Source organism: Tiliqua scincoides, chromosome 1 (assembly GCF_035046505.1).
Source record: "Tiliqua scincoides isolate rTilSci1 chromosome 1, rTilSci1.hap2, whole genome shotgun sequence".
NCBI lineage: Eukaryota > Metazoa > Chordata > Lepidosauria > Squamata > Scincidae > Tiliqua > Tiliqua scincoides.
In genome coordinates, this window is record NC_089821.1 from 22,885,067 (window position 1) to 23,027,534 (window position 142,468).

Below are 142,468 nucleotides of genomic sequence, written 5' to 3' on the forward strand. Positions count from 1 at the left end.
GGCCAGAACTGCACACAATGCTCCAGGTGTGCACAATACTTGTTGTTGCTTATGGGGTTCCTCCTAGTTACACCAGCTCTGTTGATGGCATAGTTTTTCCCTGCATTGGGGGCATGCCGATTATCGGAATGGGGGTTAGGATATGGTGTATGGTTATGCTTCCTCATCCATGCCACTCTTCTCTCATGTCATGTCTCGATCTCCCAATTTTGGCCTCTCTGCTGGCCAAGAATGACATCTGAGCCACACTGGTGCAGTGTTTTTGCCCGTATGTTTTGCCTAACGTTGTGCCCATATATGTGGTGTGTCTGTCAGTGGGCAGACTTCTACACTAGCAGGGCTATTGTTGTGCTGCCATCCGCGGAGATTCACTGACATATTTCAAAGATAGGTTTGGGTTTTAAGGCCCATTAAATTCAATGGGGCTTCCTTCTGAATAAAGATGCATGGGATTGCACTGCAAGTTTGTCAAAGTGGAATGTGAGAAAATGTTTACATTTAATATATCCTCAGTATCTGCAGGGGATACATTGTCAGACTCCACAGAGATACCGAAAATCACGGATAATAAAATCCGCTGTTTCAGCACCATTAAACTCTCTGGGGCAACCAGAGAACTGCTCCAGTCACCTCTGGAGGGCTTTCTGAAGCCCATGGAGGCCGCACACATCAGCCTGCAGCCTCTGTGAGCTTCACAATGGCCATTTGGCCAAAAAAAATGCAACTTCCGGTTTCCAGTCGAAAATTGGAAGTAACTTTTTTACCCTTATAAGGCATTCTGAGGCCCAGGGAAGCCCTCCAGGCCTCAAAATGCCTTTTAAGGAAGGCATAAAAATGTAACTTCCAGTTTTCCTTCAGAAAGTGGAAGTTGCTTTTTTTTTCTTTTTTTTTTTTTTTACAGAAAGGCCATTCTGAAGCCCTTTAGACCTTCAGAGGGCTCAGGTTGGGCAAAGTCTGGCTCATTGCGGTTCTGGGGGAGCCACATTGAGCCAGATCTGTGGATACAGAATCTGTGGACCTGGAGACCCCGTCTGTCTTTTGGAAGGGTCTTTTGGAAGGAGCTATGGTTTGAAAGGTAACTGAATGGCAGAATGGCTGCTTCAGCCAGCTGCTGTTGCAGAATGGCTACATTTAGCCTTTTCCAAAGTGACCTTACAGCGAAATTAACTTTGAAGCGGCAACAGGACAGTTGTTTGAAGGACCACAGGGTTAGAATTCACTGGAGAGATCTTTCAGCCTGCAGGTCCATTTGCAAGCAGCTTCCAGCTGCCTCTCTGTGAGATGCTGAACCTGTCCCAGAGAATAAGACACGCTTTGGAACAATGTTGTCAATGTTGTCAAGCGCAGTCCTTTCCTGTCGTCCCTTGCAGGAGTCAAACAAAGCTGCAGCAGTTCTCCTGGGCTTCAGAGCAATATTCTGGTCATAATGTTCCAACACACTAAGGATCCTCGGGCTGAGACTGAGCTGATGGATTTGGTTTTGGTTTTGCAGAGAGATGAAGGTGGTTTGAAAGAGGGATTCCTGCTCATGATGTGCACACACATCTCATTGTCGCCTCCCGTAAAAAGGCTTTGCATTTTTTAATTATTTCAAAATGCACATTTCTTTTGCTCCTCTGTCACCTCTAGTCAAATTTTAACATACAGAAGAATGGGAAGCAAAGCCTTTTCTCAAACCACTTTGAATTCTCTTAAAAACTACTGTCTATCTCTATTCTGTATGTCAATTCTTGCCCTAGCCCTAGAACTACTAGCTCGAGATTGTAAGAAATTGTCTTTGTAAAGCTTTTTTATGACATTGTATTTTTTTTGGACGTGTTCCATTTTGCAGACTTACTAATAAAAAAAAAGAAAAAAAACTTCTTTTTTTTTAGTTGCCAAGGATGTTTGAACAAATTTAAGGTATTTTGGGAATCCAAAAATGGCATCAGTTTTGCCTCATTGGCTCCAGTTTTGGAAGAATGGCATAGCCACATTATATGCCAATTCAAGCAGCTTCCTTGAAAGCCATGGCTTCCTCACAAGGAATCTACTTGAATCAGCATATAAGGTGGCTATGCCATACCTCCAAAACTAGAGCCAATTGAGCAAAACCGATGCCATTTTTGGATTCAGCACCCCACATATATCCAAGAATAGGTCTAACTTTTGAGACATTTGTGTAGGCCTGTGTTATTATTTATGTTGCAGATTTAGAATTTACCTTTTAGTAAGTAAGTCCAAAGGCAGGAATATTTTTATTTCAAGAGCGCCATATATATTTCATTTACTCAGCAGAAATAGATTTTACTCTGAATAGTTGGCAAACTGTTGGTGCAGCATTGGAATCTAAGGGATTCTGTCCACAAGTAGAAGCTGCTTCCATTCATGCAAGATGGCTGCACTTGATTTCTGCCAATCTCTCCTCAATTTCTGCCAAGCAGGAAACCAGCCAGAGAAGTGGTTGGCCCTCTGGATGGTGAGGGAGGGAAAGGGGAGATAAAAGGAGACTTAGAGATGGCAGAGAAATTAAATGAGTTCTTTGCATCTGTCTTCACGGCAGAAGACCTCGGGCAGATACCGCTGCCCGAACGGCCCCTCCTGACTGAGGAGTTAAGTCAGATAGAGGTTAAAAGAGAAGATGTTTCAGACCTCATTGATAAATTAAAGATCAATAAGTCACCGGGCCCTGATGGCATCCACCCAAGAGTTATTAAGGAATTGAAGAATGAAGTTGCAGACCTCTTGACTAAGGTATGCAACTTGTCCCTCAAAATGGCCATGGTGCCAGAAGATTGGAGGATAGCAAATGTCACGCCTATTTTTAAAAAGGGAAAGAGGGGGGACCCGGGAAACTATAGGCCGGTCAGCCTAATATCCATACCGGGTAAGATGGTGGAATGCCTCATCAAAGATAGGATCTCAAAACACATAGACGAACAGGCCTTGCTGAGGGAGAGTCAGCATAGCTTCTGTAAGGGTAAGTCTTGCCTCACAAACCTTATAGAATTCTTTGAAAAGGTCAACAGGCATGTGGATGCGGGAGAACCCGTGGACATTATATATCTGGACTTTCAGAAGGCGTTTGACACGGTCCCTCACCAAAGACTACTGAAAAAACTCCACAGTCAGGGAATTAGAGGACAGGTCCTCTCGTGGATTGAGAACTGGTTGGAGGCCAGGAAGCAGAGAGTGGGTGTCAATGGGCAATTTTCACAATGGAGAGAGGTGAAAAGCGGGGTGCCCCAAGGATCTGTCCTGGGACTGGTGCTTTTCAACCTCTTCATAAATGACCTGGAGACAGGGTTGAGCAGTGAAGTGGCTAAGTTTGCAGACGACACCAAACTTTTCTGAGTGGTGAAGACCAGAAGTGATTGTGAGGAGCTCCAGAAGGATCTCTCCAGACTGGCAGAATGGGCAGCAAAATGGCAGATGCGCTTCAATGTCAGTAAGTGTAAAGTCATACACATTGGGGCAAAAAATCAAAACTTTAGATATAGGCTGATGGGTTCTGAGCTGTCTGTGACAGATCAGGAGAGAGACCTTGGGGTGGTGGTGGACAGGTCAATGAAAGTGTCGACCCAATGTGCGGCGGCAGTGAAGAAGGCCAATTCTATGCTTGGGATCATTAGGAAGGGTATTGAGAACAAAACGGCTAGTATTATAATGCCGTTGTACAAATCTATAGTAAGGCCACACCTGGAGTATTGTGTCCAGTTCTGGTCGCCGCATCTCAAAAAAGACATAGTGGAAATGGAAAAGGTGCAAAAGAGAGCGACTAAGATGATTACGGTGCTGGGGCACCTTCCTTATGAGGAAAGGCTACGGCGTTTGGGCCTCTTCAGCCTAGAAAAGAGACGCCTGAGGGGGGACATGATTGAGACATACAAAATTATGCAGGGGATGGACAGAGTGGATAGGGAGATGCTCTTTACACTCTCACATAATACCAGAACCAGGGGACATCCACTAAAATTGAGTGTTGGGCGGGTTAGGGCAGAAAATATTTCTTTACTCAGCGTGTGGTCGGTCTGTGGAACTCCTTGCCACAGGATGTGGTTATGGCGTCTAGCCTAGATGGCTTTAAAAGGGGATTGGACAAGTTTCTGGAGGAAAAATCCATTATGGGGTACAAGCCATGATGTGTATGCGCAACCTCCTGATTTTAGAAATGGGCTATGTCAGAATGCCAGATGCAAGGGAGGGCACCAGGATGAGGTCTCTTGTTATCTGGTGTGCTCCCTGGGGCATTTGGTGGGCCGCTGTGAGATACAGGAAGCTGGACTAGATGGGCCTATGGCCTGATCCAGTGGGGCTGTTCTTATGTTCTTATGTTCCTCTTGCTGTAGTGTTCCTCACGCCCGCCCCTGCCACCCATTCAACATCCTGCACCATTCAGGAGAGTCTTCCAATGCTCAGAGCACCTTCTTGAGGGAAGGCAGTGCAAGGAGCTGCCTATTTCCTGGGCAGACTTCCGCTCAGACTTTTCTGGATTCAGCCCTCTTATTTTGTTCTTTGGAAGCTTTCATTTAGATAAGAACTAAAACACAGTGCTTTGCATACAAATAAGCAGCTCTGAGTCAAGAATCACAGCAATGCTATTCCAGAACCCCATTGCCAAAAGCTGTGAGGAGAGCTTCATGGAGAGAGGGTCATAATCCTCAAAGATTTCCATGCAATGCATCTGCCTGAAAATAAGTAGAATTTGCTGCAGGTGTAGACAAAGGGATCTAATATCTCCATGTAATTCTGCTTATATGAGTGTTGATTGAGATAGAACAGTGTTTTTCAAAGTGTGGATTGGGACCCACTAGGTGGGTTGCAAGCCAATTTCAGTTGGGTCGCATAGCAGCTAGCTCAGCCGGCCCTGAAAATATAGGGTACGGAGCGTCTAGGCAGGGCAGGCTCTCAATGGGAAAGAGGCATAAGAACATAATAATATAAGAGGGCACCAGGACACAGATTATGTCATGCTGTCTTTTGTGCTTCCTGAAGCATTTGGTGGGCCACTGTGAGATACAGGAAGCTGGACTAGATGGGCCTTTGGCCTGATCCAGCAAGGTCCTTCTTATGTTCTTATGAGGCATGGTTCTCTGCCCTGAATAGGCGGGAAGATGTGATGCTAGAAAGGAGGGAGCGCTGCATGGTTGGCAAAAGATCCAAGTCTGTGTTTTGCTTTGACTTCCAAGTTGGAATGTTTGAATGCAAAATATGCATAGTAACAGCACGAGCACACTCCGTAATGGGACCTTTGGCTGATTGCGGCTTGGGTTTGAAGCTTAAATTGATTGTGTCACTTCCAGCCATGATATCACTTCCAGGTTACTGACAACACTTCCAGTGAGTCCCAACACAGTCTCATTCTTAAAAGGTTTTGGAACCACTGAGATAGAAGATTAGCTGCTCAGAAGTTGAGATTTGTCAAAGCAAGGTTTGGAATTAGAGTCAGGCCTGCAAGGAAAGACAGCCAAGACTGAAATTCAGAATTAAGTGTTCTTCTTTCTCGCTCAGCTACTCTTCATAGAATGGCATCCCAATACCCAGAGGCCATACGCTTTACTTCCACTTGTACTTCAGAGCTTCCCATTCCCCCCCCCCCCCAACATCATAAGCTTTTTAAGAGTACCAGCCTTCTGCCTTACAAACTGTTTGGCTCCCATGAAACAGCCTTGGGAATGCAGAGAGCCATCTGGCAAAGAGCCAGCCCTGGAGTGACAGACAGGGCAGACCGGAGACCCTGGCCATCAAGCGCTCAGACTGAGTGATGTTTTAATGAGCACCGGAAAGAAAAGATAGTGAAAGGCGCTTCATATCTATGCAGTGACTGCCAGGCTTGTTCTCAGACTAGAAGCACCAATAGATCATGTTTTGGCCTCTTGCCATTCGAATCATAAACACTGGAGCAGGCCAAAAATGTATTCAGTCCCATCTTGACTGTGTTTCCCATGGGCTGGGCCAGGGTGGTTCATTGTAGTCTATTGACATACGGTCTATTTTTAATCACATAGCTTGGGTCGCTTCTCTGATGGACAATTTCATTGTATTGATCTGAAAGTCTTTGTATGCATTTTACATGGTTCCCTTTTCTTATTTCATCCCTGCAACAATTCTACTGCCACTGCTGGTAAATGAAGTAGTCTTTCTTGTGTCTACCAGAAAACAGCTGCACATCTCAGCAACTTCACACAGTCTGCTTCAGTCTTGCCAACAAGAAAAGCATAAGCAGGACAAAGAAAGCACATCTCAGCACCCAAGCACTCTGGCCAGTGGCCTTGTGGCACTCAGTCCTGACACTCACAGTGTTTCCAGGTGCCCTCTCTGGAAACAAAGCATCTTGAACCAGCAACATGTACTTCTTTAAAAATACCCAGCATCAAGGTTAAAGTTGCTGTAAAGTTGAAAAACAAGACAGAGGAAAATCAAATTCTGTACTACTTTCAGCTGCTATGGCTAAGAATAGAACTTTGTAGCAAAATTAGTGTCTCTTTGGGCTTGCCCTGCAGACACATATTCAAGGATTGGATCTGCATCTGATCGCCCACAGTTTTCAGTGTTCCTCCACACTGGTCATGCCCCATCTTGCATTGTACGAAGGCAACTATAATGCTAGCTCAAATTTTCCCCAGCCAACTCTTGCATCAATTGATATCATTCTTTGTGGTCTTATTCTGACCAACAGCCAAAGTTGGATGGAGAGAAGCCTGCATACAGACTCACCCTTAGAACCCATTCCTGTGCATGTTTACTGAGCAGTAAGTTCCACTGTGCTCATTGGTGCCTCTGACAAAACTAATGTACATTAAAATGCAGTCCTAATGACTTGATCTAGTAGCAGCCATGACTATATCACCTGTGGCAGTCTTTCATGGAGTGTCACAGAATCTCTTTGGTTGTTGGATTTCCAAAGCCCCTGTTTATAATCTGGTCCTATTAGTGTGTGTATAAGAAGTTACAATTTTGGACCTATACTGAATTTGGAGGGCAATTTGACTAAAATTGTATCCTTTTCCTTGCAGGTATGATGATTCCTCTGAAAACTCAGCTTCTGTTTGGCTTCCTGTGCCAAGTAGCCTGCCTCCTCGTGTATGGATTCCCTGTGGATTCCGGGACTGAGTTCCGATCTGCCTTCTCCGTTGCTAGAACGAGCAGCATGGAAGGAAGCACTGAAATGGTGATCACCTTTGACAAGGTCTATGTGAACATTGGTGGTGACTTTGACCCCAAAACTGGGCTGTTCCAATGTCGTATCCCTGGAGCCTATTATTTCTCCTTCACAGTTGGGAAATACCCCAAGAAAAATTTGTCAGTGATGCTGATGAGAAACAAGAATGAAGTGCAGGCAATTGTGTATGATGAACATCACCGAAAAGAGCGAAAGGTGGCCAGCCAGAGTGCCATGTTGCAGTTGGACTATGGTGACACAGTCTGGCTGCGTTTACATGGTGACCCCAAGTATGCCCTCTACAGCAACGTGGGGCCCTATACAACTTTCAATGGGTACCTCATCTATCCAGACGTATCTGGCTATTTTCAGAACAGTGTGGGCTCCCAGGAACTAGGACAGGTTTCAGGGTCCCCCACTCACACCATTCAACAATTCTCTGTGCACCAGAATGAAATCACAGAAAGACAACTACTTTCTGACCAGCCAAGCAGGTCACAGGATCCTCGTTCAGCATTTTCCGCTGCTCGTTCCGAAAGCCTCCTGGGGTCAGATGAGAAAGAAATGCAGCATGAACCAATCACGTTTGACACCGAGTTTGTGAACATTGGGAAAGATTTCAATTTCTCCAGTGGCATCTTCACGTGTCGTATTCCAGGCGCTTATTACTTCTCCTTCACCATTGGCAAGATGCCTTTCAAGACCATGTCAGTGAAGCTCATGAAGAACCACAATGAGGTTCAGGCAATGATCTACGATGACAACCACTCCAAAAGGCGTGAGATGCAGAGCCAAAGCATCATGCTGCAGCTGCAGTATGGTGACACCATCTGGCTCTACAGCCACCAGCATGATGGCTATGGTGCCTACAGCAACCATGGCAAGTACATCACCTTCACTGGTTTCCTTGTCTATCCAGAGTCAAAAGCAAAGCCGCCTCCAGATGTCAGCATGTCTCCAGGATCGAGGGTCTAAACAGAAATCTCAAAAGAGCAGAAGAGAAGCCAAGATGCAGCAGACTCTGGTGCAGGTCCTGGACGGACATCATCCTTTACATGACAATGTTACGAGCATGCTATTATATGTCCAGTGCATTCCTTACGCTGCACGCTTGTGTTCTGACTGCAGAGCCATTGTTGTTTCTCCCATTCATCTGTAGAATGACCTTCGCAGGATATGTGTGTTTGTTCATTATTGCTGTTCAATTAAAGCATAAAGCATGAAGTAGTTGGGGGAGTAGAAAAGACATGGGGCAGTGGGATGAGATGTGGATAAAAGACTGCTTTAGAGAAGCTGACAGAACTTACAAAAGGCTACCCTCTCGACAAGGCACTCGGGAGCTGGTAACATCCTCTGCATGTGCTGAGAATCATCTTGAGAGAGGGACAAATGTAATGAAGCAATGAACTCAATAAAAACCCTGAGACAAATGGTACTATACATGCTTCTACGTTTGATGTGGTATCAGATTAGCAACAGCCAATTGCCTAACGTCTGTTTTAGGAGAGCCACCAGTGGCTCCGCAGGGGAAGGGGACTTTTGTAATGAACTTAGCCCCACAATGGGGCTACTTAACACTGCGCCCACTATTGAGTAGGCACAGAGTCATGGAGTTCCATGTTGAGCTGAGAGGCAGTTCTGCCCCCTCCCTCCCTGCTCCCTTCCCCACCATGCCTCCTCCCCACCCTCTCTCTGCTTTCCCCCACCACACCTTGTCCCGGAACGCCACCTCCCCAGCTCCCACCATGCCCCAACTCACCTCTCCATTGCCCAGCGGTCTGGGCTACCACCAGGCAGTGGATTACCGGCCTCTGACCGGTGCTGTACCAGTGCATGCTCGTGCTGGACCAGCTCCGACACTCGGCGAGCGCTAACCCTCACAAACGTGCTTTATGGCACTTTTTTGATGGTGCAGACTGGTAGTAAGTCTTGTCCCAAGCTTGGATTGGGACAAGCTTTGGGCGCTTAATATTTTATAGGCATAACCACCTAACTGAATAAGTCAAAGCCATCACAGTTAAAAGGAAAGGTCACCTTTAATGTTTTTGCATTATCTACTTCATTAACTGACCAGTGCCAAAAGAGCCACAAAAACAAATATACCCTCAATGCATCCTAGCAATTAACTCTTCCCCCACCATTAATCTACTAAACTCTTATTGGTTTAATCTAGCAAATAAGCTCCTCATCCATGTGTATGTGTTATGATTGCTTCTGCTTTGGCTATCTCATGTACCAAAGATGAGCATTAGTCTTATAGGTTACGTGCCTTGAAAGCAAATCATTTGTGTACACTTGAACAGGCTTTATTATTATTATTAGTGCAGTGTGCAAATACTGTCTATTACTAAAGCCAGCCCTGCAGGCATACCGTCACTGGGTAATTTTTTGTGTCTGCCTGCAGCAGCACCTTAACCGTAGCAGCAAATGAAATGAAAGGGATTCACCAGGCTACATTCAACTGTGGTGAGAAAGTGAAAAGCCATCTGTCAGAGTTTAGGCATTAGCAGTTCAAGCCTATTGAGGGCCCATGCCGGTGCAACATGCATTCTGCCAACACGTGCCGCTGCAAAAGTGCTGGAAAACACTATGTAGTAGTGCAAAGCCCAGGCATGCCCGTGGGAAAGCTAGTTCCTTCCCACTGGCGCTGAGGGAGTGACAGAGGCCCACCGGAGCAGGTAAGTTCAGTGCAAGGGTGGGGAGAAGGTGGGAGAGGTGAATAGGGTGGGGGGAGGGCGGAATGGGGAGGAGTTAGGTGGGGGTTGAGCAGATTGGGCCAGGAAGAGGATCAGGATTGTCGGCACCAGCACACACCAAATCCAGAGGCCCTTCTGGGGCCTGATCTGCCTGCACGGATCAATAAGGACTTGTGCCAGCGATATCGCAGCTCTGAGATGACGTGTTGCAGCCACCCCATGCAAATGTACCTGTACCCTGAGGAGTCCTCCAGCAGCCAAAAATCCCCTATGGAATGCAGCTTAGCCTGCAATGGTGGTGCTGCATCACTCTGCAGGGATTTAGGTTGGATTGGGCAGTAAGGGCCCAATCTTATCCAGTTTTCCAGCACCAGTGTAGCCTCAATGCAGCCCCAATATAAAGGAACAAATGTTCCCATACCTTAAGGTGGCCTCTGTGACTGTGTCCTCACCACAGGATGCAGTACATGCCCCAACAGCACTGCTGCACTGGAAAATTGGATAGAATTGGGCCCTAAGACTTCTATGGCCTGCCAATTGATGTGAATTGGCAAACTTTATTCCAGCCCACATAAATTTGTGTCTCCCTAGTTTAAAACATGGATGTTCTTCTGGCATAGGTACAATGCTTCAGTCCAGGGACATGTGGGGCTGGGGAGGCAAGTGAGGCAGAGCCCACCCCCACCCCCCACCGCACATCCCTGCTTCAGTTCCATTCTGTGTTATTGAGCAATCATGTTAGACAGACAAGGGGCCGATAGAGATCTTTCTTTGTTAAGCTTCTACAGTCAATAAGTGTATACATTAACATTTTAAAATATAACATTGTCTTTGGCATACTGAAAATATAACATTGCTTTCCTTGTCTACAGGAGGTTTCTGGCAATACTCTTTGTTTATAGATAACATTAACTAACCCCATGCAGACACCTAATTGGAGGTGTATTCTTCAGACACATTACACTGAAAATTGACCTCCTGAATATGACTGATACCACATTCAGGTACATTTTCCATATCTCGTTTCTCACCACACAGCACCACCTACTAACAGATGCAGTCAAGCAAGCTAGAGCATCCTCAAGGGATATTCAGTGGTGGAAGTGGCAGGTAGTAGCAAAAAATAATTTGCTAACCACCTTCCTCTTCATTTGAATGTGCTGGATGGAACGCTTGGCAAGCTACGTCTGACATTGTGGAGGTCTGGGGCAAAACACCCTTGAAGCCATTCATGTTATACAGTTAGAACTGCTGAGCTGGAAGGAATTCCAACAGATTGACAGTTCAGCCTCTGAGAAAAGTATTCCCAATATTTAATCCATTTCTGCTCAACATTGCATATATGCAACAGGAACCAAATGTATATACCTGTGGGCCGGGCAAAAATGGTTTTTTATATAAATCTGCTTTCTTGTAATTTGTATTATGCTGCTTGGATAAAAATCACTGTAAACTCAAGGATTGACACTGGTCAATGTGATTTTGGGCACATGGAGCAATGAACATGTTGCTAACATAACTTTTCATGCTTAATTCAAATATGCAATCAAAATTTTTCTATCACCCAGTTTTTCTGTGATGAAACTTTTTCTTTGTAAGTATACTGAAAGATTTGACCTATTATGTCACCATTGGTTATGATATTTTTCACCATATTTTTTAAATTTTTTTTAGTACTCTATATACAGGCAGGTGGCAGACAGATAAGTTTTGCAGTGTGACCCAACACAAACGTAACCAGTGTCAGCAACCTATGCCACTAATGAGCTGACATTCACTGTGTAAGCACTGAGATAATTTGAGTTCCCTTTTGTCTAGTAATTACACAGGCCAACACACATTTTGCTTCCTTAAATGTTACACCAATTCCTGGATATATTTGGGGTGCTGCTTCCAAAAATGGCATCCTTTACCCTATCACGTTTTGCCCTATCACACCTGTGTCACTAAAAATATAGTATAGCCTCATTAGTGAATGGTTCAAGCAGCTTCATCATGAGAAAGCCTACACCATGGCTTCCTCATGAGGAAGCTGCGTGAACCATTCACTAATGAGGCTATACTATATCTCCAAAACTAGACGTGATAGGGCAAAACGGATGCCATTTTTGGAATCGGCACCCCAAATTCATATCAAACCACCATAAAGTTTGGGGAAAACTTTTCAGACCCTCAATTTTGTAGGCCTGTGTTATATTACTGTGCAACTGTGTTGTAGTTGATACTATGTCATTATGCCAAGAAAGTTTTTAAATCATCCAGATACCTTCTGGAACCCCTTGCCACAGGATGTCCATCACATTCATTCAAAGATACGGGATTAATATGAATTTCTTCCCTGAGAATCGTGGTGCCGTCAGTGACGAATATGATGAGTAATTTCATCAAGACATCTCAATCATGGAAAAGAAGTACCAGGGAAAGTGGAGTTGTAGCTTGCTTACTGATTATCATTGGACACTTAAGAGGCATCTTGCAGTTTATAAATACAGAAGAAAACTATCGACCATCACTTTTTAGGTAGTATGAATAGTATTTTAAATCTACAATACTTTTTTTTTCAAATTTAACCTGTGTCACTAAAAATCCCTGCATGATAGAAAAAAACTAGTAACATATTTGAACTCAGCATAAAAAGTACTGGACAATTTTTCTTGTGTGCCAAAAATTTAGTTTTCTTTTGTAGGCCAGTGTAATAGTGACTGAGTAAGGCACTGGCTTCCTGGATTTCATGATCTGACACCCAATCCCCACCAAAAGCATAGAGTTTTCCAATTCAGATGAGAAAAACATTCTGAACAGTCAGTCCTATAGAAAAATCTGTGGCAGCAGTTGTAGACCTTGAGCAATAAACTACTCTAATCATGTTGAAGGAAAAGCTAAGAGGCCCTCAGTATACTAGAAAAGATAAAACCGACGAGGGCAGAGAGGTGCAGTGGATAACATCATCTAACATGTAGTTTTCATAAACTAAAATGTACATATTGCATATGAATGTACCCATGTGTTGTAAGACTGTGACCTGCTCTTTTTGCATGAAGTGTGTCCTTACTCAGCCTCTTCGGGTCTTGGCTATGCTGGACTGGTAGATCTTTTTCAGTGCAGTAATGTAAAAAGGCATTTCCTGCCAAGGCTTGGAAGCCAGAAGTCGAAGAGAATCCATAGACTCTGGAGGACAGAATTGTTTGCAGAGCTCATGGACTATTTCAGTGACCAGCTTGGAGAAAAGGTGGATCCAGACATTTTTCTCCAGGCCTTGAACTGAGCGAATCTGGTAAGCACAGTAGACTGTCATGAAGCGGAGCTGCTCAAATTCCCCTGGGGTTATAGGTGTGTCAGACTGTGAGAGATGGTCCAAGTGCTCCTCAATCCCAGCTGGGTTTTTTGGAATTTCATGCTCCAAGATCCGGAGTAACCGCTTGGCAGGACGAAGGGAGGCCAGCTCCTCGTCTTCAATCCTGATTGTCTGATTGGCCAAAATTTCAATCCCGTCCCAAAGCAACTGGAAAAAAACAAGTAAAAATATGGATTAGCAGACAGTATCTCTCCATGTTCAGGATCCAAGTGATCATCATTTTGGAGATAAGAAGAAATTTCCACTTGGGACACAATGCAAGTGATCAGAATAAGGGGCAAATTTGACTTCTAGTGTAGCATACAGCTTGGCTCATTTGTTTGAATCAGCTGAACTAAGAACATAAGAAGTCTCCTACTGGATCAGGTCAAAGGCCTATCTAGTCCAGCTTCCTGCATCTCACAGTGGTCCAGCAGACCACTCAGGGATTACACAAGACAACAAGATATCTGCATTCTGTTGCCAATCCCTTGCACCTAGCATTTGGAGACAGCCTACTTCTAAAACCAGGAAATTGCACTTACCCATCATGGTTTGTAACCTGTGATGGATGTTTCCTCCATAAATCTATCGAATCCCTTTTTAAAGATATCTGGGCCAGGTACCATTGCCACATCCTGTGGCAAGGAGTTCTACAGGTTAATTAACCAATGGGTAAAGAAATATTTTCTTTTGTCTGCTCTAACTGTTACTAACAATTCCCAAAACTATCCAAGTACTTCATGCATAGCGCACCCTATTCTCTTTATATTCCTATTCTTTGTTCATAACACACTACATATGTTCATGAGAGGCTGATTTCAATTAACTTTGGGTCTCTTCCACGCCTGTGAATATATACCACCACAACCCATCATTTTTTCTTCCAGAGTTTTCATAGCCTGCACCAGTTTGCAGGCATGTTGCACAAGTGGAATGCACTTTGAACCTCTGGGGTTTCCAGCCTGTGCTAGTCCACTGCATGGAGCTTATTCACTGGTGCAGCAGGGGATGGGGGGGGGGGGAGAGAGAGAGAGAGAGTGAGAAAGAGGTGATACTATGGTGGTTTCCTCCTTTCACATTTCAAGAATTGCAAGTCTAACAAGGAGGTCACAAGCTGTTATGCAGAATAGATGTGCTGGTTGTTTGGTATCATGATATGTTACAAATTAACAAGCATTAAGTGGAGGCCACTGTCTTTGAGTGCATCTTCAATTGGTGGGGTATGACCCCAAAGTAGACTACGTTTCATATCAGGTGGGTTGTGCCATACATATTCATTAAAAATGAGCACTGTGGTTAGGTTTATTAAAAGTGCGTCTCACATCTAAATGATGACTACTCCTGCTTTAGAGACTACTGAAGTCAGGTGAGGTGGCCAACACTAAGTGTCATCATCATTGGCATCCTTCAGTCTCGGAAGACTATGGTTTCGCCCTCTGAAAAGTGGTTCGGGAGCAGCGTCTAGTGTGGTTGAAAAGGCCAATTTAGGAGTGACAATCCCTTCCACACTGGGAGCAAATGTAGTCTGTCCCTGGTGTGTCTCCCTGCCTACAGGCCTTCTTTCTTTGCCTCTTTGCCTCAGTCTGTTGGGCGAGTGTCTCTTCAAACTGGGAGAGGCCATGCTGCACAGCCTGCCTCCAAGCGGGCCACAGAGGCCAAGGTTTCCCACCTGTTGAGGTCCACTCCTAAGGCCTTCAGCTCCCTCTTGCAGATATCCTTGTATCACAGCTGTGGTCTACCTGTAGGGCGCTTTCCCTGCATGAGTTCTCCATAGAGATCCTTTGGGATCCAGCCATCATCCATTCTTACGATATGACCAAGCCAACGCAGGCGTCTCTGTTTCAGCAATGTATACATGCTAGGGATTCCAGCTCGTTCCAGGACTGTGTTGTTTGGAACTTTGTCCTGCTATGTGATACTGAGGGTGCATCAGAGGCAGCACATATGGAAAGTGTTCAGTTTCCTCTCCTGTTGTGAGCAAAGAGTCCATGACTCGCTGCAGTACAGAAGTGTACCTAAGACGCAAGCTCTGTAGACCTGGATCTTGGTATGTTCCGTCAGCTTCTTGTTGGACCAGACTCTCTTTGTGAGTCTGGAAAACGTGGTAGCTGCTTTACCGATGCGCTTGTTTAGCTCAGTATTGAGAGAAAGAGTGTCGGAGATCGTTGAGCCAAGGTACACAAAGTCATGGACAACCTCCAGTTCATGCGCAGAGATTGTAATGCAGGGAGGTGAGTCCACATCCTGAACCACGACCTGTGTTTTCTTCAGGCTGATTGTCAGTCCAAAATCTTGGCAGGCCTTGCTAAAATGATCCATGAGCTGCTGGAGATCTTCTGCAGAGTGCGCGGTGACAGCTGCATTATAGGCAAAGAAGAAGTCACGCAGACATTTCAGCTGGACTTTGGACTTTGCTCTCAGTCTGGAGAGGTTGAAGAGCTTTCCGTCTGATCTGTTCCAGAGATAGATGCCTTCTGTTGCAGTTCCAAAGGCCTGCTTCAGCAGGACAGCAAAGAAGATCCCAAACAAGGTCGGCGCAAGAACACAGCCCTGCTTCACTCCACTTTGGATGTCAAAGGGGTCTGATGTGGAGCCATCAAAGACTACAGTGCCCTTCATGTCCTTGTGGAAAGACCTGATGATGCTGAGGAGCCTGGGTGGACATCCGATCTTGGGGAGAATCTTGAAGAGGCCGTCCCTGCTGACCAGGTCGAAAGCCTTCGTGAGATCTATGAAGGCTATAAAGAGTGGCTGTCGTTCCCTGCATTTCTCCTGCAGCTGTCTAAGGGAGAATACCATATCAGTGGTGGACCTGTTGGCTCGGAATCCACACTGCGATTCTGGATAGATGCTCTCTGCAAGTACCTGGAGCCTCTTTAGTGCAACTTGGGCAAACAGCTTTCCTACAACGCTAAGGAGAGAGATGCCATGGTAGTTATTGCAGTCACCCGTAGCCTTTGTTCTTGTACAGCGTGACGATGTTTGCATCCCTCATGTCCTGTGGTACTCCACCTTCTGTCCAGCAGAGACAGAGGATTTCATGCAGCTCAGTGGCGATGATCTCTTTGCAGCACTTTAGGACCTCAGTAGGGATGCTATCTTTCCCAGGTGCCTTGCCAGAGGCATTAAGTGTCAGTAGCCCCAAAAAGAATGAATTCTCTCTCGATCAAGCATACAGTTAGTCTGAAAAGCCCTATTGCACAATCACAAGATTCAGATTCTTCTTTTCTCCTTCTTCTAGCAAAGCCAGTGAATGTCACTCTGATGAGCAGTGGTAGCCCAAGGGTGCCATCTGGTGGACCATATTTTAGGAAAGCAAAAAGCAGAATTTTTTTTCAGTAGTTTCTGATTAACCCATTTAAAGCTTCAGTTTCAGAGCCAAAGTGAAAGTGAACCTGTGATCTGAAACTGAAACTTTAGATGGGCTAATTGGAAACTACTGAAAAGCACTCTGTTTTCTGCTTTTCTCAAATATAATAACAATCTCATGTAAAAATTGGAGAACCAAGGAAACAAAGTATTTGTGTATCCCACATGTCAAAGACCCAAAGCCAATGCCATCCCCTACCTACAAGGTATTTGGTATATTGGCCTCCAGCTAATGAAGGGACCCATCACTGTTGCCTCTCTGAGATCTGTGACTGTTTTCTTCAATTATATCCCAGTGATATTCACCAATGTTGAAAAAGGGGCAAAAGTGACATCATTGTTGGTAGGCAATAGCAACCACACTAATCCTGATCCAAACAAAGTAATGTGCTTCAAGCCCAGAAGTTGGAGCTACAGATGCCCTAGGCAGGGGAGGTGGCATATAACAGAATTGGTAGAGGTGGGTCTCTGTCATGGGAGCTTCCATACCAAAGAGCAGAACTGCATTACTGAACCTCATCCATTACCACAACAGGTCACTTAACTTACCTCTAAGATGATCTCCGCATTCTCAAACCCATTTGAATCTGCAAGATCCTTGTGGTGAATTTGCTCATCTGGAAACAACAGTCAAAGAAAAGAGAACAGAGAATTTTGTTTTTAGAAAGGGAGTTATCAGCTACCAAGTTTTAGTATTACCTGAGCTATCACATTCACATACATAACTATATCTGACTTCCCTTCATTTTGGTTTTAGAAATCAACATGGGGCAATGAGAAATAAATTGTAACTCTTCTTATAATAACTCTGGAATGTTTAGAGCAGTGGTTTCCAAACTGTGGGTTGGGACCCACTGGTGGGTCACAGCCTGATTTTTGGTGGATTCCATAGCAGTTGAGAAAAGCCTCCAGCAAAAACACAGGTGATGGAAGGATCAGCTAACTCATTGCCTCAAGTCCTGAGACTTTTCAAAAAATCAGCTGCTAACTACTAGCTGCTAACTGCCCTGTAAAGAGCTGAGCTCTTGCAGTTTGCAAGATAGCTGCTAATTGCCCTGCAAACAGCTGAGTCCTTACAGTTTGCAAGGAGCTGAGATCCTGCAGTTTGCAAGCTTGTGTAAATATAGGGAGAGAAATGTTGGAGCATCATCTCTCTGGTTATTATTGTGCATAAATAAGTAAAAATATTATTTCTTTCTAGACTTTTTTAAAAGTCCTGTAAACCTAGGTGGATTCTGATAGAGCAGCATTTTTAAAAGTGGGTCCCAGTGCTAAAAAGTTTGGGAACCACTGATTTAGAGTAATGATATAATTCATCAAGACTCAATCATCTCTTCCCCCTTTTTCATAGAATTGTCATTCCTTCATGCAGTATGAATACCTCTGAGCTCTGTAAGTGAAAGCCGCACTCTCTGGGCTGGAACATGGCAAAGTGACGAGCATCTTCTCTCACACACTCCACAGTACCCATGAACCTGTTGGCCCCATTTTGTTCATCTTGCCTAGCGGTTTCAGACTCAGAAAGGTCCCTATTTTGTTATACATACAGTTCTAGTAGCTTCCCCTGTCTTTATAAGCCCAGGCTTCAATAGGCTATTACTCTCATACTAAGTTCCTTGCATGTTGCTTGGACCTTCTTACTTTACTGGATTTTCTCCTCTTCCCTTCCCTTTTGGCTGTTCTCAAACTGCAACCATACAAGTATAAAGACCATCCCAAACTGCAATTACTGCAGTGTGATGACATATCCTTTCACCCCATAAAAACATAAGAACCCCATTGGATCAGGCCAAAGGCCCATCTAGTCCAGCTTCCTGTAGCCCACAGTGGCCTACCAATGCTTCAGGGAGCACACAAGACAACAGGACACAACCTGCATCCTAGTGCAATTCCCTACATCTGGCACTCTGAGGTAACCTACCTCTAAAACCAGGAGCTTGTAAACCCCCATGACTTGTAAACGTCCAAGTCACATAGGAGCTGCTCCACTTTAGAAGCTATCTACCACAAAGAATTAATAACAGATAGCAATGCAATTACTCTCCAAGGCAATGACATGTTCCAGAGTGGAAATCAACTGTAGTCAGTCTGATTGCCAAGTAGAACATTTATCTTGAGGGAGACCAGGCCATTTTTCATCACACTCACCATCAGGGACCTCTCCCATTACACCTGAACTACTACTGCATTAAGAAAGCAATATTTTATTTCTGAAATACCATAACAGATGCCTTGTGATAACATAACAGATGTCCTTGCGATACAAGGACATCTGCAAGAGGGATCTGAAGGCCTTAGGGATGGACCTCAACAAGTGGGAAACCCTGGCCTCTGAGCGGCCCGCTTGGAGGCAGGCTGTGCAGCATGGCCTTTCCCAGTTTGAAGAGACACTTTGCCAACAGTCTGAGGCTAAGAGGCAAAGAAGGAAGGCCCATAGCCAGGGAGACAGACCAGGGACAGACTGCACTTGCTCCCGGTGTGGAAGGGATTGTCACTCCCGGATTGGCCTTTTCAGCCACACTAGACGCTGTGCCAGAACCACCTTTCAGAGCGCGATACCATAGTCTTTCAAGACTGAAGGTTGCCAATACCAAATAACAGATGCCTTATCACTTTATAGTGATCTTGGCAAAATCATGATTGCTCAAACAAATGCTTTAAAGAACAAGAGTCTTGTTCAAGACTCTTTGTTTCTTTAAACAAGTCACTCCTGACTTTTCCTCAACGGAGCCAAGGGCGGGGTGGCAACAGAAAGGAATTTCTGACTGGGCCTGGTCTGTCTGTCTCTACGCACTATTAAATTAGACTCTGGCCAGGGACAGGATATATCAAGGCTTGCAGGGCTGGAGAAAAAGACCAGCTGAAGCCTGAAGGAAAGTCTGAAGAAAGCAAGAGCACCAGATTGGAAATGACTTTGGAGGAGAGTGGGAGCTTCTTTCTACTGGCCTCTCCATCTGATACACCAATGTGGTCATCACCACCCCACAGAATTAACAGTGCAATCCAATGCCTGTTTCAGACAAGCCCCATTATTTCAATGGGACATTCTCTAGTAAACCTGTATAGCATTGCAGCTTTATGTATCTGTTAGGAGCTGTGGCAGGCTGAAGTTTGACCTTATTTGAGAATATCCCAACCGGGCCTGGGAGGGGGTGGGACCAGCCTCTGCCCCTTAGGCCGGATCTTAACCCCCCTCCCAGCCAGCCCAGCATTACACTGGGCTGCTTGGATTTGCACCAGTGATTTTGCTGGTGAAGTTCCAAATAGTCCCATGGGGTGGCTGGCATATGACAGGGGGTAAGGAAAAAAATATCCCCTTACTTTGAGTTGTGCACCAGCCACCTTCTACCCTGTGCTGGATGCAACACAAGCCACTTGTCCTGCCTGTTTCAGCACAGGTTAGGATTGGGCTGCCCTATGGTCTTTGGAAACTTTAATTGATTTTGTTTTATGTTTAATGTTCTGCTTTTATATTTGTTACATCTAAGACAATAAATCTGAATAAGGTCAAAAGACATAGATAATGGTTTAATGCAATTCTCGTTGATGGACGAGCTTTGGCATGCAAGTTGTTCTCAATGAGGTGGCTCCCCCCCCCAAAAAAAATTACACATTGAATTTGCAGTGGCACCTTACATCATTATTTTCAAAATTCCAAATGACAAACATTTGGAGAAAGTAAGAAAAATGAATATGGTGTCCAACTCATGTTTTTGAAGTCAATGAAACTAATAAATATGCTATCTTCTCCCCAGTCTCCAATATAGCTGCCTGCATTTTCCCTGCTTTGCTGGGGGCCTGATGGAGACAATATCAGGTCGTATTTTCCAGAGAAGTGTCCTTTTTGTACCAGTATATCACATACTATTCATCCTACTACTGTCTTCATCCAACCACTTCACAGATCACAAGAGAACAGAAGATCTAAGTTGGATAATGGGGAGGTCCAAAACCTATCTGTTATCTACTGAAATACACACATAAGATTAACGTGAACTGTGGAAGCTGGAAAGCAAGCTCCTGATCCACATCGTTTTGGGTTTTGATAGAGACGTTATTCTGTCAAGAGCAAAATGAGAACAAAACATGAGCAACACATGTCAAGGTCATGAGTGCTAGGAGCAAAGTATTTTCAAGGGCTAATGGACCTTTGGGGCTAATGGATTCTTAAAGGCACCAGCTAGATTTTTTTATGTAGCTGTTCTTATTGTAAACTGCTTCCAGTTTTCCATTCTGGAACAGCTGTCCCCCAGGGAACCAAAGAAAAGCTAGTGGGAGTTGTTCAGAGGATGAGACCATGCACTTCTGCTTAGAGAATAGGCTACGCCTTCAACCAGACTGAATTCAGGAGCAATGATCAAAGCCAGATGTCTGTACTTTTGCACTAAGCTTGGATTGGAACTGTATTTATTTTTCCTTGATGTGTAGTCCAGGCAGCTTATAATTTATTGCAAAGGTAATGGAGCTCTTAAAAGCTTTTCGTTAATTTCCACCACTTACTTTAAATAAATAAATAAACATTGATTGATTGATTTGTGGCTGACATTGATAGGTGTTGCTGTGACTTTGACAGCGATATAGTAGATTTGTCATCAATTTTGACATGGAAAGCTTTGTTTTTTTTTCAGAATTTCTCCATCATGCCACCTTTAAAAGACACAGGGGCCCCAGTCTGAACCAGGATTTGGCAACATGACAGCTGTTTCACATTCCTGATCCTGTTCAATTTTATTACCACTATACATTCCAAGATGTCAAAACCAACAGCAGTTAGAATCCAGGAAACAATACAAGAATGTCCCTCTGAAAGTCCATAATATTAACAGAACAGGAAGATGGTGATAGACAAGAGCAATCAGATGCAGTATATGAACACAGAGTAGACTGTTGCAAACTTATTTTCACAAGGAACCCCTTTTTCCAGGTTTCTCACATCTACCATCAATATTCTAAAACGACAGAAAAATTTCCATACAGTGCTTAACATACTGATAATTCCAGCTAAGGGGAAAAACTGTGTAGAAGTGGCCCATGCAAGCAGATCTTTATCCTAGATATTAAACCAGAAGTCAGAGAAAGTCACCGTTGGCTTCTCTGCAAAAGAAGGAAAAAATATTGTGTGAAAAGCCATTGGGGTGGGGAGGGGGGGAGAGAAAGTGAAAGAGTGAGAATGAGAATCACCTATGAGAAAGGTAGGGTCTTTCTCATAGGATTGACAACTTCTGAGTAGGGAACACATACACAAGTTTTTTGTTATGAACAGGCATAAATACAACAAGCACAGCTTTTCTCATCATAGATCTCCACACTGGAGACATTTGCACCTGTTGAACTGATCAGAGAGGTATTAAAAGCACAGAGCCTCCCTTTCAGAATACTTCTTGTTGTCCCCTTCCTTGCCTTCCCTTAAACTTGTTGCTGGGATCTGTTTGGCACATGGCTACATGTCTTGAACAGTCACATTTGGGGGAAAATTTTAGTCAATGCAGTTCAATCTTGCAGTTCTAGAATACTGTGCACTTGCCAAACTTCTCAATGGTAAATATAGATTTCCTGTGTTTAATTCAATAGCTGTACAATTGGTCTTGATTAGCATTCAGGCACAGAAATATCTTTGATGTTGCTGCCAACCCATCCACCTGGAACAACTGTTAATAACTGTTGAAAGGAATAGGCTATGATTTCCAAAGCAGCCCTTTCCCATGCAGGTGCACATCCTACCTGTCTGTCTCCGTGAGCCAGCAAGTACCCCAAGAAATAGGGTTGCCCATAGCCAGGTTCCAAACTGCAGCTGGAGCATCTGGGCCATGTCCGGAAGACAGTCCTCACCCTTAAGGCAGACACACACTTTGGATGAAGCTACTGTCGTTTGCTGTTGCTTCTTCGCCTTCTCCTTGCAATCCCAGAAGCCAGTGCTAGAAGAATTCCTTCTCTCCAACTCCCTCCTTGCAGTTGAACTCCCAATTCCTTTCTATTATAATGTGAAAACATTGACATCCTCGGCTTGGATTCTCAAAGTGCTCTGCCAGCACAAACCCCAGCGCAAGCCCCGTTTCTTTCCATTTAGAGCACCGGGCTGTTCCTTATTTTCATTCTGGCACACTGTTTTAAGGCCAAGTTGTCCAAAAGGCCATAAGCTCTGCTCGTCTTAAAGGAGAACACGCTCTTAATAGCCAAGAATTTGTACTGAAAGTCTGAAACGTGCAAAGGAATAAACTAGTCCTCCTTAAAAGGCCAATTGAAGCCACCTGAAGAAAACGAGGTTAGGCTACAGACTGCTTTGCTTGAATAATTCTTTTTTGCCAAACTTTTGTTTTGGAGCATGGAAGTATATCAGCAATTCTTAAATGCCACAAGAGGGTGGAACTGACAAGTCTGTGCAGGCTCCATAGCATCCTGAACACATTAAATCAGAGAAAATGTCATTTCTTCTGTTCTGCAACATCCCTTAGACAGGCGATCTTAACAATGACCTGTCAAATCAATACAAAAACTTGACCCTTTCCATTAGCCAGTAACCCCCACACTGAAGTTGAATATGCTCTTTGAAAACCTATTAGAATCAGATTCAGCAACCACATGTTCACAGGCATTTTCCAGCGCACTTTCAGAACTGAGCAAAAAAAAGGAACTGTGGGAGATTAAAGCTTCAACAACCTGAATGAAAAAGGTGTGCGTTCAGCCAAATTCCAGTTTCTGAGCAACAGGCTGAGAGCTAACTCACAACTGCCTGCTTGCTGTCCCTTGCTGTCTCCCTCTCTCTGCTCCACTGTAGAGTCTGGAGTATGGTTGCCCAAATTGATACGGGTTCTGCTCCTGCACCTTTTAAATCATTGCATGGAGTAGAGAATTTATGCTTGACTTTCCCCATCATTATGGCATACTTGAGATGCTGCCGGAGCCAAAATTTTACTCCATACCACCACTGAAAGCAGAAGACTGTAGTCCAATATTGTAACTTCAAAACTCACATCCTTCTCAACACATCTAGTGCCATAAGCTGGGGGTAGCAGAAGCCAATGCACACCAAATTCAATTGAGCTCAGTGTGCTTACCCCCAGAAAAGTATGCATCACATTGCAGTGGTTCCCAAACTCACCACAGTCATGATTCCCTGTAGTCACAAAGCCCTTTTGCGGTACTGCCACTGCCCAGCTGTCCAAGACATCTCCCACACAATTCAAGAAGGGGATACCTGAGGCTGCTGGGAACATCCTATGGGGCCCCAGGATGTTCACCGTGGTGTCCTTGGGCACTGCAGCACACAGTTTGGGAACCAAGGTATTTGGTTTTCAAGGTATTTTCAAGGTAATTTTGAGTATATGCGATTTTAACTTTATGTGCTGACTTGGGAATACAAGCCTTGCATAAGGTGCAAACAACTATGAGGTGCTTTGCACACAAGACTGTGCAGGATTTATAGTCTCATTCCACAAATAAAATCACATGCTTATCATTGCTTTAGTTGTGTCATATGATAAAAAGCATAAATGAGCTGTGGATGGGATAAACTGCATCCTTGCCTAAAGTGTTTCCCACTAGCACACAGAGACACTGTTGCAGAATACAGGCCACTCCCTCCAGGGTTCTCGACACAATGATGACTGCATGACCACAACTATATTCTTTTTTCAAGCTGGCACATACAAACCCAAGAATTCAAATGGTTTGATAAAACGCACAGATTTAAATTGAAGTGAGTAATGCTCTTTAAAAACAAACCCCAGTTCCCTGCTATATAGAGCATACCATATTAGACAGGAGCTTTACACCAAGAGAGTGAATGAGGGAGGCTGGAACACTAGTGCTTGCAGCAGGCTATCATTATTGTGTGTGCTTGCGATCAGTTAATGGTTACAAAGCAAGGAAGGTTCCCTTCTCATTCACTTTTTCCTTAAGGCTTTTTGTTTGCTTCCTGAAAGGAGTTCATTGCTCTCATACGGCTCATTTCCTTTCACTGATTTCTTTGTTATCTTTATTGTTCCTTCCTTGAACCCATGGGCACTTCCACAAAGCAATGAGGTGAGAAAAATTCATTAGAGGAACTTCACCTTAAGCAACCTTAAAAACTAATCTGTAAGCTGCCTGGTATGTGTGGAAGATACAGGCAAAAAAACAATCAAATCCATGTCAAGTTTTATTACATATAAATATTTAGAACCAACAGAAAAGCAGTGACACCACAAGAGCCTCTTCCCCTTCCCACTGCTATTTTGCATCCCCTTTCTTCTCTCCTGCTTCTATCTTCAGGGTTTCTGGAGCTTGGCGATAAGCAGGGAAAGTCTCCCAGGGGCTGTTCAGATCAAATTTGCGGAACTCCTGAGCCAGCTCCACAGGCTCTGCCACCACCCGCTTCACTTCATCGTCGTACCTCACCTGGAGGAAAGCAAAAGCTGAAAGTATCACCGAGGTTAAGTGCAAAAACAGACCTGGAATGTTTAATCAGTCTTTGTTTTACACCTGTATGCAGGTTCGTTAGTATTGCTCACAATCAGTTTCATCTCTTTGCCAATAAAATATATTTCTCGGAGACTGTATTCTGTTGTCATTTAAGGAATGTTCCTGTTTTCCATTTATCCATTCAACCATTTCTCAGTGTTTCAAAAAACTCAAAAGGTAAACCTAATCTAGAATTAAGATTTTTTTTTTTTTTAAAAGGATGCATCATTAGTTTTTCAGAACCAGACAAAGGAGGGGAGGCATGAAAAGGACCTAAAAAAGAAATCAGAAGTAGCTACGATGTTGCATTTTGGGGATGCAGAAAAGATTTGGTTGGGTTTGTGCATACATGACATTTTATCTCTTGGACTGCTTTACCAAGCGATATCTGCTGTATTTGTCTTTAACTCTGGTTCTCAAATTCTCAGGGAGTTCGAAAACCAGGCTAAGTCTTTGTGGGGGTGGTGTGAAAAGCAGTGATGCAATCCCCAGGATCATGCCAACGTGGGGGGAGGGGGGGCTGTTTTTAACTTAATTTACCTGCTGCCAGGGTCCAGGGTGTGTGGGGAGCCCTGTGGAACCCTCTGCAGAGCTCCCCATGGCTTGTAGAAAGTAAAAAAAAGATCACAACCCATTTCTGGTTTCATGATTGCAGTCCAGAAGTGGGTTGCAGTCATTTTTTCTTTTACTTTCTACAAGCCACGGGGAGCCCTGCAGAGGGCTCCATGGGCCTCCCCGCTTCCCCCCCCCAAGACCCCAGCAACAGGTAAATTAAGTTAGAAACAGCCCCCCTTCCCTCGCAGTGATGCAGCCCCCCTTCCCTCCAGGGGATCGTGTCGCTGCTTTCCCCCTGCACCTTAAAGGAAAAGGGCAGTGGTTCTCTAGCTGGTGCTTACTTTGTAGACTCTAGTAACTTCAAAGCCAGTTTTGTAAAATATGAACCTTGGTTTCTGCAGCAGTCTATGGGCTACTGAGGTTCTGCTCTTACAAGCAGTCCTGCCTGTCCAGGACTCCTTAGCCGTCTCCCTTCCTCCCAACACTCTGTTCTCATCAGGAAAGACTGCTACAAGGGCTATCCTGGCATAGACTTGGAAATCTGTAAAACCATGGATACTTCTTTCCCAGGTTAGGAAGTGTACCACAGCACCAAGTGCTCCAAAGGGCCAAAGACATATCTGGGCTAGCCCCACCATGCAATCTCTCATTGCAAAAAAAAAGAGATACAGAAAAAACAATCCTGTCCCTGCTTCATCTCCTTCCCTGCTTGCTTAAGGAAAACTGCTACATGTCTGAGTAAAGTTGGCAAACTGTACCTCGGTTATAAACAATAGCTAGATATATTCAATCATGTACCATGTGTAACTGGAGTTTGTCTATAGCGCAACATAGAATCAGATAACAGTTACCCTGAGGGAAAAACTGAGTGGGAATAAATTCATTTAAGAGCAATATCAAAATGACCTAATGGGCAGAAGCTCAAAGAGCAGGGCAGCAGGAAAGATCCTTACTGTTGAATTTTCCCCATAATTATGATTATTTTTTAATTGTATGCCCAGCATTTCTTTCCCAACAAATCCCAAGCTGCAGCAATAACAGGTGCAAGAATAGAAAAAAAATAATGTTAACAGTGTTCGGGAAAAGCAAAATTAAATTGCATGAAATCAAGAAAACAAAAACCTTTGTCTGTAGGTTACTGAGATCATAACTTCACAGGATTTTATAGCTTGCAACATTCAAAGGCATCAGGGTGTTTATGCGTGAATTCTTCAAAACACACAGCTGTGTCAGAACTGCAGAATTTGTGTAAACGAGCTATGTGAGGACTCTGCAGTACTACCAAACTTTTATAAGTATTTCTACCTCCACATATCCAGAGAGGGGAAAGTCCTTCCGGAAAGGGTGACCTTCGAACCCATAGTCTGTGAGAATTCGCCTCAGATCAGGGTGGTTAGCAAAGAATACTCCAAACATGTCCCAGACCTAGGGAAATTGATATCATAGAAGTAGAGGGTTAAATATTTTAATTTCAAAGACCTTCCTGAATGCTCCAGTTGACTTCTGTAAAGTGGCTTATGACTTCCCAAACACAACACATCAAGCACTCACCACTGCTTTGTTGCTGAAAGAGCAAGTAAACTTTCAAGTTATTTAGAAAGATAAGAAATGGATAAATTCTTGCTCTGTATCCCTTGAAAGTTCATTGTATACATAGAATAAATGGTTTGAAGAACAGGCTAAAAGGAGAATAAAGTTTGAAGACGAACTGCACCTAGATGTGGCTTTGCAAGGTGGTGGGTGGGGACAGAAAAAGGACTTGCATGTCACCTTATGGTCTTCTAGCCTTTCTTTCACCCCCTCCCTTCTACCTCCTACCTTCCAACCAACGCTCACAATTATTTCTCCAGTAATTGTCTTTTCCCCCCTTCCTGTACGAGTTTTGGCAGTAAGAGCTATGGCTGGTCAACTTTTGAGAGATACAACAACTTCCTTGGAACCAAGGTCTTGATGTGGTCTGGGCAATGCCTGAATGGGAGAGATCACCTGGAAACCCTATGACCACCACACTGAATTCCACAGAAGAAAACTGAGTCATAAATTAAACATAAATAAATAAATGCGCAAAAAAGAAACGTTGACGTCAAATTAGAGAAAAAAATCAATTACACCAAAGGTGAGTATCATAATATATTCAGTTCAGCTTTTCTGAAAACACTGCTCTGCACAACCTGGGGATCTGTGTGTGTCTTGCTATCTGATGTCTTATTAAGCAGATATCTGGTAGATTTTAAGTTATAGGCAACAAATATGCCTTACTACAGCTAGCATGCCACTTGTGTACTGTGTCCTAGCAGACACATGAAATACTTTGCTTTTGCAACCCTAGGTTGGATTGAAAAACAGTTTTAAGTGAGCATATGGCAGTTCACAATTAAGTCCGAGGTGACTTCACCATGAATCAAGGGCCAAGAGCTGAATGTTCTTGGTTTTAGTCTTCAGTACACCCTCTTCTCTCATTTATTCCAAACCTGTGAAGACCATTTCCCCCTTGGCCCCATAGTTATTTTTTCCTTATACTTATATTTCAGATTCATTAGCAGTATTCTGGGAACCTAATCACAAATTAGATAAACAAATTACTCCTCAGACATATTCCTGATAACAAAGACATTGGCACACTTTAAATCACTGAGAAAGAATTAACCATGATCGACTCTTAAAAACACCCACAAATCCGGCCTTTGTGGCCCAGTGAAGAAAGCAAGCTTTGTAAATAGAGAATGCCCACACAAGAGATTTGTCGGTACCATCATCATTTGTGAAGCAGCTTGCGCTAGTGATTCTCATTTCAAATGGAACAACACATGCTCCACCTCCTAGAAGAGGAAGCTTGGGCTTTTCTACACAAATGTCAACATCCCCAGGACTCACCTCTCTTTCATACCAGTTTGCTGCTTGGTGCACTGGGACAGCTGAATCAAGAGGTGTCAATTCATCTGTGTATGTTTTAACACGAATCCGACTATTGAAGCGTAGAGACAGAAGATTGTAAACAATCTGAGAAAGAACAATAAAGAGCAGTGAAATTTTAAACACGATATTCAGTACGATCATGGCATAGTCACTTAAAATCATTTTTGAACGATTGAACAGTGAAATGATTACAAAAATCAGTTTTTGATTTATTTTTACGCTCTTTTTTCATGACACAACACACCCGGTCACCAAACTTTTAAAACTTGTTGGGCAGCAGGACAACCAAATCAATCTTCTGCATTTCTGTGCACAGCTCATTCGTCAAAGCTGCAGTACTGTAGCCAAAACTACTACAATACACAGAGCCCAATCCTATGCAAGTCTACTCGGAAGTCCTAATACAAGAAATTATAACCCATTATAATCAATGAGGTTTACTCCCAGGTGTGGATAGAATTGAAGCCAAAGTAGATTAACTTAAATTTCTGTCACATCTAAACAAGTTTAACTCAGCAGGATACTGAGTTCCATTGATCTAACTTAAACCACTTTAAGCTAGATAATGTTTTGAATTGCTACAATTAGATCCATCTGTCAATACATGCATAGCACATGAGCATTTTCGCATGAAGCAGCCGAAAGGAAATTGGTTAATAGTCAATAGAATAATAATTCCGAGTGCAGTCCTAACTTACCTCTCTGCCAGCACAGCAGCCACTCCACCAGCCAAGGGCATTGCAAAATGTGCTGTAAAGCAAGTTTGTGCCACCTGGAGAGCAAGTAGCACCAATGGGGAGACTTCCACTGACCCACTGATGTTGCATCAACAACAACAGCCAGTGACAGAGGTAAGCAACAGAGGAATGCTGGAATGGAGGTGGGGAAGGGGCATTTCTGGGCAGGGGAGGGCAGAACAGGGGGCTGATCAAACCTGGAAGGGGGTTAGGAACAGCAGAGCAGGCCTTCGCCGTATCCTATCCTACTCCCGGGTATGAATGCCCTAAACAGGACTACTTGGACCTGTATCTGCTGTTTAGCAGGTGAAGAACTGAGTAGCTCCATAGTGCAGGCTGGAGAGTTACTCAGCGTAAGGAAAAAATATTGCCTTACCCTGAGGAGACCTCCAGCCTGCTCCAAAGTTGCACTGGATACAGCGGACGCCATACAGCTCTGCTGTGCCAGTGCAGCTTAGAATTGGGCTACCCATTGGAATGGATAGGGCTGCAAACTCCATCTGTCAAACAGGCATAGACTGCATTCTCTCAGACTGATTTTTCAGGCTTATTTAGAAGCAGCTCCTACCAATGCTTCAGAATATTTTTAGGAGAAAAAAGACAATACTTCCCAAAATCCCTAGCAGCTTAAGTAATGGCATTCTTGCACAAAACAAATATCACAAACACTGTACTGAGCATAATTGTTGCTGAGCATTTTTAGATTGGTGACTATCTTTTTTTAGATTTTTAGATTGGTGACCACCATTTTTAGATTGGTGACCACCATTTTTAGATTGGTAACTATGAAAACCTTCAGGAAGACAGCTGAGAAAGCATGTTTGTCATAGCAGCTGAGGCAGAGCAACCCAAAAGAGGCGGGTCAGCAAGCATAAAGCTACAATTGTAGGCAGAGGATAGGGGGCACCACCTAGGGAAAAACCAAAGTGTTACTCTTGTTTAGTCACACTATAAGGCTGAGGTTCTCAAACTGGGGTGTTGCAACGCCCCAGCCTGAGAACCTCAGCCACTGGCCCCTTAAGGGACAGGGAAAGGAACTGACGCAAACCCCAGAACTGCACCACTACCACGACTTGGGGGCCCTTGTGGAGGGCTCCATGGGGCTCCCTGCACCTCCTGGAGGTCGCTGTGACACAATGTAAGTTAAAACCCCACCTTGACCCCTGGTAGCAGCATGATCCTAGGGATCATGTTGCTGCCTTTGCCCCCTCCCATGCTAAGACTTACAACCCAATACTGAGCTGCCCGGCACACAGGGCTCCTGTGGTGCCAAACTGGCTACTGCGGGATCCTGAGCACGCTGGGCAGCTGAAGGCGGTTCCACTTCGTCCCTTTCCCATGGGTAAGGGAAGTAGCCCCACAATGGGACCACTCAATTCTGTGGCGGCTCTTTAGCTGGCGCAGAATCAAGAATTCCCATGTCGGGCCACACAAACCGACATGGCACTCCAGATCCGGTGGAGCTGATCTCCACAGGTCCCGCCCTGCTCCCTCTCCCGGCCATGCCTTCCCCCCACCCCGCCCACTCCGGAACATTTCCTCCCTGCCTTGTCTTCTCTCTCTGCTGCCTAGCATTTCACATGGAGCGCCAGGCAATAGACTGTGGGTCCAGCGCCGGAGTTGGCCCAGCGTGGACTCACACTGAGCTAGCTCCAGCACTAGGCCCACAGTAAAGCTAGCAAACATGCCTTACGCATGTTTGTGACAGTGCACACTGGTCTGGATTGGGCCCTTACCCCAGGAATTTTATTCCCAAGAAGTTCGAGAACCGCGGCATAAGGAAAGAGTCAAACCATCAAAATGGGGGTTTCATGCTATTCTGTCCTGTTTTTCAACTCTCTAGTTCAACTGCAGTTCATATGCTAACTTTAAAAATGATTCCGGGACTTACGGTCAAAATGGCAGACAAGATGGGCACCACATTTACACTTGAGACATGACCAAGATGGCACTGGGAGTGGCCAAGCATCTTATTTTTCCCACTGGCAAAAAATATTCCTCCTGATTTCCACCAATGGCTCTCAGAATTGCATACCATGGCTACATTTGAAAGAAGTTTATACAAATGCAAAGATTTTTTTGCTTCATCTGGGACTCATTTCTTGAATTATTCTTGTCTTCACAGTTATACTGTATGTTCATGGCTAAGCATAACTGTAATATCCTATTATTGAAGCTGTATAATGTAGAACTGCCCCTTCCCCTTTTGTTCCCCCCCCTTTACTACAGTCTCTTAGTACTGAACTTTACATTTTTCTTCCTCTTTAAAAAAACCTTCAATAAAATATTAACAAAAAAACTGATTTTGGATTGATTCAGTAATCTGCCCAGAAACTCTGAACCACTCCTACGTTTTGTGCCAAATACCACCAAACTACATTGGCTGCAATGTAGTTCTACCAAATGAATATAATCACATTCAACCTGAGAAAAAAAATTAGAAAAAAAAAGTACTTTTGAAATTTCAAGAGAAAAATACACACAACCTGAGCAAACAACAAAAATTATATACAACCGAAACCCGATTAACTGAACCACTTCTTATGAACCAGTTGCTTGTGTCAAAGGGCCCAATCCTATCCAACTTTCCAGAGCTGGTGCAACAGCAATGCAGACCTGAAAAATGGAACAAATGTTCCCTTACCTAGAGGAGACCTCCATGACTGATCCCCTACTGCAGGATTGTCATGGATATGTACAGTTCAGGCCTAGTAGCATTGCAAGGCCTGAACCAAGCTAAAACAGTAAGGTAGAAGTGGCTTGCATTTCCTAGCTGCTAGGATTTACATCTCAATGGAAGGTGATTATGTAGCACCTAGGCAGCCAGAAAGATGCCCATCAAGGATGGAATGCAGCTGCAGATCTCCAGGGGGAGGGAAGAGCTGAGAGGACAAGCTTCCAGCCCCACTTCCAGAGGACAGGGTCTTTGTTCCTTGTCTCTTGGTGAGAGAGGTGGTGGGTGCACATCCTGCCCCACCAGGACCATGTGGCCATAGGTAACTGGCCTGAGGATCTACAAAAGAAGCTGATCCAGGTGAGGGTTAGAGAATAATAGAGTTAGCAAGTTAGCTTTGTTGTTTTATGCTGATATGTTCCTAGAAGTTTCTATGCCTCTAGCATTTGCTGCCTTTTGTAACCTTTTGTAACCCTATGTATTTAATAAAGTACAAAATCCTTACAATAGAGTTAGCAAGTTAGCTTTGTTATTTTATGCCTACTCTATTATTATGCCTACAAGAGATATAATTAAACATCTTTAACTTTAAACCCTCACCCTAGAGTTATGCATATGTTTTATGCTGATATGTTCCTAGAAGTTTCTATGCCTCTAGCATTTGCTGCCTTTTGTAACCTTTTGTAACCCTATGTATTTAATAAAGTAGAAAATCCTTTTACCATGTTTGTTCATTGTCTGTTGGGGACAAAGGTTCAGAATCCTGCCTAGCCGTTCAGCAAGCTATCAAAAATCCTCATTGTGGACTAGTAACTTGAGGACTGAGACTTTAAGTAAAGAAAGTGCTCAGTTCCTACAAGGGATATAGTTAAGTGCTCAGTGCCTACAAGGGATATAGTTAAGCCTAGAGGGTCTCGGTTTCCCTGGGCTGAGGCACTGGCTCTTACAGGGTGGTGGCAGTACTACCGAACAGGGATCTTTGAGGGCTCTAGGGTTCAGAACCAACAACTCTGAGCACCCAAAACCCTGGGAGTGAGACCCAAGTGTAAGACAAGGATGCAGTGCATACCTCATTGGCACGGCTGCACCAGTACTGGAAAATTGGACAGGATTTAGCCCCAAGGCAGTGGGTCTCAAACTTTTAGCACCAGGCCCTTTTTTTAGAATGAGAATCTGTCAGGACCCACTGGAAGTGATATCATGACCGGAAGTGACATCATCAAGCAGGAAGAGTTTTAACAATCCTAGGCTGCAATCTTACCTGCGCTTACCCAGGAATAAGTCCCATTTACTATCAGTGTTAAAAGCATATACATAGTAGCCTGTTCAAAGTATAGATGTATCACATTTGCCCAAATGCAGTCACATACCATGGTACCATCAAGTCTAATACATTTTATTGAAATGAATGGGAAATTGGCTAGTGGGTCCCACAGTTTGAGAAACACTGATCTAAGCATTTGGTTCCAGTTGCTGTTCAAGGGAACCATAAGCTTTTACTTCTGGTTCACAGAAAGGGAGAAAAAACCCAGAAAACCTCTCGACCCATTTTTGCATTGGACTCCCTGGTTACGAGAGGCTAGAGAACAGTTCTCTCTTAGAAGAGTTTGCATCAAAGTCACCTTAAAATTATCTCTGTCACAAACTCAAAAAGCAGCTCCTACCTCAAAGCGATTCTGTCGAGTAAGAATATCAACTGCTGTCAGATCGACTAAGGATTTAAACTGTGCATTTGTGTGATCTTTTAGGAAGGTGAGAACTGGAATGATCCCATCCGGATGAATTAAGATTTCCAGCTCATTGAAACATGATACCTAGTAGGGAAGAGAAATATAGATTGTATGAATCACTTGCATCAGATGTTGTAGTCCTTCTAAGCACACTGACCTCAAAGTTGGTGCCACTGAAATCTCTAGAAGTACTTCCAAATAAGTGTGTTCAAGACAGTAAGACAGCAGAGCAAATAAACTGCAGTCTCTATAATGGCAAAACAAGGAGTTTGTTTGTAGCTTTACAAATGACATTTTCATATCCTCCAAACCAGCAGCGCTCAAAGCTGCAACTGCTGTATGCCCAGAATGCTGTCCCCGGCCAGACCACATCCAAGAAGTCTGCTCAGGTGCCACTTGAAGTCCCCCTTGATCAGGAGACAGGGACGCTCTGGGCAGTAGTGCTTGCCCAGACGTCCTGTCACACGGCCTTCTAGGAGACCAGGCAGACAATGTAACTACCCAGAGTGTCCCTGTCCACCAATTGAGGGGGATTTCGTTCAGCGCTCAAGCAGAACTAAAATGTCTACTGACTGAGTGAATGGATCTGCGCAAATGCTGGATCCGGTCCCTGGGTCACAGTTTGCATGGCTCTGCTCCGAACACTCAGCACCACCAGAAGTTAATTGGTACTCCCTACTATAATTAAGACAGAATGATGCAACTGATATAACTTACCTGAACTTGTTGAATATACTTGGGCAGAATCTCAGCCACATATTCTCCAAAAGCACACAGCTGCTTCTGGGCCACTTCATCCTTTGGTCTAACCGTGGCTGAAAAGAAAGTTCCCTGTGCTATGATATGGTACACTATGGAAGAAACAGCATCAGCTCACAGCAATTCTGACTGCCTTAGGACATGGGACTTGTCCTACAACAAGGATGAGGACAATTTACTAGAGATCAGTATTTTCTGAAAGAGCAATATAGCAATCTCTGCTAACTGAGTAAGAGGCACTTTTTCAAGTGGGTGCTCCTCTTTTTTTAGCAAGGGAGAGTAACTGGCCCTCCTCACCCCAGCAGTGTCTTTTCTAGTGGCTGTCTGCTGGTGTTCTTTTGCATCTTTTAAAAATGTGAGCCCTATTGGAACAGAGAGCCAGTAGTTATTTGATTTTTCTCTGTAACCCGCTTTGTGAACTTTTTGTTGAAAAGCGGTATATAAATACTATTGTTAATAATAATAATATCAGAATAAGGCACAAAGGTGAATTGTGAATGTGAGTATAAATGTGAATTCGCATCCGGAATGTGAATTGAATAAAGGCCAGGGAAAAGGCCACAATACATTCACAGAGTTGCCATGGCTGGATCATCCATGAAACGGATGATGTGGTTCATAACAAGGGGAGCAACAGGTTGGGGGGGGGGCTCTTCACCATGACTATGTCATCAGTGCTCTCCAGCCTACTGCAGACATAACAAAATTAATCCACTTCCCTATCACCTCACCTTCCGCTCCTTTCAACAATTAAGGAACTGCTCTGATTTGTTTAAAGGGACTGCACAAGAGAGGAGTAGGGTAAGGGGGTAAGGAAGTAGATAACTGTTGCCTGTGTCAAAAAAAAAAATCCTCTGTGGAAGGCAGCAACCAGCTTACTTATCCACTTACCCTGCTCCTGCCTCATGTCGTCCTTTTAAATAAATCAGGACTTGCAAAACCTACCAGGAACTCTGAACTTCCCGTTTTATGGAAAAGGATCTCATAAGGAAGGGTGTAAGAGGATAAATTGGTGGGGTGCATGTGCATGCACAGGTGGTGGATCATGTTGGGCCAAACTTGAAAGTTATCTCAACTACCACAGAATTGAACTCCAGGTAACTACAAATAACCATTTATCAAGTAGTAATTTACAATGATGAGTATATAACAACATAGAAATCAACTGCCTGTAAACCCATAAGTGAGCGGAACTTTATTAAATATAATTTTATTTGTGCCTGCTCTATGCTGTTATGAGGTTTGAGTGGGGTTGTGTTAGGATTCGTGCACCTGATTTTTTATGTTATTGGTAACTTGCTCTAAATTTTATTGTTACCAAATCTTAAACTGTTTATTTATGATTTCATTGACCTGTATTATTTGTTCTGTGAGTCACCTTGAGCTTTTATACAAGGACAGAATATAAACTATTTAAATAAAATAACATAAATATCTATGCTTGATCAGAAATCCAAGGAAATTATGTAAGAATTCTGCTCATGATGTGGACAGGTGCGACAATAAACTAGTGTTTCAAATGGTTCTATCTCCACAACTGTTGATAATGTACCACTTGGTAAATGGTCACTTGCCTTCATCTTCAGCAGGACTTACCTCCAAGTAACCATGTTTAAAATTTGGCTATTAGCGTCAGCAGTATCAAATAAAATTGAAGATATGATTGGTAGTATACTTGCACAACATTAATTATTCTGCTAAGCTGTTTTTGAGTTTGCTGATTAGCACTATGCCACTACCAAAACGATACATACTGCATCCAGAAACTACAGCAAAATTTTATGTACCTGACAGGAATCATAAATCCTGATTTAACAAACACAGACGAACACAGTTCAAAATCAAGATCAGATCAGATAACGCTAACTTATCAGAAGCTTAAACACCAACAAGATGGAATAGCTTGCATACATACTCTCTAATATCACAGTTAGGTCACCAACAGTCAGTATGCTGGACTAGATGGCACATACAGTACAGCTGACCAAATAAAAGTTTTTTTAGCATTGAAAAGAAGGAGCTAGCCAAATGCTAATCAAGTCAGACTTACGTCGAGTTTCAGCAGTAGTGTTCCCTTCAAACCGTGCCTGTAACACCACTGCGGGGCGGCCAACAACTACAAAGAGAAAAAAAAGTATTGCCTGTATTTTGCAGCCATATTGGCTACTGAAAACAACTCCAAAATTTCTCTGCAAGAAACCACCTTAAACAATACTACAAAGAATGTAAAAACAATCAAAACCAAGAAATTCCTTCAACATATACTGCACTGCTCTTAATGCAAAATTGTAAGACTATCACTGGACCAACTCCAGACTGAATGATAATCTGGCAAGGTGCCTGTATGTGCAATGATTGCAACCCTACATACTGTTGTCTGCCTTTAAATACTATCAGCTCAGGGTCCTGTCCAGACAGAAGAATGTCAGGGAGAAAGAAACCTAGTGGGGATCATCAGTCCATCACCCTGAAGCAGACATGCATCCTGTGGCAAGGGGTTCCACAGACACTCGGAGTTAGTGGCTGTCCCCTGGTTCTGGTGCTGTGTGAGAGGGAAAAGAGCACCCCCTATCCACTATCACCGTATCCTGTGGCAAGGGGTTCCACAGACACTCCGTCTTAGTGGATGTCCCCTGGTTCTGGTGCTGTGTGAGAGGGAAAAGAGCACCCCCTATCCACTCTATGCATCACCATATCCTGTGGCAGGGAGTTCCACAGACACTGGTTCTGGTGTTGTGTGGGAGGGAAAGAGCACCCTCCACCCACTCTACCCAGCGCCTGCATAATCATGCCCCCAGGCGCCCCACTTCTAGCCTGAAGATCCCCAGAGCCATTGAGAGGCTCCCAAGAGAACAGGGACTAGAGAGCCACGGTACAAACTTAGTTACTTTATATCGCTTTTTTCCCCGCGGGATCCTGGGAGTTGTAGTTTGTGACGGTGTGGAAAAGCCTAAGAGTCCTCCCAAAGCCCCTGCACAGAACTACAGCTCCCAGGATTCCCCAAGGGACAGACATCTGTCCTCTGGAGACGAGAGGCAGCGGCGGCGACAGCGCCCCAGAGCAGAAGAGCCACCCACGCGCCGCTCCCGAAAAGGAAGGCCTCGCGCCCGCAGGCTCACCTCTCAGGCCGGCCCGAGCCAGCCCCCGCGCAGCGGCCCACATCTCGCCCCCCTCAGAACTGCAAGGCGGGCGTTGCAGCCCTCACAAGGACAAGCCTCCTGCGCATGCGCGGCAGCGGCGGGCGCCGTTCGGCGCATGCGCGGCAGCGAGCCGCCTGCTATTGGCTGACGGCGGCGGAAACAACGTCACTGCCGCCAGCCGTAGGGAAGCAACGAGCCGGAAGTGAGGAGCGTGCGGAGAGCCGTTGGTCGACCGGGGCGGCTTCCGGGGCACCTCACTGGTCGGGGTCGGAAGTGCAGCTCCTACTGGGTGCGCCTGAGGGGCTCCTGGCTGCAGAGGCCGCGGCGACGCCATGAAGGGAGGAGCCGCACGTAAGAGCCTCCGCGCCCCGACGTCTCCTGCCCCCTGCGTGCCGAAGGCTCGTCCTCCACCCGGCCTGGCCGGTTGGCAGGCCGGCCGACGGCGGGGACGAGGCCGCTCCGCCGCCCTCAGGACGGCGCCTGGTAGCTGAGGTCGCCCCGTCCACTCCCGCCCGGGGAGGCACCACTGGCTGTGGTGGCACTGCCCTCCGAGTAGACCTGCATAAGACAGGCTGCACCCCGTCCACACTTACCTGGGAGTAAGTCCCATTGACTGTACTGGGACTGACTTCTGAGTAGACATGCCTAGATTGGGCTCTGAGGCTGCAACCTTAGCCACACTTACCTGAGAGTAAGCCCCATTGGCTATAATGACACCTACTTTTGAGTAAACCTGCATAGGATTGTGCTCTTAAGTCACACTCTTGGGTGTGTCTGCTTGGGAGTAAACCCCACTGAGGTTCCAAATAAACATACATAGGATTGTGTCCCTGCTCAACTCCATGGCTTCAGAGGGCCAAAAGACAGTTGTGTTTCTTTTCAGTGGCATTGATGGCCCATTGAGAGTTTAAGCTCCACTGTTTATATGGGAAAAGAGCTGCATCAGGGAACCACTGATCCTGATCACTATTGCATTCTGACTGCTTCACAATATGAAGAGTGATGTCCCAAATTTATGCGTGTCTGCTTGGAAGTAAATAGCATTGACTAGAATGAGGCTTACTTCCAGGTAAGCATGGATAGGATTGCAACCTAACAGACATTAACAATGATGTCGAAACCCTCAGGCAGTCATTTTGCCTCTTTTTGATCTGCCCAGTATTCTGCAGTCTCCTTATCTCTTCCTGCTTCTTCTAGACACTTCTCCTGTTGGGGAGCCACTTGAAGCCCTACAAGAGGCAAAGTGCATTGTAAAATATGTTGTGTGTCTACAATCCGGTGTGGAAGGGATTGTCACTCCCGGATTGGCCTTTTCAGCCACACTAGACGCTGTGCCAGAACCACCTTTCAGAGCGCGATACCATAGTCTTTCGAGACTGAAGGTTGCCAATACAATATACTACGTGGCAGGCACCTGCCAGCCAATGACAACCTCTTCTTCATGTTTCCACAATTTTTATGCGTGTTCCAGAATGCACTTTTGTCTGCCTCCAGTGATTATGCATATGTCTCACATTCACAGTAAAAACAGGACACGAAACCAATGCTTAAAACCTAAATGCTCTGATAAGTAGTTAAGTCATTGGGCTTAAGGCTGCAATTCTATACAACAATGATCTTCAACCTGTGGGTCCTGACCCCTAGGGGGTTGCAAAGCCCCATTTGGAGGGTCACGGCAACCTTTCAAAACCTGCCTCTTACAAGAACAACAATGGCTCAAGTTTCACTTAGTTAAACAATTATCCATATCTAACAGGGCAGAAGGTGGGTGGATCAGGTCCTGGGGGGGCAGGAGCGACAGTGGGTCCTCAATAACTAAATAACTTTAGTTATTGGGCTCCTGGCATGAAAAAAGTTGAAGACCACTGTTATACAGTATACACTTTCCTAGGAGTAAGTTCCATTGAACACAATGGAAATTACTTCTTACACATGCCTAGGATTGTACTGTAAGTGTAGTTTATTATTCATTAGATTGTGGTTGTTGTATTTGAAGCCTCTTGGTGATGCTGTTCTCTGTACTGAGTATTTTGATGACACAGCGTTTTTGAGATTCAGTATATGCTGGGAATCCAACAACAAGCTGCTTTGAGTACCCATTTGGGAGAAAAGCAGGGCATAAATTGAATGAATAAATAAAAACATACACAGATACTTCTTGGCATTCTTAGAAATTTTGTACAGAACCCTTCAATTAAGGTTATTCTCTATTTCTCTATTACCGGATTTCCTTTGCCTCACATTGGGATATACAGTGGTGCCTCGCATAACGAATGCCCTGGGCAGCGAAAAACTCGCATAACGAAAGACTTTTTCAATTGAGTTTGGTAACTCGCATAACGAAAATTTCTGGCCGTGCTTCGCATAATGAAAAATTTTTTAGGTCCGTGCTTCGCATAACGAAAACTTTTTAGGTCCGTGCTTCACTTAACGAATTTTTTAAAAATTAAAAATTTTGTGTATGCTTCAAATTTTAGAAATCCTCTGTACAGTATGTATGCCTTTAAAGAGCACGTAATAAACGCTTTGTAAACCAAATTTGACTTTGTTTTGACCTTTTTTGCCCATAGGAATGCATTAATTAGATTTCAGTGCATTCCTATGGGAAAACGTGATTCGCGCAACGAAAATTTCGCATAACGAAAGGATTCGCGGAACGGATTAATTTCGTTATGCGAGGCACCACTGTATTTCTTGTACTTATACTGTCCTGCAATCAGTGACTACCCCAATAGAGAACTGATCTTCTGAGGTCCTACAAACATGATGCAATATGTCACATACTGTGTAAGGATACTGACTTGGTGGTGTATTACCGGATGCAAGAGACTGACAAGAGGCCAGTAACTCTTGTCAGGATGGTCTAGACATAGTTATTTGACTGTTTTTAAATGGTACGATTCAGGTACACATCCTTTTCAAGATAGAACTATATAAGCCTCCACCATGTTTGCTTTAGCTGAAATATAATACAGCACAAATATGTGTTAAAGAATCTCCCATGTCTGTTGTGTTTCAGATTACTGGAGGTCAGATCTAAGCAACAACATGGACTCATTGGAGGAGACTGGAGGTTCCTCGACAGAGGAAACTGGAAATTCCTCATCAGAGAACTACTTTGTGAATTACACTTTCACTGACCGTTCTCACTCAGGCCGTGTGGCCCAAGGAATTATGAAATTGTGCCTGGAGGATGAGCTCTTCGCTGATGTCACCATCTCTGTAGAAGGCAAAGAATTCCAACTGCACCGGCTAGTCCTCTCTGCACAGAGCTGCTTTTTTCGTTCTATGTTCACTTCTAATCTAAAAGAAGCACATAATCGAGTAATTGAGTTACAAGATGTTAGCGAGAGTGTCTTTCAGCTTCTGGTGGACTATATTTATCATGGAACTGTAAAACTGAGAGCAGAAGATTTGCAAGAGACATATGAGGTGGCAGATATGTATCAACTAACTGCCCTCTTTGAGGAGTGCTCCCGTTTCTTGGCTCGAACTGTGCAAGTGCGGAACTGTTTGCAGATTATGTGGTTGGCTGATCAGCATAGTGACATTGAGCTCTACACAGCTGCCAAGCATTGTGCCAAGTCATATTTATCACAGCTGCAGGAAACAGAAGAGTTTCTGCACCTTCCTCTCCGTCTCATGACAGATATTCTTTCAGGTAGGTAGAATGGCCACTGAGACCAGCCATAGGTATGGCTCTATTGAAAACATAAGACCGGGATGGATATCTGAGAGACCTAGTGGAGATTTTAAAAACTACTTTTTTAGGAATGTGCAGTACATTAAAAAACACATTTAGGCTGTAATCCTATACACACTGTTCTGGAAGTAAGCCCCGGTGAACAGAATGGGGCTTACCATACTTCTGAGAGTCTGTCTATAGGTTTGCTCTGGTAGACATTCTTAGAGTGGAGATTATTTTTGAAAATCAGGGTGGCCTAGAAACAATCTACAAGAATTGGATATGAAGTTTTTCATTAGAGATAAAGCAACACTTTTGAGATACCCAGGTATAATTCAGGTTGCTCTGGAAGGTAACACTTTCTTTGGATTTTAATGGACAGAATTATGATTTGGGGCTTCTCAGATCTTATACTTGTTCTAGTTGGGTACAAAAGCTCAGCTGATGAGCAAGGACTTATTCTATGACTGTATTCAGTCATTCCAATGTTGCTAAGTTCGTATACCCAAAGTATGAGAACTGTTGGTTAATACTGTATATCATTTCTAAGGCAGCAATAGTTCTAAAACAAGATACTTTGTTCATAATGAGAGTCTGAACACATCACTAAGGAAATAATTATTTGATCAAATGTAATGATACAATTACTCATAGTTCTTACTGGAGGAGAGATGTCTCCTTCCCATTGTGTGTGCATTACTCCAAGGAGGAAATCTGGGGAGAAGGTAGTTGTACTCCTAGTTGCATGAAGGCAAGGCAGCCATTCCCCTATTCAGTCCAATTTAAGCTGAAACCATCTTCTAAGACAGGGGTGTGCAAACATTTTGGAACCAGGAGGCCACATCATCCCTGACCAGGGCGGGGGGAAAAATTAATTTACATTTCATATTTACATAAATGAATATATTAGAGGCAGAACTTATATGAATGAATGAATTTTCCTGGGCTTATTTATAATGCCCATGCGAACTATAATATAGGCATGTAGAACCACATGAGAACTATGAACTGTTTGCCACACACCTCTTGCACAGTGAAAACATAGATTAAGCCAGAAACACGTGGAGACATAAGTTGTTCAATGGCAGTGGGGGGGGGGGTAAAATAACACCCAAGGAAAAGCAGAAAATGTATAAAGGCCTTGCTCTAACTCAGGGGTGCCCAAACCCCGGCCCGGGGGCCACTTGCAGCCCTCGAGGCCTCTCAATGCGGCCCTCAGGGAGCCCCCAGTCTCCAATGAGCCTCTGGCCCTCTGGAGATTTGTTGAAGCCCACACTGGCCCAACGCAACTTCTCTCAGCATGAGGGCAACTGTCTGACCTCTCGTGTGAGCTGTGGGATGAGAGCTCCCTCCACTGCTTGCTGTTTCGCATCTGTGATGCAGCAGCGGCAGCAAAGGAAAGGCTAGCCTTGCTTTGTGCAAGGCCTTTTATCGGCCTTGAGCTATTGCAAGACCTTTATTCATTCATATAAGTTCATCTTTAATATATTCATTTATGTAAACTTATGTAAATTTATTCAAATTTAAAATGTAAATTGATTCTTTTTTTACCCTGGCCCCCGACACAGTGTCAGAGAGCTGATGTGGCCCTCCTGCCAAAAACTTTGGACACCCCTGCTCTAACTCAACCCACAGCTCGTATCTGGTAGTTGTGACCCGCAGTCACAGGCAGCATGGGCTCCAACAATTTTCAGTGGGCCAGAGGCTCATTGGAGACTACGGGCTCCTTGCAGGCCAAACTGGGTGATCCTGAGGGCCACAAATGGCCCCCCAGCCAGAGTTTCCCTGTCCCTGCTTGGAAAGGTTAGCCAAGCATGTAACTTGCCTGAGCATTACCTAGTGCTGCGGTTTTCAAACTCTCAGGGAGTTTGAAAACTGCAGTAAGTCCTTGCAGGGGAGGGGGGGAGGCAGCGGGGGGTGGGGTGAAGGCTGCAACACGATCCCCAGGAATGTGTCGCTAAGGGGGACTGCAAGGACTGTAATGCACTCACCAGTCCCTGCAGCAGCATCTGAAGACTCCCTAGGCGTCAAAAATTGGAGTGATCACAGTCTGCCTCCACGAAACCAGAAGTGAAGCACGATCACTCCCCTTTCACTTTTGGAGGGCTGGGGAGCCCTGCAGACGCTCGCGCAGAGCTCCCCACACCCCGGGAAGGCTGCTGCAGGGACTGGTGAATACATCCCAGTTCCTGCAGCCCCCCCTTGCTGCCCCCACCCCTTAAGGGGGCAGAGGCCAAGGCCTTCAGGCACGATGCCCCAGTTTGAAAACCACTGACCTAGTGAAATGCACTGCAGAACTAAAGGCTTGTATGGCTAGGGGGTACTCATACTAGCAAGAGAAATTGTAGAAATGAGGTGGGAAGGATGGGATTGTAGAGTAGGAGTAGATTGAGGAGGCTAGGTGGGCAAGCAGGGATTGGGGTGATCATCTGTTGATCTCACAAGACTGAAATAGATTTAAGGGGAAAAGGTTGAGTTTAAGGATGTAGAATATGTCCTGTAATGAAAATGACTGCAAGGATAATGATAAGGTATGTGATATGTTTTAAAATTCTATTTTTTGTTTTATCACATGATAATAAGATTTATTTTGTAATAAAATCCTGAAAAAATCTGAAGTAGACAAATGATATATGCAGAATTTAACTCAGTTTGAGCACCTCAAGTTAGGGGAAACCCTGAAAAATTGTGCTATAGCGAGCATTTAACTACTGAATTATGTCTAAGATTTATTTGTTGCTCAGCCTACTGGCCTACTTTCAAAATCCTATTAACTTCTGCTGGTTTCTTCAGTCACTGATCTTATTACTAGTAATGGGATCCACCACAAACAGAACAAGCTCTTCACATAAGGAAAAGCCAGCTGTTGTGTGGGCATGAAAGATAGGTGCTTTAGTTGTATCAGCCAACTGGACTAAAAATCCTAAATTAAAACAATTGTGTCTTAACGTTCCTGCTTTGAAACATATCAGGATTTAGAAACTTGTTGCCACCAAAAGTAGATCTGTAGTATTGATCAGTGGCGTACCTGTGGGTGGGGCCCACGGGTGCATGTGCTCCCAGGTGGCACGGCTGGGAGTAGCACCACGCCCCCAGCTGGACTGCCCGCGCCCACTGCCTCCCTGTCCAGCAGCCTTCTGAGGGCTGGAGAGGCCACAAGTGGCCTTCTCAGGCCTCCAGAAGGCTTTAAATAATTAGTTCAGGTTTTCTCTTTTTTCAGTTTTTTTCAGTTTTGTTTTAATGATGGTTAGGTGGGATTCATGGAATGTGAGATACATTAATGTCAGGCACTGGTGATATCAAGAATCAATTATTGTAACATACTCTATGTAGGGCTGCCCTTGAGGACTGTCTGAAAACTGTAGTTAGTACAGTATGCAGTGGCTCATATGGTCATGGGATTATGGCACTTTGACTCTGTTAAGTCACTTCTCCTGCAGCTAGACTGACTGCTGGTTCATTTCTGAGCACAATTCAGAGTGCTGGTTTTGATCTTTAAACGCCTTCACAGCTTGGGCCCAGGGATCGAAATAACTGCCTCCACTGTGTAACACCCCATCCCCTGACATCAGCTAGGGGAACCCACCTGCATATGCCACCACTGATTGGAGCTAGATTGGTGGCAATTGGGGGGGGGGGTGTTCTCTGTGGCAGCATCACAACTTTGGAACTTCCTCCCAACAGAGCATTAAGAACTGCCTCCTCCCTGATGACCTTCCAATAGGGACTGAAGACTTTTCTGTTTAAGTTGACCTTCTCCCTCTCATGGTTCCCCCCAATAAATGGTTTTCTCCTTTTTATTTCACTCTATTTTTATATGTGCTGTATTTTGTTTTTGTATCTTTTTTACTGAATTTATTGTATTTTATTTACTGTATTTTATCTGTTGAAATTGTATTTTATTGGTTGTAAGCTACCTTAGGTGTCTTTTTTTATTTTTTTATATAATGCTTTATTTATTTATTACAGATACAGGTAAGGAAAATTGGATAGACTTAGGGCTAGGACTACATAGGTTACACACGAGGGTGGTGGCCATCGATTACAACAAACATTAATCCAAACGAAATTAATAATCAATACAAAAATTATCATATTCTTTAACCCAACTGGTTAATACTTTAACATTCCATATTTTTCCTCTAACCTTATCTATCCCATCATAAAAAAAAAACACTTCAAACTTTTACTTATACACTCTTCTTACCACTAAACTAGTCTCTAAAATAAAATCTTTTTTATCTGATTCTTAATTTCTAATATGACATCTAAAAAAGAAGTCTCCGATTACCATGGTATTACCTCCTTCAATATCTCTTATAACATGTTATACATCATTTTCCATAACTATCCAATCAAAAAAGGCTTCAAATTTTTACTTATGGACTCTTCTTACCACTAAACTAACCTCTAAAATACAATCTCTTATCTGATTCTTAATTTCTAATATCACATCTAAAAACAAATATCTCCAATTACAATAATATTATACTTCGCTTATCCACCACATATTTATTAACCCAAAATACAGGTTTAATATTTTCTCCAAAATAAATTGACATCTATAATTTATTTTATTTACCTTCGGGGGTGGAGCTAACTTTCGGGGGCGGAGCTAACTTTCAGCGAAGTTGCAGTGAACTTTGGGGGTTCCCGAAGAGACTTCGAAATAGTTATGTTTTCATGTGCCTAAACAACTAAGGCACGCTTCGGTGCCAGGAAGACGGTACGAAGAGCTGAGAGCTTGAACAGGGGGTCCTTAGAAACAGGCAATTTCAAGGATTTCTCTCTGTTTTGCTCTGTGCTGAAGCATATCTATCCCGGGCGACATCTTTGAGAAGCTCGGAGAGCTGAAAACCCGTCCTCCCACGGCCTAGATACAACAACATTGCAGCGAAAAAAGCTATTAAGAGTGAGTGAACTTGGCTCGTTAAATAAGTAATCTTCAACGAAGGAAATAAAGTCTGCCTTCATTTTCCCAGCAAAAAGCCTTTATTTAAGCCTGGACACTGCTGGTTTCGGTTTCTCAGCAAGAGGCTTCAATTTTTTTTGTCCTTTGGTTATTTAAAGGCATACTAACCTAATTTGACTGTGGATTTGATTGACTTTTTTTGGATATAAAAATTTGGAAAGTAGCCCTAGATACAAAATTAGAAAGTAGCCCTGCAGGAAGTGGCTCGAGTTGGTGTTGATAAAAATGGCTTTTGAAAATCTAAAAGATGATCATGAAAGCCAGGCCTTGTTGGTGGACTTTCTGATGGATTTTAGAAGAGAAATGGAGCAACAAGTCAGAGAACTCTCTGAACAAATTGGGCAAATAAGCTCCTCCCTTGTAAACTCGCGGGAACAGATTATAAACAATAGAGAAGAAAAAAGAATGGATCAGATGTCAGGTGAAGTTAAAGAAGTGGAGTATTTTGAAATGGGACACGAGATGGAAGAAGCAATTGTTATAATAACTGGGAATCTTAAGGAAGAAAAAAGACGAAATGTTCAGAGAGCAAGCTGTCTCAAGAAGAGGAAGAATTTATGGATTGAATTCAAGAATAACAGAATGAAAAAGAAGAAAGAAAAACAGAGGGGGGGACTTAAGAAGAAAAAGAAGAAGTGGAAGAACCAGTAGGAGGACTAAGAGGGAACACCAATAAGATAGAGTACAAAGTAAACAATAAGAAGAAGGGCGAAATGGTTGAATAATAAATAGAATTTTTTTTTGAACATATTAAATTAAAATAGATGTAAATGAAAATTTGAAATATAAATATTGTGGAAATTAAGTGGTATTAAGATAAATATTTTATTAATTAGATTAAACTAAAGTGGATGAAAAGGGAATTTGGAATATAAGTATTGTGAAAATTAAAGTGGTAAATATATGAAATAAATTAGATGGAATTGTAATTTTGGAATATAAGTATTGTGTAAAATATAGTGGTATTAAGACAAATAAAAGGGTTATTTTATAAAAAAAAAGGTGTCTTTTTTTTAGAGCAGGGGTCTCCAAACCTTTTGTTGCAAGGGCTGTGTTGTCCATCTGACACCATGTCAAGGGCCGGAAAATAAATTGGAGATGGAAGAGGGGGAATGGATTTTGAAAAATCCCTCCTCTTTCCAGCTCCACTTCTGAGCATAGTCTGAAACTTACTCGGCTTTTCCGCCCCTCCCTCCCACTCACACACACACCTTTCAAGTGCTTTCAGTCACTTGCTTCCTCCCCCCTCCCACCATGGAAAGACAGCAAAGGAACCATGTACCCAGCAGCTGCTGCAGCTGTTTTTCTTTTCCTCACTTTTGAGCTTGAAGACACCCAGCGCTCCAGGAACTAGGAAGCCTCCTCTCCAGTCAATTCCTCCTCCTTCCAACTCCACTCCTGAGCATAGTCTGAACACCAGTTGGCTTCCCTTCCCACCCCAAACACACACATGCACCCTCCAAGTGCCTTCACTCACTTGCTTCCCTCCCTAATAAGATAGCAAAGGAACCAAGTGCTCAGCATCTACTGCAACAGTTCCCCCCTTTTCCTGAGCTTGAAGTTGCCCAGCACTCCAGGAGCCAGCAAGCCTCCTCTCCACCTGGTCCCTCCCCCTCCAATTCCACTCCCTCAAGCAGTGCTGCTGTTTTGTTTTCTTACCTGGAGTTGGAAGTCTCCCAGCGAGCCTCATCTCCAGCAGGCTGACCAGCCCCATTTGAGGCCTGTGCCAGCTGCCAATGCCCCACCCCCTGTGGCTGCCACCTCACTCTTGGCTCCCACAAGAGCAAGGGCCAGTGTGAGCCTGGCAGCCTGTTCTCAGCCACCCTGGGCGCATGCTCCTTGTGCTGTAGCAAGGCCCTGGCCCATGCTGTGGGATCCACTGTGGGCAACTCATCATCCATATGGCAGGGCAACTTGCGGGCCAGATAAAATCATCCCATAGGCTGTTTTAGAGGAAAGGTGGCATATAAATATTTTTAATAAGTATCTTCTGCAGTAGTAGTTTTCAAATTTTTCTTTAGATTTCAGAGGACACAAAAGAAATGCAATGCTCTCTAAGATTAACTCATTTCTGCCCAGCCGACAGGTGTACACATTTGACCCCTGTTGCATATATGCAACGTTGGGCAGAAATGGCTTAACTAAAGTAAAATTAATAGCTATAACTACAGGAAGAGAGTGGTCTGATTCCGTAGATATTGTTGGGGACACATAACCCATAAACTCATTGAATGATCACATTCTTGCAGTTTCTGTGCTTGTAAGTAGAATAGCATTGATAACATGCAAGGGCATTTATTGTTTAACAAGGTAAGACTGATATATGCTGGGAAGACAACCTGGAGGAAGTGCTTGCTTCTTCATTTGTGCCATGATATATTTCACAATATTTGTGTCTGCAATCATACAGATGGGGTTCCAGGTTCTCAGAATCCAACAGCTGCCATAGAAACCTGGATCAGCTTTAATAAAGAAGAACGTGCAGGTTTCTCAGAAATACTGCGATCAAGTTTAAAGGTATATTGTTAAATATTTGGTGTTCTGTTCCCCTGTGATCAGTGCAGAATTGTTGTCATGACTGAAAATGTCAGCTACCCTTGAAGCTTGATTAGTCACCTAGTAGTGCAATTAGTATAATACAGCACTTCACAAAGTGTGGGTTGTGACCCACTGGTGGGTCACAAGCCCAAGTACAGTGGGTCATGATCTAGACCAGGGGTCTCCAAACTTTTTGGCCAGAGGGCCACATCAAATATCTGGTGTTGAGGGCTGGAAAAAAATTTAAATATAAAATTTAAATAAATAGAGATGGAACTTAGATGAGTGAATAAATGAATGGGCTCATTCATTCAACCTCTCTGGCCCTCAGAACACCCTCCAGACACAACCAGAGCATAGCTTGGTCATGTACAGTGGAGTGGGACAGAAGCTTTCAAGGGACAAGAGGCTGGCTGTGGGCCGGATAGAGGCTTGTAGCAGGCCGCATCTGGCCCCCGGGGCTGGGGTTTGGAGACCCCTGATCTAGACTCTCCCACTCACGCTTGTGTTGGTTCAGCTCCAAATAGGAGCTAAGTCCCAGTACTTAACAGACCTTCAGGCCTCTCCTGGCCTGGCAACCCACTCTACAGGCCTCAGAATAGCCCTCAGAAGCCTCTGCAAGCTGCTTCCGAAAACCAGAAGTGGCTTATGAAGACTTCTGAGACCTGTAGAGGCATGTAGACTGGGTCACTAGGCTGGGAGAGGCCTCCAGCACCATCAGGAGTGTCACAAACCACTAGAGGGTCAAGGCACTGCAAAGTTTGGGAAGTCCTGGTATAGTGTGAAATACACAATACTAGGAAGTCAATTTTAAAAGTGCTACCTTTGTATTTCCACAACTAGACCTGTTCCCTAAGGGTTTAGGCAGTTTTTCATCTTTATTGGTGCTTGGTGTCATTGAAAATTTCATTCCCAGCTTATGGAAAAGTAAATGGCCTAATTTCTCACTATTGACTAAGGCAGCTACTTTCAACCACTGTGCTGTGGCACATTGGTGTGCCGCGAATGGTCTCCAAGTGTGCTGCGGGAGTTTGGGGGAGGGTCATTATTAGTAGGGCCAATGGGGGTGTGAGCCCCCCACCAGCAGCATGGTGTGCCTTGTCAATTGTCAAAAAACTGGTAGTGTGCCTTGACAAGTTTAGCACCTTGTCAGTGTGCCATGAGATGAAAAAGGTTGAAAATCACTGAACTAAGGGGTGAGGGATTGTTTAATACAAAGCAGATGCTTACTTAAGTTATAAAATCCCAGACTTAGTGTCCTTTAGGTTTGTTGGTGGGGTATTGCAATGATTTGTTTGCTATTGGCTTTCAATGCAAGGCTGGTTAAAGTTCCTTTTATTCCTTAGGAAATTGGAGAAAACGTTCACATCTACTTGATCGGAAAGGAATCATCGCGTACACATTCTCTTGCTGTCTCCCTGCACTGTGCTGATGACAACTCTATCAGTGTCAGTGGTCAGAACAGCTTGTGTCACCAAATCACTGCAGCCTGCAAGCATGGCAGTGACCTATACGTTGTCGGAGGATCCATTCCACGACGCATGTGGAAATGTAACACCACCACAATAGACTGGGAATGGTGTGCTCCCCTGCCCCGTGACAGGCTCCAACACACACTGGTTTCTGTGCCCAGCAAGGACGCAATCTATTCCCTAGGGGGAAAGACACTGCAGGACATTCTCTCTAATGCTGTCCTATACTACAGAGTAAGAGATAATGTATGGACAGAGACTAGTCAGCTGGAAGTAGCAATGTCTGGGGCTACAGGTGTAAATCTCAATGGTGTCATTTATTTGTTTGGGGGGGAGGAGAATGACCTTGACTTCTTTACAAAGCCCTCTCGGCTTATCCAGTGTTATGACACTAACACAGAGAAGTGCCACGTGAAACCTTACGTACTACCTTTTGCAGGGCGCATGCACGCTGCTGTGCACAAGGACCTGGTGTTCATAGTAGCTGAGGGGGGTTCATTATTGTGCTATAACCCTCTGCTGGATAGCTTTACCCGGCTTTGTCTGCCAGATGCCTGGAGTTCAGTACCATCCCTTTGGAAGATTGCTAGTTGCAATGGTAACATCTATATCTTCCGGGATCGCTACAAAAAAGGAGATGCCAACACCTTCAAACTCAATCCTGCCACTTCTGTAGTAACTGTCACTAGTGGCCTCAAAGTGCTACTTACAAATTTGCAGTTTGTGTTGGCTTGATGAAGAAAACATCATTTCCAGGACAATGGAGACATTCCATTAAGCAGTTCAGAGATGCCTAGTCCCCATAGCTCCAGCTCCCACAGGTAGATCACAGTACTTTTAGACAGCTCCCTCCCTCTTCCTCACATGCAGCAGCAACATCCTGGTTGCACACCAGCTCTCACTAGTATTTAATTGATGCAGCTCATGTCCTGTCTGGGTAGCTGCTATCACTGTGGTTCCCTGCTGGTCAACTCCTTGTGTTCCAGTGGTACCTCCCCTGGCCTGCTAAGAGGCTTCTTAGGCCTAGACCCTTTATCACCAGCAAAACCTATACAAAGTAGCTGAACTCTACAGTCTTCTAAAGTTCTCATGTTGTAGGCTGAATGGATTTAACTTTCCATCAAGATACAATATAAACATTCCTCAAAGATGGCAACTGCCCAACAAATGATTTCTTTTGAAGATTCCTTCCCCAATTAGAGCTAAAGAAGATAGTGCTTGCTTTATATAGAGATACTGAATATGATTACATTTTGCAGGTGACTTGATTGTATTAGGAAAAAAGGAGACTGCTATTCCTCACTGTATTGTCACTTAGCAGGAAAACCAATGCTCCCTTTGATGCCTGTGTGCCAATGTTAGGTCCCTTGCCCAGATAGTGGAAGGCTCGTCCTTCTACTGTGACAAAAGAATAGGAAAAAAGAGCATGTTAATGCGGGGAAAACTACTTGCTGATGCTGTGAGCCTTTGGGGGCAAGTCAAAATAAAGGCCTTCACTGGGACAATACTATGGCTTCATCGCTGCCTGGATCTGAGAGATAAGAACTGACAAAAGTAGTCCATAGATGTACTCGAAGGGAGCAAGACATAGCAACACAGATTCAGAACATAACAGAAGCAAAATATGTTTACCTATCACTAGTAAGGTCATTATTAGTACTTTTTTATAGCAGGAAGCTTTTTATGGATAGCCAAAACAAATTGTTTCTACACAACAATACATTAGGAACCAGGTGCTTTCGGAATATGGTCCCGGATGTCCTTTGGTGGCTTTTGCTCTGTGTGCTGAGTCTCCACTGACTTTTGCTGTGTTTCAACAGTTATACTCCTATGAAAGTCCTCGAGTATCTGTATCTGTTTCTGACGAATGATGATATAAGGGCGGATCTTAACAATAGCTTCTATTGCTTCTTGCGGTGTCCATTGGCGCAGCTACAAAGGTTAAAAGAAAACTATACATGAAAAATATCTGCTGAGATAGGCACTAGCAAGCTGAAGGAATATACAGTTGGGGGAAAGTTCCTCCATAATGCTGTCATTTCAGTGAATCTCAATTGTTTCTTGCCATCTGTGATAGTCTCTCAACTGAAATCTGCCTTGATCTGATCTAAACAGCTGTTAAACTTAATCATTTCTCTTTTACTCGTACAAGTGGATGGATGGCATCTGCACTGCTTTCCATTCACTTCTTAAAGCAATACAGAATTGCTTAGGCTGGACTGAAGGTTTGGGGCAAATCCTTCCCCCCCCCCATGACCGATGCTTACCGATGTTCCAGCATACTGCAGGATTTCATGTCCCCAGACTGGGATGATGTGATGCTCCAGGCAGTCGCGTCTGCCCAGAAATCTGAGCATAATCTCCGCTGGGGCATTGCACCATAGATGCAACTGGCCAGAGTGTCACATTGTCCCAATCTAGGAACCTGATGTCCCATGGCACGCCAGAACAGTAAGCGTCAGTCATGCTGGGGAAGGCATTCCCAGCAAGCAGTGGTCTCCAATTTGGAGACAGCTGGCTTAGAGCCCAATCCTATAGGGGACATGATGGCTCAGTGCTGGCACACACTGTTGCAAACGTGCTGTAAGGCATGCCTTCGACAGTCAGAGCTGGCCCAGTGCTGGAGCTTGCCCAGCACGAGCCCACACTGGATCAGTGCCAGTCAGAGGCCAGCTGGACACCACTCAGCGCTCGGTGCCAGCACTGGGCAGTGGTACAGTATGGCAGGAGAGGGAGCAGGGTGGGAGAGGGGCAAGAACAGCAGAGCTCAGATCCAAAGCCCCGTGTTGGGCCTCCCAGCCCAACAGGGAGCTATTTTACTCTATGCCAGCTAAACAGCTGGCACAAAATCAAATAGCCCCATTGCAGGGCTCCTTCCCTTACCCAGGGGACCTCTGAAGAGATGTTGGGAGCCACTGGCAGCTGACTGGTGTCCACTGGATGCAGTGGCAGCCATTTCAGCGCTGCTGCAGCCCTAGGCACCCGGCAACTCAGGATTGGGCTGTTAAGAATATGTTCGCCAAACATCACAAAACGATAAGTGTATACTAAACAGAACTAGGTCTGTACAGTGTAGTTTTTTAGGCCCAGTGTTGGGGAGAAAAATGTCTTCATTTCTTATACTACTTCTAGTGAAATCTATCCACCACCTCTTTTTCTACCTACATGCTCTCCTTACCTGAATTAAATATGCAGCAACCATGGTGGCACTGCGGAAGCGGCCAGCTTTGCAATGCACATAAACACTGTTTCCACTGTCGCGATGCTTCAGTACAAATTTGACCCCTTCGTGCAGATTTTCCAGTGAGGGGATTCCTGTCAGGTCCACAGTGCTAAGACGCAGCTGTTCTACACCCATGGCCTCCCACTCCTGCAATTAGCACAGAAAACACAAAGAACCATTAATTATATGGTGGAGAACGAAAATAGTATTGGATAGATGAAGAGATCTGAAAAAATGTAGCTGAAAGAGACAGTTGCTAATTTCAAATAATATATTAAAAGAAAAAAGGAATGAAGAAGAAACAAGGCTGGAGGCAAAACTTGTAACAGGTGGTAGGATAAGGACAGACAAAGACAATTGTCAATCTTGCACATGCTTAGTAAGGCAGTGAGAATTACTTTTGAATCAACACGTACCAATTGAGCTCACAATTCTGATTCAACTACATAGTATCCTAACTTATGTTTCTTTTAAAACAGACATTCTATCCTTACAGATCCCCTTCCGCTCCTGAGCTGAAGTTGTATCCCTTCTTGTTTATGATAAACAGAGTGAGGTATGTAGTGGATTTACCTGGGGGGAATAGCACAGGAAGCGAGTCTCGTACTCTTCATTCATGGTGACCACTGCTCGCACATTCTCCTCTTCTACCAGCTGCAGGAAGAAAAGTCAACTCAGTATACATCTCATTTTATTTAACATCTAGAGCCCATCCTGTACCAATGACATACTCCAAGGTTCTGTCTAATTAAACACCAGCCATAAATATCTCTTTAAACTAGGCTTACAAGAGGCATAGAGAATGTGGGATGGGCAATCACTCCCTGATTTTATTTACACCATTGCTGTAAGCATACAAATGCTTCCATATAAAAATAAGCATTAAACATAGACTTGGCATTAGTTCTAAAGTCATGGACATTAGTGCTTCCAACTGCACCAGATTACAGAGAAATTGCCCCATTTCTGCTGTAACCTGGTTCTGGTGCACAGCAGTACTTTATTCCCACAGCAGTATAGTACTGTCATTGCAGTAGTTTGCAACATGCAATAGCCTCCACACTATTTGAACTAGGGATCCTAGGTCTTTGCCCTAGAATTGACATCAGTCTCACAACTCGGCCCAATGCCTTCCAACTTTCCAGCACCAATGTAGACACAAAGCAGTCCCAAGGTAAGGGAACAAACATTACCTTACCTTGAGTTGGCCTCAATGACTTCCCTTCTGCTGCAGGATACAGCCTGCACCCTGCTGGCACAGCTGCATCAGTGCTGGAAAGTTGGATAGGATTGGACCCCTCAGCCCTTTATCTGAAGCAGAGGACCCACATGGAAGACAATGGTCTTGAGCATCTTGATAGGAGATTGCAGAGCAGTGCTTTTCAATGTCTTTCCTCTGCCATACCATTTCACTTGGTCAACCTATTCAAAAGTACCACCCAAAGTAAATGGCAATGACATCATCACCAGTCACTTCTGGGCTGGGAGGCCAGATGTGATGTGACAAATGTCAGTAAGCGCGTAATCCTAACCCCTTAGATTAGTACTTTCCAGCACTGGCATAGTGGTGCCAATGGGACGTGTGCTGCACGTTGGGTGTCACTCACGGAGGCCTCCTCAAAGTAAAGGAATGTTTGTTCCCTTACCTCAGAGCTACATTGCCCTTGTGTCCATGCTGGAAAGCACGGACATAAGATTGCACTCTAAGAGGCTCAGGGCAGATGGGAGGGCTTTTTCAAGCACAGAAAAGCAAGCTTTGGGGGCCTGCCTTGGAGGTCCCACCTTTGGAGGTAGGAGCTGAGCCTCCTACTGCTGTTTGCTGTGTTGCATTCCTGATCTCACTGTGGGGTGGCAGGGGTCCAGCAAGTACCACCAGACACCATCTCAAGTACCCCACTGGTGGTACCTGTACCACTGATTGAGAAACATTGCTGCAGAGAATAGCCACTGCTAATTTCTACATTTCTGGGATCAGAAGTGTGTGTTCTACATCAGCTTCAGCATTTCACAAGTACACACCAACAGTTCCATTTCCAATCACCCACTGACTGAGATGAGGACCACCCTAACTTTACCAGCGTTCTCAGTCTCCCTGCTTATTTCAATGGCAGCTTGGCAGGCCAAAATTAAGCCAGTGAAGGTTTGCACATCATTGACTCAGGCCCAAATCCTAACCAACTTTCCCGCACTGAAACAGCTGTGCCAATGGGGCATGTGCTGCATCCTGTAGTTGGGTGGCAGTCATGGAGGCCTCCTCAAGGTAAGGGAATATTAGTTCCCTTACCTTAGACCTGGGTTGCTCTTAACTCTGTGCTGGAAAGTTGATTCCAACTGTGCCCACTGCAATCCTATCCACATTTCCTTGGAAGTAAGCACAATTGACTATAATGGGACTTACTCCTGAGTAGCACTTATCGGCTTGGGCTCTTGATTTCTTGGAGGCAGGCTACTGTTAAAGAAGTACCACTCAAGAAGTTTTTCCAAATTAGAAGTTACCACCTCCACGGTAATGTGGCCCACAAAACTGGAGACTGAGATCTCAATCCTGCGCAGGTGCACTCAGACATAAGTCTCATTATAGTCAAAAGGGCTAACTCTCAGGTGAGTGTGGATAGGACTGCAGCCTGAGAACCCAATCCTATGCATGTCTACTCAGAAGTCAGTCCCACTCTAGTCAACAGGACTTACTCCCAGATGAGTGGGGCTAGGACCACAGCCCGTGAGCCCAAGCAAGCCTGCTCAGAAGTCAGTCCCACTCTAGTCAATGGGACTTACTCCCAGGTAAATGGGGCTAGGACCACAGCCCGTGAGCCCAAGCAAGCCTCCTCAGAAGTCAGTCCCTCTCTAGTCAATGGGACTTACTCCCAGGTAAGTGGGGCTAGGACCACAGCCGGAGAGCCCAAGCAAGCCTGCTCAGAAGTCAGTCCCTCTCTAGTCAATGGGACTTACTCCCAGGTAAGTGGGGCTAGGACCACAGCCTGTGAGCCGAAGCAAGCCTGCTCAGATGTCAGTCCCACTCTAGTCAATGGGACTTACTCCCAGGTAAGTGGGGCTAGGACCACAGCCCGTGAGCCGAAGCAAGCCTGCTCAGAAGTCAGTCCCACTCTAGTCAATGGGACTTACTCCCAGGTAAGTGGGGCTAGGACCACAGCCCGAGAGCCCAAGCAAGCCTGCTCAGAAGTCAGTCCCACTCTAGTCAATGGGACTTACTCCCAGGTAAATGGGGCTAGGACCACAGCCCGTGAGCCGAAGCAAGCCTGCTCAGATGTCAGTCCCTCTCTAGTCAATGGGACTTGCTCCCAGGTGAGTGTGGACAGTCTGCAGCCTCGGAGCGTCACGGGGGCGAGGAGCGCCCCCTTAAGACAGCGGCGGGGCGGCCGAGGGGCGTCCACAGGGCGAGGCGCCCCCCGCCGGGCGTACCTGACGGCAGCGTCCCCGCAGAGGCAGCGCGCCCAGGAGCACGGCGCGGTCGATGCGGTGGAACCAGGGCCTTGGGGAGCCGAGGGGCAGCCGCTCGCGGGCCAGCGTGTACAGGAGGCTCGGGTAGAAGAGGAGCCGCGCGGCGCAGGAGCCCAGCGCGGCCGGGAGGGACATCCTGAGGGGCCGCAAGCGTTGGAGCGGCTCATTCCGCGCCGCCAGGAGGGGGCGGGGTCAGGCTGGCGGGCTGAGGGAGACGCCGCGTGCGCGCGCCTGCCGGAGCGGGGGGGCACGGAGGGCGGGCGCGCACCAGGGGGAGGGCGCGCGCTTTCTCCCCGCCACAAGCGCGCGCGCCTCCCTGCGCCTGCGATGGTCTCTCCCGGAAGCGCCGCCATCTTGCGAAACCGGCCTGAGGCAGAGGGAGCCGAGCGGATCCCCCCGGGGGCAGGCGAGCGAGGGCGGCGGCCGCCAGGAGGAGCCCGGCGAGGGCGGGGCGGGGCACGGCAGGGAGGGACCGCGCAGCCGACGGTGAGTGCGCCGAGCCCTCCGCCCAGCCGCAGCTGCGCCAGGCAGCCCCTCGGACGGGCCTCGCTGGGCTGCCTCTGCCCCGCGGCTGCCCGCCCCGCCCCGCCCCAACCGCTGCTTGTCTGCCTGGCGCTGTGCCTGAGGCGAGTGGGGGGGAGTGTCTCTCCAACGGCCACTGTGGGGGTGGGGGTAAGGCCACTGGGTAAGGAGCCCACTGGCTTGGGGTGGGGGGGGGTAATGTGTGGTGATGGGGCAGGGCCACCATAAGGTAAGGCCAATGGGCAAGGAGCCCACTGGCTTGGGATGGGGGTAATATGGGGTGAGGGTGATAAGGACACTATAAGGGAAGGCCAATGAGTAAGGAGCCCATTGGCTCGGGGTGGGGGGGTAATATGGGGTGATGGGGGCAGGGCCACCCTAAGATAAGGGCAGTGGGTAAGGAGCCCATTGGCTCGGGACGGAGGTAGTGACCACCAGGCTACTTGCTTTCTTCATTCAGTGCTGCTGCTCTTCTCAGTACAGTAGGGGGTTAACCAGGGCCCCCCCTGGGGGGGCAAATTGCTTCTTCCAGGGATGACCTAATGGCCACAGCAGCTTGGGATGGCTACCTTTAACTTATGTTGCACTCCTAAGACGAGGGGGCGGGGCACATCTCCTAGAGGCCATTTAACAGCCCAGTCCTAGGCATGACTGCTCATAATTGAACTTAATGGGCCTTACTCCCAAGTAAGTGTGTGTATAGGATTGTAGCCTTTGGGCCCAATCCTACCCAACTTTCCAGCACCTATGCAGCTGCAATGCAACCCCAAGGCAATGGGACAAACATTCCCTTACCTTGTGAAGGCCTCCATAACTACCCTCCTACCACAGGGTGCTGTGCACACCCCATTGGCATGGCTACACCAGGGCTGGAAAGTTGGATAGGATTTGGCCCTTAGGCCCAATCCTATCCAGCTTTCTTGTGGTGATGCAGCCCTGCTGGCATAACCTGCAGTGGAAGGGCAGTCATGGAGGCCTCCTCAAAGTAACTGAACCCTTGTTCCCTTACCCCAGGGCTAAATGGTGCTACATCAGCACTGGAAAGTTGGAAGGGATTGGGCCTTTAGTGGGTCTGAAACATTTGTGTCCTCCCTTAACAGAGCTGGGCTATGCTAGTATGATCTCTTCTGCTCTCTTCACTCCCCCCCCCATTAAATTTAAACTTGGCCCCTGCCTTGTAAAAGTGAGCTCAAGTAGTTGAGGAATGTGGTATGTAATGGATCCGGGGAGGGAGGGGAAAGTAGGAGTCCCCTAGATAGGTTGGCCACATGATAGCATTTAAAATGATGAACCCCCTCTTCCAATTCTTGTGACATGCCTTGTTGGTTTATAATGGAAACCTTTAGTTGTATTCTGGCTAATTGGCTCAGTCCAACTATTGCAGCGGTTTATGGGATGAACGGTGTGTCAGCAACTAAGGAAGGAGGGAATCAGAGGGGAGATAGCTGAAGGAAAAGGTAGTAAACAAAGTATTAGTAGAGAAAGGGCGCACAAGAGATCACTTTTTAAAAATACAGGAAAAATTTGTGACCAAAAAGGAAGATCCTGCCAAAGCGTGCACTTCAACGGGAGTTCATACATTCTTTAGGTTTCTTGGATGAAGTGCAATGCTAAAATGCCTGAAAACACGTACAGCTCCTTTTGTTGTGTCTGATAGGGAAATTGGTTTTTTTCTGTAAATGTCTAAATGTACGTAACAATACTGACCTCTGAGGAAACATTCAAAATACTTGTGTTTTCTTTTATCATATCCTGCTCCACTAGTTGTACTAAAACAATTTTCCCTGGTAACGTTGCTTGTAGACTGTATTTTTGTAGTGTCTTGTGTAGCCTGGCATGTTCTTCTGGTTTGTGAGACTTTGGGTATGTTGCACTTTGTCTAGATCCTGCTACAACTTGTCATATATTTCATATATAATGTTATATTACATACTGTTACCAACCTTCTAGGAAAATAGAATGTGGGGAATTAGCTGTCTGGGTGCTAAGAAGGACACAGTGCTACCCACTTTAACCAGCACATCTTATCTCCTAACCATTGTACTCTGTCCTGTCATGGGTGCTACTGTCTACTCTGCCCTTGTTGAGGCAGAAGAACACTGGAGATGGCTGGTGATACTGTACATAGAAGTCTTGTTTTCTCTGGAATTGCACCATTCTTTTCCAAGATAGAGGAAATAGAAAGTATGGGGGTGCGGTGCCTTTTCAGCTTGGGGAAATTTGAACAGAAGGGTTAGGGTGTTGTAAGGCTAGAGGAAACAGAATAAAGGCTAAACCCTATTGTTGCCTTTTACTTTGGTAGGGAGGATGATGGGATGAAAATTGGACTGGTGGAGAAGCATAGTAGACCAGAGAAATCAATGGAATGCAATTGTCAAAACTGCTAGAGAAGACTGAAACCTGATTGTGTCAAGAAATTGGTGCAGTTCTGAGCAGGTTTAGTTCCTACCTCAACAGCGTCCCTGAGCACAAATCTTTTTACTTTCTCTTATAGAAGTAAGTGGCTGCTATTCACTCTTGCAGGTGAATTGTTGCACACATAGAGAGATTGTTGCAAAGTAGTTTCAGAGTGGCCTTTACTAACAGAGCTCCTGTGGTTAAGGGAAAGACTCTTAGGGATGCCTGCAATATAGAGGTCCTTTCCCCACCTCCAAATTAAAGGACTTTTGTTACTTAATCAACTAGTTTCAGATTATTCAACTACAAATGCAATTTTATAAATTTTCTAAACATCCTGCTATTCACCAAATATAAATTTGGGTTGTATTAGCATTAAATATTTGTACTGAATTTTTTTGTTATGATATTGTTGCTCCCTTTTAATGTTTCATTTCAAGAGCCTTATGTTTTGGGGTATTTTTTATCATTAGGTCTGCTCTTTCAACTCTGGTTTTATATACTATGAAAGTTTCGGTGGTCTAAATTCTGATACATGTTGAAAAATGCAGCCAATGAAAAATGTCCAGAACTAACTTTTTTTGTTAGTGGAAGCAATGACCCTGAGAGGTCTATTATATCTCACAAGCTCAGAACAACATAATATAATTTGTATCATTTTATCTACTTAACAGTCCTGTGGAGTATACTAATCAGGAAGAATATCAGTAGTAGCTCAGCAAATACTTGTAAACTGATGTTTGAACCTGGGTCTACTGCACCCAGACTCCAGACAACACATCACACTGGTGCAGAGTTGGTCATGTAGAGCACATCAGCCAACTTTACTGTAAGGCTGGCATCCCAGGCCTAAATGCACTACTGAATAGCTATTATGTATAGGACTGTATTAATTGATCAGCTTCTACTTGAGAAGCTTGTTCTGAGAATCCTGGTATTTACACACAGGGAAAAGATTTGATTCTCTGACAAAGTCATTGTACTTTCAGTTAGTTATTAAATACTTATATAAAACTATTTGCACATAGTAGTAATCATATAGTATAGTAATGTCAGTTTGGAGTATAACTACTTTGTCTGTTTCCCAGCTGTCACTTTCCTAATTACATGAAGGCTAAGTAGATTTGATTGTCAAAATATATCGTAAAGCTATGTGCAATAAATGAGTTTCAGTCTTGTGGTTCACAGATTACCTAGCAAACTTCTTCATCTAGGAAGTATTTTGGAATTTCTACCTTATGTTTCCCCCATTTTCTGCTAGATTTGCAGAATTGAAACTAATTTCCATTAGATCTCTGAAAACATGATTAAGTGGTATGTTATGGTACAGGCCAGTATAGTCCAATCTGGTTGTTTCTGTATGAGGCTCTTTACTTTATAAGAAGGTGAGCATGTTGAATATATGCTGAGAATGTTCTAGATGACTGACAGTGCAATCCTAGACTTGTTTACTCAGAATTATGCTTCATTGCATTCAGTTGGGCTTACTTTCAGGTAGATGTGAATAGAATTTCAACTTATTTGAAATGGCAGTACTGTTACAGCAATATGTCTTTACTTATCTGGTATTACTGTATATGTGTTTTGTGCTCGTGCATTGTAAATTTCAGAAAGTAATTTCAAGTTAGTTGAAATTTTCAGAACTTAGAAATAAGTGTTAAGGATTTAATCTTAACAGTATTAGTCCTGTTACAAAAAGCCTACAGCAGAGGTTCCCAAACTGGAGTGTCATGATAACCCAACCAGGGAACCTCCCTCACTGCCCCCTTAAGGGGTGGGCAACAGCAACTGTTGTGACACGATCACTATGATTTTGCTGCCTCCAGGGACTGAAGGACTTTTTTCAACTTCACTGGGGGTCTCTAAGGCTCTCCTGAGGATCCAGGGGCAACTTGCAACCTCCTCTGCAGTTCCTAACGAAACCAGAAGTGTTTTGTTTTTGCTGTTTACAGGAGGCACAGGGAGGATTGCAGAAGGAGTCGTAGGCTCCCTCTGGAGAGCCATAGGCTAGTGATGCTCAGGTAAATTTTAAAAAAACCCTCTGTCCCAGGCAGCACTGTGGTCACATTGCCTCACCCTGCTCTCCCCCACAAGCATTTACAGGTTCTTAAACTTGGGAACTGCTGGCCTACAGTATAACTTCAAATACTATTCAATTGAGTGCCACAAACAAAACCGTTTATGTGATGTGTAGGCAGTATAACAGGCATTTTCAGTGACTTTTATTGAAAAGGTCAGTGAGTTTTCAAACCTCTCTCTGGAGAAGTCTCTGCTTGACTGCTCTTCTTAACCATTATTCCATTTTCTAGAAAAGCAAAGCTTGATCTGAATTTGGGGTTAGGCACTTTAGTTCAATATTGTTCTTTAATTTGGACTAGAATCCTAGGTGGACAGTGGAAACATTAAATCAGTACAGTTGATTTTTCTCAGTTATGTCTTACTTCTAGTATAAAGGACCATATTGAAAGGAGAGGTGGCACAGTTGGCTCACTGCTGGAAATTTCCCATCCAGTGTACTGTCCTATTAGGAAACATTTGATATGATGATGCTCTACACCAGGGGTGTCCAAAGTTTTTGGCAGGAGGGCCACATCATCTCTCTGACACTGTGTCAGGGGCCAGGGGAAAAAAATTAACATTTAAAATTTGAATAAATTTACATAAGTTTACATAAATGAATATATTAAAGATGAACTTATATGAATGAATGAAGGTCTTGCAATAGCTCAAGGTCTATAAAAGGCCTTGCACAAAGCAAGGCTGGCCTTTCCTTTGCTGCTGCTACTGCATCACAGACGTGAAACAGCAAGCAGTGGATCCACAGCTCACATGACAGGTCAAACAGTTGCCCTCATGCTGAGAGCAGTTGCGTTGGGCCAATGTGGGCTCCAACAAATCTCCGGAGGGCCAGAGGCTCATTGGAGACTGGGGTATCCCTGAGGGCCACATTGAGAGGTCTCGAGGGCCGCATGTGGCCCCAGGGCCGGGGTTTGGGCACCCCTGCTCTACACTTATGGATACTGTCTTTGAAAGACCAGAGCTGATCACTTTTTTCTTCAGAAGTTGCCAACGTTAGATGGTAGCACCTTCCATGGGTAGGAACGCAAGTGGTTTAGTTATCAATTTTTTTAGCTGAGTACCATCAAGGGGAAAATATTCTTCTGAAACTGCTTCATAGAACAAGGAGCCAGAATAATTTGTGGAAACTCTTCTTACCACTGTTCTTTATAGGAAGCTTTTCAGGCTTGGGTGTTTCAGTAAGCTAGTAGTCTATTGCCTCTGAACAAATTAGATTTTATTCTTTAATGTGGTTTTTTGTCCACAATTGTGTATTGGAACATAATCATTCATCTTCCTTTTACTCACTTTGAGAACATCTTTGCCCTGAATCATCTACTGCAGTTGGGCTTGTTAGTTTCTTGTCTGCCCTCATGCATATTTGTCTGTGCAAAGATAGGGGTAATCCAATCTGTGTACCTTAGAATGAAGGCTGATTGGTGGTTCGCGATGGGATCTTTATCCTGTGTAGAATGTGATACTCTGAAGTGCATAATGTCCCTGGCAAACCTTAAAGCATGTGGAATCTGGTGCTTGTCCCTCATATTTCTTGGAGGAGTTGCACTAGGTGCAGAATTAAGTTAAAAATTGCACTAGTTCGAAGATGCCTTTATTACTTTCTCAGGCACTTAGCCTACTGATATTTGAGCACATTTTTTCCCAGACCATTATAATAACAGCATTTGTCCTGCTTTTCAGCAAAAGACGTTCACAAAGTCTAAATTGCTCCCTGTCCCAGAAAGGCTCACAATCTAAATGGACATGCTCTAATTTCCCCTTGTTCTTCTGGGTAGCTAGACAGTCCTTGTTTAATATAAACTCCGCGGTAATGTTTATGAGGAGGTTTGGGCCTCTAGTGACCAAGGTAATATTACCCAAGACTTGCTTTTTCTTGGGTCAAAACAGGCTCTTACAACTACTTTTGACTATGTACTTCTCAGCTTCTGGACAAACTGCTGGAACTGAACCAGTGCATATCTTGGTGTAGTGACAGCCCCATTTTACAGCTCTATTTAGTGGGAAATGACACTCTGCTGTGGCAGCTCTTTGTTCAGGCCCGGCAGATGGGACATAAGTACTGTACATTTCTTATTTTACACTTGTGGACCTTCTTATTTTACTTTTGCTATGCTGTTACTCAAAAGTTTTTTTTAATTATGTATGACCTAACTTGTACATGTGCTAACAAGAAATGCAATTGTATTTAAAATCCTCCTTGTTCTGTGCTTGTTTCTTTTCTCTTGGAAGTCAGATGACTGTGGCACTTAATCTAAGTTGACTAAACTGCCTCAGTGCTCTTGGTTGGTAGTTTAGACTGTTGAGGCTACTTGTCTGAATTTTTTGTTTGTTCTCATGTTCTTTTCTTTTTTTTCCATATAGTTACTATCAGAGGCTGTGTACAGGCAGATCTTTGTGTTCTATTGTTTGGAAATTTTAGGCAGTGCCCATTTGTCTAAAGAAGTTTGGAATGTGAATCAGTTCAATATTGTCCCCTGCTGTTAAGGCTTCCTTGCACCTGTTTGTGACATCTGGATTTTGTTAATTATATGAACTTGACATTTTCTTAACTAAATGTGTTTTGTCAATTTGCTTGAAACAATTTTCATAGGTTTTAATATACCCTACAGTCCTCGTTACTTACACTGGATGGGTATGCTTTAGGGCCTATGGTTTAATTACTTTCAGCAACCTTGTATGGGTAAAGCTGTTGAATTCTCAGCTCCTCCCTCAGAGTGAGAGCAGAATCTATTCAGCTAAAGCTGTTATACGGTACTTCATATTCTCTGTGTTATTACAGAGACAGCATACTAGCTAGCTTGTAGATTGGCTGGTCTTGTTCTCACATGCATTTCAACCAGAGTTTCCAGTTCCTGGACTTGGTACCCATCTGTCTGTTTACATTGTTTTTGTTGTTGTGGCTGACTATCTAAGTGAAATATGATAATGTGATTAGAATTAAGTTGTAGTCTATGGCAGTGCTGACAGGTTTGGAGTACTGTATAACTTGCTATTGTGTAATGTTTGATCTTTATTGTGAATTTATCATATTGATCATTTATGGCATGAAAAAGTGGGGAAAATGTTTTAAAATAAAAGTAGCTTTGTAAATGAATTAACTTTCAAGGCCAGAAACCTAAACTTCAAAAAAGTGATAAATATTTCTCACTGAGAATTCTTTTAAAATTGACATCAGTTGGGAAAAGATTAATTGTAAGTCCTTATATATTCTGTAATTTTTACATTTTTCTGTAATGTGTGAAGGCCCACACATTGTGGTTTGGATTCCTAGCTAGCCATTATTTGTAGTCATCACTGACCCTTGACCTTTCCTGTGTTCTCTGATGCACACAGATAACTTGGGGAAGGGATGATTTACTTAGTTTGTGCTGGGTTTTGAAGAAGGGGAAGCCTTCTCCAAAGTCCAGTGCAAAGTGGGAGAAAAGATCCTGCTCAAGTCCTTTATGTATGCATGGAGACGCGGTGGTAAAGATCATTCATGTAATACTTTTTTCCAAGTCCTTTATAATTTAAGAATTCATTGCAGTCAAAAGGAAATCTATGTGGTGGGTGCTTTAGAAGGGAATGGTTGTCACAGTATAACCGTATTGTGAACCCCTGTATATGATTACATAGGCAGCATTCTGAGAAAGTTGCTTTTCTTCTATGAGTGGTATAATACCTTGAATTGAGAAGCTGGCGACCATGCATTTTGCAATTTTTTGAACTTAAAAAAAAGAGTTCTGATTTAACTGGAGCCTCTGGGGTAGGGTGATGTAGAGGACTAAATAGTGTACATCACCTGCAGTATTAGGTATAACCTTTTCTAAAATTATGACTTCTCTATTGAAAAGAAAGAGCTAGAACATTTTTCTCTCTGTATTTGATCAGGGCCTTAAAGTGATAGTCCAGTCAATCAAATTTATTTGCCCACCTTACTGCATAACTTCACTCAAGATAGCATGGAACAAATAATAGTACTGTACTTAAATTTAACATAGAGTTTTTTGTGTGCAAAGTCCTTCAAATGTCCTATTTTTGATGGTGTTCTTACGTTACAGGATTGTTTTAAGTAATATTTCCATATTACAGCTGGGGAAGTAAGGCTGAGAAGTGGCCTATAGCTACCTAGTGAGCATTTATGGCAGACAAGATTCAAGCTGGAAAAATCCTGGTTCACAGCTAAAGGTCATAGCACCTCAATTTTTATAGCTTCAGATTTCTAGGTGCCAACATTAGGTTTTTATACTTACCTTATTTAAAATATCTGTGCTGTTTTTCTGTTACTTAGCTTTCAAAGTGTCTCACAAACAATATCCAAACTCCTTTCTGGGGAAAAAAGTAACCTCCTTTCAAATAAACCACGGATAAAACAGACAGAATTAGTACAAGTCGGTATTATCTGTCAAATGCTTGGACATTTCTCTTGGTGCTGAATGATTATGCTCTAGATGCAGCTCTCTAGAGAAGGTACTCCATAGGTGGAGCACAATCACAGAAAAGAACATATACCTACTTTAACTGATGAAGATTAGGGCACCATGTAGAATAGGGGTGCCCAAACCCTGGCCCAGGGGCCATTTGCAGTCTTTGGGGACCCTGAATCTGGCCCATGGGGAGCCCCCAGTCTCCTATGAGCCTCTAGCCCTCCGGAGACTTGCTGGAGCCCACACTGGCCCGATACAACTGCTGTCAGCCTGATGGTGACTGTTCAACCTCTTGCGCGAGCTGGGGGCCGAGGGCTCCCTCCACTGCTTGCTGTTTCACGTCTGTGAAGCGGCAGTGAAGGAAAGGTCTTTGCTTGTGCAAGGCCTTTTATAGGTCTTGAGCTATTGCGAGACCTTCATTTATTCATAAGTTCTATCTCTTAATATATTCATTTATGAAAATTTATTCAAATTTTAAATGTAAACTAATTTTTTCCCCCGGCCCCTGACACAGTGTCAGAGAGATGTGCCCCTCCTGCCAAAAATTTTGGACATCCCTGATGTAGAACATCAGAAGATTCTGTCATGGTTTGAATAGATTCACATGAGACTATATAGTGCTTCAGATATCCTGGTCAAAAGCTGTTTAGAGCTTTTGTAAGTCAAAACCAGTATTTTGAACTGTATACGGAAATAAATGGAAAACATACTTTAGACACAACTTTCTGACATTTTATGGGTCAAGCATTCTACTGCTGCACTAAATGGCATGAATAAAGATCAGAAAATCTGTTTATTGGCACCCTTCTGGGCACCCATCTGTGAAAGATGTTCAAAATTCTGCAAATGTTTCAAGTAAGTCCCCCAGAAGTTCTTACTGACTAGTTGCATTGCAGAATTTTTGCAGTTGAAATTGAAATTTAGTGCCATTGTTTATAGAGTGGCATTTGATATTTAAGAGGTATTATATGAAATAGGAGTTAGTGTAAGGCAGTGATTCCCAATGTTTTAGCAACTGTACCCACCTAAAAAAAGTCTCACTTTATCAGTTGCTCAAGCCTCAGTGGCTATAATGGTGATTGGGCAGCAGTGTTCCCCACAAGTAGCAGGTTAATTTAACCTTTGTTGCACATAGCCTAATCTACCCTGTCAGTTTCACAAACCACCAGAAATTGGGTCATGACACACTGGTGGACCACAGGCTCATAGTTTGGGAACTGCGGCTGTAAGGTATGTATAATTATGTTGTACGCTTCTTTGAATACCTCTGGAAAGGGAGAAAAACTAAAAAAAAAAGATGCATAGTTATTTCTATGCTAAAGAACTATAACCTCAGATCTAATTTTCAAGCTATATGGGTGCGATCCAGTCAAAGCTGAATACTTTGGGATCTCATTTATTCAAATAGTGAAGATGTATTTAAATTAATGCGTTTTTATCCCACTTATCTTCCATGCTGGAACTCAAGGCAATATACATGGGGTTCCCAGGACACATTCTTTCAAGGCACAGATCTGTTTGGCTTCAGTAAGTTTACGGTGTTCAGTTTACTGGATGTCTTTTGAACATGCTGTAGAAGGTGCTTCTTTCCTATTGAAATTTATGGGATTTGAAGTGTTTGACTTTGGCTGAATTCTGCCTTACGTATGATGGATTGGGGGATTTCTTCTGTCTTCGTTTGGTAGGGCTCTCAGTTCAATGGTAGGGCTCTCAGGGCCATAACTCAGTACATGCTGAGGTCCCAGGTTTAACCCCCTTGCATCTCTTATCTGTTCCAACTGCCATCTGGTCTTTCTGCACTCAGAGACCTTGTTCAAACAGTAATTCATCCTGATTGGTGCTCCTTTTTGACAGCAGGGACAGTGGTGTTTCTAATTTTTATGCAGTGACTAGCAAGTCTAGGTATTCTCTACTTTATTATTTATAATATCCAGTTAAAGGAACGGGCAGAGCCAGCAATGAGAAATCTTTCTTTGCTGAAAACCTATAGAACTGCTGCTAGATCAGATGGTATTGGACTAGATAAACCAGGTGTCTGACTCAATGTAAGTGTTTATATAAAGCCAGTGAAGGTTGTAAGACTAGAAGCATATGTTGGGTACAGCAAAGCTTGATTTAAGAAACATACTGTTATGTTCTGAACCACCTACAGTGCATTATCATAATCTAACCTGGATGTTACTAGATCATAGATAATACTGATAAGGCTATTTTTGTCTAGAAAGGACTAAAGCTTACACCAGCCTAAGCTGGTGGAATGCACTTCAAGCCACAGAAGCAACGTGATAATCTGTGGTCCAGCCAGAGAGAAACCTGTCCGCTGGAAACTGCGGCCCACTTCCACAACTTGAACTGTTTTTCTCACCTTCCTATACTTTGAAGTATGCAGGACTACATTTCATACTACTTTGCCTGGGGATTGACTTTGCTGACTAGAAAAACGGCACTTTAAAATAAATATATATATTAAATATGCATTTCTAATCCACTGTAGCCACCTATACCAGACAGTATGCTTAGACAATATTTTTCTTTTCATTTACTCAAAAGTCTGTCCTCTCCTTTCAAACTGCTGAGCTATCCTTAGCTTTTGTTGACTAAATGTCAACTTCTAATTGATGGCTCTCACTCTCAACCAATCTATCTCTCATCACTTCTATAAGCTAAACAAATACCTTACTAAACACTTCTCCTTAAAGGAGTTCTGTTTCATAACTAGCTTATAAGAGTAGTGTTTCTTATCACCTCTAAATCCCCAAGCTCTAATCTCTCATAGCTGGGTTTTCCAGTTTCCACCAAAATATTATCACAGAGAAAAAGTAAACAACTTTTAAAATGAATCCACAGTACAACACATTGCTCCACTTCACCAAAACCAATTCTAATAGCAGCCATAAGGAGCAAAATTGATTCTTAAAGGAGAACTCATCTCCATTCAGGTTCAACTCAATTTCCTTGGTCATTTGAACCATGCTCCAGCAGTGTGGATCATCTGGATTTAGTTTCAGTACTTAATCCAACCTGTTAGTAATTTCAGGCACCCATTGAGCATTTCCGTTGCCTCACCAGAATCCAAGAAGAAGTAAAGTTGGCTTTTATCTTCATCTTGATAATTCCTCACTCCCAGATCCCCTGATGGCTTTCCCAGCAGTTGCAAGTAGATTTTCAGGCCAGGGTTCAGGACAGAGATGGCCTTGGTTGGCTTGATGGATTACCTGTGCTAGGGAATGCGTCTCTGTTGGTCTTACTAGACCTCTCAGCAACTTTTAACACCATAAACCGTGGAGGCACTGTTTTGCAGTAGTTCTACTTCTTCTTGGCTGAGAGATAGGGTGTGGTTTTCAGTTTTTTGTTTAGTTAGTTGGTTGGTTGGCTAGTTAGTTAGTTCTCTGTCACCTCCTGTAGCGTAAGTCAGCCAGCTCTAAGTCTAGCGTTCTCAGTGTTTGCTTTCATTTTCACAGCATTCTGTTGGCAAAGCAAAAAAGCTGAGTTTTGCAAAGCCTTGGCAAATGAAGAGAGGTGAGTCATGAGCGCAATGGGGGGATTTGTTAACTGGATAAGTGAAACCATGGGTACAGCCTCTGCAGATATGGAGGAGACACTTGTATTTATTTTATATTCTTATATTTATCAAATAATTTTTTTCTCTCACTTAAAATAAATAACATGAGCCTAGCCAAACCAAGATGACCTGTTCCAAGTCCCATTGTATTCAAAGAGGCTTACTCCCAGGAAAGTCTGTATAGGATTGCAGCTTTAGTCAAATTTTCTTCCAAGTAACTCATGCAGTGTTTTTGCATTGCATCAGCTTTTGTGAGGTACTTATGCAGAGAACGAGACTTGTTTAAAGCCACCCAGTAAATTTCACAGCCTGAATTTTCCATGTCCGACCCTACTTTCTTTTGTGGCGATTGTCCTGCTGAGTCACCCTCTAGTCCAACATTTTGTTTCCAGGATCATCCTGCCAAATACCTCCAGGAATCTCACAAACAGTGCATGAAGCCAACAACACCACTATCCTTTGGTAGTTAGAAGCATGCCTCTTCTGAATACGGAAGCAGCATTTAGCTGTTAGGGCTAACTGCAATGGATAGGTCTGTTTTCTATGAATTTGTCTAATCCTCAATATATAGACGATCCTACACTTAAGATGCCAGGTTTTGACTTAGCTCACCAACACTGGAAAACTTTAAACAGGTTTCGTACCCTACACTGAGTCAGGACTCAGTGTTTAAATGGGGGCTAGTATCTACCCCGCAGTGTGATTGCGGGTTCTCCCACCAAACCATATACCACATTGTGTCTGGCTGCAAACGGAGGGCATATACTGGCCCATGGTCTGACTTTTTCAGTGAACGCAACTCTGTCCTTGAATGGCTGGACGAACTGGACATTGACATTTGATCTAGTCTAATTGATATACAAGTCCATGTATTATATGCCATACACTAAATAAATAATAAATCCTCAAGCTTAAGCTCTGGCCATCAAACATCTTATGACAGTGAATTCTATGTGTTGCATGAAGAAATACTTTCTTGTGGCTGCCCTAAGCAATGTTCCCTCTAATTTTTTTCCTGGCCTACATGGATCCCTGCTGTGGCTGTGCAGGACTGGTTTGTGATCATCTGGCACCATCTGCAGGTTGCACTGAGAAAGGCAGCCAGGTTGCATGTGGCTTCTGTTACAGCTGTGCGGCTGCACTGCCACACTGCTTACTAAGTCTGGTCCTGCATGTACTGGTAATCGGTTTTACTTTATTTTCTGACCCTGTATTCTAATATTATGGGAAGAAAAATCTTGGCTTTATATTGTCCGGTCTTGGGCTCCCCAGGATCAAACAGCCTCCCTGGGCTGTCCCTCAACACTCCGGTGACTGCCTGGGCTCTTTAAGAAAGCAGGTACTTATAGCAGTGCCCAACATGCACTGAGAAGGGAACCCTCAGGCAACCAGGCAGACACAGCTCAAGATGGGACGGATCCTCGCCTTAGGAGACTGGCGGGGAAGTTTATGTGTCCAGTGAGGCCAGATAGGGATGTGTGGCTTGCTGATCCCCAAGCAAAAAGAAACACTGGATAGCTGAGGGGGCAACCTACCCTCTAGCCAGCAGGAAGAAGGGAAACCCTTCCTGGGAAGCAGACTGACTAGCCCAGTTGGTGGAAGACCAGGGTGTGACTAAGGAGGCTCATTTCCTTCGGCATTTCCCTAGTTCAGTGTTTTTCAAACTGTGGGTCAGGACCCACTAGGTGGGTCGTGAGCCAATTTCAGGTGGGTCCCCTGACCCAGGTTCTTTTCAACCTGTGTTTTGTTTTTAATATATTAGACTTGATGCTACCATGGTATGTGACTGCATTTGGGGAAATGTTACAGACCTGTACTTTTAACAAGCTACTGTGTATTTTCTTTTAATAATGATAGTAAATGGGACTTACTCCTGGGTAAATGTGAGTAGGATTGTAGCCTGGGATTGTTAAAAAATTTTCTTGTTTGATGTCACTTCCAGTCATGACATCACTCCTGGTGGGACCTGACGGATTCTCATTCTAAAAAGTGGGTCCCAAAATGCAAAATGTGCGAAAACATTTTGCAAAATGTGCGAAAACTACTACCCTAGTGGAATAGGGCAGGATAAGCCCAAAAGCTTAGGCAGGGACACCCTGGGGCCAAAGGTTGATGTCCCAACTGCCCCCCCTGGACACCACAAACACCATGCATAATTTTGTAGGTTTCGGTCTTGTTTCCTCCTTTGTTTATCTTTTTTCCTGAAATTAAAATGCTCCAAATTCCTTTCCACTTAGGAAGTTTCTCCAAGCCTTTGGATAATTTTAGTTGCTTGTTTCTCTATTCCAAGTTTGAACCATGCTCTTTTTTTCCATAGGGTGTGAATGGGGCAGCTAGAACTTTGTACATAGTGTTCATAATGGGACTGCACTGCAGATTTATTTTTGGCATCAGTGTTTGCCTTTTTAACTTCAAATCCTTTCTTGTTCAAAAAAACTTCCTTTATTAGTAAATCATAAAACAATAATGCAGTTACTAAACAAATATCAAAAACATAAAAAAGGAAATTAAAAAGAGGGGAAAGCTTATGTGTATTCTCATATTCATATTCATTCAGTAAATGTACCACATATTTAAAATAGATATTAGTAAAGAATTGATACATATGTTTCTAAGGAGGGCTTCCAAATATCCATAAACTTATCTATGTTAGATTGTCTTCTATAATGTTAGGTTTTCCTCTCTTGCTGCTGGCAGGTTGATGCTACCAGTGAGCTACCACTGCAGACTCAAAATCTCTTCCCTGGACATTGATAGCCAATCTATACATGAAGTTAATCCTAATAGTATCATCTCAATGTGAATTGACAGCAAAAGAGGCAAACCAATTGTCAGGAAAGGATTTGAAAATGAAAAAAGTAAATAACAATGCCAATATAATTTTTTTCCCTCCAGTGTGTATCACTTTGCATTTTACTTTGACTCTTATCTGCCTTTTTGTTGTCTGTTTACTACCATTTAAATTTTGGAGTATTACTGAGACCAGATAAAATTGCTACAGACATGGAATGTGTCCCATGAATTACCAGTTGACCGTTCTTGTTATAACTGCAATATGTAGCTTGTCTTTTAATCCACCTCTGGCCAAAGGACTAGAAGATAGCCAATGTAACACTGATATCTTAAAAGGATTCAGAGGATTTGGGATATTAGAAGTTGATTAATTTGATGTCTGTTTCTGGTAAACTGGTGGAAAACATAATTAAAGATAACATTATTAAGCACATTGAAGAAAGAGTCTTACTGAGGGAATTGGCATGGTTTCAGCAAAATCCTGCCTTGCTAATCTTCTAGAATTCTTTGAGAAATGTGAACAGTCATGTGGGCAGAGGCAGTCCAGTTGACACTTTATACTTAGATTTTCAAAAAGCTTTTGACAGAGTTGTTCACAAAAGTTCTTAAATAAATTTAGTTATGGGAAAAATGAACAGGTCCTTTTATAGTTTACTGATTAAAGAACAAAGAGCAAAGTAGGAATAAATGGATACTTTTCATATGGAGGGAAGTAATAAGTAGGGTCCCTCAAGAATCTGTATTGGAATCCACGCTTTTTAATTTGTTCATAAACATTCTAGAGCTGAGGTAGGCAGCAAGGTGGCCAAGTCTACAGATGACATACTATTCAAGGTGGTAAAAACCGCCTCCACTCCAAGTTCGCCATACGGTGTTGGCACAACACGGGAAGCAGCAGTTTATCGGTTATAAGTCTTCACTTGATTGGCGTAGATCGTGACGCCAGGGGCTCCTTCCGATGGTGGGAGAGATCATTGCATCTCATTGAGCAGCTACTGCCCACCTTAAGCTAGGCAGTCCCCAGCCAGTAAGGTGCTGCCTCGCCACAGTCCGTTAACCTCGCAGGGTGTGTGGGGTTTAGGGTGAAAACCGACAAGCGGATCGACAACTCTGCACCAGGCAACAGAAAACAGAAAACTCCTGCCCTAAAGCTGGGCACCTGGAACATTAGGACAATGACACCTGGCTTCTCTGACGACCTGCAAGAAATAGACGATGCACGCTAAACAGCTGTCATCGACGTGGATCTGAGCAGACTGCAGATGGACATTGTCGCCCTTCAAGAGATGAGGCTGCCGGATTCAGGATCTGTCAAGGAGAGAAATTTCTCATTTTTCTGGCAGGGAAAACCACCAGACGAGACCAGGGAACATGGCGTTGGCTTTGCAGTCAGAAATACCCTGCTGGAATCTATCATCCTACTTACTGGGGGAAGTGAAAGAATTTTGTCCCTGCAGCTCCAGTCATCAGCAGGGCTTGTCACTCTCATCAGTGCATATGCACCGACTCTGCTATCTCCAGCAGAAGATAAAGACAAATTCTACAATGACCTAGCCACCACTATCAAGAAGATCCCAGGAAAAGAGCCATTGTTCATCCTCCAAAGATCCTGCCAAAGATCTTCAGCAGCTCATGAATCGTTTTAGCAAGGCCTGCCAAGACTTTGGACTGACAATCAGCCTGAAGAAAACACAGGTCATGGTTCAGGATGTGGACTCTCCTCCCTGCATTACAATCTCTGCACATGAACTAGAGGTTGTCCATGACTTTGTGTACCTTGGCTCAACAATATCCGACACTCTTTCTCTCGATACCGAGCTAAACAAACGCATCGGTAAAGCAGCTACCACGTTTTCCAGACTCACAAAGAGAGACTGGTCCAAGAAGCTGACGGAACATACCAAGATCCAGGTCTACAGAGCCTGCGTCTTGAGTACACTTCTGTACTGCAGCGAGTCATGGACTCTTTGCTCACAACAGGAGAAGAAACTGAACGCTTTCCACATGCGCTGCCTCCGACGAATCCTTGGTATCACCTGGCAGGACAAAGTTCCAAATAACACAGTCCTAGAACGAGCTGGAATTCCTCGCATGTATGCACTGCTGAAACAGAGATGCCTGCGTTGGCTTGGTCATGTCGTGAGAATGGGTGATGGCTGGATCCCAAAGGATCTCCTCTATGGAGAACTCGTACAGGGAAACTGCCCTACAGGTAGACCACAGCTGTGATACAAGGATATGTGCAAGAGGGATCTGGAGGCCTTAGGAATGGATCTCAACAAGTGGGAAACCTTGGCCTCTGAGCGGCCCGCTTGGAGGCAGGCTGTGCAGCATGGCCTTTCCCAGTTTGAAGAGACACTTTGCCAACAGACTGAGGCAAAGAGGCAAAGAAGGAAGGCCTGTAGGCAGGGAGACACACCAGGGACAGACTACATTTGCTCCCAGTGTGGAAGGGATTGTCACTCCCGAATTGGCCTTTTCAACCACACTAGATGCTGTTCCAGAACCACTTTTCAGAGCGCAATACCATAGTCTTCCGAGACTGAAGGATGCCAATGATGATGGTAAAAACCAAACAGAGTGTGAAGAGCTCCAAAAGGAACTCTATAAATTGGGTGAATGAACAACCAAATGGCAGTTGCAGTTCAGTGTTAGTAAGTGTAAAGGTACTCATTGGGTCAAAAAAGTTATCAACTTCTCATATACATTGATGGGATCTGATATGTTGGTGATGAACCAGGAAAGAGATCTTGAGATTGTAGTGGACAGCTCAATGAAACATTGACCCAGTGTGCAACAGCTGTGAAGAAGGCAGATTCCATGTTAGGGTCATTAGGAGAGGGATCAAGATTGCTAGTAGAGTTTTATAAGGGCAATATATGTATAATGGTGTAGACCTATTTGGAATACTGTGTACAGTTCTGGTCAGCATTCCTCAAGAAGAGTGGATATGATAGAGTTGAAAAAGGAACAAAACAGGACAACCCAAATGATCAGAAGGTTTGAGCACTTTTCTATCAGGTAAGGTTACAGCATTGGACCTTTTTAGCTTGAAAAATGGAAATTAAGGTGGGGACATGATTAAAACTTATAAAATTATGCATGGTTTGAGTGAATAGAAAGGGTTTTCTTCCTCTTTCACAATACTAGAATCAGCAGTCATTCAGTGAAACTGGTGGGAGATTTGTTTCACATTGCACATAATTAGTCTCTGGAATTCATTGCCACAAGATGTGGTGATGGCCACTAATTTGGACAGCTGTAGAAGGGGATTGGACAAAGTCATGAAGGACAAGAGACACCATGGCTACTGGTCATGCTGGCTATGTGCTATATCCAGGTTCATTGACTCTGAATATCAGTTGCATGGAAGAAGTAGAAGGAGAGAAGTATGCCTTTCTCTCTTACTTGTGAGCTTTCAGAATTTCCTGGTGGGGACTGTGACGAAAAGAGATGCTGGATTAGATGGGGCTTTGGCTTGGTGCAACAGAACTTTTTTCTGTTCAGAGACAGAAGTCAGGAAGGAGGATCACATCAGTACAGTTATTATCTATCCAAACCTTTTGGGGGAACTGTTAACACAAACAGCTTGCCATTTGAAACTCTACCACCATGGTTGAATAGTGAGTTTGCCATCTGCTCTGGTTGCTGCACATAACAAACCAACTATCTCATGTTGACAGACATCTTTCTAGGCTGCCAAGGGGCCAGGCCCATGCATCCATTTTAAGCCTTTTATCAATTAACAAGCCGCGTAGCTGCAGTAGGTTAAAGACTGTCTGGAGTAGCTTGAGAGTGTTTTAAGTTAAAGTTAAGTTTTAACTTAAGTTAAGTTAATGTTTTAAGTTAAAGCAGTCTACTACAGAGAGCAAGTATCGGGAAAGTGTCTTCAGCTGCTTTATTAGAGGGAAAGTCAACGAACTATTCCTAAAGGGTTCTCTGAGGTCTTGTTTGTATGTTAAAGCTTGAAGTGCCCTATAACATGCAAAGTAGGACTTGCTTATCTTATGGATCTCACTACTAATGCAATTCCACATTTCACATCTTAACAGAAGAAACAGGAATCCTGAGTTTGGAATCTTGTGTATTCAACTCCAGCGGGTAACTTACACTCCTCAAAAAAAGAATGTACTCTGTGATGGGGAGTAAGGCATGTAGATAATGCCAACAAACTTTTCAAACAATCACCTCTCAAATACGGTAGCCTTACTCTCTAGTGTGGCACTTAATCCTTTGTCTTGAGGTTGAATTTTGGTTACCCCTTTCAAATTAATTCAAAATACTGCCACTTAGATTCTGGAAAACTACATCTCCTGTCCCACTGAAATCTTAAATATTCTTGTACAGTCCATCAACCAGTTGAGAAGAGGTTATAAAGGCATTTACCTTCTTGAAAACTCACTTCTAGTTCTCTGTGCTTGCTTCTTTACATTTTAATACCTCTAAGCATGGCAACTTCTGAAAGGAAAAGATAATGTGAGCACAGTTCTTACCTAGAATCTATTGTTAGGGCAGTAAATACATTCCATCATACTGCAGAATACTTGAGAATTTGCTGCCATGAAAAATAGTGATGTTCATAGATTTAGATAACTTTAAAAGGTCATTTTATAAATACATTGAATAGGTATTAGCAATGATAGCTAAATGAAACCTCCAGGTTTAGAGGTTGTATTCTTCCTAATATCCAGGGTGGAGGGACAAATATCAGGCAAGTGCCATTGCTTTCATGCTCTTCTGTGGGCATCCGAGAAGTATCTGATTGGATGCTACTGGAATAGATGGGTATTTGGCTGCTGTTCTGTAGCTATTACTTGGGTGCCTTGGCTTTAAACCAAAGTTAATGTTTATCTATTTGGCAGTCTGAGGAATCCTCTTTCTAAGTAGAGCTTGAATAGCTGGGGAAACTGTCTTGTACTTATGTGTTAGCATGGAAGAAAGAACCATGAAGGAAAAAGATCAGGGAGTCAAAACAATATAAGAGGCTAACAAGGAAGCAAGTAAATTTGAATTCAGTAGGGATCGGTGCATTGACAGGCATGAGAACGCAAGAACAGCCCCACTGGATCAGGCCATAGGCCCATTTAGTCCAACTTCCTGTATCTCACAGCAGCCCACCAAATGCCCCAGGGAGCACACCAGATAATAAGAGACCTGCATCCTGGTGCCCTCCCTTGCATCTGACATAGCCCATTTCAAAATCAGGAGGTTGCCCATACGCATCATGGCTTGTAACCCATAATGGATTTTTCCTCCAGAAACTTATCCAATGCCCTTTTAAAGGCATCCAGGCCAGATGCCGTCACCACATCCTGTGGCAAGGAGTTCCACAGACCAACCGCACGCTGAGTAAAGAAATATTTTCTTTTGTCTAACCTAACTCTTCCAACACTCAATTTTAATGGATGTCCCCTGGTTCTGGTGTTGTGTGAGAGTATAAAGAGCATCTCTCTATCCACTTTATCCTTCCCATGCATAATTTTGTATGTCTCAAATCATGTCCCCCCCTCATCCATCTTTTTTCTAAGCTTAAGAGGCCCCAAAGCCATAGCCTTTCCTCAAAAGGAAGGTGCCCCAGCCCAGTAATCATTTCTTTTGCACCTTTTCCATTTTCACTGTGCCCTTTTTGAGATGTAGTGACCAGAACTGGACACAATATTCCAGGTGTGGGCTTACCATCGATTTGTACAATGGCATAATATTATGAGAATTGATTCCAAGGATAGTCTAGAACAGGGGCTTCCAAACTTTTCTGTAGTAGGACCACATTGTATATTTTACACGTTTGTGGGTTGAAAAAAATCAGTTTTATATAGGGCAGGGGCAAGCTACGTTATGTTACACTGTCTCTGTTCAATCTGTTGAGGAAACCCAGATTGTTATGGTTTCTTTACATGTGCAAAAATGATACATAAGAACATAAGGACAGCCCCACTGGATCAGGCCATAGGCCCATCTAGTCCAGCTTCCTGTATCTCACAGCGGCCCACCAAATAATTTCTTCACTGTGATCGTTTTACAGCATTGTTGAAAAGTCAACATACAGAAACCCAATTTGTTTTATTGGCAGGGGTGAGGTTAACATTAAATAATTATGGTTTGAGGATCATACAGCATATGGCCCAGGTGACTGAAAGTGAGTTCGGCAGGCTAACACCACTGTGGCCATATGGAAAAGAGTGTGGGAAACAAAACTGCACATGTTAACTGTCCGAATGTGTGGTTAGGAAAAAATTATTTTAAGTTGCTGAGGACTGGATAAAATCTTGTGCCCCTGGGCCGCAGATTAGAGATCCCTGGTCTAGAGTTCATAGCCTTAAAGAGAAAACATTTGAAGTGTTAAAGTTTGAACTTGGTGGAAAAAATGCTCTAATGAAGGGGTTTAAAATTGTGTCTACTTTTTTGTCCTTGTATACAGTTTAGATTCTGCTAAATTAAAGCCACTATATCTTTCAGAGGAACAGTTAAGTTGGGGATGGATGTAAACCACCTGCCAGCCAGCATTTCCAGTGAAATATTCTGCACCTTATTTAGACATCCTAAAAGTATGTGCTGGCTTTCTTCGTATTGAGAATACACAGAAAGGGACAGTTCCGTCTGGATAATGGAAAAAGACATTGAGGATCTCAGTAGTAAATGCAGAGAGGTTAACTTCCGTAGACTTATCTAGCAGTGTTTTTAGAACTATTCTACTTATGTTGGGGTAGTAAAACTGGAGTCCAGAGTAGAGCTAAACAAAGGTGGAAAAAATCCGCTTTGCAAAAGGGGGAAGAGTTTAACCATAATATCAGAATGTAAGAACATTATTTGATTTTTATCCCACTTTTCTCCTGAAAGCGCTCAAAGTGCTTTACAACAATATTGAAAATATATTTAAAATCAAACTATAAACGTCAGTAAATATTAAAAACAGAAGCATTACAAATGGAAAACATTAACCACAGCCAGCAGAAGCACTTAAAATAACATAATAAAAGCACCAATAAACCCAAAGGTGTCAGGCAGCAAGGCTAAATCACAACCTCTTCATAAATGACCTAGATACAGGGTTGAGCAGTGAGGTGGCAAAGTTTGCAGACAACACCAAACTTTTCTGAGTGGTGAGGACCAGACATGATTGTAAGGAGCTCCAGGAGGATCTCTCCAAACTGGCAGAATGGGCAGCAAAATGGCAGATGCCTTGCAATGTAAGTAAGTGTAAAGTCATGCACATTGGGGCAAAAAATCAAAACTTCACATATAGGCTGAGGGGTGCTGAGCTGAGCAACAGATCTAGAGAGAGATCTGGTGGTGGTGGACAGGTCAATGAACGTGTCGACCCAATGTGCGGTGGCGGTAAAGCAGGCCAATTCTATGCTTGGGATCATTAGAAAAGGTATTGAGAACAAAATGGCTAATATTATAATGCCACTGTACAAATTGATAAGGCCACACATGGAGTATTGTGTCTAGTTCTGGTCGCCACATCTCAAAAAGAACATAGTGGAAATGGAAAAGGTGCAAAAGAGAGTGACTGAGATGATTACTGGGCTGGGGCACCTTCCTTATGAGGAAAGGCTACGGCGTTTGGGCCTCCTCAGCCTAGAAAAGTGATGCCTGAGGGGGGACATGATTGAGACGTACAAAATTATGCATGGGAAGGATAAAGTGAATAGAGAGATGCTCTTTACACTCTCACATAACACCAGAACCAGGGGACATCCACTAAAATTGAGTGTTGGGAGGGTTATGACAGACAAAAGACAATATTTCTTTACTCGGCCTGTGGTCAGTCTGTGGAATTCCTTGCCGCAGGATGTGGTGACGGCATCTGGCCTGGATGCCTTTAAAAGGGAATTGGACAAGTTTCTGGAGGAAAATTCCATTATGGATTACAAGCCATGATGTGTATGTGCAACCTCCTGATTTTAGAAATGGGCTATGTCAGAATGCCAGATGCAAGGGAGGGCACCAGGATGAGGTCTCTTGTTATCTGGTGTGCTCCCTGGGGCAATAGGTGGGGCCGCTGTGAGATACAGGAAGCTGGACTAGATGGGCCTATGGCCTGATCCAGTGGGCTGCTGTTATGTTCTTATGTTCTCAAATACTGTAGCCCCAATCCATGCAAGGTCAAAACTGTAATCTGGAATTGGGCCTAGAAACGAGCCAATAGTGCAGCTGCTGAAGCAGCATCCCAGCAGAATCAAACCACCAATCTCCAGCAGTCACTGCATTCTGCATTAATTGCAGCTTCCAAATTGTTCTTAGGGTGCATCCCCATGTAAAATGCATTCCAGTAGCTGAATCTTGATGGCATGGACCACTGTGGCCTTACTGGTGCAGGTACGCCACAGGTGGTTTACCAGCTGAGTTTGGGCAATGGCCTCCCCGCCACAGCTGACACAAGCATCTAGGAGCAGCTGTGAGTCCGGGAGACCTGCAGGATAAGGCTGGAGGCTTGCTCTTTCAGATGGGGTGTGACCCCCCCCCCAGAGTAGCATGACAGTCCAGTACCTACATCATTGGTTTCTGAACCAGGAGAACTTCTGCCTTGTCCAGATTTAATTTCAGTTTATTAATCTTCGTCCAGATCCCAGCTGCCTCTCAACAGTCACCCTGGTATCTGGTGGAAAGGAGAGATAGTGCGGAGCGTCATCAGTATACTGGGCATCCCACTCCAAATCCCCAAACAACTTGACTTCATGTAGTTGTTGAATAACATGGGGGATGAAATTGAACCTTGTGGCACCCCACCTTCCAAGAACTCAGATGTGTACCCCAGAAATCCAGTAATTTTAGAATAAGCTGTGTATCTAGTCAATGGCGTTGTTGAAGATTTGTTCCCATTTTGTAACATATTGAGATGTGGGTTTGTTAGGCTAGTTTCTTTCAAAAGGGAATTTAGGTACCTTATCCGTTTGGGTAACTGTTCTTTGGATATGAATTTCCACATGCAATGCTGAAGGCTCAAGTAAAACCTGGTTCTGTCAAGGGACGAAAAGTCTTGTCCACAAGCAAAAAGCAAACTTGTTAAACCTTGCTGCATATACTTCAAACCAGAGTTTAATCAACTTGCTCCATTCCAAAAAGCAGAATTAGCTTGCCACAGAACAGAAAGTTGGTATAATGTCTTGGTTCAAAAAAATTCTAGCTGAAGGAATATTCTGAGACCTCATGCTGAGATTTTTGTGAAGAGAGCTTGGTTGGGAGCTATGAATTTAGTTTGTGTTCCTTCTGCTCTGTCGCACACAACTATCTTCATGGATCTGACACTCTGTTTATCTGACAGTGCACTCAGTACTGCTTCGCCAGGGAAAATTGCACAAAACAAGCCCAGTGCATCAGCATTTTCATTGTGTACTGAGCTGAGTCTCTCTTCACATGGTCACATCCCCTTTTTAATCCTGGTCCCCATGTTCCTTTCCCAGTCCAGCCTGTTTTTGTGGTGTCTCTTGCTGGTCTCACCAAGCATATGTTCTTGTGGTTTTGAGTGTTTTTTGTGTGGATCAGTGTGTTAAGATCTGCAGAACTTAAGTGGTGGTGTTCAATTGGTTCGACAGGACAGTGATCTAGCATTAGTGGTTTGTGGTAAGCAGAGAAGTGATGGCTGCTTTTAAATTGGATTTCCTCCCCGAAATGATGGTGGATCATTGCTCCCTGAATGCCAGCCCTATGTAAGTATCTTGTTTTCATAGCTCATCTACATTGATGCAGATTGCGTTCTTTTGAAGGTGATTTGTGGGGAGGTGGGGGCTTGCTTAAAATTCTATAGTTAAGGAAGAAAGCAAAATGGGAAGTAAGATCTCACCAATAGTTTTAAAACAGAGCCTGATTGATCTGTGCAGTTGGTATGCTGTGGGTAAGAACTCTGTTGGGCATAGTAGCCAAAGAGTTTTGTGTAAAGTGTGGAATTATGTTCCTCAGTGGGCTGATTTTAAGTAGCATATCTTGATTTAAATTTAGATTAACTTTAGTACCTCTTTGTAATAGATTCTTTTTAAAAAGAGAAAATCACTTGATTCAGACAGCCACTGAGATACTGCTAAGTAAAAATTCTGCTGTCTCTGGCACATTTTTGCAATATAACAGGGAGTACTCTATACTTGTGCAAATTGTTTGTACAGTTTTAAGCTTTATTGAAAACTGCTGTTTTTTAACATGGTAGAAATGCTCTTTTACATACCAAATTAACTTTGTGTTCTTAGTGTGTAAAAGATACCTTTATGTAGCTTAAATGCAACCATCAAGTTTTTTTGAACAAAATTAAAATGTTAATGATACATATGACCATCAAAGCATCTTTCCATATACATAGTTTATTGCTACAGTATGACTTCACTGAATGAACTTATTTCAGGTAAGTGTGGGAAATGGATTGAATACAAATAATAGAAAATGGCCGGAGTGTACATTACTGTTCGTTGACCAGAGTGTTTAGTACCAGGTTACTAAACACATTGACTGTGATTCTGTAACCCAACAAACTGTGACCACAACTGGTACCATTTTCAGTTTTAGAGGACAGAAATTTTCATCCAGAACCCTTTCCAGAACCAGTGATCAGTGTCAACTGCTCTTTCAGCATATGCTCACTGTACAGCTATCACTATATGAAAGTAAGGTCATTCTTAGAATTGAATGTACTGTGTATTACTTAATTCTACATATAAAGAGGAGAGACTAGTCATTTACCTTTGACTGATTTTTCATTGTCAGATTAATTCAGAGGAACAAAGCATCTTGCTGTTGAAAAATTCAGGGTACCCTTACAGTGAAATAATATGAATTTAGCAAAACATACTTTTGGTAAACATCAGGGAGCTATAAAATTCAATATTGAAAGAACAAAAATAGGTTGCCAACTTCAAAATCCTATTCAAGTATCCTGATTTCCTGAAAATCAGTTAAGGTGTATAGGTAAGTGTTTCCATGGAGAATAAGTTTCGCATCCTTAGAGAAGCTGCAAAAATGGATCTATTTCAGTTCTAATCTCCTTAAAAGTTAATATTTGAAACTCATCTTAAAAGGGTGCATAGTGGCAGTATATGACATAAAGCACTTTGCCAAACTTTTAAATCAGCTAGTAATTTCTGTTTCCAGCTCCTGAGCTTTGCAGACTTTCTTTCATTTAGAGTCAATGTGAGAATAGATTTAATTTTGAAAAACTGATTGATTTCAAAGGTCATTTATTCAGAATTTTGCATATTTGATTACTTTGAGATGACAACTAAAAGACTGAATACATTAAAATATAGTTAAATCTTATTTAGTTTAGAAATCTTTTATGTTTTGATCTTCTGTATCTCTTGCTTTTGGGTGGCCTGTTCCTTTAGATATGAAACAGTAGTTTTATGTTTGAGGTCACATAGGTTCATTTGAGAACCATGGCACTCAGAGTATCTAATGAAAATGGAATGAGTTGGAGACTCCCTGGAAACGGGATGAATATCTGTTGTACTTGCAAGCAGAATTTTAATGTGTTCGTTTAATCTCTTTAAGAATATTTTTCTGGCTGTAACATATGAAATATGTTGGTCCCTTGAGGAGGTACCCTTTGCCTTTCATTCGAGATAAATGCAGCAAATGAATACTATACTTACATCTGTACATGGCTGCTGTGTAAACAGGTATGCAAAAGTTACTAGCCAACCTAAAAAGGTTAAACTGTCCAGTCTGCCTTAGAATAACTTGTGTTAATAGCAAAGTAAAAGAGAAAAACAGATTCCTTCACTTTAGAAGACCTTAATGCCTAATTGCTTGGAGGCTAGTCTTCCCTTAAATGTTCCTTTTCACTCAAAACTTCTAAAATATTTATGGGTCTGTGAATAAATGGGCAAGCTGTCCCTTGAAACCAGCAACATGACAAAAGATACAACTAACATGAACCATTGAAGTTATACATTTTCTATAGCAGAGCATGACACATTGTTTTCTGCTGGGAAAGGGTTCTCCAGTAACTTCTTACCTCTACTTCTGTTTCTAAATTGGAATTGCAGGTAGCTTCACTGTAGAGGCCACTGTTATAGCTACATAACTTTCCAAGCAATCTTTGCAATATTGATTCTGTATAGCAGCTATTTTCAACCACTGTGCCGTGGCACATTGGTGTGCCACAAATGGTCTCCAGGTGTGCTGCAGGAGTTTGGGGAAAGATGATTTATTGGTCGGGCCTATGGGGGTGTGAGCCCCCCACCAGCAGCATGGTGGTGCTGTCAAAAAACTGGTGGTGTGCCTTGACAATTTTAGCACCTTGTCAGTGTACCATGAGATGAAAACGGTTGAAAATTACTGCTTTATAGTGTTTGACACACAGGTGGCATGTTGTTTTGCTCCACCCGAACTTTGCTCTCCAGGTTTCTCCTGGAGGCTGGAACGTGCAGGTTGTTGGAAACCACATAGTGTTGTGGCCTGAAGCAAAAGTATTGGCAGACCTTAAATCTTTTGATGGTAATTAAGACCTCAGATTGCACTAGTTCATTCTGGAAACATCATCTGGTTGGGTGCAATCAGTGCATTGGTACGGATGCTGTGAAATGGGAGACCTTGGATTCTTGCATGATCTTTACTTACAAACTGTGTTTCTGTATTCTGAACAGTGTCTTGCTTCTGCCTGAACTTCCAGCAAATGTCTGTCAGTTTACTGTATCCATTTAGTTCTTAAGTCTAGGCTAAACCAAGTTGCCTTCTGAAATGTTACTATTTATTCCAAACTTCACCTATTCAATCATAAAGAATATGTATAAATACATTGTGCCATTTTTGATCAGTTTGTGAGGTAGATGTTTAAACTGATTGCAGTTTAAATTGCAACATGTTTTGGGGGACCTGCAAAGACTCAGGGTGATGGCAAATAATTAAGAAATTCTCTTTCCACTTTGTGCAGGCTGCTGAGCTTCTGGGTCTAGATGAGTGGCTTAAATAGTGTAGCACCTTAGTACGAGCCCTGCAATGCTAATACATAAGCCCTGCAATGCTAAGGTTTGGAACTAGGTGATAATCTTGCCTAAACTAGAGTAGGTATTTGTATTGGTGGGAATTGGGAGGTATGTATGCAATCTCCCAATCCTATTTTAATCCCCCTTTCCAAGACACTTAAGTGATATGGAGCTCTGTTCCCTTGGCAACTGAGAGTTCCTGGGGAAGGATATTAATAATGATTGAAGGAATAACTGTTTCTCTGATTCTGTTTAAGTCTTACCTCTGAGGACAAGTTTAACATCTTTCTTATCTAAGATACTAACTTATCTGGAGGAGAAAATTGTGACACATATAGTCATTTAAACTGATCCCTGGGGGAAGGCCTATAGGAGCGAAGGGGCATCCAGTTCAGGACTCCTCATCACTATGGGACGAGGATGGGGAGGTTAGAGAACAGCAAGGCAAAGACAGAGTAGGAGAAGAAATTGGGAATGGTAGCGTGATGGGATGCGATAGATGGTGTGGCACAATGAGAGGATTCAGGGATAAAGGAGTTAATAAGCAGCCCATCCTGGGGCATTCCAAGTGCAAATGCCCGAAGTCTCCGAGCAAAGATGAGAGAACTGGAATGTCTGGTGACAAGGGAAAACATTGACATAGTGGGCATAATGGGAACCTGGTGGAATGAGGAGAATCAGTGGGATACCGCAATCCCAGTCTATAAACTCTACAGGAGGGACAGGGAGGGGCGTGTTGGAGGTGGGGTGGCTGTTTATGTTAAGGATGGGATAGAATCCAGCAAAGTAGAGATTGAAGGTGGGTCCAACTCCGTAGAATCTCTATGGGTTAAATTACCAGGCCTGAGGAGTGATTTAATACTGGGGGCGTACTATCGTCCTCCAGACCAGAAACCAGAAGGGTACCTTGAAATGAGGAAACAGATCAGGGAGGTGACAAGGAGGGACAGGGTTGTAATCATGGGGGACTTCAATTATCCTCATATTGACTGGGTCAATTTGTGTTCTGGTCACGAAAAGGAGACCGGATTCCTTGTCATGCTAAATGACTGTGCCTTAGAGCAGCTAGTCATGGAGCCCACCAGATGACAGGTGACTCTGGATTTAATATAGTGTGGTACTCAGGACCTGGTTAGAGATGTCAATGTTAATGAGCCATTGGGGAACAGTTATCATGCTGAGATCCATTTTGACATGCACGTGACAGGAAGAATACCAGGCAAATCTCTCACAAAAACCCTTGACTTCCGACGAGCGGATTTCCCTCAAATGAGGAAGCTGGTTAGAAGGAGGTTGAAAGGGAAGGTAAAAAGAGTCCAATCTCTCCAGAGTGCATGGAGGTTGCTCAAATTAACAGTAATAGAGGCCCAGCGGAAGTGTATACCACAAAGGAAGAAGGGCTCGACTAAGTCGAGGAGGGTGCCCACATGGCTAACCAGCCAAGTTAGAGAGGCCGTAAAGGGCAAGGAAGCTTCCTTCCGTAAATGGAAGTCTTGCCCTAACGAAGAGAATAAAAAGGAACATAAACTGTGGCAAAAGAAATGTAAGAAGGTGATACGGGAGGCCAAGCGAGACTATGAGGAACGCATGGCCAGCAACATTAAGGGGAATAATAAAAGCTTCTTCAAATATGTTGGAAGCAGGAAACCCGCCAGAGAAGCGGTTGGCCCTCTGGATGGTGAAGGAGGGAAAGGGGAGATAAAAGGAGACTTAGAGATGGCAGAGAAATTAAATGAGTTCTTTGTATCTGTCTTCAGGGCAGAAGACCTTGGGCAAATACCACTGCCCAAACGGTCCTTCCTGACCAAGTCAGATAGAGGTTGAAAGAGAAGATGTTTCAGACCTCATTGATAAAGATCAATAAGTCACCGGGCCCTGTGGCATCCAACCAAGAGTTATTAAGGAATTGAAGAATGAAGTTGCTGATCTCTTGACTAAAATATGCAGCTTGTCACTCAAAATGGCCATGGTGCCAGAGGACTGGAGAATAGCAAATGTCATACCAATCTTCAAAAAGGGAAAGAGGGGGGACCCGGGAAACTATAGGCCGGTCAGCCTAACATCTAGACTGGGTAAGATGGTGGAATGCCTCATCAAAGATAGGATCTCAAAACACATAGACGAACAAGTCTTGCTGAGGTAGGAGGAGAACCCGTGGACATTATATATCTGGACTTTCAGAAGGTGTTCGACATGGTCCATCACCAAAGGCTACTGAAAAAACTCCACAGTCAGGGCATTAGAGGGCAGATCCTCTTCTGGATTGAGACCTGGTTGAAGACCAGGAAACAGGGAGCAGGTATCAATGAGCAATTTTCACAATGGAGAGAGGTGAAAAGCAGTGTACCCCAAGGATCTCTCCTGGGACCGGTGCTCTTCAACCTCTTCATAAATGACCTAGAGACAGGGTTGAGCAGTGAGGTGGCAAAGTTTGCAGACGACACGAAACTTTTCTGAGTGGTGAAGACCAGAAGTGATTTTGAGGAGCTCCAAAAGGATCTCTCCAAACTGGCAGAATGGGCAGCAAAATGGCAGGTGCCTTTCAATGTCAGTAAGTGTGAAGTCATACACATTGGGGCAAAAAATCAAAACTTCACATATAGGCTGAAGGGTTCTGAGCTGTCTGTGACAGATCTGGAGAGAGATCTTGGGGTGGTGGTGGTCAGGTCGATGAAAGTGTCGACCCAATGTGCGGCAGCAGTAAAGAAGGCCAATTCTATGCTTGGGATCATTAGAAAAGGTATTGAGAACAAAACTGCTAATATTATAATGCCATTGTACAAATCTATGGTAAGGCCACACCTGGAATATTGTGTCCTGGTCGCCGCATCTCAAAAAGGATATAGTGGAAATGGAAAAGGTGCAAAAGAGGGCAACTAAGACGATTGCTGGGCTGGAGCACCTTCCTTATGAGGAAAGGCTATGGCGTTTGGGCCTCTTCAGCATAGAAAAGAGACGCCTGAGGGGGGACATGATTGAGACATACAACATTATGCATGGGAAGGATAAAGTGAATAGAGAGATGCTCTTTACACTCTCACATAACACCAGAACCAGGGGACATCCACTAAAATTGAGTGTTGGGAGGGTTAGGACAGACAAAAGAAAATATTTCTTTACTCAGTGTGTGGTTGGTCTGTGGAACTCCTTGCCGCAGGATGTGGTGACGGCATCTGGCCTGGAAGCCTTTAAAAGGGGATTGGACAAGTTTCTGGAGGAAAATTCCATTATGGGTTACAAGCCATGATGTGTATGTGCAACCTCCTGATTTTAGAAATGGGCTATGTCAGAATGCCAGATGCAAGGGAGGGCACCAGGATGCAGGTCTCTTGTTATCTGGTGCGCTCCCTGGGGCATTTGGTGGGGCCGCTGTGAGATACAGGAAGCTGGACTTGATGGGCCTATGGCCTGATCCAGTGGGGCTGTTCTTATGTCCTTATCAGATACAAGGTTCTCCCATTCTTCCCCCTTACACACACACATTCAGTGGACAGAATCAGTTGGGTCCTAATTAGGGTTTGCTTGGTACCTCTGCTCGCACAAAGGGTATATGTCAGAATTTGCACTGACTCCTCCCTCTGCTGGCAACCCCCCCTACACTATATACAACTCTGTTTCTGGGTGTCTTCAGATCTGCAGGATCAGCTTTTTGGAGGAACTGGGGATTGCAGTATGGAGGGGGAAGGGAAGACCAATTCTGCAAGAGGCAGCCCACTTATGGTTCTATGGATCCAAGTCAGTATGTTCTAATTTCTTTCTTTCCTGTTCCCAAGGTTTAATCAAACGTACACACAAATGTGTACTTTTGACATTTAATTATTTACTGTATATGCAAAGAATGCAGGGAGATGTATGAAATCATCCAGAGCTATAGGAGGCTTTAGTTCTTGACTTCCACAGCAGTTTGTAGCCCATTCACACTCTCCCAGATTATTTACAGAAAAAGCACATCTATGGGCTTACAATAGAAGCTTTTCTACTTTCTTATAAGTAGCACATAAGGGTTCACAATTGAGTTACAATGTGCAGTGGGGACCAATGACTAAAGCCCCCCCCCCAATTGTAATTTTGGTCCCTTTGACATGGCCCTTCTCTATTTGTTTATATAATAATTAATGGATGTACACAAACATGCACATGTACACGCCTGATTAGTTAAGTAAACTGGTTTTATAACAACTTTTGGAATGTTAGCACCTTTTTAATATGTCTAAGGTAATGTTAACAGGGATATGACCAGTGAGAATATTTTTTCTGATGTTTCTCATTGCCTTATGCAGCTCAAAGAAAATGAATGGCACACTGGATCATCCTGACCAACCAGACATAGATGCCATCAAGATGTTTGTGGGTCAAGTCCCACGGAGTTGGTCTGAGAAAGACCTGCGGGAACTATTTGAACAGTATGGTGCCGTCTATGAAATTAATGTCCTGCGAGACAGGAGCCAAAATCCTCCTCAGAGCAAAGGTGAGTTTTCTCCTTCACTCAGTAGACTTGCATTCAGGATGAATCTGATTCTATAGTGTACCTGCACACAGAGGTCTGCTTTAGTTCTGGTGCCATGGTCTGCATTACATGAGACACATTGACTTCTCTCCATATTTCTTTATTTGAAATGTTAAGGATATGCACATTGTTCAAAACATTAAGCTAAGAGATTAGGTGACTTCTAGGAATATTCCTTACATGCAAACTGAACCCAGGTTTGACTCCAAATGTACATGCAATAGGAAGCTTGGGCCAGGCCTGTCTCTTAATTGTACCTGTGTTTCCAAGCACATTTGTCTAGTATGCATCTTTAGGTGTTTGCCTAAAATCATTATGTGCAAAGTCACCCTTGTTTTGGAATAACTTGGATAATGTGGCACTATTTTGGTGTGTGGGATAAGATTCAGAAAAAAACTATCCTCTTAAAATTTAGCACAGGGCTTTGATGTCTTTTGACCAGCTTGATCCAGTCATGGATCTCTGCATGAGACAAGGCTGAAAGTGCTACAAACAAGATTCTTATCACTGAATCCTGAATCTTGCCTCTGCCATGATTTCACTAAGTGGCTTGTTTAAAGCCACTTAGCAATATGGGGATAATACCTTCCAGGATTGTTGTAAAGGTGACATGACAACAAAATGCATATGAAGTACATTCACACTCAGAAAGCACCATATAAATATTAAATATTGTTGTTATTAAGGCTCTTGGGGAATGTATAAGTTCCTGATCTTTCATCCATGCTAATTTATGATCACCAATTGAACTGGGAGACATAACACTGTAGGAAAAAGCTTACTAAAGCAGTTCAATGGATGCTTTATGAGGTCTGTGAGCAAGTTGTTTGCAACAACAGAATAATGTTTATTGATTACATTTTGCATTCAAGAATCTAAGGTGTGACTTATACGTGCAGTAGAATGAGGCAGTGATTTTTTCAAATAGTAGGATGAGCTAGATCACTTCAGGCTGCAGATGCCAGATAAGGTTGTGTGAATGCAGGCGTGCATGCACCACTGTTGAATGTTCTCCCACGTAAAAGCTCCCTGCAAGCTTGGAAAACAAAAAAAAATCCTGTTGGAAACAGAGATTCTAGCCCAGCTCTCTGCCTTCAAAGCTAGTTTCTTCTCAGGGAAGCATTCATAAATATGAATACGTATCCACTTGCAACTTATAGTGGTGCAGTTCATTCTACCATTTGAAGAAACATTCTGCTATGTATGTGGACCAAATTTAACTATTAGATGCGTTCATTTCAGAAGAGGACAATCTCTGAAGCATTTAGGTATTGGCTTGGGTACTTTATATTCCACAGTGCAGTGGTTAGAGTGTTGGACTACAACCAGTGAGACCCAGATTCAAATTTTTACTTAGCCATAAGTTTACAGTAGGATTATTGTGGAAGTAAAACATTTATTTTTTTAAGTATCTTATTCTTAAAAGATTCAGAATTCAGTTAGTGACATGTTTCAATCTAATGCACTTCCAGCTGTGAAATAATTTGCATTGAAGAGGCAGTTCATTATATGGTATGACCATAATTTTTAAGCCCTTGGTTTACAACTTTTTTTTTGCATTATAGGGTGCTGTTTTGTTACATTTTATACCCGTAAAGCTGCACTAGAAGCACAAAATGCTCTTCATAACATGAAGATTCTCCCAGGGGTAAGAAATGTACATTATCTCTTTAAGCTATTCTGTCTTTCAGTTTGTCCAAACTCAGTGCATGCAAACTCAAGATGCCAAATTTTCTGGAGCAGTCTGAATTCTTTGCTTCTGCTGTCATAAGCTCATGCTTCTTTTTCCTCTCAATTGGTATCTTTAAAAAACTTGAATTGTAAGTTGTCTGACAGCAATGGCTCTTAAACTGAATGCAGGGTATTTCTCCCAAAGAGTGTCTAGAGATCATTTCCTTGAAATGGAATTTGTTTCTGAAGTTCTAATTATTTTGCTCTGGTACAGATGCACCATCCTATCCAGATGAAGCCAGCAGACAGCGAAAAGAATAATGGTAAGGATGTATAAAAAAGGCATTTATTGACCAAGAACAGTCTGTAACTTGGAAGTCCCCTCATCCTGGCTTAAGAAATAGTAATCTGTTTGCTAACGTCAAGCATATGAACACACTGGAAGAATTCCGTACTGTTCTTGACTGATGGAATAGCACTGCTGCTTTGCACTTTATAGGTAGGGGGCCCATACCCTGGCCTGGGGCCTTTTGCAGCCCTCAGAGACCCCCAATCTGGCCCATGGGAAGCCTTCACTCTCCAATGAGCCTCTGGCCTGCTGGAGACTTGCTGGAGCCCCTGCTGCCCTGATGCAACTGCTCTCAGTGCAGGAGCCAGCTGTTCTAACTCTTGCACAAGCTGCAGGCCAAGGGCTCCCTCCACTGTTTGTTGTTTCACGTCTAGGAAGCAGCAGCAAAGGAAAGGCTGGCCTTGCTTTGTGCAAGGCTTTTATAGGCCTTGAGCTATTGCAAGACCTTCATTCATTCATATAAGTTCCATCTCTAATATACTCATTTATGTAAATTTATTCAAATTTTAAATGCAAATTAATTCTTTTTTCCCAGTCCCCTTCATCAGAGAGATGATGTGTCCCTCCTGCCAAAAAGTTTGGACACCCCTGTTATAGGTAGAAGAGATTGCCAAAGAGGAAGGGAAATGGGAAAAAGAGAAAAGTCTAGGGCCCTCTAGAAAACATATTTCTAAAGCAGTGATGTGGAATGAAAAATTTTCTACTCCTATATTTTTATCAGAAAAGTTTCAATTTCTAAAAGTGAATTGTTCCCATAAAGCTACTTGTTAACTTAATGAATGGATACCATAATCATAAAATTGTGCAGTTCAAGTTGCAATTAACCCTCTTCAGACTGTTTCAGCTCTCTTCTCACATTCTCTGTGAGGCTGTCCTATCCTCACTTACCTAGGAGTAAGTCCTATTGTCTATAATAGGGCTTATATCTGAGTAGATATGGATAGGGTTGGGCTCTCCATGGAGGGAATTGCAGCTGCTGGCCTGACTTCCCCGTTTTAATATATTGGTAATAGGTGAAAACAAGCTGTGTCCATGTATAATGCATAGAGCCTGTTCTCAACTTCTGTTCCCTCTCCATGCATAATTCAATATTGAGAAAGAAGATGTATACCTAGGAAATATCTGTGTCTAATATGGAGCACCTTTGAGTGCACGAAAATTAGTGTGTTAACTATTTTCAGTGTCTTCACATTTTTAATAAAAATTTTGACAGTGGAAGGAAATTGCATGGTATTGAACTGTCATGTCTTGAAATATTTAGAAGTATTCCAACAAAAATGTCTAAGTAGACCTTTGAATTTGCTTGAATGTGACATTTAAACCACATGAAACTGTCCATCCTCTGAGATCTTCAGGGAGAGCCCTTTTATGTATTCTCCTGCCAAGATAAGTACATCTGGCAGTGTCACATAAAAAAAGCTTTTTCTGTGGTGGTGCACAGATTATTGAACTCCTTCCTGCAGGAGATGAGGTCAACACCCTCTCTAATTCAGTTTTGGTACCAGCTGTAAGCCTTTTTATTTCAGTGGACCTTTCCATGTTGATTTTGGTGTTAGTTTGGTGTCTCTTGGGCTGCTTCAAGTCTTTTGGTGGCTTTTATTGTAATGTGGTTGCATTTTCTGTGATCATTTTTTTTACCCTTTGCTGTTAGCTGCCTTAAGGGAAAGTGCAAGAGACAATGTTTCAAGTCTTGGTTTGGTTCTTTGATTCCCCCCCCCCCCCCAAATCAAATGTTTCAGTTCAAGTGTGTTTGGCTTTTGGAAAAACTTCTGAAATATTTGTATTGCATGTTAAATTAACATCACGTGTTTATTAAATTTAAGTCAAGGTGTCTAACACAGATCCTAATCAATTTAGGGCATTGGGAATGTTTTAATGAAATTCTGTGACTCAGAATTTTCCAGAAAACCAAATCACTGTTTTCAGGTGCTGTAGGTGGCGGCAGCTGCTGTTGACTACTAATAGTTTTTATTGTATTACTCTAAATCTGTGTGTGTGTGTGTGTGTGTGTGTTTTGTTTTTGTTTTTTGTAAACAGCCTATAAGTAAATGTGAAGCGTGGCAATCTGAAGTCAGCTTAATTTGGCACACCACTTTTCCTTAATTTTAGGATTTTATTCAGGTGGGGGTAGTGTCAATGAAGTCTGAATTTGTTTCACCACAATAGATGCAAGTGATTTTCTAACTAATTAAACTTTTTGTTCTTCTTTCTCTTAGCTGTGGAAGATAGGAAGCTGTTCATTGGGATGATCTCAAAGAAGTGCAATGAAAATGATATCAGAGTGATGTTTTCCTCATTTGGACAGATTGAAGAATGCAGAATTCTACGGGGTCCAGATGGACTCAGCCGAGGTAAACACAAAGTGTTGAATCGCTAGAAAAGAAACTATTTATTACAGACCATCTTTTTCCCAAGCTTCTTGTTGGAAAGTGTTAAAAATATCTGGAAACAGCAAGCTACCTTTTGGGAGGCTTCTCTTTGCTGGCCAGACCTTGTAGATGAATTTTGATCATGTTCGTTCTTTTCCAGGTTGTGCTTTTGTGACTTTTACAACAAGAGCTATGGCACAAACGGCAATCAAAGCAATGCATCAAGCACAGACCATGGAGGTACGAGCCTTATTTTAAGTGCTTAGTGGGGTACTTGGACATTCACAGAACTTACAGTTATTTTTTGAGCAGTCAAATGTCAGACTCTTACAGTTTTCTAGATGCTTTGCTGGTATCTCTTCATTTGAACTGATACCATTGATACCACTCAGACTTGTCCAGTTTTATGAGAAAATAGATAAGGTACATAGAGTACAAAATATAGTGAAATTGTGGCAGAATTCTTGAGGCTAGGAGTCGTTTCAAGAGTATATCTGTATAAAGGAGGAAGTGCCAATGATTATGTGTAAGATGGTAACAGTGTGAATTGATATTGCAGGGATGCTCTTCTCCCATCGTAGTGAAATTTGCAGATACCCAAAAGGACAAAGAACAAAAACGAATTGCACAGCAGCTCCAGCAACAGATGCAACAAATCAGTGCTGCCTCCGTTTGGGGAAATCTGGCTGGACTGAACACCCTTGGACCCCAATACTTAGCAGTGAGTTTTCTTGACAGTTTTGTGCAGTGTTGCATCCAAAGCAGTTTACCCACAGTTTAGGTTGTCATCCAAGTATCCTCATGCTGCAGTTATGCTGTAGAACTCTAGGTTTGTTATAGTCTTACCAGGAGTATTAGTAAATGATTTAAGACCTGAATTAGTAAATTGATTTAAGGCCCTAGTCCCTGAATTGTTACTGCTTAACAGCATTCACGTGCTTATATTGATGAGGACAGAACTGATAATGTGTGGTAAGGGCTGACATGGTAGAGATTTTTGTTGGTGGAATAAATACAGAAAGGAAGTGTTAGTTCTGTGGGGTATATTTTGGTTTTTGATCTGATCTACTACCAGTGTGTGATTAGTGTTTTCTGTGGGGCATTTTGTTTGCAGTTAGATAAGCAGTGGAGCAGTAGCCTTGTGTTGAGGAAGCACATTTCTCATGGAATTGCATGGGCAATGAGATTTTTTTCTTTGATTGGTGGCATTCATACTTGAGACATTTGGAAATGCCAGTGCTTTGTGTGGAGCATGGTGCAGTGATGCATGAGCAGTGCGAATTCTGACGGCACTCTGGCTGTGGTGTGGTGCAGTGTCTCCCAGAAGTGGAGCCAGCCCTCATTCTCACTCTTGTTCTGTTTTTGGTGTAATGTCTAGCTTTATTTACAGCTCCTTCAGCAGACAGCAGCTGCCTCCTCTGGGAATCTGAACACATTGGGCAGTCTTCACCCCATGGGAGGTGAGTGCTTCTCCCCTCTCTCTTAGAATCTGAAATTGTTAGATATCAAAGTAAAAAAGAGTTGATCGTGGTAATGGGTAAAGAAGGCTATCTAGAATGTGGAGCGGTATACTCATGTTAGTGAATATTTATCTCGGTTGTTTACAAGAGACAGAAGTCTAACTGTAGCTTTTTGTTCTTGTTCTCTAGTGTCTGCATTTTTTCTAGAGCTTTGATATTGAATTTGTTCCATTCTTCTTAGTTAAATTCATAAAATTTGGTAATATGGTTGCAGTCCAGTAATTTTTTGGCTTGTTCTCCTCATTCTTGGGCACAGTGAATTTATTTATACATGTTTTAAAAGCTGTCCTCAGTTTTAATCTTTCCTTAGCTCTGTCTAGTGACTGATTCAGGCAACATGATGATCTCTGCAAAAATGGAGAGACTGGCTTTGGTGCTTTCTCTGCTCATATCCAACAATGATACAACCTAGGAAAAAGTAGCACCACCACCATCCATTAATAATGGCTACAATATAGCCTAGTAGAAAGTGAAAAAGGGTCAGTCATGGGTTTATACCTTCTTATGGTGTGGCTGGTCACTGCCACTGCTGTTACTAGAGCTCACATTCTTTAGAAGGATCTTTAACTTGTCCAGCAAACACATTTGAACACCCCACCTATCTTCCACTTTTGGGGGATTATGATATACTGTCAAGGAGTATGTTTTGCATGTTTTTTTATATATAGGAGATATTCTTAGCTCTTTAAAGTCACTATGGAGTAACTACTACAAACTTTCATGTGTTGTACAGATAGCATCTTCTAGAATGACCTATAGCTCTCCCTAAAGTATTGAGTCAATTGTATAGCAAATTTCAAGATTTGATTATTTTCATTTTATAGTCCAGGCATCAGTGCTCTCTCTTGTATTTGAGGAAGTTTTTAAATGACGCCTTAAAACTTACACAGGTTTAAAAGGAAGGGGGGAGGAATTGTTTTTCAGACTTGAGCAATTAGGAATATTCCTTTCTCCCAACTTACTACAAATTATCATAACAAAATAAGTGAGGTTTCATTATTGGATAATTAAGAAAATTGTAGATGAAATGTTTTGATTTTGAACAGCACAGCGCTTAAAGGTCTTTAACCCATTTTTGCCCAGCCCACAGGTGTACACATTTTATCCCTGTTGCATATATGCACTGTTGGGCAGAAATGGCTTAAGGGAAGAACCAAAGCTGTATTTATAAGTGTCATCATCCCAAGATTGGACTGGTTTCTTTGGTCCACATGGCTGGTATTGAGAGTAGCTGCCATAGGAGGTGTCCACTGCAGAATTATGTCTTGAACAGGCTTCACATATATCAGAGTGTTCAACACTACCACAGGGGGCAAAAGGAGTTTCCAGAACAACTTACATACCAATGTGTATTTACAAATTACATATCAATGCGAAATCTGCAGATGAGGGGCTGCTGGTTATTCATGCTGTGGGAAACAGTTATAGTGTACAGTCTCTGAATTTTGTGTTAGGAATAAGTTATACAGAATTGTAAAGCTTTGATTGTCAAATACGGAGAGAAAAATCAGGTTTATTTTAAAGTACAGTGAACTCTCGATTTAACAGACTTGGGAAATAAACATAATCTGCTTCTTTAAACACTAGTCATATTTTCTGAGTGTGCTGACATGCAGCATATACATTGTCATAAATGCATTCAGATTTAATAGACTTCCATCATTAATGAACACCTCTTCCCCCATCATTCCATTAAATTGAGGGTTTGCTATAGTACTTATGCAAAGAAAGAGAAACTTCAAGAAGATCTTGAACCAGGTCAATATCTGTGTTAAGTTTAGACATCCCTCCCATTTTGTACTGGAAACCCTGTTTGCACCATCTCTCATTTTGGTTCTCAGACACCTTCTGCAGCACACACACAGTTGATGCAGAGCTCAGGCCAGGCCTTTTGGCCTTCTTGTTGGCCCACATGAGTAGTATGTGAGACCTGTGATAAACTCCTGCAGCTACACATTGCAAGGGAAGATTGATAGGGCTGAGCAAAATGTTCCCCAGAACATCTTTATAAAGGCATTGTTCTGAAACCTGTGACTTCTTTCAGTTCGCCTTGCGATGTTGTCCGTCGTTTAGACGTGTATGCGCACATGCAGAATGAAAGTCAATTGGTGCTGGTCTTTATCCAGCTAGGCAGTTTTGATTCTATCTTAAATTGTTAGATTCAGGTTTGTCTTTTACCATGACCTTGGTAGACACAGCTGGGTAGTATGGTAAGTGCTCTTATAAATAGTAATGTTTTTGGTTCATATTTTCTGCAGAGAATTGTTAGGTGTTATTGGGAGCTTGAAAGTAAATGTGAAAGGGACACTGAGGGGTAAGATTAATAGAAAAGAAGTCACCTTGAGCATATTTTAAAAATAAGGTAGAAATTTGTTAATCAGCTATGCTGGATCTTGTTTAACTGAATTTTAGGGTGTGGGTGACTGGTCAAGAGCAAGTGTCAATGCAGCAAATGTGGGAACAGCTGTTTTGTCAGCACTGAATAAATGTAAAAAGTTCCTGAAGTATCATATCTATGTATATGCTTGCCTACAGAGTGAGAAATTTCTGCCAATAAATCAAGCTTAGATCATCACCTTACCTCTGAGGTACCTCTGAGGTACGTCTGAGGTCACTCAGGGAGCTTTTCAAGCAACTGCAGAGAAGTTGCTTGAGAAGTTGCTTTTTGGAGAAGCAATGCAGAGATAATTAGATGGCTGTTAATCTCCAAGACCACCCCTGCCAAGCTCCAGCCAAAATTGACCTTTTCACTGTTCCTGAGACTTCCATTGACTTCAAGCAAGCACCCTTGTCTTCAGCAGAGCCTGTTGCAGCCTTGTTCCATTTTGCAGATGCTTGCATTTTGCAAAGGTCTGTTTTTTTAAACACCAGGATGTAATCCTTGTTGCCATTTGAAACAAAGTCCCAGGCTACAGTTCAGTGCACCATTATTTAAGAATAACACCCATGGAAAGCAATGAGTCTACTTCTGAGTAAATAGGGTTGCAACTATGTGTAGCTGCGCTTGTTACAGTCATTTCTTGTTGCTTGTCTCTGCACTGTGAACTGAATTACACACTCCCAGTTAGGTGTTATAAGTTGTATGGTTTATGTAGACCTTCTGGCTTAACACACCAGCACCTTAAAGAAGGATTTGATTCATGGTTCTGCTGCAGTGATTCCCAACCTTTTTTCACTTGCATATGCCTTGGCAGCCCCTTGGCAGCCATAAATTGTACCCCTCATATTAGCTAACGGTTTGTAATTAGTATTAGTAATATAAGCCCTCATCTCCTCTTTATGAAAACCCATATTTCATGTATTCATCACAGTATTTTCTCTTTTTATCTGTTTGAAGAACTGAAGACTATGTCTTTGCACTGTTTTGCACCAAAAGTGTCCTGAGAAATGTCCATATTATGTTTCAGCTTTTTTACTGTGCTGGTTTTCAATCACTGATTCATACATAAATTGATGACCAAAAATTAGCTATTGGTGGGGCTTTCACAGCCAACTAGCTACCTCCCTTCCTGCCTTGCTGACCCTGCAAGGCATTCTGAAGCACTCCCTGCCTTTTTCTGCCATTATTCAATTCTTTATCAAGCACCCTTAAAGGTCCTGTCGAGTGCCCCATGGGGGTCCATGTACCTCAAGTTGGTAACCACTGTTCTACTGGTATGTTGTTTACAACGCACTTACCCTGACACTGTTTACTAAAAGGTTGTGAAGACCAGAATTAAAAAAGTTAAAGAATAAAAATGTACCTTAAGATCTTTTACTATATTTTTTAATGGATTGGAAACTGTACAGTTCTTAAGTAACAATTACTGATAGATTATTTTTCAGGATCTGGTCTCAGGTAAAATCAGATAAAACTATACTCAGACACACACACCCCTCAACTTACCGCCATAGAAAGTCTATGATTTTTTGTTCAAAAACATGCCTATTGTAAGATCAACTTATAGACAGGTATCTGCAGTGCTTCTTTTCCCAGGCTGAAAATGCTGTTGGTCTTCCCTTCTCTCCCTATCTCTCTAAATGTGAAAATTAACAGGGGTTTGAAATCTGATTTTGTAATTGCAGTTGGTTCTAGTTTTATGGGGCATGAGAATGCAAAAAACTGTTTTTAGTATATAGGTTGAGTTACATACTTGGGGTTGATCACGGGGGGGACGGACGGAGGTCAACTGTATACAGTAATACCTTAGGCTTAGATGACACCGCTTCCTTTAATGCTAGTTACAGCGTTCTTCATCCTGGGTAGATTGACAGCTGCTGCAGCCAATGCGAGCAGTGTATTCTGGTGAGTCAGCACGTTTCATGCCTTATTGATGATGTCTCCTATAGTGCTGTTTCATACAGCAGTCATCTTTCTGGGAACCTATCCTCTGTGTTATTGGAGGTATTACTGTATTTGGTTACATGTTTAGTATGTTGCTCAGGCTGGTAATGATTCCAGAACAGTTTGCAGCAATGGGAAATGCTTCAGGAAGTATTTTCTCTTGCATTAGAGTGTTGTGGTGGTAAGAAATACAAGCTGTCATGTTTCTCTGTACCCCAAAGCAACTCCTGAGTGATTCTTCTAGCAGCAGAAGCTACTGAGTCCAGTGGATGACCTAGTGCAGGGATGCCAAATTCGTTTCATACAGAGGGCTGAAGTTAGCATTCATGGTGCCTACTGAGGGCCAGAAGTGACATCATTAATCAGATGATGGTCAGAAACCATGTGGTTTGTTTTCACATAGAAACTCATTCGCTGCAAATGACAAGAAAAAATGTGCAAATCTTGTTCATATATTCAAGATATGAGTCCAATTATCAAGCTGGGAGTGCTCAGTTATAATGGGGGCCAGATAAATTGCTTCTGGGAGCTGCATTCAGCCCACAGGCCTTATATTTGACACCCCGACCTAATGCATAGTAGTGCAGGAATATACACTGTGCATTGATTGATGTGTTGCAGGATTGAATGCGATGCAGTTACAGAATCTAGCTGCATTAGCAGCTGCAGCCAGCGCAGCTCAGAGTACACCAAGTGGTACCACTGCACTCAATTCTTCCAACAGCCCTCTAAGTGTGCTCACAAGTTCAGGTAAGAGAGCCATTTCTTGATATGCTACAGGTTGATATCTTGGAACCTCTTTGAATGTGTTAGTAGACAGCTACCTGCATAAAACAGAAACAGTCTGTAAGGAGCTGTTCTTAATTGTGTCTGCCCAGAACATCTTTTCAGTCTGCACATAGTATACTGCGGCTGCCTTACAACTTACAGTGTAAAAGTGGGTATATGCTAAATGTTTAGTATGAGAAACAGTCTCCAGAAAAGGAAGTTGATTATCTTCCACAAGAGGGTGTTTCCCGTTTCAAAATATAATTGTTTCAGTGAGCATTGCACAACTAGTGATTGTTCCAGATTACTTGCTGGCTTACTTATTTGCAGGATTTTTCTTGCCTTTCTCCCACACTGAAGGGGATTCAAGGCAACTAACAATGTAAAAACATAAAGCTAGTACAATATTAAAAACGTAAATTTTAAAAACAATTAAAACACCCAGCATCAACTTTTAAAATATGTCACTAAATGTGTCAGCCCCCAAAATCAATTAAGAGCCTTCTTAAATAAGAAGATCTTGAGGCCCTGCTGAAGATCTCCAGAGAGGGAGCCATTCTTAATTCCATGTTATCAAGTACATTCATGTTATCAAGTTATCAAGTACATTCTTTTGTATTGGCCTTTTTAGAGCAAAATCAGCTAGCAGATTCATTTGACTTCAAAAGTTATTTTGTTTTGGGGGAAGTCACCTTCATTTGTTTTGGGGGAAGAGAGCCTTCATACTATAAAGATTTTAATAGAGAGGTCTTTGGTGTTGTGTCTATAGATTTTCAACCTTTTTCGTCTCGCAGCACACTGGCAAGGCACTAAAATGGTCAACACACACCATCTGCTTTTTGACAATTGACATTGTCAATGGAAAAATCCATTACGGGTTACAAGTCATGATGCGTATGTGCAACCTCCTGATTTTAGAAATGGGCTATATATCAGAATGCCAGATGCAAGGGAGGGCACCAGGATGCAGGTCTCTTGTTATCTGGGGCATTTGGTGGGCTACTGTGAGATACAGGAAGCTGGACTAGATGGGCCTATGGCCTGATCCAGTGGGGCTGTTCTTATGTTTATGTTCTTATGACAAGGCACACTGTGCTATCAATGGGGGCTCACATCCCCCAATGGTTCTATTGATAAATGACTCCCAAATTTACTCCCACACCTGGGGACCATTCGCGGCATACCAGTGTGGCACGGCACAGTGGTTGAAAATGGCTGCTATAGAGGTTTATTGTCCCTGATGAGATTTTTCTTGGTGTAAAACAGGTCTTCTATTATTGTGGGTACAGGACAGGCTTTACCCCATACTGTTTCAATGTTATCAAGTGCAGTGGTTTCCTTTTTTTCCATGAAAATGAACAACCACTTACATCAAAGAATATTAAAGGATGGTTTAACCAGCATCATTAGGGTGGGGGCTCAACTGGTGATTTCAGTTTCTTGGGAAGGGAGATAGACAAAGCAAACAGGCAGTAAGCAGTAAAGCTCTTGGTGAAAAGGTAAAACCTGACTAATAGGAACCATCAATAATCTGATGGCCCCTCCATGGGATCCATTTTTTGGTCATACTAGAATGTAACAAAGGAGTAGTTTGAAGGAACTGGTTTTGTTTGTTATGATCACCCACTGTTTTGGTGGGTAGATCATGTAAATGTCAAACATTACTCTGAGATGGTGCAGGTTACTATCACTGGTTTTGTTTGTGCCTTGAGTGAAACACTAATGAGATGGAGTTTTCAGTCAGTTGGAGATAATTTTTGTCAATTTTTTTTTGTGGCTATGGCTTTAACTGTTACAGTGGGAAGATTCTTAAATTGCCAGAATAGATTTGCCCATATGTTTTTCTTTAATTGCTGAAGAAAATCTCTTCAGAGAGCAGCATCTTTCCTAAGTATGGCATTCTTACTATTTCAACAAAGGTGGAAGGAACAGTTTTCAGGTTGGCATTCCAATAGTATTATACTCATATTGAACCACATGCTGTACAGTGAAGTGTTACTAAGTTAATTATTTCTAGATGTTTAAATTCTAGATGAATATTCTGGGGCCACTCTGATTCACAAGTGGCACCACAGTACTTCCCTAAGTGCATAGTATAAAAAACACACAACTGTAAACAATTGGGCAATGATTTGGGTTTCATTCTGATATTTTAAAGCAGGGTTTCTCAAACTGTAGGTCATGACCCAATGTCCAGTGGGTCTTGGGTTGGGTCCTCTCACCCACCTTTGTGTCCGGTTGGCTCCAAATTGGAGGTCTCACCAGGCCTCCTCAGGCCTCCAGAAGTAGCCAGAAAGTGAAAGTGACTTTCAGTTGCTTCCAGAGACTTTCAGAAATCTTCTGAAGCCTGTGGAGACTTGGTGCCAGAGAGGGAGGTGGGTTATGGTACCTTCTGCCACCAAACAAATGGGTCATGGCAGAGGGAAGTTCGAGAACCCCTATTTTAAAATATTATCAAGTGGTTGTTCTAACTACAAATGCACTTTCTGGCCATTTTAGTGAAGGTAGTAAGGCATATGATTGTGTTAGAAGCTGCTTTTGGTGTTTAACCTTCTTGTTTTAATAGCAGGTTCATCACCTAGTTCCAGTAGCAGCTCTTCTGTTAATCCAATGGCTTCTCTTGGAGCATTGCAAACACTGGCAGGGGCTACTGCAGGCCTAAATGTTGGCTCTTTAGCAGGTGAGTTCATCAAAAAGGGACAATAATGCCACCCAGCATAAGAAATTTTTAGATTTCTTCAAAACTGTGTCTCAACTCAACAGGAATAGAGTATTCTTCTGAAAGCTGGCTGACATCACTCAGTAACATTCCATTTTCCTTCATAGGAATGGCAGCCTTAAATGGAGGACTGGGCAGTGGTGGCCTCTCAAACGGCACAGGTAGCACAATGGAGGCCCTAACTCAGGCCTACTCTGGGATTCAGCAATATGCTGCTGCTGCATTGCCCACACTCTACAACCAGAGTCTGTTAACCCAGCAAAGTATTGGTGCAGCAGGAAGTCAAAAGGAAGGTAGGTGTGAGGCATTGGTGGGATGGTCTAAGCACCACACATCATGATTCATGCACACTCTACTGGTATGATTTAGATCAGTGGTTCCCAAACATTTTAGAGGCCCTAAAGCTATTTTCAACCACTGTGCTGTTGCATGCTGGTGTGACGCAGATGGTCCACAGGTGTGCTGTGGAACTTTTGGAGAGGATCATTTTTTAGTCCGGCAATTGGGGAATTTCAGCCCTCTGCCAGCAGCATGGTGTGCCTTGACAATTTTAGCGCCTTATCAGTGTGCTGTGAGATGAAAAAGGTTGAAAATCTCTGCCCTAGAGGCTCCTGCCTGCTTTATAAATGCCAAGGGGTGTAGCTATAATGGTGATTGGGCAGCAGTGCTCCCCCAGTAGCTGCTTATTTAACCCTTGATGCATATAGCCGCCTTGGGTGCCCTTCGGGGAGAAAGGCGGAATACAAATCTAATAAATAAATATAGCCTAATATGCCTTGTTAGTTTCGCAGACCACCAAAAATTGGGTCACAACCCACTGGTGGATTCCAGAGCCAGAGTTTGAGAACCACTGATTTAGACAGCAATTTTGCCTTAAGCCACCTGTTATGCTTTATTTCTCTATCTCATAGTCTTCCATAAGGATCAGGCAAGATGACCCGATGTTGATTTCACAGTAAAGTAAGAAACACATTGTCAAGGAAAATCACTGGGGAGAAAGCATAGAAAAATCATTCTTGATTGATTGAGACAGTGCAACCTAAATCTGATAGATGCAGCTTCCTACCTGACATGTTCTTTGTTCTGTTGCTGACAGAGCAAAGTTAGAGCTTAATGTCTCCTGATACTCTATAATGAAGCCCAGTTCTGTGGAACTGAATAGTTTTGGGTCTCTGCTTCTGTATCAAGGCCCAGGGAATTATGCTTTCTTTGAATTTGTTTCTAAATGGATGTTTTTAAGGTCCAGAGGGCGCCAATCTGTTCATCTATCACCTCCCCCAGGAGTTTGGGGACCAAGACCTGCTGCAGATGTTCATGCCATTTGGGAGTGTCGTCTCTGCCAAGGTTTTCATTGACAAGCAGACCAATCTAAGCAAGTGTTTTGGTATGTTGGGCTGAATATTCTTTTATTTACTTATTTTGCAGAAGGGAAGAACAGAAATATCAAGCCATGTGAAAGAAGAGACTTGCATCAGAAAGCCGAGGAAACCTTTGAAATAGTGGAGGAAGGAAAGCTGTTTAATACTGTCAGATATCCAGAATTTGTTTAGCTCCTTTCCCCCAGAAGAGGTTAGATTAGTCAATAGAAGAGACCTGTCCTGGAAGGCGCAAAAAAAAAAATCAACCTTTAACACTTAAGAGTAAAGGACTCTAGCTCTTGAGTTCATGGTGTTTTAAAGAAACTCTTGAACACCTTGGATCTCTCAGGTCTCTCTTAAGGAGATCCAGAGCCCAGTGGCAGACCTGGGGCAGGGGGGCAAAAGCCCCAAATTCTGCTGCTGCCTCCGCCTGCTGTGCCACCCCACCTGCCCATCTGAGCAGTTCTGTGGGCAGGTGAGGCTCCAAGTGGCAGCAGGCGAAAAGCCTTCTGAGGCTTCTCCTGCTGTTTTGCTCAATACTTCCAGTTTCATTGCGAAACCAGAACTGTTGATTAAAACATCGAGAAAAGCCTCAGAAAGCTTTTCGCCTGTTGAGTATTGCACAAGGCTCTGTAAGCCTTGATGAGTATCCTGGGGAGGCAGGGGGAGGCATGTTGGGGGGGCAGCATGGCACAGACCTGCCCTGGGGTGCAATGAGGATAAGGTCTGCTATTACCAAAGCCCAGAGCTTTTTTATTGCATTTTAAATTACACTATGTGTTTTCCCTTACAAAATAATCAAAAATAAAACTTGAAATCATTTTCTCTAGTGCTCTGACATTCATCAGTTCATATCGTTCATAATGATGTGTCTACCTTCTAGGACAAGCCAACCAAAGTTTAAAAAATGCTTTTCTTTTAACATATTTGTAACCATAAATAACCATACACTATAACAATGAGGGGGAAGGTTACAGATCATAAGAACTTAAGAACAGCCCCACTGGATCAGGCCATAGGCCCATCTAGTCCAGCTTCCTGTGTCTCACAGCGGACCACCAAATGCCACAGGGAGCACACCAGATAACGAGACCTGCACCCTAATTTTGTATGTCTCAATCATGTCCCCCCTCAGGCGTCTCTTTTCTAGGCTGAAGAGGCCCAAATGCCATAGCCTTTCCTCATAAGGAAGGTGCCCCAGCCCAGTAATCATCTTAGTCGCACTCTTTTGCACCTTTTCCATTTCCACTATGTCCTTTTTGAGATGTGGCGACCAGAACTGGACACAATACTCGAGATGAGGCCTTACCATCGATTTGTACAACGGCATAATAATAATAATAATAATAATAATAATAATAATAATAATAATAATAATAATAAACTTTATTTATACCGCGCCCTTCTCCCCAAAGGTACCCAGGGCAGCTTACAACAGGTTAAAAGCAGATTAAAACATAATATTAAAATTAGCTGTTTTTTAATATTAAAATTAATAGTAAAATTAATATAATATTAATATTAGCCGTTTTGTTCTCAATACCTTTTCTAATGATCCCAAGAATAGAATTGGCCTTCTTTACTGACACCGCACATTGGGTTGACACTTTCATCGACCTGTCCACCACCACCCCAAGATCTCTCTCATGATCTGTCACAGACAGCTCAGAACCCGTTAGCCGATATGTGAAGTTTTGATTTTTTTGCCCCAATGTGCATAACTTTACACTTACTGACATTGAAAGGCACCTGCCATTTTGCTGCCCATTCTGCCAGTTTGGAGAGATCCTTTTGGAGCTCCTCAAAATCACTTCTGGTCTTCACCACTCGGAAAAGTTTGGTGTCGTCTGCAAACTTTGCCACCTCACTGCTCAACCCGGTCTCTAGGTCATTTATGAAGAGGTTGAAGAGCACCGGTCCCAGGACAGATCCTTGGGGCACACTGCTTTTCACCTCTCTCCATTGTGAAAATTGCCCATTGAAACCCACTCTCTGTTTCCTGGTCTTCAACCAGGTCTCAATCCAGGAGAGGACCTGCCCTCTAATTCCCTGACTGTGGAGTTTTTTCAGTAGCCTTTGGTGATGGACCATGTCGAACACCTTATGAAAGTCCAGATATATAATTTCCACGGGTTCTCCCGCATCCACATGCCTGTTGACCTTTTCAAAGAATTCTAAAAGGTTTGTGAGGCAAGACTTACCCTTACAGAAGCCATGCTGAGTTTCTCAGCAAGGCTTGTTCGTCTATGTGTTTTGAGATTCTATCTTTGATGAGGCATTCAACCATCTTACCCAGTATGGATGTTAGGCTGACTGGCCTATAGTTTCCCGGGTCCCAGCTCTTTCCCTTTTTAAAGATTGGTATGACATTTGCTATCCTCCAATCCTCTGCCACTGTGGCCATTTTGAGGGACAAGTTGCATATCTTAGTCAAGATCAGCAACTTCATTCTTTAATTCCTTAATAACTCTTGGGTGGATGCCATCAGGGCCCGGTGACTTATTGATCTTTAATTTCTCAATGAGGTCTGAAACATCTTCTCTTTCAACCTCTATCTGACTTAATTCCTTGGTCAGGAGGGATCGTTCGGGCAGCAATATTTGAACATAAGAACAGCCCCACTGGATCAGGCCATAGGCCCATCTAGTCCAGCTTCCTGTATCTCACAGCGGCCCACCAAATGCCCCAGGGAGCACACCAGATAACAAGAGACCTCATCCTGGTGCCCTCCCCTACATCTGGCATTCTGACTTAACCCATTTCTAAAATCAGGAGGTTGCGCATACACATCATGGCTTGTACCCCATAATGGATTTTTCCTCCAGAAACTCGTCCAATCCCCTTTTAAAGGCATCTAGGCTAGACGCCAGCACCACATCCTGTGGCAAGGAGTTCCACAGACCGACCACACGCTGAGTAAAGAAATATTTTCTTTTGTCTGTCCTAACCCTCCCAACACTCAATTTTAGTGGATGTCCCCTGGTTCAGGTATTATGTGAGAGTGTAAAGAGCATCTCCCTATCCACTCTGTCCATTCCCTGCATAATTTTGTATGTCTCAATCATGTCCCCCCTCAAGCGTCTCTTTTCTAGGCTGAAGAGGCCCAAACGCCGTAGCCTTTCCTCATAAGGAAGGTGCCCCAGCCCCGTAATCATATTAGTCGCTCTCTTTTGCACCTTTTCCATTTCCACTATGTCTTTTTTGAGATGCGGCAACCAGAACTGGACACAATACTCCAGGTGTGGCCTTACCATAGATTTGTATAACGGCATTATAATACTAGCAGTTTTGTTCTCAATACCCTTCCTAATGATCCCAAGCATAGAATTGGCCTTCTTCACTGCCGCCGCACATTGGGTCGACACTTTCATTGAGCTGTCCACCACCACCCCAAGATCTCTCTCCTGATCTGTCACAGACAGCTCAGAACCCATCAGCCTATATATAAAGTTTTGATTTTTTGCCCCAATGTGCATGACTTTACACTTACTGACATTGAAGTGCATCTGCCATTTTGCTGCCCATTCTGCCATTCTGGAGAGATCCTTCTGGAGCTCCTCACAATCACTTCTGGTCTTCACCACTCGGAAATGTTTGGTGTCGTCTGCAAACTTAGCCACTTCACTGCTCAACCCTGTCTCCAGGTCATTTATGAAGAGGTTGAAAAGCACCGGTCCCAGGACAGATCCTTGGGGCACACCGCTTTTCACCTCTCTCCATTGTGAAAATTTCCCATTGACACCCACTCTCTGCTTCCTGGCCTCCAACCAGTTCTCAATCCACGAGAGGACCTGTCCTCTAATTCCCTGATTGTGGAGTTTTTTCAGTAGCCTTTGGTGAGGGACCGTGTCAAACGCCTTCTGAAAGTCCAGATATATAATGTCCACGGGTTCTCCCGCATCCACATGCCTGTTGACCTTTTCAAAGAATTTGCCCGAGTTCTTCTACCGTGAAGACAGATGCAAAGAACTCATTTAATTTCTCTGCCATCTCTAAGTCTCCTTTTATCTCCCCTTTCCCTCCTTCACCATCCAGAGGGCCAACCGCTTCTCTGGCGGGTTTCCTCCTTCTAACATATTTGAAGAAGCTTTTATTATTCCCTTTAATGTTACTGGCCATGCGTTCCTCATAGTCTCGCATCGCCTCCCGTATCACCTTCTTACATTTCTTTTGCCACAGTTTATGTTCCTTTTTATTCTCTTCATTAGGGCAAGACTTCCATTTACGGAAAGAAGCTTCCTTGCCCTTTACAGCCTCTCTAACTTGACTGGTTAACCATGCGGGCACCCTCCTGGACTTAGTCGAGCCCTTCTTCCTTTGCGGTATACACTTCCGCTGGGCTTCTGTTGATTTGAGCAACCTCCATGCACTCTGGAGAGATTGGACTCTTTTTACCTTCCCTTTCAACCTCCTTCTAACCAGCCTCCTCATTTGAGAGAAGTCCGCTCATTGGAAGTCAAGGGTTTTTGTGAGATATTTGCCCGGTATTCTTCCCCCGACATGCATGTCGAAACAGATCAAAAAGCAAACGTTCTACTATTGCATCAATAGATAAACCAAAATTATAAAATAAAATCAAGAGGAAGCAGAATGTTCTTACAATTTTTTTGTTAAAAGTTGTTATTAAATGCATAACTTCAAACAATGGACATTTGGTGTCCTGCATTGTCCCTTGCATGCACTTTTTACTTGAAGAGTAGTGTCAAATCTGTAATAAATAAATCAGCTGTGGAATATTTCTTCTTCCATAAATATTCAATCACAAATATTTTATGCATTAGTATTACATTCCAGCAGTGTTTTGGCCACGCTTTTATTATCAGAAGCTATGTGTTTTTCCAGACTTTAGTCACAAACATTCTAGCAACATTCTGTATCTGCATAATTTCTACTCACCAGGTGAATATATTTATTGTGAACACTTCTAATCAATCAGTAAACTACCATGTTATGCCATAACCTACCACTTGCTTGAATAATACAGTTTTTTCAGTGAATATATAGTTATCAAGCATATATATTTCTGTAACATTGACAATAAGGGTCAGCGAATGGGACGGAAGGCACAACTTATAATCAGTTCGTGATCATTGCTATGTTTTTAGTGTATGATAACAGACTAACTAGAGTTTCTGAAAGCAATATATTGGGTTCCTTTTCAGTGACCTCCTTAATCTAATGTCAGATTTTCCTTGGTATTGTTCACTTGACTGTAACTGTCTTCCCCCTTGTGGCAGTTTCAGCACATTTCCAGGTCCTTCAGCTACAGGCAGGTGGACAAACTAGGAGATTTCTAGAAGTCCTGGTATGTGCTTGGTGCATTGCAAGTAGGGTTACAATGTTGCATCAGTTGTTTAATTAATTAAATATAGTAGTCAACTACTGAGTTGCCACAGATCAATTGGGCATTAGATTTTTAAAAATATTTTTAGTTTAACCGCTTCTAAAAAGTGCAGATGAGAAACACCATCTTCAAGCGTTTTCCCACTTCTCCCTGATGCACGAGGAGTATCTCTTCTAAGAATTTGCCTGCTAGTACAGTTGGTTCCTCCTACCCATAGATTCACTTATCTCTGGGCAGCAGGGCTGACACTTTGCAACGTTTGCAGGGTGTTCTTGGCTATAGGGGGTCTCTGCAACCTTCTGAAGGTCTCTTCTGACCTTCAAAAAGCTGTAGAACACTTCAAAATGGTGCCCGCAACTAGTGTGGAGCCCTATAAAATGGCCATTGGAAGCTCAGAAGCTCACAGGGCCATTTTAAAGGGCCCTGTGCTAGTTGCAGATGCCATTTTGAATGTCTCTACTGTGTGGGTGCTGGTCTCTACTGGATTCAATCTCCACTGCTGGTAGGTAAGCTATCCCTTCCCCTAACCCGCTCAGCCTTGTGCAAATTTAAGTTCCAGCCAATAGGTAGTGGGAACAGATCCATTACTCACATGCCTTTAAGTTCCTTTAATTCACATCATTACTCACATGCCTTTAATCTCCACTCCTAGCATATAGTGCCCTGCCAGGTAACTTCCCACTCATTTTTGAGGGCAGCTTGCTAAGATGTGGTCTCCATCCCTGGTTACCTTGGGCTCCCAGTGCTGTTGTGAACTAAATCTAAGTGATCTCCATTCTATTTAGCAGCAACCAAGACAGAATTTTTCAATACTGCTCCACTTACCTCACCCCGAATGTCGTTGTGACAGGGTAGGCAGAGGCTTGTACTACAACAGCTGTAGCAGGGGAAGGGATCAGGCTCTCCTTTTTATTTTTGACTTCATGTGAGAACTTGGTTTCAGGTATAAGATAAAGCTCAGCATAAATCAAGGTGCATTTCTTTTTCTTTGAGTCATTTCACTGAGATCCTTCAGCCTTGCCTGTTACTTTTTAAGAAAAATTGTTGCCATTTTACATGCTTTACTGTAGGCAAATTAAACAGTTCAAAAACTTCATAGCCGCAGTACATGTGCAAGCTTGATTTAATTTTCAGTCCTCGATGTACTGCATCAATTATTTCCATTTTCATTCTGACCTTTTTGTATGTTCTAACCATGTTTTCCTTTTCAGGTTTTGTAAGTTATGACAATCCAGTCTCTGCACAGGCTGCAATCCAGTCAATGAATGGATTTCAGATTGGCATGAAGCGACTGAAAGTACAGCTCAAGCGCTCTAAGAATGACAGCAAGCCATACTGAGCGCCCCTCCCCTCTGGAACTGGAGTGAGAAGGATCTTCTGGTAAGTTGGGGAGGAGTGCGCTTGCTGATTCCAAAACTCTTTAAGGCTGTATTTTTACAGTCACGGAAGCTGATTCATGTCATTCTGTCTGGCACATCTTCCCTTGAAGACTCGGCTGCAGCCTCTGCTGGGAATTCTTCTTCAGATGGAGGACAAGTTTGTGCTTTTGTTTCCAGTATTTTACTTTGGAGTTTAGGTGCCATATCGCTGATTTTTTTTTTTAAAGTTTGCTGTGTTTGTAACCAGTGTGTGTTGAGAAGGACCAATGCCAGCCTCCTTGGGAGGAAAGGGAAAATAGCAGCTGCAATTGGAATGGACGTTGCATGATTTAGGAAGAAGAGAAGGGGAACTGATTTCATGTTAGACCCAAGGTGACATTCATGAAAAGGAGTGGAAATTGGGGGAGGATCTGCATCCAAACTACTTGGTGACTGGGAAGTGAACAAAGCCCCAAGAAGACTTTGCCAAACTCTCATTTTCCCAGCTTTACTTACCTTAGTAAAGCTTAGTAAATGCCTTATGCGATGACTGCATACTGAATAAATCTCTAGAGCCAGAGAAAAGTAGTTGAGTGAAAAGATTCATGTGTTAAAGGAAAACTGCAGTAATTATAATACGATGGTACATTTGTGTAGTGCAGTGAGTGTGGGGGCACCTTACAAAATGATCCCTTGGTCTGTTTGGAACAAATATTCACAGTTCAGCTAGATAAGCCTTTGAAAGATTAGACAGTTTCTTCAGGTAACTTGCCTGATAAAAACCAGACAATTTAATGCAAAGGCATCCATGTTAGTCTGTAGGCCAGAAATGCCTAGTTCGTGATCTGCTGCAAATTCCTACCTGCCTTTGCGCCAGTTTTTCTGCTTGTTCATACAAGATGTTGCTAGAATCAGTGCTCACAAAACACACTTTAAAACTCCTCGTTACTGAAGTGACGGATGGTTTTTAAATCTGATGTTCTGACTTCTGGCATTCTGCTTTCTTGCACACTTTCTGCAAGTGAGAGCTGCAGTCTCCAGAATCATACTGTCCCAAGATCAGTGTTTTGTTTCCTTATATAAATATGAAATTGATTTTCCATATATATTACCATCTTGCAGTTTTCCTTTCAATGCATGTGCCAGTATGCAACAGAGAGGACTACACAGGAGATGCTGGATCTGCACAGTCTTAATTTTTCCTTACTCATGTTGTCTGTAGCCCAGTGCCTAATAACTCATTGAAATTCTTCCCCTTCTAATACATAAACTTTTTTCCCCACATGTATGATTTGCCAAAGCGTTAAAAGGTGTTTAAAGGTTGCACACACTGATCACATGAGACTGAAGGGAATTTTGACATTCTGGCCTGAACCATGGTTAGATGTCACATTAGCACTGAAGCTACAATAAGCCACTTCTGCCAGTGGAGAAGGTTATAGTTTTATGTATACATACAACTTTTCTAAACTCCTATTTGGTGATCATGCTTTTTACAATATACAAGCCAACCCATGAGTCTTTCATGTTTGGCGTCAGTTAAGGGGAGGAGGAGATAAAGAACCTTGACTTCCTTTTTAATCTTCAGGAAGAACCACAAGGCTCATCAATTCTGAATGATCATTTTCAAATGTGCCAGGCACTATAAAGCTCACTAAGAGAATAGGATGTAACCAGGGACTGATTCCCCTGGTGCATTATAGTTCAGAAACATGAATTGTCTGTTACCATCCATCTCAGGTTCCAAGTGACCTTTCTTTCATTAACTGGGAAATATTTTTTATAATTTTGGTGGGTGGATTAGCAAAAATTAAACTATCAGTATTATAAAGTACACATAGTGGTGACAAAAAGGTTGAATGGTCAGACTGCCAAATTTCCCGTTCATGCTGGCATATGGTACCCTTCTGTGTTTGAATATTTGGGTCTGTTCAGAAGCATATGCATAGACTTAGGTGAACTGTATACATTTGAATTTTGTGCACTAGGAAAATTGTGTCCTGATATTCTGAGAAAAAAAGTGTTGAAGTGTTGAGGCTTCCAGAGTTGTCATGGGATTTTTTTATAAATAATATACTTTTCAGAAGAAAAAGTCATGGTTGGGAGCAGCTGCTCCAGTTGCAACCTGATATAACCAAGAATGTTGTTTCTATTTTTATAGAAGTTTTATACTGCTCCAAGGTTGGAGAATATTTATTACCTAAATTATTTCACTGGAAAAGACCAGGGTTCTGCATAATCCTGAATGTGATTGTTTTACACATACATACAACAATGTGCATGATTGAAACTACTGACTTTCAGTGGCCTGTTTGCAACTGGACAAACTGTTAAATAGGAAAAGAATTAATGCTGTGAACCAGTGCAAGGGAAAGCTGCGCTCAAGTTCCTCTATAGTCACTCCTCCCATTACTTCTGTCCCCCATGCTCTCTGAGTCCTTGTCTTGTTTCTCTTTCAGCCACACATGTTGGCTTTTCCATAAATATTCTTTTCAGTCATCCTTTATTTAGTGTCCATAACCTTCAGAACCCCTCTGCTTGTTTTCATCATGAACACTGAGGCAAATTGCCTCTTGTGAAATTAAGATAACGCTTGGGCATAGATTTGTTCGATTGTATTTTCTAAGTAGTGTGATTCTTACTAGTACCCCCTCATGATTCACAATCAAAGCAAAATGTTATCTAGGTGAAAGTTCAAAAATCCAATATTTAAAATATATTGGACAAGTTCTTGTGCCTTTTGGTGCTGCTGCCCTGAATTACTTAAACTAGAAGACTTGAACCAAAATATGCCTGTTGTCTTAGATGCACTGACACTATTGATTTGGCCATACATGCTCTGCAAAAAATAATGGTAAAATTAAATATGTGGTACGTTCTCTTATCAGCAGAGAAAGGTAAATCTACCAGAAAAAAGAAATTACCTTTTGTGCTGAAGTTTACCTTGTCATGTTACGGGCTTTTCTGCATATTTTTGCACATGTTCCCTTCCCAGATCTGTACAAATCTTTTGCTGTAAAACTCTGGATATGATCTTTCCTGTTCCTTTGAGGCAAATCAGATCAATCATCTATGTTTGAACCAGTGAAATAAGCCGATGGAATTGAAAAGCACACTGATTTAGTTGCTTAATGCTAAAAATACTATCAGTATATATCAGCTTAAATCTATTCAACCTTTAACATAATTTTAGATCAAACTATAAGAATAAAATTAGTGCTTGGTAATATGTAGACATGAAACTAGAATGAATAAAGGGAACTGCATTAAACAAAAAAGGATATGGGGCAGGTAGTCATGTTGCAAATATTGATGTATCATCCCCCCCCCCATCCTTATTTTTATCATAAGGAAGTAAACTTTGGACAACTGCTCATGCATTAGCCATATGATTATTTCAATTTTCACTGTAACAGGTTAACCTCCATGCATGCATTCTGCAGATTCTTGTGAATGCATATGTGTGGGGGAGATCTATTTTCTGGCTCTACTTACTGTACTTTGCATTAAGAACAAAAATCTCAAGGGGGTTGTTCTTTAGACTGCCACAGTTGTTTTTTTTCCCCCCAACCACGATAGTTCTAAAATTAACTACCCTGTTATAGCTTAATACTTGTGAACAGAAGTCACAGACCAGCATCCTTTGAGAGTTCACACACTTAAATAGAAGGATGCTTTGGGTCACTGGGCTATAAAATTCAACTGTGTGTTTAATTTGGGATGTTGTAATGGAGTTTTTGACTATAATTGGGATGGAAATTAGATAGTTCTAAGGAGCTCACTTGCCAATAATCATATGCTGCCTCAGTATTCCATGTACAACACCTCATTAACTAAATGTTTCTGGATGATAAATGTATTTGTCCTCACAAATTATGTCCCTTGTGTTGTATCCTTTATTAAAGATTCCATTAGCTCTGAAAATTTCTCTCAAGATGCTACATACAAAATTCCTTCCACTTAAACGGGACAGTGACTCTAGAGCTTCTGAACTCTTCCTGAAAGTCAGGAAGCAAGATTTATTTATTGAAAGAGTCGCAAAAGAACATTTATTTGCAGATTTAAAAGGGCTCAGCTGGGACAAGTCTTAACTTGCAATCAAGTCTTAATTCCTTCCTATTTTATAGAGGTTTCAGTTCCATGTACGTACCTTATGTGATCTTTTTCTTGGTTCCAAAACCAACAGCAGCATTCTTGTTTCCTAAAGAATGGCTGATGCAAAGAGGATGGATTTGTTGAGTGACTATTGCCGAAGCACGTTCCGTAATAGGAAAGAAGAAAGTATTTCAACCATCAATCCCCCAGTGAATCCTCCTGTGTCTCTTAGGATCTTGATCTCCCTGGACGGATCTGAGCCCTAGAACCACATTTTCTAAAGTCAGGTTAAGGGGAGAGGGGGTCACTGTTGTTTTCCTCAAGCAGAGCTAGCAGGAACACTGGCTTGGGGCAGTGGTGAATGCGCAGCAGTGTGTGCACCACTGAGCCATAGTATATTCTGTGACCAGTGTCTAAAGGGAATCCCAGGCCTCTGCTTCCATTTGGTTTCTGACAGTTTTGACATTTACTTGGTGTCTTTTATGCACTTCAACTTTTACTTGTTTGTTGGCATGTGCTGCCCTTCCCTTCCCCTCCCCAAGAGGTTTCATTGTACAGTGCCCATTCCTGTTCTCGTTTTCTCTCTCTCTCCCTTTCTCTCTTTCTCTCTCTCTCTCTATCTGTTTGGATGTACTGCTCTGTGTAACTCAGTGGGTCTCCTTCTTTCTGGTTTGTTTTTTTTCTAGATTCCTGCCGTTTGTTCATCGTTGTGCCTAAAGCATGTCGATGTGGCGTTCAAGTACATCGTCCAAATCCTTGTCTCTTCAGCTTCTCTGATGCTTGAACTCTCACCTTTGACCTTGTGTTGACTTTTGATGCTGATGTGTATTTTTATTATGTTTGTTTCTTTTTTCTTTTTTTTTTTTGTGCTGCCAAATTGGTTTTGCTAGAAAGACTGCTGAAGGGGAATATTTAAACTTGCATTTGAATATAAAAATTCTATTTTTCTAGAACTTCGTAAGATAACCACTTGATTTTGTGATTCTAATTCTTTGTAATTGTCTTCAGAGCAGCCTTGCTAGCATACCTCGTGGAGTATTTGTATTTCTGTGAACATACACCCAATCACTTTCTAGGCTTAGTTTTTTCTGTGTGCTTAGTTTTAAAACAAATCTTTGAAGGAAAAAGTAAAATGATGCAACGTAAAACTTTCAGGAGGCTTCTGGTCACATTTTGCTGAATCTACTTTCTGTGCTTGAGGAGACAGCATGTATTCTTTGACTTGAGTAGCCTCAGCAGAAAACACTTGAACTACACTTTCTCCTGATTGTAGCTGCATTTTTGCCCTTGCACTTAACTGTTTTTTCCTTCCTCTGTGATTATCAGCCTTCGTCTGCAGTGAAAAGTTTAATCAAAGTTGATGTTGTATTTTGTTAAACCCTAGCATGCTTAGTTTTTTGTAACTACTATCTCCTCAGCAAAATGTGAGATTCTGTTTGGTTTTTTCCTTTAAAAACTCAAATAATGCCCTTGTAAACGTTTTGCATGTTTCCTGCTGTGTTCTTCACATTCTCGTATATAGACACACCCTTCACCTCTGTTTTCTATAGTTTGTGCAAAAACTGAGCAATTTAATAGATTTCAAGCTGTCCTTTATTTGGATGCCAGACTTGTGGTCATATGTCACGTAAGAACATCTCCTGTGCATTTAGACTGCTTTATACAGTATCTGCTCCTTGCTCAATCATCACAGCTATGGAAAAGTCTCAGGGGGTTTGATTGCACTGTATCAGGGATAGAAGATGAGCAGAAAGGTGTGGGACACTTGCAGTAATGTTGCTTCTAAGATCCATTGGAGCGAAAGCTCTTTTGGGGTAGCCTTAATTTGTACCTCTCTTTTAATATGTGGCTTGTTTTTGTGAGATTTAACACCACCAAATCTCAGTGAATGGAAGCTTGATTGCTCTCCAGTCTTTACACTTGAAGTCGTATGTTCTGCATACTCCATAGAAGGAATCTGTAAGTCTAGGCACGCAACTGCTGACTCTTTACCCAAGTGACAAGCACAATAAAACAGCCCACTGGCTGTTACCTGAACAGGGTACCAACCCCGGCTCCTTTTCTCAGGGGCCTTAGCTGGGGGATCTCCTCTACAGAGACTTTTTTTTTTAGTTATTAAATTGGGTAAGGAGTCATCTAGTTCTTCCTTTATTTTTTTTTCTTTATGTCCTGATGAGGAAATAGACAGATGATCCTTCTGAGAAGCATACTTCAACCTAGCTTCGCATACAGTCTACTGTAGAAGCTGAGACTTAGTACTAGGCTTCACAGCACCTGCAAGAAACTCTTGTGGTAGGTGCATAATCACAAGGGGTAAGTGGGATGGGGAAACTACAAAGGAACTTTTACAGGAAGAGGGAGTGAAGCAAAAGTTCAGAGAATAGGAAAATATGGGAGATGGATCTCTGGACCATGTAGGATATTTGTTCCATTGTTGGGGACAAAAAAGTCCTACCACTTCATTGGGTGAATAATAACACTTCTCCAGGCTATTAGATGATTATACATAGGTAGCTTTTCTCTCAATCTTGAATCATTGACTTATGAGAGAGATACTTGAAAAGGGGATATGGCTGTGTTATCTGGGGGGTACATCTGTGATGGTTGCTCACAGTCACAATGCACAGGGATGTCTGAAGGCAGGGGAGGCCAAGACCCTGCGATGTATTGATTAATTTTGCCAATACATTTATTTACTATGTGCATACAGTTCCACGAGGAACTCTGGGGAATCCTGTGGAAAAATAAATCTCTGGAGAAAACCAAAATGCCAAACATTGGATGTTCCTTTTCTTTCTTCTTTCCTTTCTTTCTTTGGTTGTTTTAATTATTACGTGGTGGTTTTAATGGATTTGAGACAGTAAAGCAGCAGCTGCCTTTTATTTCTGGCTGCTTTTTGTGAATAATTTAAAAAAAAGAAAATTTACATTTTGGAAACAAACCTGTGGGCTTTTTTATTGGTACAAACATTGTATTTAACACTAGGGGTTTTGTACAGTTTTTTGCCTTTTCTACTAGAAAACAATGTAAAGTGATTCACAGATGTGACAAGAAAACAAATTGCCACTATGACCAAATGTAGAGTCTGTTCCGCAGTAACAGGATATAATCAACTCAAAGTCGTGATTCTGTTGTAGTAGTGCTTTTCTCTACCTTGTTTGAGCTGTTCCTTTTTTTCTTGTTTGATTTGCAAAACAAAATGTCTTTTTTTGTGTGTGAAATTGTGTTGTACTCTGTAGAAAATTATGAATTTTACTTTAATGGTTTAAAAAAGACGAACATGTTGCTTTTCTGATCACGGAGTTTGTGTAGTGGATTTAAAAATGAAAGTTTTGTTACAAGTTTGGAACGAGCGAGTATGTATTAAGGAATTTTCTTCCTTTTTTGTGTGGTTTCTTTTTGTCCCACTGGGGAACTTAAAGCTGTTTTAATTGCACAGACACAACGACAAGAAGTCATTTTGTATATGCCAAGTGTGGTACCTCCCTTTGTTTATTTACTATTAAACTGTTTGAGAAGATTTTCTGTGTCTCTTTGTTATTATCCATGGTAGCTGGGTGGGTGCACTGAGGGAAAGGGATTGCTCTGCCTACAGGGAGCAAAGGAGACAATATATCTTAATCAAAGGGCCAGAGAGTGTTTGACAGTTTTATTTCTGTCCTTGGAATTCCTAATTTTTTCTTGTTTTAAATAAACCTCTCTGTCAGCTGTTACTATCTGTGCTTGAGGGTTATCCTTTGCTCCATTTGTTGGCAGGTAAGTTGACCAGACTAAGGATGAATTCTTTCAAGGATTTTCTCAAAAGATTAGTACTTCAAATGCATACGTGTGCCAGAGTTTGTCAAACTTTCATTCCAGTGATGTGTAGTCCTAGATGTCATAAGAAAGATGCCACTTAATAAACAAATAAGCATCATGGTGATATCATCTAGTAGACAAAGGTATAGAACAGGGGTCTCTAAACGTTTAGGCCAAAGGGTCACATCAAATATCTGCAATGGTGTCAAGGGCCAGAAAAATAAATAACTTTTAAATATAAAATTTAAATGCATTAGAAAACCTAAGGCATTCAGACAGTCCGCAAACATCACTTCTGGTTTTTCAGGAAAACCTGGAAGTGATATTTTTAGGCATTTAGAAAGCATTCTGAGGGGAGGCATATGGCCACCTGGCCCTCAGAACACCCTCCAAACACAACTGGAGCACAGCTCTGGTCACATTTGGTTGAGTGGACCAGTGACTTGCAGGGGATTAGAGGCTTGTCGTGGGCCACATCTGGCCCCCGGGTCAGGGTTTGGAGACCCCTGGTATAGAAAATTTGAACACAAGTATTTTGTGTTTGGCTATTGTAGTTAGAAGCCATCAATGCACCTGTTCTCTATGTAACTGAATCATTTTAAAAGACACTTGTAATGGAGGCCATCATAACATATGTGACAGTGAACTCCATAGAGTGATCTTACATCATGTGAAGCAGTATTTTCTTAAATGTCTATTTCAGCAGACATTATCTTGGCATTTTGAGTGAATTAATGTTTCAGTCTGTCTTTTTATAGTTTTTAATTCTCATATTTTCAACTCATTATTTTTATCATGTAGAGTTCAGTGGTTTTTACTCAAGTCTCAGCTATTTTAAGCTTGTACAAAAAAATACAAATCCTCTTGATTCCTTTAGTTACCCTTTTTGGTGACTTCTCTGGGTCCTCTAACCTTTTTGGCATGTGGCAACCAAAATTGCACACAGGTACAACATGAGAATAACAGGAAAAGCCTTGTTTTTTTTTACACTCTTCCTGGGATCCTGACTTGCATGAATGGATTCATGCAAAGGGACTCCACTCAATTTCGGCCAATTTTCCCCTCCCCTCCAGCTTGCCCATATAGCTATTTTGGAGAGTCTGCCAAAATCTCAGCAGCTTTTCAAGGAAACTCAGGGCCTGCAGTGTAAGGGACATGAAATTTCATTGCATGAGTTCCTTTCTGCTCTCACAAGTCAGAATCCAACCCTTTGTAGCAGCGGTCACATTCTTAATCTGGGTAGACAATAAATGTGTCCTAATGGCAGTATGACATTTTCAGTTTTGGGTTTGTTCTCTGTTCTTATTCTTAATACTTCATTGGCCTGTTTCAGTGTCACAGCACACTGAGCTGATGTTTTCTGTCTGCTGCTTACTTTAACCCACATTTTTCTTAAGTAGTTAACAACCAACTCAGAACCTTTTTGTATATGTGCGTAAGTAGGATTATCCATCCTACAGATGATTTATTCTGTTTTGGAATGAATGTGTCAAGTCCTACAAGCTTCTGCATTTTTACTGTGCTGATCATTGCAGTAATCTGAAGCAGAAGTTGCGAAGTTCTCAATTTACTAAGCCATGGACATTAGAACAGCTGTTCTCTTACAAAAATGACTTCAAGTGCTGTGGGAGTTTTCTTCTGTAACATGAAGCAAAGTGAACTCTGTTAAAACAGTGATCTATGTGAGATTAGACAGAAATTCACTCAGAAACCAGCTGGGCATGGGCATTAAAACCCTGAAGGAAAATACAGTACAGCTGAATCACAATCATGTTCCTCTCCCCTCCCCCAATAAGAGTGAATCTCGCTTAAGCTGTTTCTAGCATATTAATATGAAGTCTCCTCCTTTTGGGCCATCCACTTTAAAAGATTCTAGAAATTATTTAGCAATATGGATTGTTGTGAATGCAAGAAAATGCATGAAGAATTAAGTCTCGCATTCCATCCAGTGCCATCTGATAAGTGCACAGCAGGGATCTGTATCACCTGTTGTGTGATGCAGTCAATTGAGCAGATAAATGAGCAACTGTTAGGAAGTCCAGTTGTTCCTAAGAAGAGCGAGAGGAAGATGGTGGAAGCAAATGAATGGCAAATTCACTATCCGTTGATGAGAGATGTGATTTGTGACACTGTATCATTATGCCTATATGACTCAAATAAGTCGTATAAACCCTGTAAATTGTAGGTACATTTTACACAGTATCTTGAAACTTGTGCTCAGGTTTTCACAGCATAAAAGTGGAATTCCTTTGCCATTTAAGATTTCTAAGTCTGCTTTGAACAGTCCTTCAGACTGATGATTCACTGGGCTAGCAAATGAACATGAACAAGAGTGGGAAGGTGCTCTGACCAAGTCCACCTCAGCACAAGGGAGCAAAAAACCTCATCTTGTTAATTGTATCTCAGATTTTACAGGCATCTAAAGCCAGTGGGATGCGGCCTCCATAAACTAAGGTGGGGTGGGCAAACATTTTGGCAGGAGGGCCATATTATCTGTGTTGGGAGCCAGGAAAAAAATTTACATTTCAAATTTGAGTAAATTTGCCTAAATGAATATGTTAGAGACAGAACTGATATGAATGAATTTTACTGAGCTTATTTATAATACACATGAAAACTGTAATACAGATGTGTAGAACCATGTAAGAACTATGAACTGTTTGCCACACACCTCTTGTATAGTGAAAGCATGCAGATCAAGCCAAACTGAGCCAGAAACAGATGGAGACATAAGTTGCTCAGAGGCAGGGAAGGGAGTTAAAATAATGCCCAGGAGAAAGCAGAAAACATATCGAGATAAAACCATGCTCTAACTTGACTCACAACTTGCATCTGGTGAATGCAACCAGCAGTTGCAGTCCAGTGTGTGCTCCAAAAGTCTCAGATGGGCCAGAGGCTCCTTGGAGACAATCCCTATGGGTCGGATTGGGGGATCCTGAGGGCTACAAATTACCCCTGGGCCAGGATTTGCCCAGCCCTGAACTAAGGAAATGTTAGCATTGACTATTACTGAAAATGTTGCAGCACAGTTTCTGCATGTGGCAACAGTTGCACCTTCCAAGCTGCTATGTTGTATTGCATCCTGGGATAACCCAGGATATACAGAGATATACAGAGGTCTATACAGAGATCTTCCCTTCCCCACACCTTTCGCCTGCTTTTGCACTGGTATGTATGGAGATCTGCGCCCCCCCCCCACTTCCATCTGTTGGTTCTGTGTGCAAGGGGTTTTGCACTGGTCTTGCTGTGATGTCTATACAGAGATCTTCCCTCCCCCACACCTTTCCCCTGCTTTTGCACTGGTATGTATGGAGATCTGCCCCCCCCCCACTTCCATCTGTTGGTTCTTTGTGCAAGGGGTTTTGCACTGGTCTTGCTGTGATGTCTATACAGAGATCTTCCCTCCCCCACATCTTTCCCCTGCTTTTGCACTGGTATGTATGGAGATCTGCCCCCCCCCCACTTCCATCTGTTGGTTCTTTGTGCAAGGGGTTTTGCACTGGTCTTGCTGTGATGTCTATACAGAGATCTTCCCTTCCCCACACCTTTCCCCTGCTTTTGCACTGGTATGTATGGAGATCTGCCCCCCCACTTCCATCTGTTGGTTCTTTGTGCAAAGGGTTTTGCACTGGTCTTGCTGTAATGTCTATACAGAGATCTTCCCTCCCCCACACCTTTCCCCTGCTTTTGCACTGGTATGTATGGAGACCTCCCCCCCCCCCACTTCCATCTGTTGGTTCTGAGTGCAAGGGGTTTTGCACTGGTCTTGCTGTGATGCCTATACAGAGATCTTCCCTCCCCCACATCTTTCCCCTGCTTTTGCACTGGTATGTATGGAGATCTGCCCCCCCCCACTTCCATCTGTTGGTTCTTTGTGCAAGGGGTTTTGCACTGGTCTTGCTGTGATGTCTATACAGAGATCTTCCCTCCCCCACATCTTTCCCCTGCTTTTGCACTGGTATGTATGGAGATCTGCCCCCCCCCACTTCCATCTGTTGGTTCTTTGTGCAAGGGGTTTTGCACTGGTCTTGCTGTGATGTCTATACAGAGATCTTCCCTCCCCCACACCTTTCCCCTGCTTTTGCACTGGTATGTATGGAGATCTGCGCCCCCCCCCCCACTTCCATCTGTTGGTTCTGTGTGCAAGGGGTTTTGCACTGGTCTTGCTGTGATGTCTATACAGAGATCTTCCCTCCCCCACATCTTTCCCCTGCTTTTGCACTGGTATGTATGGAGATCTGCCCCCCCCCCACTTCCATCTGTTGGTTCTTTGTGCAAGGGGTTTTGCACTGGTCTTGCTGTGATGCCTATACAGAGATCTTCCCTCCCCCACACCTTTCCCCTGCTTTTGCACTGGTATGTATGGAGATCTGCCCCCCCCCCACTTCCATCTGTTGGTTCTGTGTGCAAGGGGTTTTGCACTGGTCTTGCTGTGATGTCTATACAGAGATCTTCCCTCCCCCACACCTTTCCCCTGCTTTTGCACTGGTATGTATGGAGATCTTCCCCCCCCCCCAACTTCCATCTGTTGGTTCTGAGTGCAAGGGGTTTTACACTGGTCTTGCTGTGATGTCTATACAGAGATCTTCCCTTCCCCACACCTTTCCCCTGTTTTTGCACTGGTCTGTATAGAGATCTGCTTCCCCCCCCCCCCTTGTATTGGAATCCAGGAAGATCTGGTGCGGTGGTAGATGTGGTGTCAGCAGTGGCCCCTTTAAGGGTAAGGCCTGGGCATCCAGCAGAGTGTGCTGCACAGCTGCAGCCACTGGAAGGCAATAGGGCCCTCAGGGATATAAGGAGTACCAGAGGCAGAAAGGGTTTGTGGGTTTTGAAGGAGTGCAGGTTGGAGGTAGGAGAGGAGACTGACTGGGTTTATTGAATTTGGAATCTGACTGTGGATGGTGACTGGACTTGGATACCCTGATGGATTTGACTGACCTACCTGGAACCTGCCCTTGGACTGTAATTTGGCTTATTGGCTCTGGACTCTGATTTGGTAACTCTGATTGATGGGACTGATTTACTTGGCATCTGTGGACTGGAACTGGACTCACTTTTGCTTGCTGCACTGGTGAGTTGCACAAGGGGGACTGATCAGCCTTAAGCGGGCACGAGGCCCAGTGGTTTGGAATTTGGCAGAACATCATTGTAGCAGAAAGATAATGTGATCCCCTATTTGTGTGCACCTGCTTTTGTGAGCTTCATAAATTCTGACTCTATCGATGATGAGTTCTTGGGGTTTCCAGAAAACTAGAGTACTCAAACCTTTAAGTCTCTCCATTTGTTAATGACAGTGATAATGGTTCTTAATGCCACTGTTGACTGCTGTTCACTTTACATGGTTCAAATGTTATTCTGTTATAGTTTATTAAATATTTTATTACACTATTTGGTTCAGAATATTTTTTTCCTTGTTTTCCTCCTCTAAAAACTAGGTGCGTCTTATGGTCAGGTGCGTCTTATGGAGCGAAAAATATGGTATGAGAGAGGGGAACAGCAGTGTCCAGACAGGAGAGTAGCATAACTTTACCTGTGGATGTCCTTTGTATGGACCACATTTTGCTAATCAATTGCCTTACTAAGCAGACAACACCTACCAAAAGCATGTTGCTCAGATAAATCCTTGCTCTTCTGTGCGGAAAAACTTCTCAAAGGTGAGAGAAATGCAGTTCAGGTTAGAAAAAAAAATTGGAGCACTGGCTTATATATCTTGAGGGCAGACTGTATACCTGTGTTTTGCAGTGCGCTCATTTGTTTCTATACTCTTGTTTCCCTGATTTGCAAAGGTTCATGTTGCTAGTTTGCAGGAGGGGTTGAAAATTACCAAACTAACAACCGCTTAAAAGGTGCCTCTTTGCCAGTTAGCAGAGGTTAGCGATTCAGGGTGCAATCCTAACCTCTTATGTCAGTGCTTTCTAGCACTGGCATAGCGATGCCAATGGGACATGTGCTGCATCCTGCAGTTGGGTGTCACTCACGGAGGCCTCCTCAAAGTAAGGAAGTGTTTGTTCCCTTACCTCAGAGCTGCATTACCCTTATGTCAGTGCTGGAAAGCACTGATGTAAGGGGTTAGGATTGCGCCCTCAGTCATTTAATTTGGCATGAGTTTTTGCAGGCAATGTCAGATTCGTGAAGTGGACTGAATTTAGTAAGTACCATGTGTTCTTTGTTTGCATATTTTAGAATCATTTGTGAACCTGCTTGGATGCCTCATGGAACTTGGTAGGTAAGATGATTACATATTCAAGGGTCCAAAAATCTTCACAACGCTTTGAAATCAGCCAGCATTTCTTGGTTAGGATCACCACAGACCCACTGCTTCCTCCTCTAGTACATTCAGGCTTGTTTCTCCTTTTCCACACCTTTCAACATTTGATATTCAAAAGGAGAAAGTGTTGCCAACTAACAAACCAGCATTCTTAATAATACTATTCTGCTCCTATTCCACTGATCTCATCCCCCCCCCGACCCAGTTTTTCGCCCACCACGGAACACCTATCCTCCATCCCAAAAACCTGCACTGCCAAATGGCGGTGCAAGTTACTTTTGGGCACTCCCACAATGTCCTCCACCTGGTGCTGGGCCCTCAGTGCTCCCTTGTGCTTGCCGTAAATATGCTTTATGGAACATTTACAACACACGGAGAGACAAGGAAAAAGGAGGACAAGGACAAAGACGAGGAGCTCAGCACTGGCACTAGGACCCAATAGGATTGGGTCCTTAGAACCCACAAGCAGTGGGGCATAGGCTTGGACCTGATGGATCCATGTTTGTCATGGAGTTGCTATATGGGTGTGTTGGGTGAATCTCAGTCTTCCACCTATAACTTAGAATAATACTAATTTTATTGCAGGTTTGTTGGGAAGACAAGCTCCATAAAGATTATAAAATAGCTCACAAATTTAAACATGCTATAATCCCCCCATAATGTTGATCAACCCAATCATAATGATTGACACATTCCTATTCTTTGCATCTTTTATTTCTACTTGTCCTGTTCCCTCCTCCTTTTTCCTTGTCTTTCCTTTCATTCTTTCTTCTATAATTATCTTACTCTTCTCTGTGTTCCCCAAGGATGACTCCAGTAGGCATACAAAGGCCATACATTGATTGCAACCTGCTCCTCATTTATACACAATGGGGTATGAAGCCATGTGTGTTTTTAGCACCACCTACAGTCAAAGCTAACTCCTGCAGCTCAGCCGTCTGAAGGAGTGCTGTTAATTGGTGTTGGAAAGGGAGAATATTGTTCTTCCCTTTGACAGAGTTGCCGCTTGTTAACATATGGGTGGCCTTGGTGAGCAGGCTGCTACAACCCTGCAGCTTTGCGTATATGATGTTTTCATTTAGCTGATGTATACTAATCATTGAAAACTATAGGTTGCAAGCATATTAGGACTGTGCTCATAAAAATAGCAGTAACTCCTGCTGGAGGACCACCCTCTCTCTATTTCTGCCTGGTTTCTTAGCTTATTTGCCCTTAAAATCTTGTTCCATTCTTAATATGTTGAATCTTATTGGTCTACAAACACTTTCTCCTCTGCCTGGCTTCATATGAGATTTAACAGTCTCTTAGGAGGGGGTCCACATGAATGTTCCCCCCACCCCTCAGTACAACAGTACTCTGAGACAGAGATTGTGTGGGTTGTGAGATCTTGTCAAATATCCATATTTACCATTCTGGATATGGAAGTTACAGTTACAGGTATGCAGTTTACCTGGAGGAGATGCGCTGGGATGAGGATTTGGAATCACTGGGTTGCTTGAAGTAGTGGAGAAACTTTGAACCAGAGAGATGTAGAATGAGGGGTAACAATTCATAAATTTTGACCCACTGTCATCAAGGAAGAGTTTGATTCTCCTATGAGATCTGGTGAAAGCAGTCCCAAACCTAGTGGGTATGTGTCCTTTCTTAACAATGTGTCTTCTGCCGTTATTTATTCTTGCAGACTCTTCCCTCTCACACTGCATGGCAATTGGTTGTCTCCGACCAGTAGTCGTATCTGAGAAATCATTCCATACAATTCTAAAGAAGAGGGGATGATCTAGCTTATTCTTTGGGGTGCATGTTCAAGCTGTGCAAATTAGAAGAAGGACATGGCTTCTATGCTGAACTATTGACTCCCCACCTATGAGTTTCAGAGGAGCAAAACAGTCTTCTGGAGCAAGGGGGTTTTGAAATTCAGTATAGGCAGAAGGCTGGAGGAAAACAACCTGGTCAGCCAAAAATAGGGTTTTCAACCCTGTCATATATACTAATGAACAATAACATCCTAAATTTCTATAAAGCTTGTGTTGACTATTTCTCCTAAAGCGATAGTTGCTGTATTGAAACACATTTCAAAAGTACTGTATCATTGTGTCCAAACTCAAGGTTGTATATCCCTGTAACCCTGAGCAACCTATAAGCCCACTCGCAACAAGTTCCTACAGAACAGAATACTAGCTGAGTCTGTACATCTCATTTAATGAGCCAAAGGCAAGAGCAAGTACGAGAATGGAGGTACCCATTACCAGTGCCTGGATCTTTCTTTTGGTCATTCAAATATGTCAGTCAAACTTACTGTGCCCTAACCTTCTGAGAACCAGTTCTCACATTGTTCTGTACATGCGTATCAGTACACATGGATGTGCGCATTTTTATGATGTGGGAGCCTTTTTCCACCAGTGCATGTTCTGGGAAGCTAATACATACTGGTATGTCAATGCCTGTATTGGTCAAAAATCCACACTAGCCCAACATTTTCCAGGGCCTCTGTACAAAAAGGTATGAGGAACTTGATATTAAGTGCTCTAACTATTATTATTATTATTATTATTATTATTATTATTATTTATTAACAGTATTTATATACCGCTTTTCAACTAAAGTTCACAAAGCGGTTTACAGAGGGAAAAAAATCAAATAACTAATGGCTCCCTGTCCCAAAAGGGCTCACAATCTAAAAAGATACAAAAGAACACCAGCAGATAGCCACTAGAAAAGACACTGCTGGGGTGGGGTGGGCTAGTTTCTCTCCCCCTGATAAAAAGAGGAGCACCCACTTGAAAGAGTGCCTCTTACCCAGTTAGCAGGTTTCTTCTCTGTGAATAGATTACTACACAGAATAGATTACTACAAGTTTCTTCTCTGTGAATAGATTACTTATACCCCTGCTGGGCAAAGAGACATATTTTAAAGTGGTGCCCTCTTACATTTAGCAAGAGGAGAGCCTTTTCACTGCAGCATTGGTGTCTTTTCTAGTGCCTCTATGCAGTACGTGAAATGGTCTTTGATGTTCAATTCTTCTGCAGTTAATCCTCTGCTTCCTGAGAGGTGTGCTGTGCATCCTAGAGATGGGCAGAGCTCATCACTGTTGCACTTTAACAAGTGTCATACATCTCATGAATGGAGCCCATTCATACATCCTTGGCTCGCTGAACACACTCAGAGTACAAGGAAATGAATCGAAAGGCCTGATAGTAGCATTGAGCTGCAACAACAGATGATGCTGCCTCTGGTATATTTATAAAAGCTGTATGTAGGGAAGGACAGCGGCTGGCTCTGGCTTGCTGTCTGACCTTGGGGGTTACCAAGACTGACATTCCTGTGGAGTCTTGTGACCAGGATTGGCGGGCACAGCTGTGAACGAAGCAGCGAAGGGGAGGGGCACAGGCCATTCCAACTGAATTTCACTCCCGTCCCTTAGGATTTTTCTTGCTTTCTTTCCTGTACTTTTCTCTTTATTCATGGGTTTGGGTTGTAAGAATTTCTGGTGGGCTTGTCTCAGTGCACAGGATGCTCTCCTAGAGGATTAGGATGGTTGCTCAAAAGCCTTGGTAGTGCCTCTCTCCGACCGACATTCCTTCAACCTGAATTATCGGAGGTTCCTGTGGTCCTGAACTTCCAAACGATGCAACCCATCTTCCTGTTCTAGTGCTGACATTTTTTTTTTTTGGACCCACCCACCACCTATGTGTCATCTGCCCTGACGGGTTGGTATATGAAGCTCCTGAGCACTAAGGAGATGGGTCAGGACCAGACGAAGCAGCAGATAGAAAAAGGGCTTCAACTGTACCAGTCCAACGAGACAGAAAAGGCCTTGCGGGTCTGGCTGAAAGTTCTGGAAAAGACCACAGATGCAGCTGGAAGATTCCGAGTTCTGGGATGTCTCATCACTGCTCACTCAGAGATGGGCAGGTACAAAGATATGATGAAGGTAAAAAGCTACATTGGACTGAATGCATGTTCACTTTCACTACACTACAGAAAGGATGGGAACGAGGGTGGAAAAGTGGGGCTTTTGACAGTCAAATGGTGGGGCAACAGCCAAATTGTGAACACAGTGAGCTATTGTGTAGCTCCAATAGAAATGCTGATATGAACTACTGCCATTTATTTAAGTTTATAAATGGCCATCCTGCATTTCTGCTCCCATGCACTAGTTCCCTGAAATTCTTTGGTTGCTTGTCTGCAGTATTGGCTCACAGAGATGTTCCAATGCTAGCTGGAGCATGTTGCCATGCAGGTGGTCCAGTTCCACAATGAATGACTTGTGTGGAAGGGCTTTAACGGTTCAGGAGATAATATTCCAGAACTATCTCTGCTTTCAATGAACTCTCAGTAGCACATAGTCACAATGGCCAGGCCTGCCTGCCTGCCTTCAGTAAACCATAGAAGTTGTCAGGTGTAGAGGAGCTTTTCCTAAATATCCTAAGCACTTTGCATATGTTACATTGGAAGTGTAATGTGTTATTATTCACATTTATATTCTGCCCTTTCTCCAAGGAGTTCAGGGCAGTATATATGGAAAACTTACTTTTATCCTTCCAACAACCCTGTAATGCTTACCTGAGATTGTGTCTGGCCCAAGACCACCCAGCAAACTTCACAGCAGAGGAAGAATTATACTGGGCCTCCTTGATCCTACCTCAACACTGTAACCACTACACCATGCTGTCTCTCATGCCCATATTGCTCAACTGGCCTGAAACTGAGAGACAGTGGATTGAAAAAGGCCATACAAGGAGTTAAAGGCTGAGAGTTTCAGCTGGAGTTCCAGACTTGCAATTCATTCTTTAAATGACCATTACACAGCACTTTCTAAGGCAGCAATTTTGGCACATGGATCTCTCTCTTTGTTCTTCATCTCTTATGATGTCACTTCTGGCTTCCAGGAGTCTCTTCGGATTCTGCAACCTTTTTTCTAGGGCAACGGCCTGTAGTAATGAATTGTCTGTCCCTTTTCCTCCACCAGCAGAAAGAAAAAAAAAATCATTTTTCAACTCTTTCAACTGCTGCGGTGCAAAATCCCACAGCCCACCTGCGGACCTTTCGCAGCACACCAAAATGCCGCAGTACATTGAAAATCACTGTAAAGTGAGGTTCCCGAGGTTGAGGACAATGTAACCAAAAACAGTTAAGAGAGTTTCACGTGTGCGTCAGGGTTGGATAGTTATCAGGCTGAACTTCCCCAAAGACCTAGTTTTTCATAAGTGGGTCTCTGTATCTATTTGGAAATGTCATTTCTTGCATATGTAATGTGTGTTTGTAACAGTAGCAGGATTTGTGCAGAGTTCAGACACTGACGAAGCAATATCAAAACAGGAGGTACCAGAATCTAAATGGATATGTGTGACTCGAGGGTTAGATGTGACTAACAAGATGCCACTCAGATTTTTCAGTTTAAACACATACATCTTCACAGAGGCTGCTGAGGAACAATGAGACATACAAAAAGGGGTGTTGCACATTTGAGCCACTGTTTTGATTCTTTAAAATGACTTGTGGTGTCTTCCATACATCAATGTAATACATCAATGTAATGTAATCGATGTAATACTGGGGGCGTGCTATCGTCCTCCAGACCAGAAATCTGATGGGGACCTTGAAATGAGGAAACAGATCAGGGAGGTGACAAGGAGGGACAGGGTTGTAATTATGGGGGACTTCAATTATCCTCATATTGACTGGGTCAATTTGTGTTCTGGTCACACATAAGGAAACCAGATTTTTTAACATGCTAAATGACTGTGGCTTAGAGCAGCTAGTCACGGAGCCCACCAGAGGACAGGTGACTCTGGATTTAATATAGTGTGGTACGCAGGACCTGGTTAGAGATGTCAATGTTAATGAGCCATTAGGGAACAGTTATCATGCTGAGATCCATTTTGACATGCACGTTGGGGGAAGAATACCAGGCAAATCTCTAACAAAAACCCTTGACTTCCGACGGGCGGACTTCCCTCAAATGAGGAGGCTAGTTAGAAGGAGGTTGAAAGGGAGAGTAAAAAGAGTCCAATCTCTCCAGAGTGCATGGAAGCTGCTTAAAACAACAGTAATAGAGGCCCAGCAGAGGTGTATACCGCAAAGAAAGAAGGGTTCCACTAAATCCAGGAGGGTGCCCGCATGGCTAACCAGCCAAGTTAGAGAGGCTGTGAAGGGCAAGGAAGCTTCCTTCCGTAAATGGAAGTCTTGCCCTAATGAAGAGAATAAAAAGGAACATAAACTGTGGCAAAAGAAATGTAAGAAGGTGATACGGGAGGCCAAGCGAGACTATGAGGAACACATGGCCAGCAACATTAAGGGGAATAATAAAAGCTTCTTCAAATATGTTAGAAGCAGGAAACCCGCCAGAGAAGCGGTTTGCCCTTTGGATGGTGAGGGAGGGAAAGAGGAAATAAAAGGAGAATTAGAGATGGCAGAGAAATTAAATGAATTCTTTGCATCTGTCTTCACAGCAGAAGACCTCGTGCAGATACCGCTGCCCGAACGGCCCCTCCTAACCGAGGAGTTAAGTCAGATAGAGGTTAAAAGAGAAGATGTTTCAGACCTCATTGATAAATTAAAGATCAATAAGTCACCGGGCCCTGATGGCATCCACCCAAGAGTTATTAAGGAATTGAAGAATGAAGTTGCAGATCTCTTGACTAAAATATGCAACTTGTCCCTCAAAACGGCCACAGTGCCAGAGGATTGGAGGATAGCAAATGTCACGCCTATTTTTAAAAAGGGAAAGAGGGGGAACCCAGGAAACTATAGGCCGGTCAGCCTAACATCTAGACTGGGTAAGATGGTGGAATGCCTCATCAAAGATAGGATCTTAAAACACATAGACGAACAGGCCTTGCTGAGGGAGAGTCAGCATGGCTTCTGTAAGGGTAAGTCTTGCCTCACCAACCTTATAGAATTCTTTGAAAAGGTCAGCAGGCATGTGGATGCGGGAGAACCCGTGGACATTATATATCTGGACTTTCAGAAGGCGTTTGACACGGTCCCTCACCAAAGGCTACTGAAAAATCTCCACAGTCAGGGAATTAGAGGACTGGTCCTCTCGTGGATTGAGAACTGGTTGGAGGCCAGGAAGCAGAGAGTGGGTGTCAATGGGCAATTTTCACAATGGAGAGAGGTGAAAAGCGGTGTGCCCCAAGGATCTGTCCTGGGACCGGTGCTTTTCAACCTCTTCATAAATGACCTGGAGACAGGGTTGAGCAGTGAAGTGGCTAAGTTTGCAGACGACACCAAACTTTTTTGAGTGGTGAAGACCAGAAGTGATTGTGAGGAGCTCCAGAAGGATCTCTCCAGACTAGCAGAATGGGCAGCAAAATGGCAGATGTGCTTCAATGTCAGTAAGTGTAAAGTCATGCACATTGGGGCAAAAAATCAAAACTTTAGATATAGGCTGATGGGTTCTGAGCTGTCTGTGACAGATCAGGAGAGAGATCTTGGGGTGGTGGTGGACAGCTCAATGAAAGTGTCGACCCAATGTGCGGCGGCAGTGAAGAAGGCCAATTCTATGCTTGGGATCATTAGGAAGGGTATTGAGAACAAAACGGCTAGTATTATAATGCCGTTATACAAAACTATGGTAAGGCCACACCTGGAGTATTGTGTCCTGTTCTGGTCGCCGCATCTCAAAAAAGACATATTGGAAATGGAAAAGGTGCAAAAGAGAGCGACTAAGATGATTACGGGGCTGGGGCACCTTCCTTATGAGGAAAGGCTTCGGGTGTTTGGGCCTCTTCAGCCTAGAAAAGAGACGCCTGAGGGGGGACATGATTGAGACATACAAAATTATGCAGGGGATGGACAGAGTGGATAGGGAGATGCTCTTTACACTCTCACATAATACCAGAACCAGGGGACATCCACTAAAATTGAGTGTTGGGCGGGTTAGGACAGACAAAAGAAAATATTTCTTTACTCAGCGTGTGGTCGGTCTGTGGAACTCCTTGCCACAAGATGTGGTGCTGGCGTCTAGCCTAGACGCCTTTAAAAGGGGATTGGACAAGTTTCTGGAGGAAAAATCCATTATGGGGTACAAGCCATGATGTGTATGCGCAACCTCCTGATTTTAGAAATGGGTTGTGTCAGAATGCCAGATGCAAGGGAGGGCACCAGGATGAGGTCTCTTGTTATCTGGTGTGCTCCCTGGGGCATTTGGTGGGCCGCTGTGAGATACAGGAAGCTGGACTAGATGGGCCTATGGCCTGATCCAGTGGGGCTGTTCTTATGTTCTAATGGTATTCGCTTCCATGTAAGCATCTAACAGCACACCTGAAAAGCTCACTGGCAGATGCATTGAGAGGAAGAAGAGTGTAATCCCTCAGCTTCAGACACAGTGGCCAGGAGCATTCCAGTTTGCAAATAAGGGCAAAATGGGCACAGTTCAGCAATCTCACACACGCACACACACCCCTCTGCCCAGGAAAAGTCAAACTCTGTGTGCAAGTGTGCAATTAGGAAGAGAGGCTCCACACTCTTCCTTTGGGAATTGGTTACAAGATAAAGGTGATAAGACTGGCTGATAAGAGTGGGGAAGTAGTTCCAGAAATAGGGATAACAGTGAATGTGTAGAGCAAAGGTCAGCAACCTATAGCCTGTGGGTTAGATCCAGCCTGCCACCCAAAGTTCCCTGCAATCTCCAGCCTGCAGTGAAGCAAAGGGTGGCACCTTTTCCTGGGAAGTGATAGTGGCAGCAGCACCAGGACTATGTGAAGCTAGGTAGATGTCTCTGCCATTGGCTGTCCGGTGTGAAGCAAATTGAGTGGGAGGCTTCGCCACCTAAGCTGAGCATAGCAACCCAGAAGTTCAGCTATGACATGATTACATCATTGCTGAAGTCTGGAACTTGCCAATGCCTGGCATAAAGGATGTGAAAAAGTGTATTGTGGATTGTATGGAGAGAAGAGGGAAGCAGAGGTATCTCAAAAGGTAATGCAAGTAGTTTTGGAAAAGGCTGAGCAGGCCCAGAGCATCAGAGCTTTCAAAAACTGCATGAGCAAAGCAAAAGCCTGAGCAAAAAGTCATGAGCAGAGCAAAAATGTTAAGGCTGATTCCCAAATTGACTGGTCCCCAAACTGAGCTATGACTTCCCAAGGAGCTGCAGAATCCTCGCAAACAACCCACCGTCCTGTACAATGTATAGGATTTTAGTCGTAATGGGGAGCTGTGGCCAGTGGCCCAGTAGGTCAAGGGAAACACCAGTCAAAAAAGTTGGGGAACCAGGGGCCAAGGGAAAATCTATCAGGATTTGAAAGTTTCAATTTGCAGATTCCTTGGTGGCTTTAGGTGTTTAATTTGGTGCTGAAATAAGGATCAAGGTGAGCATTTCAGTCCATGCTGAAGACAGTAATGAATTCATCTCAGGAAGTGGCTTCGTAGTACATTTATACAGTTTACCTGAAGGCTTAATAGAGCACTAAATGTAGATCAATGATAAATTCTGGGAGGGTACAAAGCAGCTGAAAGTGCTGTGATGCTAAAGGAGAAGAATGCAAATTAGCAAGCAGTCTTACACGGGCAAAGTCGGTGTTAGAAAGGAAGTATTGTGAGGCAGTGTTAAAAGATGAGACTGGCTATGGAGTAATGTGCAGCTGTACAAGAACAATAATATGTGAAGGAAAGTCTGAAAGGTGCAAAATTATTGTTCACCCTTACTACTGATAATAAAAATCAGATCTCACTTCAGGACTATTGCATCGTACAGCTTTTCTTGGACTATGTCCCTTCATAATTCAGGTGCAACATCGCATGCTAGAATGCTGTTCTGAATTTAAAAAAAAAAATCCACAATACTACCTTCCCTGCATGTGGAAAACTAGGGTGTTGAAGGGAGAGGTATCTAACCTGCCATCTCCCCTGATGTGTTAGTTTTCTACATGCAGAGACTTTGTATCTGGAGGGAGAAATTCAGACAATGCAATTCCTCATCAGAACAGCCCCACTGGATCAGGCCATAGGCCCATCTAGTCCAGCTTCCTGTATCTCACAGCGGCCCACCAAATGCCCCAGAAATGCTCCACCTTCAGTTTGAAGTTGTACAATCTTCAGATAGCAGATAGACCTGAACAAAGATGTACTTCATCTTAATCCATGTTTGGATGTCGCTATTTATTGTGAGGCAAGAAATATAACTCACAAAATAAGCTGTTATTGTATGCACAGATTCCCATATTGGTGACTTTGAATATGAAGCAGGCCTAATACAAGATATGCTATGGGTTTTTAAGCATAGGGGTTTAAGATTATTAATATCAGCTTATAAGAGCAGTCCAGCAATGAAAAAGGCATCTAGGTAATTTATGGAATTCTCCTTTGGAAGGTCTTACAACATAGTTTGAACAGATACCTGTCAAGGTTGTTTCAGGCATAATATGTTTCATAGGACAGAGAATGGATATGAGTGTCAACAGTATGAGTTTAGAGATAATGTGGCAGCATGTCAATGACATTCAGAATCTAAAGAGGAGAATCAACAGCCAATCTAGAGATCACTGTGAAAAGACCAGAAGAAAAATGGAGCTTAATTTAGTAAAAGAAAATTAGCAACATTTTTTTTAAGTATTTACATAACAGAAAGGAATCAGGGGTGTTTTTCTATATTTCTCATGTGAAACACCAAGAAAAGATGGATTGACCAAAACGTTTGACAACCGTTTCAAGCTTATTTGATGATTAAATGTTTAGAAAACCCAGTGAGATTTCAGGCTTGAGAGATGAGGTTACATTAGCTCGCAGTAACAGCAGAAAGATGGAATGTCCCTAAGATTATGTGAACGCTGATGTGTGCCTCGTTGGGATGCTGAAAATGATACAGATCTTGCCTTGAATGCTTTAGGTTCTAAATAAAGAGGCCTGTGCTAAGTACGGAGAACCTTATGAAATAAACAGTTTATAAACAGAAAGCCTTGACAAGCAACTTCTGCTGGTCGAAGCAGCGTTTAATTCGTTGCCAAGTCGGGCTCAGAATCTGCTTCTCTTTGACTTGAAAAGAACCTGGATGCACCTACTTAGAGACCAGAGGCAAAAGATCAAGATGGCAAGCCATGGACGCTTGTCTGAAGACCCCATGGGTCAACATGTTTGCTGCAATAAATCCCTTAATGCTGGGCAGAAAGAAAATAACCATCATATTAATGAAATGAGCCACACTCAGGACCACATTTTCTATATGGAAAGGAAGTAACCCACAATAAGGAACTCATAGCAAAAAAAGAGAAGGCATTTTCATGGTTTATTTTTCTACATTATTCTGCATTTGGATTCTTTAACTTGCTGGAAGCTCAAGGAGCAATGTTCTCCCATTAATGGGGGAAGAGCATCAATTCTTCCATGGAACATCTCCTTTCTCCCCTCCACCGCAGTAGTTTAGGCCTGATGCCCTGTATCACCAGCTGCTGAATAAGCAGGCTGGAACTAGACCAGAGAGCCACAGAGGTTATGATGGTAATGGGGTGGGGGGAGCAACTATTTAAGTAAACTGGAAGCTATTTGTTGTAATGGAGAATAATCCAAAGAAATAATCACCTGGGGAGTGATGCTTTAACACTAATACTTCTATCCTCCTATACAAAATGGTCACTGAATTCTCTCCTTAGGAGCAGGAAAACCTGGAAAAATTATAATGTAGGCTCTTAGGGAATCTACAGTCATATGGTATTGGGAGAGAGCAATGAAACTGCATGGTCATCATTAAAAGACTAATGTAATGGAAATTGGTAGTCTTGCCTGAAGTTCCCTCAAGTAGAGACTGAGGAATTCTGAGGTGAAAAGAGACTTGCCACCAGCCTGAATTTCCAGAGAGAGTAACCATCTTAGAGCCCAATCGTATGCATGCTTACACAGAAATAAATCTCATTATAGTCAATGGGGCTTACTCCTGGGTGTGCAGCCTTACAGCCCAATTCTCAGCTGTCTGGTGCGCAAGACTGCTGTGGTGCTAGCAATGGATGCTGTGGTACCCAGTGCTAAGTGCACTGGGCAGCTGTCAGTGGCTCCTTGGGAACGTTCATCTTCTTCCCCTGGGTAAGGAAAGTAACCCCACAATGGGGGTATTTGATTTTGTGTCAGGCCACGAGGTCCTGTAGAGCTCCACTGGTCTGGTCCTCCTTCTGCCCTGCTCCCTCCCCCTGGCACACCCTCTCCCTGCCCTGGAACGCCTCCTGCCCCCATGGCCCCACCTACCTCTTCTACCCAACGGTTTGGGCAACTGCCAAGTGGTGGAACACTGGCTTTCCACCAGTGCTAGCCCAGCACTGGCTGGTGCTGGGCTAGCTCTGGTGCTGGGCCGTTGCTAAGAGCTCATTAATGTGCTCTACGGCATGTTTGTGAAACTGTGCACCTATGGTGAGCCGTCGCACACTGTTTAGAATTGCGCAGCAAAAAACAATAGATCACTTTATCACCTTAAAGACAAACCAATTTCTTTCAGCATAAGCTTTCATGGGTAGCCAGTCCAATTCCTCAAATGCATGAAGTCCTCAGTAGGCAAGCACCCCTCTCCCTCTCACACATGCGATTGTTGAGTGCGTAGGCAGAGAAGCTATGATGCTTAGGCAATTCGTTGTCTTGTCTCATTCTCTGAGGTTATTTTGGCTGCTCCATCCACATCCGTGTGACGTAGAAACTTTCTCCGTCAAGAAGGTTCTGCCTGTACCAGCTTCTCTGTGCTTTAGTCACCAGGTTCATTTGGTACCAAATACCTCTGCACCCTTAATTCTGTAATGCATAGTGTCCAGAACTAGCTCTTTTTGTTTCTGAAGGCATCATGATGTATTTGTTGACTCTATAAATGTTCTGTTTGCTAAAAGTTTGCAGTTGTACAGATTGACACAGCCCGGGAACTGGAGGACCCTGACTACCTTACAGAGAGCTACCTGAACCTGGCACGGAGCAATGAGAAACTCTGCGAATTCCACAAAACCATCTCCTATTGTAAGACCTGCCTGAACATGCAAGGTACCACCGTGGGCCTGCAGCTGAACGGCCAGGTCAGCCTCAGCATGGGCAATGCCTACCTTGGCCTCAGCATCTTCCAGAAGGCTCTGGAGTGTTTTGAGAAAGCCCTGCGCTACGCACACAACAACGATGACAAGATGCTTGAGTGCCGGGTCTGTTGCAGTTTAGGGAACTTCTACACACACCTCAAGGTGGGCACTGCTTGAGTGGGAATGAGTAGCAAGTGTGATCCATAAGATAGAAAGCATATGGGACAAATCTGAGCATATGTCTTTGGGCCAGACAGTGGTTTGCTGTTGGTTTGACCCTGTTGGTTTGCTATTGGTTTGGACCTGTAGTGCGTTTGGTCAAACTAGAGAAACATCCCAGGAAAAGGTAGATACTTTTTCCCCCCAGAATGCTGCCCCAGTATGTGAGGAGCCCGGCATGCAGACTACACACATTCCAATAACTCTTGTCAGCCACAGGTCAGAGCCGGTAGGAGCTGGACACCATAGGTGTTGGGAGTTCTTAAATAGCATCCCTGAAAGAAAAACTGTCCGGTTGAATCCTTGTCAGATTCAGTTTTCTAGTTTGTGTGGAAGGTAGTGGAATTCATCAGCTTTCTGTAAGATACAAAGCGTGGACTGCATAAGCCAATGTTTCTCAACCAGTAGTACAGGTACCACCAGTGGTACTTGAGGTGATGTCTGGTGGTACTCATGGGAATTCTGGACACAAGCTGCCAGGCAGCAAATCCAGGAACACGACACAACAAACAGCAGTAGGAGGCTCCATAGCTTGCTTTTCTGCTCTCGAAAAAGCCCTCTTGTTGACCCCGTGCCTCTTACAGGTGTTTGTCATGTCGTATCTGGCCTCCCAACCTAGAAGTGAATGGCGGCGATGTCATCACCAGTTAGTTCTGGTGGCACTTCCAGTAGGTGGACCATGTAAAGTAGTACAAGCAGAGGACTAACACTGAGAAACACAGGCATAAGTTAATCTATGCAGTGTGTGCCTTACGACTGGGCCAGTTAGCAGGTCTCTCTGGAGAGCCCCAGGTTCAGTCTTCTTACAGAAACACATGCGGTATATGATGGCAGAAACAGAGCCATTAGTTATTTGATTTTTCTCTGTACATCATTTTGTGAACTTTTTGTTGCAAAGCGGTATATAAATACTGTTAATAATAATATACTTATTTGCAATTATCTGGGTTTGCATCTCCCCAAACAGCCATGCTGTCTTCCCCCTAATTCCCTGCTTCTGCCTCTTGTCTTCTCAAGGACTTTGAAAAAGCCCTCTTCTTCCCAAGCAAGGCAGCTGAGTTGGTGAATGATTATGGAAAGGGCTGGAGTCTCAAATATCGTGCAATGAGCCAGTACTACATGGCTGTGGCTTATCAGAAACTGGGACGCTTGGATGATGCTATGGAGTGTTGTGAGGTACAAGGTCATGGTGAGACCCTTTGGGGAGAGAGTCTATGTGTCTGCATAGTCTCTTGAAAAGGGCAACAAAGCAACGCACTTTCTGCAGCTCATGTTCTACTGTAAATATACCTGTCCTGTTTTTCCCCCCAGCAGATTCGTTGGCCGTTGGGTTGAAGGGCCCATGAAGTCATTTAGGGGTTGGGGATGTTCTCCTTAATGGAGGCCCAGAACAAGGACAGTATATGGTAGCTTTCTTTCTAACGGACACAGAACCCTTGAGAATAATCATATACTAGAGTGTTCTGACACTGCAGGTCTTCTTTATTAGGAATCAATGAAGATTGCTCTTCAGCATGGAGATCGTCCTTTGCAGGCACAATGCCTGCTCTGCTTTGCTGATATCCACCGCAGCCGTGCAGATGTACAGGTATGAACCATCCCGTCAAACAGGATGGGAAGTGCTAAGGCAATCCTGAGGTTGGTTTAGAGACTGCTTGATGACCTTTCTTACAGATGGCTTTTCCCCGCTATGATTCCTCAATGAGCATCATGACAGAGATTGGAAACCGTCTGGGGCAGATTCAGGTGCTGCTAGGTGTGGCCAAATGCTGGATGATTCAGAAGGAGCCAGACAAGGTCAGCAAGAGGTTGATTCATTAGATGATGCTGTCACCCCCACTGGTGGCACCTGTTTCAGTCCTGTCCTTTAGGTCATAATAATTTGGTTATTGCTGTTATTGCATTATCGTTTAATAACAGTAAGGTTGACTTCTATTAGTCCAGGGCTTTTCAAACTGGGGCGTCGCGACGCCCCAGCCAGAGAGCCCTAGCGACTTTCCCCTTAAGGGGCAGGGCGGAGGCAGTGACGCGATCCCCAGGATTGCGTCGCTAAGAAGGCTGCAGGGACTGGAATGCACTCACCACTCCCTGTAGCAGCTGTCGGGGTTGTGGGGAGCCCTGCGCAAGTGTCTGCAGGGCTCTCCGAAGCTTAAAAAGTGAAAGTGCAGCGATTGTGCTCCACTTCCGGTTTTGCAAAGGCAGGGCGCGATCACTCCACTTCCACTTTTTAAGCTGCGTGGAGCTGTGCAGTAGGTCGCGCAGGGCTCCCCGCGCTTCCGACAGGCTGCTGGAGAGACTGGTGAGTGCATCCCAGTCCCTGCAGCCCCTTAGTGATGTGAACCTGGGGATTGCGTCGCTGCCTCCCCCCCCCCACCACCGCAAGAACTTACTGTGATTCAAATTCCCTCTGAGAGTTTAAAAACTACTATATTAGTCCATTGTTGCTGATTCAGGGGGTTTGCTTTGACCTTCCTAAAATACATGAAAGTAAAGCATTCTTGGGTACTAGTGCAGTAAAAGGAGAAGGAATTCCTTTCTTTGGGTGGTCAGTTTGTTTCCTGAAGATGGAATGTCTACATATTTGTGTAAATGCACCTGATGCTGAGCATGTCTTTATTTCTTCAGTTGTATATACAGGTGTGTGTCACTTTACAACGGAGATAAATTCTCCTATCCCTGTTGTTATGTGATTGGGTTATTAAGCAAACATTCAGCCCAATTTAGTGCCTTTGTTATGTGACAGACACTCCCTGCTAGACAGTAGCTGGTTGAATAGGCTACTGGAGATAGATCGCCTCTTCTTAGCATTAAGAGCCTCTTTGCTGTGTAAACAATCACTCTCCTGCAGGCTATGGAAGATCTGACTGCCTCATTAAGAGGCAGTTAATTTCTGTTGTTCTTTGACCCCCTGTTGTATATGCAGTTAATTTCTGTTGTTCTTTGACCCCCTGTTGTATATGCAATCCGTTGTTAAGCAGAAGGTTGTTCAGAGACGCACAACTGTACAGTTATGGACAGCTGTGATAAGCAATCCCAACCAAAGCACTATTCAAACTGCTGCCGGAGTGCCTTTTATGACTAGCACGAAATGCTTTACAGCAGCCGCCAACAATGGAAGAGGCAATGTGATGTCAGTTGGCTCAGACAGGATTGGGATGTGAGTCACTGTAGCCTTCCTTTGTAAGGAAGATGCTCCAATACCTTGACCCATTTGGGTTGCCTTTTGTTAAACTTTTTCTAGCTTTATGTTATTCTTTACAGATAGGGTGACCTATCTGTTTTCCAAATCTGAGCACATCACAATTTATA

At 43.1% G+C, this 142,468-nt stretch overlaps 7 protein-coding genes across 16 annotated transcripts in view; 4 read left to right on the forward strand and 3 right to left on the reverse strand.

The window, feature by feature from the left end:
• Positions 1-6,997: 6,997 nt before the first annotated feature.
• C1QTNF4 (C1q and TNF related 4) lies at positions 6,998-8,116 on the forward strand. Its single transcript, XM_066611286.1, has one exon. The coding sequence runs from the start codon at positions 6,998-7,000 to the stop codon at positions 8,114-8,116; it is 1,119 nt and encodes a 372-aa protein (XP_066467383.1).
• Positions 8,117-11,897: 3,781 nt separating this feature from the next.
• On the reverse strand, positions 11,898-24,325 carry FAM180B (family with sequence similarity 180 member B). Its single transcript, XM_066633028.1, has 3 exons — positions 22,265-24,325; positions 17,093-17,160; positions 11,898-13,339 (listed from the first exon to the last, which is right to left on the reverse strand). The coding sequence occupies exons 1-3, from the start codon at positions 22,350-22,352 to the stop codon at positions 12,890-12,892; spliced, it is 606 nt and encodes a 201-aa protein (XP_066489125.1). The 5' UTR covers positions 22,353-24,325; the 3' UTR covers positions 11,898-12,889.
• A 342-nt stretch (positions 24,326-24,667) lies between these two features.
• Positions 24,668-37,606, reverse strand: NDUFS3 (NADH:ubiquinone oxidoreductase core subunit S3). The gene is made up of 7 exons (XM_066633027.1): positions 37,473-37,606; positions 36,404-36,469; positions 34,312-34,409; positions 33,529-33,678; positions 28,412-28,537; positions 26,843-26,962; positions 24,668-24,919 (listed from the first exon to the last, which is right to left on the reverse strand). The coding sequence occupies exons 1-7, from the start codon at positions 37,513-37,515 to the stop codon at positions 24,752-24,754; spliced, it is 771 nt and encodes a 256-aa protein (XP_066489124.1). The 5' UTR covers positions 37,516-37,606; the 3' UTR covers positions 24,668-24,751.
• Positions 37,607-37,694: 88 nt separating this feature from the next.
• KBTBD4 (kelch repeat and BTB domain containing 4) lies at positions 37,695-52,039 on the forward strand. Of its 2 annotated transcripts, none has more exons than XM_066633032.1 (4): positions 37,695-37,844; positions 40,513-41,154; positions 48,561-48,667; positions 50,035-52,039. In XM_066633032.1, exons 1-4 carry the CDS (start codon positions 37,826-37,828, stop codon positions 50,893-50,895), a joined length of 1,629 nt encoding a protein of 542 aa, XP_066489129.1. In that variant the 5' UTR covers positions 37,695-37,825; the 3' UTR covers positions 50,896-52,039. The 2 variants fall into 2 exon arrangements, with proteins under 2 accessions (XP_066489129.1, XP_066489130.1); XM_066633033.1 differs by lacking the exon at positions 37,695-37,844 and adding an exon at positions 37,858-38,092.
• On the reverse strand, positions 49,995-57,171 carry PTPMT1 (protein tyrosine phosphatase mitochondrial 1). The gene is made up of 4 exons (XM_066633044.1): positions 56,804-57,171; positions 53,957-54,037; positions 53,339-53,530; positions 49,995-52,092 (listed from the first exon to the last, which is right to left on the reverse strand). Exons 1-4 carry the CDS (start codon positions 56,975-56,977, stop codon positions 51,883-51,885), a joined length of 657 nt encoding a protein of 218 aa, XP_066489141.1. The 5' UTR covers positions 56,978-57,171; the 3' UTR covers positions 49,995-51,882.
• Positions 57,137-119,414, forward strand: CELF1 (CUGBP Elav-like family member 1). 9 transcript variants are annotated; one of them, XM_066633035.1, is made up of 16 exons: positions 57,299-57,328; positions 69,705-69,762; positions 82,138-82,251; positions 89,793-89,980; positions 91,585-91,667; positions 91,965-92,013; positions 94,256-94,390; positions 94,569-94,648; positions 94,968-95,129; positions 95,787-95,868; positions 100,874-101,002; positions 103,587-103,700; positions 103,847-104,032; positions 104,980-105,123; positions 111,653-111,821; positions 116,581-119,414. In XM_066633035.1, exons 3-15 carry the CDS (start codon positions 82,181-82,183, stop codon positions 111,778-111,780), a joined length of 1,551 nt encoding a protein of 516 aa, XP_066489132.1. In that variant the 5' UTR covers positions 57,299-57,328; positions 69,705-69,762; positions 82,138-82,180; the 3' UTR covers positions 111,781-111,821; positions 116,581-119,414. The 9 variants fall into 9 exon arrangements, with proteins under 9 accessions (XP_066489139.1, XP_066489131.1, XP_066489133.1 ...); XM_066633034.1 differs by lacking the exon at positions 69,705-69,762 and having other exon boundaries at positions 57,248-57,328; XM_066633036.1 differs by lacking the exon at positions 69,705-69,762 and having other exon boundaries at positions 57,248-57,328; positions 103,590-103,700.
• Positions 119,415-129,345: 9,931 nt separating this feature from the next.
• RAPSN (receptor associated protein of the synapse) overlaps positions 129,346-142,468 on the forward strand; it is a 20,510-nt gene continuing 7,387 nt past the window's right edge. Inside the window, exons 1-5 of the mRNA XM_066631525.1 lie at positions 129,346-129,891; positions 138,764-139,102; positions 140,177-140,335; positions 140,649-140,747; positions 140,834-140,956. Coding sequence (XP_066487622.1) covers positions 129,676-129,891; positions 138,764-139,102; positions 140,177-140,335; positions 140,649-140,747; positions 140,834-140,956 — 936 coding nt within the window. The 5' untranslated portion in view covers positions 129,346-129,675. The remainder of the gene's footprint in view (positions 129,892-138,763; positions 139,103-140,176; positions 140,336-140,648; positions 140,748-140,833; positions 140,957-142,468) is intronic.

What these genes read in the sequence shown, in the direction of transcription:
- FAM180B (XM_066633028.1), bottom strand. Translation starts at nt 22,352, where the DNA reads ATGGCCCAGATGCTCCAGCTGCAGTTTGGAACCTGGCTATGGGCAACC. An exon ending in TGGCTCACGGAGACAGACAG is followed by an intron (nt 17,161 to 22,264) that starts GTAGGATGTGCA and finishes TGTTGTTTCCAG; the next exon opens with ATGAGCAAATTCACCACAAG. An exon ending in ATGCGGAGATCATCTTAGAG is followed by an intron (nt 13,340 to 17,092) that starts GTAAGTTAAGTG and finishes GTTTTTTTCCAG; the next exon opens with TTGCTTTGGGACGGGATTGA.
- NDUFS3 (XM_066633027.1), bottom strand. Translation starts at nt 37,515, where the DNA reads ATGTGGGCCGCTGCGCGGGGGCTGGCTCGGGCCGGCCTGAGAG. An exon ending in GGCTCGGGCCGGCCTGAGAG is followed by an intron (nt 36,470 to 37,472) that starts GTGAGCCTGCGG and finishes TTCTCTTTGTAG; the next exon opens with TTGTTGGCCGCCCCGCAGTG. An exon ending in CAAACTGGTATGAAAGAGAG is followed by an intron (nt 26,963 to 28,411) that starts GTGAGTCCTGGG and finishes CAATTTCCCTAG; the next exon opens with GTCTGGGACATGTTTGGAGT.
- PTPMT1 (XM_066633044.1), bottom strand. Translation starts at nt 56,977, where the DNA reads ATGTCCCTCCCGGCCGCGCTGGGCTCCTGCGCCGCGCGGCTCCTCTTC. An exon ending in TGCGGGGACGCTGCCGTCAG is followed by an intron (nt 54,038 to 56,803) that starts GTACGCCCGGCG and finishes TTCTTCCTGCAG; the next exon opens with CTGGTAGAAGAGGAGAATGT. An exon ending in TCCTGTGCTATTCCCCCCAG is followed by an intron (nt 53,531 to 53,956) that starts GTAAATCCACTA and finishes TGCTAATTGCAG; the next exon opens with GAGTGGGAGGCCATGGGTGT.
- KBTBD4 (XM_066633032.1), top strand. An exon ending in CATGACAGATATTCTTTCAG is followed by an intron (nt 41,155 to 48,560) that starts GTAGGTAGAATG and finishes GCAATCATACAG; the next exon opens with ATGGGGTTCCAGGTTCTCAG. An exon ending in TACTGCGATCAAGTTTAAAG is followed by an intron (nt 48,668 to 50,034) that starts GTATATTGTTAA and finishes TTTATTCCTTAG; the next exon opens with GAAATTGGAGAAAACGTTCA.
- CELF1 (XM_066633034.1), top strand. Translation starts at nt 82,181, where the DNA reads ATGGCTGCTTTTAAATTGGATTTCCTCCCCGAAATGATGGTGGATCAT. An exon ending in AAATCCTCCTCAGAGCAAAG is followed by an intron (nt 89,981 to 91,584) that starts GTGAGTTTTCTC and finishes TTTGCATTATAG; the next exon opens with GGTGCTGTTTTGTTACATTT. An exon ending in AAATGTTGGCTCTTTAGCAG is followed by an intron (nt 103,701 to 103,846) that starts GTGAGTTCATCA and finishes TTTCCTTCATAG; the next exon opens with GAATGGCAGCCTTAAATGGA.
- C1QTNF4 (XM_066611286.1), top strand. Translation starts at nt 6,998, where the DNA reads ATGATGATTCCTCTGAAAACTCAGCTTCTGTTTGGCTTCCTGTGCCAA.